The sequence below is a fragment of the Phocoena phocoena genome, chromosome 1 (assembly GCF_963924675.1).
Source record: "Phocoena phocoena chromosome 1, mPhoPho1.1, whole genome shotgun sequence".
Classification (NCBI taxonomy): domain Eukaryota; kingdom Metazoa; phylum Chordata; class Mammalia; order Artiodactyla; family Phocoenidae; genus Phocoena; species Phocoena phocoena.
In genome coordinates, this window is record NC_089219.1 from 112,098,642 (window position 1) to 112,232,318 (window position 133,677).

Here is a 133,677-nt window from a genome sequence, read left to right on the forward strand (position 1 = left end):
ATGTCCCAGAATGAAGCTGTGATTAAAATCAGTCGTGTAACCACCACTAAAAATTTACCAGACCACAAAACTTTTCTAGTAGTCTCCCCTTTTAGAAAAATAACCACCAGCGCCAGATAGGTGGGGAAAGGATGGAAATGACCGTGTTTTATTTACCGTTTGCCAGGTTCAAACTGTTAGGATGTTGGACTATGGTAAATTTCAGACCCTGTTGCTGCTTCTGGCAGCTGATCTTAACTTGACAAAAGTGAGGCAGATGGTTTTGTTTTGTTTTGTTTTTCTCTAAATTTTCCTTGACTGAGAACAGCAAAAATGCTGTTAAAGGGAAATATAAAAAATGAGAATCTGCACGAGATAGGGTGATTCTGTGCCCACGGTTCTTTAACTCTTGACAAAGTTTTACCCACGTGTAATATTACCAGAGCCAGGCAGAGCGGTGCTAGTGGAAGATGTGAAATCCAGATAGCTCATGATTGCTGAGAGCTAGGCAGCTTTGATCTCCAAATTGTTATTGCTTTCATTATTATTGGAACGGAACTGCGTTTTTTTTTTAATTGAAGAGGGTTTTTTTCCCTTTTTTTTTTTATAAGCTAGTATAGATGAAGGAAAAATATTTGTCTTCTCTGGGTCGTAGGCCTTGCTCAGTGTACACAGGTATACACCCTAAGCTTTCTCTGTCCTTGAATCTGTGGTCAGTGAATGTGTGTTTCAATCCACAGGTCATCCTTACCTGTGCTTCTGCAGCACACGTGCTGCCTTTTATCCTCAACAGTGATGCTACTCACCGAATATCTGTAGCCATCTGCTGCACAGCCAGATGTGAAATGTTATTAGCACAGTGACAATTTTTGTTAAAGATGGGCAACTTATCCTGCTGGGTGGGAAAAGTTGAAAATATGCTAGATCAAGGTCTCAGTTAAAGTGGTCATTAATTTTTGTAGCATTAATAAAAAAAAAAAGGTCAAGGAGGTATAGCATTGAATGTGTCAACAAAGCCCTTGGTGACTCTGAGAGCTCTTTGCCCTGAGGGAGCCTGGCCCTTGCAGTTTGTTGGCTAGGCTCTTGGCTCACCCCGAGTGTCCGCCATTTCCCAGCTGCCCCCAAGGGAAGGAAACACCGTTACGAGGGGTGGAATCTGATGCTGGAATGGATTGGGAGCCCACCCGGTGGTGGACAGAGCTGAGCAGGGCAGGCTGGGAGTGGTCATGGTTTGTGGGTTTCGTGCAGAATGTTCAGGAATGTCTTGGCTGGCTGCGTTAGTGCTGAGCTGTATCGCTTCATCAAAGGCACTTAAGATTGACCCAGTCGGGGAGGAGTTGGTGAGAAATTTATCTTAATTTGGAGAAGCAGGGGCAACTGGTGGTCCTTGGGAGCAGGAGCCTGGATCCCAGCCTTCCATGCAGCAGTTGGCAGTGAGGCTGTTGCTGAAAGGGAGCCCAGCTGGCTCAGCTTCTGTGCCAGACACTCCTGAGCATCCCCGAAAGGTCCTTCCGGCATCGTGTCCTTGGTGTAGCCTGGCCCCAGCGCCAGTGAGTTTCTATGGCAACCTTAATGATTATTAAGGAACATTGTCAGTTGTATGAACATATGCTCAAATGCAGATCTACTTCAGAAGCAAAGGATTGGAACAGCATGTAGCAAGGCTGTTAATTAATAGAGAAACCATATTTGGATGGAGATCACACATCCGTTAAATAGAATACCTCAACTTTACATTGTTTTTTTCTGGAGAGAAATAATAGTTTTAAGTTTTTGTTTTTATTTTTTTACTTAATTATCTGAAAGCAAATACCAAAGGCTGATGATGTCTGTATATGGGGCAAAGGGTCAGTATGATGTTTTTCGATGTTTTCTCTTTTTACCAGCTACTTTGCTTTTAAAGTGAAAATTGTAAATGTTTGAAATAAATAAGTTCTAAAACTACGCTTGAGAGGTAATTTATGCTTTGGCACCTGGGTCATTTTAAGGAAAGACTTGAATGATTATGGGGGAAAGGGGTAAGGAAAGATGGGTTTAAAATTAAGGAGGACCATTTTGGGGTGAGCTTCTCCTTAATGCAGGATTAAATTACCTCTGGGAAGAAAATCAGGTAAGTTTAAGAAATAAGTAGCAATCTCTCAAAGACTTTAATGATGAAAGTATTTCCCCAAATGAGCCCTGGGGTTTCTGGAAGGGGCGTGGTTGCTTCTGCCATGTTTACATCATTATCAGGTGATGAACCTGTGGGGAAGGAAAAGGAAGGGCCATTATTCATCAGAAGACTGTTTATTGGACAGGGGGGTGTTAACGGAATCACAAAGGCAACCTTGTACTTCTTGATCATCAGATAGGCTGCATCTGTCCCCTATTGAAAAGGGTCCTCAATAGGAAAAACTTGGGACACAGCCATCCCATATCTTCCAAACAGAGGAAAGTCATTGTGTGGATGCTCTGTGGATAAGAGTTGCTGTGTAAACAGTTCAGGGCTGGGGAGGAGGAAACTGCATGGAAACCTGGAAGTTGTGTAACTCAGACCAAAAGCTGAAGTGTGAGGCCCTGCTGTGTGACCCCAGCCCACCCCCGGCCACCTGGGCAATCAGAGGAAAGCCTCACGACCACACCTACAGGGCCCATCGACTCCTTGAGGATGCCACTGTCTCATTTAAGGTTGGTCCCTGTCTTGCAGAAAGTGACACAGGAAACAGATGTCCCTATGGTGGCTTGGCTGCGTGGGCCCCACGGAGGGTGCAGGAGTGGGGGTAAGGGGCAGGAAATGGGAGAGGGTGCCTCCCTCTTCTCCACGGTGTCACTGTTAGGATGACATGCTTACGATGCTCTTTCCAGAAGAATTTGGGGGAGCAGATGGTGAATCTTGTAGAGGATGGCAAGGAACACTCAGTTCCTGGAACAGCCACTAAGGAAAGCGTTTTCCTTATTTATTAATGCATAAGGAGACCAAACCTTTCTCCATGTCTGTGAGAAGCACAGGCCAGCGGCAGGGAACTGTGTGCCTTCCTGCAGTTGAAGGGCCTTAAACTGGTCCATGCAGTGTTCAAGGGCTGGGCTGGGGGCACAGCAGCCCCTCCGGCAGAGTGGTGACCAGGTGGGCTGCCTGAGTGGCCTGTCGCTTTAAACAATCCTGAGCATGAGAGCGAGCCCTGCACTATGCTTCAAATACTGCCAACCCCTCCTTTCTCTGTGAAAGTTCTGTCTTCTTGCTGATGTGTGTTACTTAAAAACAACAGAACAACCTCAGCCACGTCTCATTTCATATCAGCAGTTTTCCGTGACCATCCAAAACATGAATACAATGAAGTTTTTCAGTAAAATCTGGAAACACTCATACTATGGGAATATGCAATATTCAGTTAGGATATTTCTTCTAAGGTAACTTCAAGTTGCTTAGTAAAGCTGCCCAATGTCCACAAAGAAAATAGCCTACTATTTTCTTTTTTTAAAATTTATTTTATTGAAGTATAGTTGATTTACAACGTTGTGTTAATTTCTACTGTAGAGCAAAGTGATTTAGTTATACATATATACATTCTTTCTCATGTTGTTTTCCATTATGGGTTATCACAGGGCATTGAATACAGCTCCCTGTGCTATACAGTAGGACCTTGTTGTTTCCCCATTCTATATAGTTTGCATCTGGGAATTCCCTGGCGGTCCAGCGGTTAGGACTTGGTGCTTTCACTGCTGTGGGCCCAGGTGCGATCCCTGGTTGGGGAACTAAGATCCGACAAGCCATGCTGCACGGCCAAAAAAAAAAAAAAATTTGCATCTTCTTATCCCAAAGTCCCAATCCTTCCCTCCCCCACCCCTACCCCCTTGGCAACCACAAGTCCATTTTAATATTTCATTATGAGGTTTTAAAGAATGAAATTTACTGGGAGGACAGTTGAATTCTATTTTGGTTTTTAAATGCCTGTGCTGCCCAGTGAGGGTTTTGCAATGATGAATGGTGTAAGTGGGACATTCTGGAGTCTGTGCCCAACCACAGACGAAGAGAGGAGGGAAAGGTAGAGGAGGCCGGCGTGGGCACACCCGCTTGTGTGGGCAGCATGTTTGCCCTGCAGAGTGCAGGTATACACGGGTGTACACTGGAGTCACCACAACCGAGCAGGGATTCCAGATCAGTCTGATGTGGACTGAGATGCTTCTGAGGAAGGTGGTGGTAATGGACCCTGAGGGCGACTGTGGACCGTGATTGTTTCTATGATGAGGTGGGTGTTCTGGGGCCTCGGACTTCAGGCCTTGGCGAACTTCAGTGGATCATGTCCATGGATGGGTCCAGGGATTAGAGGCAGCCCAGGCTCCACCCCCAGGCCCTCTGAATCACAAAAGTGGGTGTCTGTTTACATGAGTGTAAGGTCCTTAGTTTCTCCTGCTGTGCAGCCAGCTCTGAGGGTCTCTGCTGGAGACCACAGGGCAGGAGGTGAGATTCTATAGCAACATGTTACTGTGGGTACTAATTGGGTAACAAAATCTGTGGACAGCAAAGAGCTACACCACCGGCCCCACTGGTTACCTAGAAGGCCACCATCCCCTTTTGGTCAAGGTGGTCTATTAAAATTAGCTAATAGGGCTTCCCTGGTGATGCAGTGGTTGAGAATCTGCCTGCTAATGCAGGGGACACGGGTTCGAGCCCTGGTCTGGGAGGATCCCGGTACTAGTTGGGTAACAAAATCTGTGGACAGCAAAGAGCTACTCCACCGGCCCCACTGGTTACCTAGAAGGCCACCATCCCCTTTTGGTCAAGGTGGTCTATTAAAATTAGCTAATAGGGCTTCCCTGGTGGCGCAGTGGTTGAGAATCTGCCTGCTAATGCAGGGGACATGGGTTCGAGCCCTGGTCTGGGAGGATCCCACATGCCGCGGAGCAACTAGCCCGTGAGCCACAACTACTGAGCCTGCGCGTCTGGAGCCTGTGCTCCGCAACAAGAGAGGCTGCGATGAAGAGTGGCCCCCGCTTGCCACAACTAGAGATAGCCCTCGCACAGAAACGAAGACCCAACACAGCAAAAATAAATTAATTAATTAATAAACTCCTACCCCCAACGTCTTAAAAAAAAAAAATTGGCTCATGATAATGACAACCGTTCATGGACCCTCCACCATGTGCTTGACAAACAGGATATTCTTTCTCATAATGGCACTGCAAGGAAAGTGTTTTCACCTGTTTACAAGCGAGGTCACAGAGGCTCATATTGGTGAAGATAGTGACCTAAGACACCTGAGTTAAGAGGCTGAACTAGACCCCAAACCTATGTCTGCCTGACTCCAAGGCCAGTGCTCTTTGTGTGGCCCCTCAGCCCCTGGTGACAATGAAGATGGGCCTATCTTTCCAACCCCTTTTCCAGGCCAGGTGCCCTCACCCTGTGCTGGGTGGGGCCTGGCCCACTCACCCCTGCGGGGAGATGGACCTGGATTCCTCATTTGGTTTATCACACCTGTCAGTGTGGAAGCTGAGACCCTGGGATTCCGAGCCACACGCTGGTGGCCTCAGCGTGTCCCTGAGGCCACCAGGCCCCGGCGCTGCTCACATAATAGGCAACCACAGAGAAGATGGGAGGGGCAGCAAGCAGCTCCTTACACCTAATGGTCCTTGATCAGAAACCAAACCAAACCACTTCCCCTTCTCTGTATCAGCCCTTTATCTATTCCTCTGAACTCTGTTGCTTCCTTGGTGTAAACGTTAATGAACTTCCTTGAAATCCCCTAACTGTGCTCTTTTTTTGGCGTGGGAACCTTTTTCTGTCCACTGCCTCTGAAAGGGTGAATGATCACCACACTAAGGTGGATCTCTCTGGGCCATGAGATCCATTCAACCACCACGCCGGCTGCCGGGATATAAGAGGAATCAATTCCTCCCCCAAGTGTCACTGAGCCACACAATTAAGGTGCAAACACTCTCTCTGGGAGCAAGTGACTAATCTGGTCTAGGGAGTCGGGGAAGGAAGGGATAGGGAGAGTGAAGATGGAGGAGGAGGGCTCTGGGTGGAGGGGGCGGCCCAGGGAGGCTGCTGGTGCAGGGCCTGGGGCTGGGGGGGAGGCCTGCCTTGGACATGCTCTGTGGTGAGCAATCTTTTGATATCCTAAGAGCATTAGGGAGCTGCTTGAAGACCAGATTTGCACCTTCTTTTTTCTTTTATGCATATTAAAAATTTTTTTCATAAGCCTGTATGTTTTTACAACTAGAGTAAGCTTTTCACTAACTAACTATAATCCCTCTGTTTTGGGATAGTTCAGCCAGGCTGTACTGCTTATGAAAAATTATTTATTAAAAAGTGTAAGACGGGACTTCCCTGGCGGCAAAGAATCTGGTTAAGAATTCACCTGCCAGGGCTTCCCTGGTAGCTCAGTGGTTAAGAATCCACCTGCCAATGCAGGGGACACGGGTTTGAGCCCTGATCCGGGAAGATCCCACATGCTGCAGAGCAACTAAGCCCGTGCGCCACAACTACTGAGCCCACATGCCACAACTACTGAGCCTGCGCTCTAGAGCCCACGAGCCGCAACTACTGAGCCCACGTGCCACAACTACTGAGCCTGCGCTCTAGAGCGCGCGAGACGCAACTACTGAGCCCACGTGCCACAACTACTGAGCCTGTGCTCTAGAGCCTGTGAGCCACAACTACTGAGCCCACATGCCACAACTACTGAAGCCTGCGTGCCTAGAGCTCGTGCTCCACAACGAGAGAAGCCACCGCAATGAGAAGGCTGCCCACCGCAGCGAACAGTAGCCCCGGCTCACCGCAACTAGAAAAAACCCGCACGCAGCAACAAAGATGCAATGTAGCCAAAAATAAATAAATAAAATAAATAAAATTTTAAAAAACGCTTAAAAAAGTACTCTATTGCTAAAAAGTGCTAACCAGCGTCTGAGCCTTCAGTGAGTTGTACATAATCTTTGCTGGTGGAGGGTCATGGCTCATTGTTGACGGTGCTGACTGATCAGGGGGTGGCTACTGAAGGTCGGGATGGTGGTGGCAATTTCTCAAAATAAGACAACAATGAAGTTTGCTGCATGCATTGACTCTTCCTATCATGAATGATATCTCTGTAGCCTGCAATGCTGTTTGACAGCATTTTACCCACAGTAGACCTTCTTTCAAAACTGGAGTCAATCCTCTCAAACCCTGCTGTTGGTTTATCAACTAAGTTTATGTAATAGTCCAAATCCTCTGTTGTCATTTCAACAACTGTCACAGTTTCTTCACCAGGAGTAGAAGAAACATCTACCTCTCTGCTCATCCATAAGAAGCATCTCCTCGTCCATTAAAGTTTTTTCATGAGATTATAGCAATTCAGTCATATATTCAGGCTCCACTTCCAATTCTAGTTCTCTTGCTATTTCCACCACACCTGCAGTTACTTCCTCCACTGAAGTCTTGAGCCCTTCCAAGTCATCCGTGAGGGTTCCAATCAACTTCTCCCAAACACCTGTTAATGTTGATATTTTGATCTCTTCCCATGAACCACAAATGTTCTTAATGGCAACCAGAATGGCAAATCCTTGCCAGAAGGTTTTCAATTTCCTTTGCCCAGATCCATCAGAGGAATCACTATCTACAACAGCTAGAGCCTTATGAAATGTATTTCTTAAAGACTAAGACTTGAAAGTGGAAATTACTCCTTGATCCATGGGCTGCAGAGTGGATGTTATGCTAGCAGGCATGAAAACAACATTAATCTCGTTGTACATCTCCATCAGAGCTCTTGGGTGACCAGGTTCATCGTCAATGAGCAGTAATATTTTGAAAGGAATCTTTTCTCCTGAGCAGTAGTTCTCAACAGTGGGCTTTGTCAACAGATGTGCTGTCGTCCAGGCTTTGTTGGGCCATTGATAGAGCACAGGCACAGTTGATTTAGCATAATTCTTAAGGGCCCTAGGGTTTTTGGAATGGTAAATGAGCATCAGCTTCAAGTCACCAGGTGCATTAGCCCCTAACAAGAGTCAGCCTGTCCTTTGAAGCTCTGAAGCCAGGCATTGACTTCTCCTCTCTAGCTCTGCAAGTCCTAGATGGCATCTTCTTCCAATGGAAGGCTGTTTTGTCTACACTGAAAATCTGTTTAGTGTAGCCACCTTCATTAATGATCTTTGCTGGATCTTCTGGATAACTTGCTATAGCTTCTACTTCAGCACTTGCTGCTTCACCTTGTACTTTGATGTTACAGAGATGGCTTCTTTCCTTAAACCTCATGAACCAACCTCTGCTAGCTTCAAACTTTTATTTTGCAGCTTCTTCACATCTCTCAGCCTTCACAGAACTGAAGAGAGTTAGGGCCTTGCTCTGGATTAGACTTTGGCTTATGGGAATGTTGTGGCTGGTTTGACCTTCTATCCAGACCACTCAAACTTTCTCCATGTCAGCAATAAGGCTGTTCTGCTTTCTTATCATTCTTGTGTTCACTGGAGTAGCACTTTTAATTTCCTTCCAGACCTTTTCCTTTTCATTCACAGCTTGGCTAACTGGCGCAAGAGGTCTAGCTTTCGGCCTGTCTCGGCTTAAGGCGTTGCCTTCCTCACTAAGCTTAATCATTTCTAGCTTTTGACTTAAAGTGAGAGACTCTTCCTTTCACTTGAACACTTAGAGGTCATTGTAGGGTTACCAATAGGCCTAATTTCAATATTGCTGTGTCTCAGGGAATTGGGATGCCTGAGCAGGGGATGGGGGAAATGGCTAGTCAGTGGAGCAGTTAGTACACACACAACATTTATTGATTAAGCCCATCATCTAATATGGGCATGGTTCATGGTGCCCCAAAACAATTACAAGAGTAACATCAAACATTACTGATCACAGATCACCATCACAAATATAATAATAAACAAGTTTGAAATACTATGAGAATTACCAAAATGTGACACAGAGACAGGAGACGAGAGGATGTTGTTGGAAAAATGACACCAACAGACTTGCTCGATGCAAGGTTGCCATAAACCTTCAACTTGTAAAAATCGCAGTATCTGTGAAGTGCATTAAAGTGCAATAATACGAGGTATGCCCGTCTAGGTACACCAATTAAGAGCCACTCCAGAATTAGACCTGGGCTGCAATCTGGGCTACTACTTACTATGTGACTGACCCAGTGTCTTTATCTGAAAAATGAGGCTACCTGGTTCACTGAGTTGTGGAGGATTAAAGCAAGATAATGTAGCATTAAAGCATTTGTTTAGGAGCACACCTGGAGTGTAGCCAAGAGTCTATTCTCATTACTTACATCTTGCCCTTTCACAGGGTCAAAATCCAATACTCAGCAAACCCTGGGCTCTTGTAAATGTGTTCAACCTGAATTCTGAAAGTAATTACTCAATTGCTCTGGTGATGTTGGGGAGGTGAATATTTCTCAATGCAAACTTCCTTTTCGGTTAACACAGATGGGAAAAAACAATAAGCACTCGTACCACTGGGTGGCAGTTTATATAAATGTTCAATGGAAATTAAGACTTTGATAGTGAAAGACTCAACACTATAGCCTTCTTCTAGAAACTCAAATGAATCTATCTGTGCGTTTCTAAACAGTTGCTTCCAGTGGTGGTTCTCAGCCCTGGCTGGGTATCAAAATCACCTGGGAGAAGTTTAAAAAACTTAGATTCATCACAGATTGCAGCATCACATCCCATGGATGGGCTGGGGGCATCTGTATAAATAACAAACAAGGGTAAAAACAAAAGCAAAGCCACAACTCTGATGCCTAGTCAGGGACAAGGACAAATGTAACAACCGCCTACTCAGGAAGAAGACGGCCGAGGAAAGGAAGAGGAGAGCTTCAGTGTGGTCCTGTTCTATTTGGGAAGGAAAACATAATAGGAGGGCTCTAAAGGTGAACTCAGGAAAAAAATTAAGGTCACGTCTGCTGGTTATGTTCAATTGTGGTTTGTTTACACATTTCATCAACGGTGATTGCAAATGAAACTTTTGACCCTCTCTGCTATAGCAGAAAAGTGTTTTTTATGAAGGCAGGTGATTCTCAAAACTAATTGACTCAGGCAGAAACACTGGTTTTCCTGGAATAATGTTTATTTAAAATTACATTTCAGAGTAAACCAATCTTCAGGAGGGCATGCAGCTTATATTGGCTACTGCAATACATCCAGAAATTTTTATAAAATCTTTCTGATATAATATAAATTACTAAAGCACTACCGATAGGCACCAGTATTACATACAATCTTCAGATATTTTCAAAAGTTAAAACTATGTATTAGTTGATACTTAAAATGTTAAGGCCCCCTGACAAAATAACTGAATGGGTAAGAACTTGACAAAATGAGATGCCTGTCTCAATGATCTGTTGCCAGCATATTCATTAAAATTTCAGATTCTAAACGACATGATCCAGCCATAGTCCAGAGGCCTCGTGACGATGGTTGTATTAGGTTGCAAATCACCCTTTCCGCAGGAAAGGGCAGATTTCAAGATGGCAACTGCTGTGTCATCATTTTCTTGCTAAGGACTGTATCAAAAATCCTTCAGAAAACCCTGCCCTAAATGCGCTTTGTTTTCCCACTGCAGTTTTCTTTCTCTCCATTAGATGGCAGTAACACACCACCGTTTTCTTTCTATAGGGTCAGAAATTAAGGAGAATAAATTAAGGTTCACCGCAGGCCAAGTTTCTCTAAGTCCAAGTTAATGGGGGTACAAAAATTGGAGACAACAATACAGAAGAGTGATTCTAAAGAGATCATAAGGCCAAAATAGTGCTGGTTACAGAAAATAAGAAAGAGACAACGAATGAATGAGACGTGTGAGAAAGATATCAAATAAATTCTGCTAAATATTAAAAGGATGAGGAGAGAAGGGAAATGAAATATACCCCTAGACTGAAGGAAAAATGAGCCATTAACCTTAGACTAAAAAAGGACATTTTAATAGAATAGAAATGCTACTCTCATTTAAAAAGCAACTTGAAGAATGTCTCAAATGCTCAGTTGTTCTTCTGAATTAAGTATTAAGATTTATTCACTAACAGTGGCCGTTAACAGACTAATGACATAGTCAAATGACCCAATTAATAAATTAGGATTATTTTCCTACCTATCTCAAAATCTTCTGGCTGTCCCTATGGATTATCTGCCCACCTCCCCATCCTCTGGCAGAGGCCAATAAATGAGTAACAATTCCGCCAAGCACGGAGACTTTGAACAGATAAGAATAAAGGCTCTTTTTGTATATGATTCTTAAGAAAATACTTTGGATAACTAAAAAGGACACTTCCATCCTCAGAACAGAATAGGCATATCAACATTTACCTTTCTGTACATATATTACCATTTCTCCATTATTTTATTCCTACTTATTTAAATACACCAACTCCACTGGTTGAAATCCATCCTGATAGAAACAGCTATGGTAGCAAAATAAATAGAAATGTCCCTTTACCCTCTGTTCTTATAGGCCTGAAATGAGCCAATGAAATAAACTCATAACCTGGAACAGAGCATTTTTTTAAAAGGAGGTGTGATAAAGGGGAAGGAACAGTTGTAGGAAGCTCCATGGATGCTAAAATTCAAGGCAAATGAGTACAAATTTGCTAGAAGACATTATTCTCTCCAGAAAGAATCAGAAAATATTCTGGGAGACTGAATGAATTCAAAAGAATTACGACTACAGGAAAATACTTGTATCAAGACAAAATGACAAAAAGCACAAGCATTCAGAGCTCAGAGAGGAGACATGTCAAGAGGGCTTCAGATCAGCTGGCCCTGGAGGCTTAACAAGGAAGCCATTAGGGAAACCCTGCTGGGCCTAATTGTTTTTAGAACATATGGTACTTTGTGCCACCACCCAGCTGTGAATTCCCTGGCTTTTGTCAGCTTGTGTCACAACCTTAAGAAAATAGTAGCTTACCCCCCTTCTACGAATTTACTATATTTCTTCTTCTTATAACCTCCTGTACAATTGTGAAGGAACTGGACCATATATAAACTCCACATCTCCACTTTTAATTATATAAAGAAAACAGCATGACTGTCACAGAAAAACAATATAGAGAAAGCACAATACTGAGCCTATGATAGAAGCTCAATAAATACTTAATGTATCGGGTCTGCTTTCAAAATGTTATTTCATTATTACATTCATCACAGTTGCTGGGTATGGGCCAAAAATCATTTAGTGCACAAAGAAAAAGTTTACAAAGCTTTCAGCATTTATTAAAATTAGGGTGACTGCTGTATTTCCTTTGTAGAATACGTTTAAGTAAAAAATAAGGTTTCATTTCTAGAATGTTGAGCTGAAAATAAGTTTAACAGAATGAATTATTTGTATATGGAAGATAATAAATATTTGTTTAATGGAATTGGAACTACAAATGCTAAAAATTAAAAAAAAAATCTCGTACTAAAGATATAGTACGTAAACCAATACATTAAAAAATTCTATCAGTACTTAAAAAACAGAACATTCTTGATTAATAAAATCTTTGACATCCAGTGAGGAAAAGTTCCTTTCAAAGTTTTAAAAACAAAGATCACACGACTCTTTGGCTACAATCTTAACTGAATAAAGAAGCGAATATTTACTAATCTCTAAATCATAATAGTAAAATGATAACTAATAACTAGAAGGATATGTTTTCCTAAAAATTAACCGAATCAACATTTCTTTTGTGTATTTAACATTAGTTACAAAAGTTAACTTTTCATTGATGACAGTCAGCACATTTGCATCTGGACCAGTTTCAAGAACCAAATTACAAACCCCAGAATACAGAAACATCTGCTCAGTTGTAATTATAGAGCCACTCACTGTAGCCTTCTCACAGTATGCCATTCCCACAGTTTTTTTTTTTTCACAGTAAGTACATTGGCGATACAAGTTCACAATAAATCATAATGGTACTATGAATATTATTTTAATATCTTTAAGCAGTAGTAGATAGAGAAAATGCCAGTCTTTTAAAATATTTTTATACGGTGCCAACCGGTCTGCTTTGTACAGCATGAGAGAAACTTTGCAGGTTTTAGAGACCCAGTTCACACAATCATATCCTAGAGTTTATATATATATATACACACATATATATATATATGCTGCGTGACTTGTGGGATCTTAGTTCCCCAACCAGGGATTGAACCCCGGGCCCTGGGCAGTGAGATGTGGAGTTCTAACCACTGGACCGGCAGGGAACTCCCTATATATATATTTTTTTAAGTTACTCTAAAATACAAAGTGAATCCAATTTTAGGGATAAAAATTAAAAATGGCTCCAATAACTAAAATGAGCAAAGGTGAAACAAAATATATCAGAAGTTCTGTATAATTATTCAATAAGAAAACAGCTGTTGAGCTTTGTAAATTTTCAGATTTGTTAAAAATCAGAAATGAAATCTTCGTTGTGTATTTTATTCTGTAATTCAGAATAATGGTAATGCTGCCAATGCTTAATTATATTGGTGATTCTTAAATCAGAGGCATCTTCCTTCTTATTTATGCTTATATTACTGATTTGCTGAAAAAGTCCACAGAAATTGAGAAAACACAAACTTTCTTAATAATCCTTTTGCCAGACCCTACAGTTGTGAATTTTTATGGACTCCGGAGCTGAACTAGGACCCTCAAGAGAGAAATATAGCTTTCTCCAAAGTGCCCTCTATTTACTTATTTTCCACTGTTCGTGCTTTTCCCCCAAGAAGGGGTCCTGTATTACATGCTCTTTGGGTCCACATGATCATTTTTTGTTGTCTTATGTAAAAGCCAAGTGCATTTTTGTTGGTTTGTTTGGAGACCAGGTATTCCACGGAACAACTAGCACATTTTTGGAGAATCTTAATATTTCTGGACTCCTGACTTACCTTTCCTGAGGGTCACGTCCCAAATAGAGCACCCTACTCCAGGACTGGAGGCAACTGGTAAATTATGGTTTCTCATTGTAGAACTACTTAGCAAGGAGAAAAGGGACAGGTCAGTAACCAAGTGTCATGGAATGGATTCAAGGCCGAAGACTTTTTGACTCCTAAATGAAGCGTCCCGCTTCCTCCAAAATATTATGGTGCAGTCCAGCCTTGTCCCCTGAGATACTGGTTGGGTGCTGATGCCCTCCTAGGTGTGAGAGGCCCCGCTGGGGCTTTTGGTGGCTGAACCTTAGTGCAGCTTGCTGTGCACAGGGTAGAGCAAGGTCATATGTTCTGCCCCCTTGAAAGGCAGCTTCTCATTGGAATAATAGTGTACCACTTCCGGGATGTTGTCAAAGACAGCACTCGTCTGATTCAGGGTATACTTGTTGTCTTTGGTCTGAGCCACTATGATGTGGACACATCCTTGACTAGTCCTGGAACAAAACCAAAATTGAGGAGAAGACATGAATGAGTGAGCAGAGGGATCCCTCCCCACTGAAAACAATCTCAGCCAGATTCACAAGCGAACAGGTTCCCATCCACTACTGGAATTGTGATATTCAAACAGAAATGCATTCAGCACTCCAGTGAAGCTCTCAGAAGCTTCACAGCCCTCTCAGCTAAATGCGTAGCATCCCTTGGGTTGTTTATCCTTAATACACACAAGTCATCAGGCCCTGGACCGAAAAGAAAAAAAATGTCCAGTCCCTCCTGGCCCCCAAATTGCCAAACTAGTGCTTAAACCCAAGTATGAGACCACGAAGGTGAGGTTTAAAATCACCCTCTTTGTCATGGCTAAAAGGACATGTGTAAGGTTTCCTCCCCAAAGAACACATTAAGAATAATAATAATAATAAAACTGTTTCCTTCCTCCCCCCACGGCCAACCCAATCTGGAAAGACTGTTCCTGGTTGTGTATAATGACAGCTGGCACCGAAGGCTCAAAGATCTAATCCACGAGCCCCAGTCTCAGGAACACAGCAAAGCTATTCCTGGTATTGTGTATCTGGTGGCCTATCCCGTTTTCTGAGCCATGCTGCTCCCCCCGACAACCTCTTATCCCCTCCAGTCTGATTGTTTCAGCTGCAGGGGCTCAGCTTCCTCAGGAAGGAAATGCTGTTAGGGCTCTTGACAATGATCCTCCAATATAGCACCACTGAACTCGCAAGAGCAAGGAGAATTTCCATGACACCAGCTCCACCAGGCCTACCAGGCCAAAATGAATGTTCTGTGTACAACTGGGCAGGGGAGTCATTGCAAGGCAGTGTTTCCTTTTTCATCAAAAGAAACTAGTACCAAAATTGCAGCTGGCATTTTGACAATCAAGGGATCGGATTTATTAAAGTCCCAAACACTAGGGAATAAAAGAACCACTGAACTATCCTGTTAGAAATTATTTTTTTTTAATCAAGAATTATTTCTCTGCTGAGAGGACCTACTTTAGATCACGTAATGTAAGGCAGAAAGTGATCAATGTACAACAGTAATAAAATGGGACTCTCTTTATCATAAGAGGTATTGGGACATTTACCCAATACCAATTCGGTATTCTTTTTTCGTTTTTGGCCATGCCATGCGGCTTGCAGGAACTTAGTTCCCCAACCAGGGATTGAACCTGGGGCCACACGTCAGTGAAAGTGCTGAGTCCTAACCACTGGACCGCCAGGGAATTCCCCCAATTTTGCATTCTAATCAGAGCATGTCTTACTCTGTTGTCCAAGCAAATGCATCTTATTTTCTGACAGTACATACCCCTGTGAACCACCTTCAAAGTATAGCTTTTTTGCCTGGTCATCTACCCATGATAGGAAAGTCTCTTCTGCATCCGGACAGGGAGGCTACGATACTCACTTTAGTGCAATGGAGTACCTACTGGTCCCTGACTCGCTGTTTCGAACCAGGTACCCAGCTTCTTTGCAGGGTTGTAGTCGACTCTCAGCCTCAGCACGGGTGATGGCACCATGATACCAACTGAAAAATGGGGCAGGGGGAGAAACCACGAGCATCAAGATACCAGTCCAGACAGGGCATCATTCCATAAAGCATTATTTGAAATGAACTTCTAGTGAAAGCTCAAGAGCTGGACTAGATCCTGCTTCCCATTCAAAATAGACAAAATGAGATGTGGGTAATCCTGGATCACAAAACCTATCAATCACCTAAGAGGGAGTTAACAGGGCTAGTGTCATTTTAAAAGTTTTCACTCTATGCGGAGGAATGGAATTTGAGATCAGGTTCTAGGGATGCAGTGCATTCTCTACTCTGCACAAATGCACTGGGCTTTGAAAATGGGTTTTCACTAATAAGTCCCACCCAGACAAGTATTCAGCACCAAAAAGGATCATGTAAAATGGTCCAGTGTGCCCTGATTAAGTTCCCGGTCATTGTGTGTTACACGTATCTGTGGAGGAGACTCACGGCTGCTTCTCCAGGGGCAGGGCTGGGTCCACTCTTTCCCCCTCACTGTGGTCAGAGAGGGTTGGCTTCAAGATCTTCTGGGTCCAACTCTTCTGTCGGTGGTGTTGCCTCACTGTCTCCTCCTTGACGGAAGGTCGCTCAGAGCCTTCAAACTGAACTGGAAGAAAGGCTCCATTTAACATCAGGGGCCACTGAGGTGACCCATGTAAACTTCAAAGAAAAGACCTTGTCTGCCTCATCTTAGGAAAGAAGCTTTTCCCCCTCTTTAATTTGAGCTAAAATACATTGCAAGGGACTTCCCTGGTGATGCAGTGGTTAAGAATCCGCCTGCCGATGCAGGGGACACAGGTTGCAGCTCTGGTCCGGGAAAATCCCACATGCTGTGGAGCAACTAAGCCCGTGTGCCACAACTACTTAGCCTGCGCTCTAGAGCCCGCAAGCCACAACTACTGAAGCCCATGCGCTTAGAGCTGGTGTTCTGCAATGAGAAGCCACCGCAATGAGAAACCCGCGCACTGCCATGAAGAGTAGCCCCAGCTCACCACAACTAGAGGAAGCCCGCGTGCAGCAACGGAGACCCAACGCAACCAAAAAAAATAAATTAATTAAAAAAAATACTGCAAAAGGCCCTGGGATAGCTGAGCTCCTGCTGTCTTTGATATCTGATCAAACTGTTAGCATCCACGTGCAGCCACTTTTTCTGCAAGATATTTATTAATGTAGAACAGTTTTAGAATATGAGAGGAAACCACTTTAGTATATTTCAGCATGTTCTTTTTGTTTTTAAAGATTTTTTCGATGTGGACCATTTTTAAAGTCTTTATTGAATTTTTTATAATATTGCTTCTGTTTTATGTTTTGTTTCTTCTTGGCCATGAGGCATGTAGGAGCTTAGCTCCCCGACCAGGGATCGAACCCGTACCCCCTGCATTGGAAGGGAAGTCTTAACCTCTGGACCACCAGGGAAGTCCCTTCAGCATGCACTTATAAAAAACTCTTCGTTTTGGTATATTTAGAATAAAAGACTAAACAGAGTTACAGGTAATCACTCCCTGCAAGAGCGCATATCATTCTTCGACACCAAATGAAGTTTTCACTATGAAATAATAAAGAGAAAAATCAACTCAGAAAGAAACTACTAATAGTGAGTGCCTTAAAGATGCTATGACATCTAGGTTGGATAGAAGATAAAGAGATAAAATGAGCAGCCTCTAGCACTGTAGCAGGTGCCCAGCAGAGATTTGTGGAAAACAATTCTAAAATAAGACAAAAACTGATTTGGGGGTGGGGGAGGGAAGGATTGGGAGTTTGGGATTAGCAGATACAAACTATTATATATAGGATAAACAACAAGGTCTTACTGTATAGCACAGGGAACTATATTCAATATCCTGTGATAAACCATAATGGAAAAGAATATGAAAAAGAATATATATATGTATAACTGAATCACTTTGCTGTACAGCAGAAATTAACACAACACTGTAAATCAACTATACTTCAATAAAATTATATAAAAAAATTGAAGCACACAAACAGAAAACCTGACTCAAATGTTTGCTATCAAACAAACTACCTTTTCTATTCACCCTTTACATTGACTATACTTTTTGTTTGTTTGGCCGTGTGGCTTGCGGATCTTACTTAGTTCCCTGACTAGGGATCAAACCCGTGCCCCCTGCAGTGGAAACACAGCATCTTAACCACTGGACGGCCAGGGAATTCCCTACACTGACTATACTTTTAATCAAAGACATAGCTTTACTGTTAGAGGGAAAAGATATCCCTAACTTTTAAAATCAAAGGCAAAAGAAATTCGGTGGCCAGGGAGAAGCAGGAGGGAGAATTACCTTTAATAACTATTGACAATCTACTTATCAACTTCCTCTTAAGTTATTAAAAAAAGTTCATACTTGAAGAATTGATTCCTTTAGGAGGATTTTTGACAGGAAAAAAAAAGCTAGCTTCCTCCAGCTTTCCAACCACCTCTCCTCTAATCCATTTGATCCACTACTGGCATCTTATAAACAGGGATTTTAACAGGTTTGAAGAGTAGCACGAAGTAAGAGTTAGAAAAAGCTGCTCTCAATTTGATAGCTTTGGTGGTGATTAGATAAGGTTTTTCAATAGTGACTTAAGGCATTTCCAAAATAGTCGCATACTGCCAAGATAAAGGAAAATAAAGATACCCAGAAGGATACAGGATACGTGCAACATTAAGGGCTCGTCTTCAGTCCTGATCTTCCAACCACAGCCAAATTCTCGTTTCCCCATATCATCAGATTTCTTGGGAAAAGAGGCTTGCAGTTGAGGAACATAAAGAAAAGAGCCTTGGCTGCAAAGCCCCGGCTGCGGCTGGCGAGGTTTTCCATCAGGGAAGCAGAAAGCAGGAGGGAGCGGGGGGCGCGGACCCAGCCCTCACCCGACAGCGCCCGCACGATCTGCTCCTTCTTCCACTCCCAGGGCTGCTCGTACTCGGCCGCGGGCCTCTCGTCGTCCTGGGGTAGCCGCGCCTTCCGCTCCGGCCCCTCGGCGCGCGGGCCGCCTTCAGCCGCCGGCTCGTAGGGCGTGTCGTACAGCTGCGGCGGCTTTCCCAGCAGCTCCTTGGAGCTCCGTCTCTTGGCCAGCGCCTCGGGCTTCGTGCCGTTCTCCCCTGGCTCACAGGGGCTGTCGAGCAGCTGAAGAGCCTTCACCAGAGGGTCTTTGGAACCTCGTCGTCTGATTTCTGAAAAACACACACCGTTCACAATACTTTTGAAGAAAAGGTGTCATGGAAGCCCGGTGATGAACCCAGTTACCACTGCACCCCCAACCGACAGGTCTGTCTGGTTGAAGGTGGCCTAGAACGCCTGGATTGTTCCTTACTGGGCTGATGGCTGCCCAGCTGGGGGAAGGGCCCTACAACTTCTTCCTGCCAGTTGCCTGAGCCAGATAATGGGATCAAGCCAGATAATAGGATTGAGTCCAACGATTAGGGGATCACAACCGAAGACAGGCCTGCCTCTGGGGCCGTGCACATGCAGTTTGGAGAAGTGGCCTCAAGGCAACCTGCTCCACAACTCCCCGTCCCCCTGTCTCCTCTTGAGTGTGGTTCACCTTCAAAGCGTTTACATCTTGTTAGGAAGCTGTGATCAAAGTTATGTTAATAAAAATTGAGTGTTTACTATATTCAAGCACTGGGCCACCACATACACTGATGTAAGATATTTATGTGCGTCAGACAGCGTTCTTGACCTCTAGGCGGTTTCGACGTAGTGACATGTTCACAAATAATACTTAACAGGCTAACAACGACAGAATAAATAAAAGTAAAAGAGGAGTTGGGGGAAAAACAACAAAAATAATATCTCAAGAGCTAACATTTAGCCATAGTGTACCATGCATTGCATTTTTCTAAGTGCATTGTAATTTTCACAACCGCCCTATGAGATAGGTTCTATTAGTTCCCTATATAACAGAAGAGAAAACTGAAGCACAAAGAGTTTAAGGAAATTGCCCAAACCAGCAAGTGCAAAGCCTGGATTCAAAAGCAGGAAGTTGGGCTCTAGAAGCCATACTCTTAGCCACCACACTTGGACTGACTCCAAGTGGAAGAGAAATGGAAGATGCATTGACTTTGATAGAGAAGGTCATTTCCAGTGGAGGAAGCTGCATGAGTGAAGATATGGAGGTGGGAACTAGAAAGGGCTTGTTCCCATCAGGGGGAATCGAGAGAGAAGTTCAAAGGACAGAGGCCAAGAGAGGAGAGGGGTAGCGGGGAAAAGAAGCTGGAAAAGTAGGCAGGACAGGCACCAAAGTGCAGAAGTTTTAAAAGCCAGAATTAAAAAGTTTATATTGTGGAGAACGATTGCTAGTTTTTAAACAGGTAATAATAATTATATTTGTGATTTGCTGGAAGATAACTCCAACACAGTGTACAGGACAGAATAAAGGTATGGTCTGAACGGAGGCACAGAAATGGATGCAAAAAACCGGATGCAAATCAACCAACCACCAGCTAACCAGCCAGCCAGCCACAGTGGGAAGGAAGCAGCAGCGTCTGGGGACTGACCAGCTTGGGGCCCAGAGGCCTTGGCAGGTAGAGTCAGCGATGACTAGAGTCTCTGACAACCAGAGCTGGTGATATAGGCCAACAGAAGTTATCATGCTGTGGTTCCTCTAAATGCCCACGAGGAAGCCTTCAATCTGTCCACCCGGTCACAGTGAAGGAGGACTTTTCTAACACAAACACCTCACCTCATCACTTAACACCCAATAAGTTCTCAAATGTCCACTTACAAAGTGCAAACTGCTCAGCATGGCATGGGACACCTTCTGTGGTCACATCACTGCCTCCCTCTCCAATTTCTTCTCTCAATACCACCCTATCCCTGAACCCCTTAAAATCCAATTCTTTGTTCCAACCAAACGGAACTTCTGAAGTTCCCTGCACACTGCACTGTCTTATACCCACCAGTGTTCTGGTGATCTGCCAGTCCTTTGGAGTCTAGCCTAGCATCTCCTCCTCTTTCCTGCCTACCTTCTCCTCCAGTGCCCCATGTCCCCCAGGTGCCACCGCTTTGCCAACCCACTCTCACCTTGCATCTCTCTCAGTGTATGGATTTATTTGTTGATGTGTCTGTATTTCCAATTTGGTGGAGACTGCCAGGCCAGGGACCCCCATGTCTTGTTTGACTTTGTAGGAAACAGTTGTGCTAAATAATGGTTGGATGGATGGATGGGAGGAGAGAGGGAGGGGAAGGAGCTCTAGAACTTCTCCAGGCAGGTGACAGTATGGACCTGGAGCTCGGCAGAGAGATGAAGGTCAGAGGTACATGTCAAGGAGTTACTCACAAATGGATCACTGTTGGTATTGTGAGAATGAAAGCCATCACCAGAGAAAAGGAGGCTGATTGAAAAGGAAAGAGGATCAAAGGCAAAATCTGGGACTTCTTCAGTTAAGGGTGGATGGAAGAAGAGGTGCCACCAAAGAAGACTGAGAAGGAATGGTCAGGTAAGGATGAAGAGGATCAGGAGACTTACAGTGCCATAGAAATGAAGGAAAGTGAGACTTTCTACAGGTAACTGAAAATGGGCATGGTGACACTCTATAGAGAAGAATCACTGACTCCTTAAGACTTCTATAACAAGGAAAGGATACATTCTAGGGAAAAGTTATTAAAATCAGGACACTAAATTCAAAGGGGCAGAATTTATTAGTAGGATGAGGTTCTAATTCTGCTGGATAGGGCCCCTTACTGCAGCTGGCTCCAATCCTATAAAAATGCAGTTCTAATGCATTAGAATCACCTGGGAGAGCTTTAACAAATACACATGGCTGGGTCCCATCACCACAGGTCCTGACTGAATTGAGCTGGGGTGGGGCCTGGGAGTCAGAGTTGCAAAAGCTCCCCCAGGTGATTCTAATAAGAAGCTAAGCCTGAGAAGCACTCCCACAACACCTGGGTCCCCACAGTCCCCATCCCAGTTCCTCTTGCCCTCCAGAGCTAATCTTATCATTGCTAGCCCCAGCCCAAGGAAAAGGGTCCTCCTACTATCAAAAACTTCCACATCCGAATGTGAGAGTTAGAAGGACTATTCCCCATCCCCAGGCCAGGAAGGTGCCTGGGGTTATTTGAGGTCTCCTGCATCTCTGGTTCAAGCCTCTTGACTTTCAATCGACAGTCTTTTTTCTTCATGGCTTATTCTAGATGGAGTTATGGAAAACAAGAAACAAAAAACTCACTCTGCTCTTGGTTCAATTAAGATAAGCCTGGAATTTATGAAAAAGAACTTTTCTATAGAACTAGGAAAGAGGAAAGAGAAAACACAAAGGAGTTCAAAGGACTAATTTAGAATTTTAAAGTTTCTGATCAAAACCTAAGTTTACCCTCAGACTGGCACAGGCTGGGGAAACCTTTCCTAAGGTCCCTGCTTCAATTCTGTCCCAGTCGAACAAAACAGAAAAAGGCTTGACTCCAACCTTAAGATAGAAGGAGTCCTGCTCACAGGAAAGTTCAATGAGTTTGTGTTAAAATGATGTACAGTGATTAGAATCTTGAGTTCTTATTACACATGTATTTGGGTTTTTACTTTTGAGATGAGGCAGCACTTGTATTCCTTCTATTTCATTTTATTAATTTTTTTTTTGGCTGCACTGCGTGGCATATGGGATCTTCACTCCCCAACCAGGGATTGAACCCGTGCCCCCTGCAGTGGAAGTGCAGATTCTTAACCACTGGACCACCAGGGAAGTCCCAAATATATGACTGTTTCTTTTCTTTTTTTTTGGCCACACCACGTGTCTTGTGGGATTTTAGGTTCCCGGACCAGGAATCGAACCCAGGCCCTCTGCAGTGAGAGAGTGGAGCCCTAACCACTGGACCGCCAGGGAATTCAGTATTCCTTCTATTTTAGATAGTCACTGCACACTTAGAGCTCTGGGAAAAACACTGGAAAGTATACAGCTGAGAATGTTCCTTCCCAGGATGATCCTGGGATTGGGCAAAATCTGCAGAGTATGATCATCTTTTTCAACAATGTTTAATTACGGGGAAAAATAGGGCTTGAGCGCAGGGCCTATCTGCCCCTTCAAGGGGAGTAACCTTCCAGTCCCTTCCAGCACCTGGCTGCCCCCAACCTGAGGCGCCATAGAAACAGAAACAATTGCGGGGGCTGCAAGCCGACCCTTCCTGCAGGGAGAATAGCCCCTGACGTGCAGAGCTGGCTCCGAGAGGAAACGAGCCTGAGAAGGAGGAAATGGCTAGAGGAAGCTACGCCCTGGCTCTGCCGATAGAGGCCATTTACCACGGCAGACAACAGAATACAGCCAACGGGCTGCAGATAAACACCCATCTCACCAAGGGCTGAACTGAGGCCTGACCTGCACCAGTTCATATCTGCAACTGGTTGCCGTGAAACATAATATTGGCTGAAAATTTTCCCTTCTCAATTCCCAACTCTCACGGTACATAAGTATGCCATCTATATTTAAAAACATCAGCAGAAGACTAAGACTTTCTTTTGCTAAATTAATTCTAGTTAGCAATTAATATCCCCCTATACATGTTCAGAATTCTCTTTGAAAATGGAATTCTCTCTCCAGAGTGTCTAAATAATTGTGATATTTTTCACATATGCATGTACTAGGCGTGTTACACCTGCAGCTCAGTGGAGCCTCATCATAATGCAGCAAGAGATGTGTTAGCCCATTTTCACAGGTGAAAAAACTGAGGCTGTGTAGTAGTCAGCAGGGGAGCCATTCACTACTAGCTCCAGAGCCCATGCCTCCTCTATCATATCTTACTTTATGCCTCAAAGATTTCATGTAGAATGCTAGTTACAATTTCTGTCATGTACATTTTCCCTTAATCCATTCCATGTATTCAAAACATCAAACTTAGAGTCTCATAAGGCTCTATGTTTCTCTTAGAATCAGCAATAGGGATCTTTTACCAATGTTTAAATTTTGATTTAAAATTAATATTTTCCTGTCGAACAAATCTAAATATCTGAACAAAAGCAGATATAATTCAGAAGTCCTGAAACTTAAGTTTAACAAGCAAAATATAGACAAAGTAAATAAATCAAAAAGTCTTCTATTTATATTTTTTCCATAATGGATAATTTTTTAAATGGAGACTGAAAAAACGAGGTTCTCCTTTAGATTTGACTATCTACACCAAACAATAAAACCATTTGGAGGCAACAATAAAAATTTAAAAACAATCTGTGACTGGAGCTCGGTAACTAAAACCAAAGGGTGTTGGATGACCTGGTATCCCCACTCTCCAGCTGCATAACTTGGACAAGTTATTGAATCTTTCTGAACCTTGGTTTCCTCATCTGTAAAACAGAGCCTTCTAACACCCACTACTCAGGGCGGTAGGATTTAGTGGGGTAATCTGGCAACTTGGCACCTAGTAGACGCTCGACTTGTGTGATATCAGCTGCAGAAGGAATTATCATGCTGAATGCAGGCTCATCTTAGGGAACTTCTAAAGATCCTCCCAATGCTAACGTTTTAATCTGGTGGCGAAAACTTATCATGCTAAATTAAGTAGAATGTTTCTGCTAATTATTTAGCTAAAACGTTCCTGCAAATCTAACAGAACAACAACAGGTTTAAACTAATATTGCCTTGTACTGATTGTCATATCTTTATTAACAATCCTTTGGAGAAATCTAAGTGAGCATTTATTCATAAATTTATAAATCCTTAGCTTTTAAAAGTTAAGAGCAAAGTTTTGGGCAGGGGGGAATCCAGGGAGCCTGGGTCCCCTAAGCCTTGGCCATAGGAAAGTAATAAATGCCTCAATTTCTGTTCCTTCCTCTGTTCCCTGAGGCAGATGGTGATTCTTATTCTCCTCTTCATGGCTAAGTGCTAAGTGACATATTTTCCGCTCTGTTAGGTCTGTTTGCCCCTTGGGTTGTGAGGTCCATAAGGACATGGGTCCTGTGCATCTTGTTGCCTGGATGCCCAGAGCCCAGCACAGGGCCGGGTGTATGGTAAAGAAATGCCTAGGAGATATCTGATGGTTGTTACAAAATACCATCATGAACAGTGTTCTATACATCCAAGATATTGTTGAAATCAGGCATGTTACTTCCACTTCACAGGTATTAAAAAGGCAGTACTGGGAATTCCCTGGTGGTCCAGTGGTTAGGATGCCATGCTCTCACTGCCGAGGGCCCGGGTTCAATCCCTGGTCGGGGAACTAAGATCCCACAAGCTGCGTGGCATGGCCAAAAAACAAAACAAAACAAAACAACACACCCAAAAAGGCAGTACAGAAGTTGGGTGCTCCACAGTTAGATCATATTCTTCAGAACCCTCTCTATCTCCTGCTGAAATAAACAAAATCCCTAACATTTCTCAAGAAATGTGAGACATTTCTGAGCTTGGACTTGACAACCAAGCCCACAGGGAGCAAACTGAACAGAAAAAAGTAAAAGGTTTAAAAAAAAAAAAAAACAAAAAAACCCACCCAGCAGCAAATCTTTTATTCCCAGCTTCCGATAAACCCACTTCCTGTTATTCTGTCCAGCTGTGTAACCTATGCATAGAATAAGAGATATATTCTCTTATACCTTTGTGATATATATTTTATATATATACAAAGCACATAAATATATATCACAAAGCACAGAGAAGGTGCTTTGTGATATATATTTTAAATGAAGGGCTTTTTAAATTCACCAATATAATATTTTTTAAAACAGCAAAGGAAAAAAAGCTAGTAATTCTTAAATGTTAGTAATTTAAATTTTTAATAAATTTGAATTTATCCTCCAATTGAATACATTAGTTTTGTATTACTAAGTAAATTTATTCAGATAAACTGTTTAAAACAGAGCCTGGAACTTAATAAATGTTCAAATATTAAATGCTAGCTACTACTATTATTACATTTATTTCGTACTGGACACTTTGACTTTTATTTTTTTAATTTTTAAATTTTATTTATTTATTTTTTGGGGAAAAGCAACAAGTTACATAACAACTTTTGACTGTTAAATACAACTTTCCTTGTGAGTCTGAGTGGAAAGGTGCCTTGCTTATATGTAAAGTTTAAACTTTTTCATACATCATTTCACAGGTCCTGAGGCAGCTTGGTGTAGAAAGCAGACCACCCAGTCTGGAGTGGGAAGATCTGGGTTCCAATTCCTGCTCTGTCTCTTGAAGTGTCTTATGAACATAGGAGAGTCAGAATCTCTTTGATCTTATTTTCTACCCTGTAACAAGGGGGTAGTATAAGGGTCCCCTAGTTTCAGGGTTTTGTGGTGATTATATGGGGAGAGAAAAAGACATTCACTTTAAAAGCAAAGCACTTTCCCTATTATCAGTGTGGCTCCACAAAAACAAAAAACAAAAAACCTGAGATAATATAGATAAACTACTTACTCCAATTAAAGAGAAAGAGAGGAATAAAAACCAAAGGACAAAGAAAGGTGAATCAAAACAAAACATTAATTTTTTGCTTTTTTAGAAAATCTTTTCCCTCAGTTTTATGTAAAAGAAAATCTTTCCTCCTATTCCTTTCAAGCCTCTGATATTTTTTAAAATTCTGACTAAGTTCATTTTCACTTCCTTTCATTCACAGATTTCATTAGAGGTCACAGTCCAGTGACCTTCAGGGTCACAGCCTGGCCAGGGTACACCCTTCCCAAATGTGATGCCTTATCTTTGTAAGCAGAGAGCAGGAAACAGAGCAGTGCTTTCCTGCTGCAGCTCAGTCTCACTCTGAAGCCTGTCTTGACCCTTCCAGGGTGCTGCAGTTACCCTCATGCTCAACTCTTCTGAGACTATGCTTATGGAGCCTGAGCTTACAGCTTTTCTATCTGTTTTTAAACAGAAGAGACAAAGTCTTTAATGTGTGACCAATTATTCCTTTCCCAGGCGTGAAACCCACGATGTTCAAACAAGGCTCCCTTGAGTCAGCACTTAGAAACTGCATTTTTTCATTCCAGATTAAAGCATGTTTTAAGGAAAATTAGGTGAATAGATAACTTACTCTAAAATTGCACAAATAAATCGAAATAATTAGTTTTTAAAGTATTGTTTACACCAACTTAAGAGAATTATGAATAAAAGGGAAAAGTGTGACACAAAAAATGACAGTGATTGCTCAACTCACAAGTTGGAATTATTCCAACTTGAAAAGTTACAAGAGTAGTCAACTTTAGTTTTAGGATGTTTGCCTTGAGTGGTTTGGCTCATGTCCGTGATTAATACTCATTCCTTAGTAATTAAATTTTTTTCCTCCAATATCGTAAAGCTTGTTGAGAAATCAATCTTCTACTATAAAACAGAGGATCACATCATGTCTGCAACTTTTTTTTTTTTGCGGTACGCAGGCCTCTCACTATTCTGGCCTCTCCCGTTGTGGAGCACAGGCTCCGGACGAGCAGGCTCAGCGGCCATGGCTCACGGGCCCAGCCGCTCTGCGGAATGTGGGATCTTCCCGGACCGGGGCACGAACCCGTGTCCTCTACATCAGCAGGCGGACTCTCAACCACTGCGCCACCAGGGAAGCTCTCTGCAACTTTTAACAACTTAAAGTACTTTAAGTATGTGTTAGTCCCTTGGTACAGATTTATGACTCCCATTATGGATGTCAAAGCTTTGAAAGTGGCCAAAGAGTGTATTTAAATAATCTTAAAACTGAAGATCACATTCTGAGCAGATCTGCAAATTCATAAATGTCATTTTGCATAGAATTAGAAAAACTTTAAAGACTCCCACAAATTCTAAAACTGAAGGACAGAAAACCATTAGGGATGTTAACCAGATATTTTGACTTTAGTTTTGAGTATAATTCTGTTTCTTCCACTCAGCAGGATCTGGTATAGTCCCTTCTCCCCTCTTCCCAAAATACACACTGGTGATTATTTTTACTACGTTCTGAGTGAGTGTGAGATTTCAGTCTGTATAAAGCAGCTCCTGGTTACAAACCTGTTATCATTTGCTGTGCATCATAGGGTTCCATGTATCCATCATTCTCCCCTACTCTTTCTGCATCCCTTTGGCCTTTCGTCCGTTTAGCATCATAAGGGTCAGCGTAGTCTTCTAAAATGATGACCTGTAAAAGAACCAGACAGGGGAGTTGCTAAGGACTGTCATATACCAGAGTGACAGTGGTATCAAAAAGACTGCTAAAAAACCTGCAGACCCAAAAAGAGGTCAAAATTTCCAACCAGTTCTGAAGAGCTTTTGCACTTGATTACACTATTATCCACCCAGCTGGACAAACACCTGGTTTATTCTGGTAGTATAATTGATTGGCAACAATCCATCTAAATTCTCCTGCTTATCCCCAAGGCTCTTTTCACCTCCCTCTCTCTCTCCAAGCAATAAGGCATTTGCTGGTTAAAGTGTAGCAGGGGTGGGTGGCAGAAGGTGGAAGATGTCTATGGCTTTAGAGCACAAAAAAATGAACTGGTCTACTACATTTTCCATGATTTTGTTTTTTTTAATGCCAACCAGTTGAGCAATATAGCCATGGTTAAGTCAGCCCATCACCCACTGATACTGAACATCCACCAGCACTGGCTAGGCACTGAGAGGGAATAAAATAAGACCAAGACTTACTTTTTGTCCTCAAGGAATTTGTAACAGCTCTAAAGAGGCAGGCTTCATAATAAGAAGCCTAAGAAATAGGTCACAGCTGAAGAGTATTGTGGGAGTTCTAGGTTCAATAATTTATAGGCAGACTGATTCTCATAGACTACGATCAGATAGAGTTTTGATCCGTATTTGCTACAGAAAGCATCCATCCTTCCAAAAATAGAAAAGTGCCTGGGAAGGTGGTGTGAGTGCAATAGTTCTGTTCTGCAGCAGCTGGGTGACAATGTGGGTGCTTAGGGAGCCTGAGCTTGACAGGTGCTTCTCAGGGAGGAAGAGTTTTATGGGGAAAAAAGATATATTCATTTTTAAAGCACAGCACTTTATCTATTGTCAACGTGGCTCCACAAATAAACAGCTAGGATAGTATAGATAAACTACTTATTCCAGTTAAAGAGACAGAGAGGAATAAAAACCAAAGGTGAATCAAAATTAAGGGAGGAAGCCCCAGACCTTGGTACAATCTCTGATTACATTCTCCAAAGAGTTCACGGAGAAGCACCACTGGAGCTGGCAGAAGAATCCAGCTAAACAGGGAGAAGTGAGGAGGAGGGGACAGCCTGGATGAGAGTCCTCTTCCTGGGAGGAGATGGCCTAAGAAACTTTAGACATCTAGAAGCGACGACCGATAACCGGGCAATCACTGCAGAGGACGGTGATCACCATTCACTCCCTCACTCCATTCTTCTTGCCTGAACATGTGTACTGCATCCCCAAGGTACAGCGAGGAACACGAAGCATGATACTCAGTGCTTGGCTGCAAGGTGCTTATGATCTAGTTAAGCACATGGAGAGACCACTGACTAATGTCTGGACGAGCTGATCATCTCTCCATGGCTCTCCTGGCAGTGTCTGGCAGGGGGGTAGGTACGCTGTAAATACTTGTGGACAGAATAAGTGGAGGAATGAATAGAAGTGCCAATGCAGACACACGTGGTATGTGCTACCACTCCTGACTCCATCCGGGTGGGCCACATGTTTGAAGACTGGGCAAGAGAAAATTAAAGTTCTCATGACAGGGAAGTGATTGCCTGGGCTGGAGTCTGAAAGCTGGGGGTAAGCTCTTCTCTCTCTCCTTCACACGGAACAGCAGATTTAAAAACAAACTAACAGGGACTCCCCTGGTGGTCCAGGGGTAAAGATTCCACCTTACAATGCAGGGGACAGGGTTTCGATCACTGGTCGGGGAACTAAGATCCCACGTGCAGGGTTACTGAGCTCTCGCGCCTCAAACTACAGAGCCCACGTGCTCTAGAGCCTGCACACCACAACTAGAGAAGAGAAAACCTCCTGCACGCCACAACTAGAGAGAAGCCTGAGCACTGCAACTAAGACCCGACGCAGCCAAAAAAAAAAAAAAAAAGAAACAAACAAAACCCCACTCATCTCTGTAAGAATGAGTGGGTCTCTTCACATGTTCACACTCCTTTTCTTAACTGTCTCACATTGGACAGCACCCAGAAAACCTCCGTGTGTAAGAAGCAGGAAACACCTTCTGTCCTGATCTGTAATTTCCCTTCAGGGCATTTCCTTGTCCTATTCTGTAGCCTCTGCAGTCCTTAGAGCCCTGTGCCCCTTATCCTATATGGCTCCTGTACAGTAAATGTTCAAGGGATGAATGAAAGGGCTGTAATCTTGTGGTGCTAGTGAAGGGCTGAGAAACCCTTTACTGGGTTGAAGTGCAAAGAACGATGGCGCTTCCAAAAAGCAGAGAAGGGGGTTAGTTGAAATCAATACTTAAAACAATTTAGAGGTTACCATTCCTTATGCTCAAGAAGGATAAAATTTACACACAAATCTAGCTTTGCAATTCCCCTGGATTTCTAAATTAAAATAAACCACATCTACAAGTGGATCACATTTAACAAAGCACCCAACTGTCTCATTCAATAATTCTTCTGATAACAAAATTAAATGGGAAGTACATTTCTGCCAAGTTCCCCAACGCCAGAATGAGAATTTTTCAAGATTAAAAAAAATATCTATTTTAAAAGGTCACTTAGGAGTCAAATGTTAGAGGGGGTAAATACATCCTCACCTTCTCTGAGGTATAAAGAACCCTAGAGTTTAGCGGGTTCACGATGCTCCCTTCCCACTGTTCCGCTTCAGTAGGGGAGAGGTGGTCCAAGGGAGGTTGTATTCTTACCGTGTCTTGCTGCTTAATAATCTTGCCCTTGTCCAGTTCGGGTCCCAGGGAGGAAGGGGAAGAGGACGCGGAGGAAGAGCTGCTGTTGCTACTGCTGCTGCTACTACTGCTGCTGGGGTAGTTGCTCTTCCCATTCTTCTCCTGAGTGTCCACCTTGATGAGCCTGTTGATGTAGGTGCTGCAGCCTGAGCTCTTGGCCGCGCCCCGGTGGGGCTCCTCCTCGGTGGCCCGGGAGTTCTTGCGGCCCTTGCCCGCGGCGGCCTGAATCAGACCCTGCAGGCTGTCTCGGGATAGCCGGCTATCCTTGGGGGGGCCGACCCCGGCCCGGCTGCTCCCCAGCTCGGCCGCCGAGTTCTTTCGGCCCTTGCCCGGGGCGGGCCCCGCGCCGCCCGCCTCCGAGTTCTTGCGCAATTTGCCGCCTCCCCCGCCGCCGGGCTTGGCCCGCTCCGACACTGTCTTCAGGTTCAGGGGGAACTCCTTGAACCACTTGGCCGCCATGAGGGGGGCCCGGCCGGCGCGGCTCAGGAGCGTCGTGGCCGCGGAGCAGGCGAGCGAGGAGGCCCAGCTTAGACACGGAGAAGCGCCAGGGGCCGGGGGCCACTGCATTCCCCGGGGCTGGGGCGCTAGAGGCCGCAGCGAGGCCCCGCGACGGCTGCTCCGCTCGTCCCGGGCCGGCCGTCGCCTACACCCCGCAGGGTGGGGCCCCTATGGCCCGGGGAGGGGTGTTCGGGGCGCCGAGCGGGCGGGCGCGAGCCGCCGCTCCGGACACGGACGGCGACAGGCACGACGCACTGGGGCCCCGCCCGAGCTCGTCTTCAGCGCCTGCACGGCCAGGGGCTCCGCGGGTCTCCGGGGGCGGCGGGCGCCGGGGGCTTCCCCTGCGTTTTCCTCCCGAAGTGGGAGAGGCCGGGCCCACGGAAGCCCGGGGACAGCCCTGCCCACACTCCCGGGGACCAGGGGAGACGAAGCGGAGGCGGCGGGAGTGTCCCCGGCGCCGCGACGGACGGTGGGCCGCCAGCGGGCAGCCCGCCCTCTCCGCGCGCCCCTCCCCTCCGAGGCTGGCGCCTCCCCGCCCGCCACCTCCCGCCCAGATCCGGGGGCGCCGGGGTCAGTGCCTCTGCAGAGGCGGGTCCGGGGTGCATGTTCGGGGGAAGGTAGCAGCAGCTCTACGTGCTGACCGGTTGCGCCCGCGTGGTTAGGGACCCCCACGTTTTGGGTAAGCAGCTCCCCATCTGCACTGAGCCGGTCTCGGCCAGGCGCTGCCTTCAAACGCAGTCCAAGTGCTCCACGTGCACCTCTCCGACCCAGGATGGGAGCCCCTCCACTCCTAAAAGAGCTAGGCGTGCGCCACTGTCACTCGCTCCACTCTCTCTGCAAGCATATTTTGGGGTTGTGTGTGGGGGGAGGGTGTCTATTAAAAGCGGGAGCAGGGCCCGCGGACGCTTGCTCCCGAGCCGGTGCAGTTACCGTCCTAGCGAGCACTCCCGAGCCGGTGCAGTTACCGTCCTAGCGAGCACTCCTGGCGCTGCGCAGCTAGCACGCAGTTCTTCCCGCCCGGCCGGGCTGCAGCCGCCCGGGGATTGGCTGCGGAGGGGCGGCCCCGCCCCGTACCCCGCGGGCGTCGGAGGAGTAGAAGCGCGCAGGAAGGAGCTAAGGCTCAGCGTCTGGGCTGCAGGCTGGATGTACCTGGCAGGGAGAAGGTACAGCTTTTTGGTTCCCGGCCCCGGGCTGCCGGGCGGACGGTGGCGGGGACCTGGGCGTTGGGAGGCGTTTGTGGAAACTGCACCTCTCATTTCCCCCCCATGGTGGCGGGGCGCGTGTTACCCGTCGGAGCTTGTCGCTTGCTCTCGCCAGGTGCGTCTGCAGAACGAATTTTTAGTGGGGTTGGTGGGTGGGAGTGGATACCAGGCTGAATTTAAAAACTTTAAATTTAACTTTTTAGCTTAAAAAACTAAACGTGCTGTTGAGGCTAACGCAATACGTTCTAAATCCAATACAAGCCAGGGGGACTGAATGATCCTGGCCACTCATTGGCTTCATTTGTGTGGGCGTTGGTTTGTGAGGTGGAGTGGCAAAAGAAATGCTTGCTTATTCCAGCCATTCTTGAAAATGTGCCTTACCTTTAAAAAAAAAAACTTTATTGAGATATAATTTGCACACCATAAAATTCACCTGTTTTAGGTGTACAATTAAAAGGTATTTAGTATATTTACAGTGCAGCCATCACCACAATCTAATTTTAGAACATTTCCCTGTTTAGAGCATTTGGGGTGCCAAAAGGAAACCTTGTTAGCAGACACTCCTCATTCCCCGCCGCCCCCCCCACCCCCAGACCTAGGCGGCCACCAATCTACTTTCTGTCTCTACAGATTTGTCTAGTCTGGACTTTTCATATACGTGGAATCATGCAATATGTGACCCTTTGTGTGTGGTTTCTTACTATAGCATCATGTTTTTGAGGTTCATCCATGTTGTGGCATTTATCAATATTTTAGTCCACTTATATTGCCAGATAATATTCCATTCTTTGGGTATACATTTTATTTATCTGTTCATCTGTCAGTTGATGATCATTTGAGTTGTTTCTTGTTTTTTTAAATTTAATTTGTTTTTGGCAGCGTTGGGTCTTCGTTGCTGCATGTCGGCTTTCTTTAGTTTCTTTCTTTAGTTGTGGCCGGGGCCACTCTTCCTTGCGGTGCGCGGGCTTCTCATTGCGGTGGCTTCTCTTGCTGCGGAGCACGGGCCTTAGGTGTGTGAGCTTCAGTAGTTGCAGCACGCAGGCTCAGTAGTTGTGGCACAAGGACTTAGTTGCTCCGTGGCAGGCATGTGGGATCTTCCCCGACCAGGGATCGAACCCGTGTCCCCTGCATTGGCAGGCAGATTCTTTAACCATTGCGCCACCAGGGAAGTCCCTGAGTTGTTTTCTTTTGGATATTGTGAACAATGCTGCTGTGAATATTTGTGAACAAGTTTTTGGTGGACATCAATTTTAATTTATCTTGAGTAGATACCCAGGAGTGGAATTGCCGGGTCATATGGAATTCTCTTTAACTTTTTGAGAAACTGCCAAACTGTGTCCCAAACGGCACCACTTTACGTTCCCATCAGCAATATGAGGGTTCCCATTTCTCCACATCTCAACACTTATTGTCTGTCTTCTAAATTATAGCCCTCCTAGTGGATGTGATGTATCCTTGTGGCTTTGATTTGCATTTCCTTAATGGCTAAATACGTTGAGAGTCTTTTTCATGTGCTTATTGGACATTTGTTTATCTTTGGAGAAATCTCTATCAGGTGATTTGTCCACTTTTAATTGGTTTATTTGCATTATTATTATTATTATTTTGGCTACGCCAGACTGCATGCAGGATGGTTTCTCTGACCAGGGATCGAACCCAGGCCTCTGCAGTGAAAGCGCCGAATCCTAACTACTAGACCACCAGGGAACTCCTTATTTGCCTTATTATTGAGTTGTAAGAGTTCTTTATATATACTCTTTGTCTTTTTTTTTTAAATAAATGTATTTATTTTTGGCTGCGTTGGGTCTTCATTGCTGCACGGGGGCTTTCTCTAGTTGCAGCAAGCAGGGGCTACTCTTCGTCGTGGTGCAGTCTTCTCATTGCGGTGGCTTCTCTTCTTGTGGAGCATGGGCTCTAGGCGCCAGGGCTTCAGTAGTTGCGGCTCGCAGGCTCTAGAGCGCAGGCTAAGTAGTTGTGGCGCACAGGCTTAGTTGCTCCATGGCATGTGGAATCTTCCCGGACCAGGGCTCGAACCCATGTCCCCCGCGTTGGCAGGCGGATTCTTAACCACTGCGCCACCAGGGAAGTCCTACTCTTTGTCTTTTTAAAAACACAAATAAGACACTTTTCCAGACCAAGCAATAGAGTGGAAGCTCATGACTTTTGAGTCATATGGTTTGAATTAAAAAAACAGACTTCTCTATTTATGAGCATAAATTAAGTGATCTTTGACAGACTACCAGATTATGGTCTCTGAGCCTCCAGGACTTCATCTGTACAGTGGGGTAATAATGGCAAGTTCTGAGAGTTTCCATGAGGATTAAATAAGACAATGTACATTAGCTGTTTAGTTAGCATAGCACCTGGCAGGCCCTTAAAGGCATCTTTGAAAGATTTATGCTGGGCCCTTGCTTGGGAGGTGTTGCTGCCCTCCCTGTTCCAGAAGCCCATAGAGTTTTCCAGGGATTACCAGGAAATTGGGAGTAACAGCCATAGCCTGATTCTGCCCATAAACCTCTCTATTTTTATTCATCAATACTTAAGCCTTTTAATTATCTTAACCACTGTTAGTTCTATTTAAATTTAGTTGCAACTAAAGCGGTTTCCTCCTGCAGCTGGGAACAATTTAGAGGACAGTGTTACTACTTTCTTTTAAAATTTAACGTTTTTGGGGCTTCCCTGGTGGCGCAGTGGTTGAGAGTCCGCCTGCCGATGCAGGGGACACGGGTTCGTGCCCCGGTCTGGGAAGATCCCACATGCCACGAAGCGGCTGGGCCCGTGAGCCATGGCTGCTGAGCCTGCGCGTCTGGAGCCTGTGCTCCGCAACAGGAGAGGCCACAACAGTGAGAGGCCTGTGCACCGCAAAAAAAAAAAAAAAAAAAAAAAATTTAACGTTTTAATTTTTGTTTCTCCCAAAGTAAAGAAAAAAAAATCCCTTTAAAATGACTTTGACAGCCTTCTTACCTGCAGGAAAAGAACCAAGGGCTGATCTGTCATGCCTCTGCAATGAAGCCTCCATGAAAACCCAAAAGTATGGGTTCTGAGAGCTTCCAGGTTGGTGAACACAGTAGAGATTTGGGGACAGTGACACACCTAGAGAGCATGGAAGCTCTGTGCCCTTTCCCTGTACCTTGCCCCATGCATCTCTCCCATCTGGCTGTTCCTGAGTTATATACTTTTTAAATAAATGGCAATCTAGTAAGGAAAACGTTTCTCTGAGACGTGAGCCACTCTAGCAAAGTGATGGGACCCAAGGAGGGGTCGTGCGAACCTCCAGTCTATAGGTGGTCAATCAGAAGCACAGGTGACAACCTGGGCTTGCAGGTGACTGGCGTCTGAAGCGGGGCAGTCCTGTGGGACTGAGCCCTTAACCTGTGGAATCTGATGCTATCTCCTGGGTAGACAGTGTCAGAATTGAGTTGCACTGTAGGACACCCAGCTGGTGTCTGGAGCAGTGCTTGGTGGTGTGGTAAAACTGCTCCCCCCCAAATCGGAATTGGTGACCAGAACCCTTAATAGGTTCTGGAGATTAAGATATGGTCCACTTTGCTGGGGGGCATGATTCTGCGTGCCACAGTACCTATTCAGTAATGTGATGGGGAATGATCCTGGCATTCCTCTAACTGTGGCTGGTTGGCTTTGCAGGAGATCCTGTTGGAAAGAAACTGCAGCATGTAAGTTGTTTCCTTCTGCTGATAAACAAGCCTCCTTCCACCCACACCCTTCTCTTCCTTCTCCTCCTGCCTCCCAATGCCCAGAGCTTAGGAGTCAACCCCAGCATTTCTTGCCTGTTGATTCTGACACTAAATGTGCTTTAACAATTAGCGATTAAAAAGGTCCAGTGGAGGGCTTCGTGCTTGGAACCCGAGTCTGGAAGGAGGAAGGGAAACCCTCTGTCAGGAAGCGGGTATGGAGGCTTCTGCCGGGCCCTGCTTGTTATGCCCAAACTCCTTCTGTTGGAGTTTGCCCTTGGGAGGTGCAATGCTAAGACCTGTGTTTGACAGGTCCTGGAGCAGCAGTGACTTCCGACCCTCTGCTGAAGTATTTGGGAAGAATGGAGTGTTGGAGGAACAGAAATCTCCAAGTGAGTTAGCTTGGGGGTTTGCTTGGTGCTGGGACGCTCAGTCTATAACCTGGATCCTAATTAATCTACTCAGTTTCTCTTCAAGCATGAAACCTGAGATCCTGCCCTTGCTCCAGTCACCACGTTTCCTTTCACACGAGGGATGCATCCCTCTGCCACACACTGTGCAGACCCTCAGGCGCTGTTGCGCTGGCTGCTCCTAACCCCATACTTCTCTTTAATCCTTATCTCCTCCCATTTCACCCTCCACCATCTCCAAAGTGATCTTTCTGCAACCTAGCCGTGTTGATGTCACCTCTCTGATTAAACCCTTCACCTCCTTCTCACAGCCAGTGGACTCTGCTGAGACTGCTGTGGGCAGCAGTCAGCGATTTCAGCAGTTGGCCTGGCCTGCCTTTCTTCCTTCTGCTCTCACCACTCACCCACCTGCAGCGTGCCTCTAGCTATTCCTGACTCCAGGCAGCCTCCCAGAGGCGCCTTTTCGCATCTCCATGCCTTTGCGTGTGCCCTGCCCTCTGCCTGGATTCCCTTCTGCCTCCCTCCTGCATTAACCCCCACTTCCTTCCCTCCTTCAGCTGAATGTTAACTTTGAAATACTACCCCCTTTGGTCCTAAAACTACATAATACCCCATTGGAAGCACTGGATTCCAGGTGTGCTGATGACTCGCTGTCCTCCCAGCCCCCAGAGAGAGAGTACGCTCCTGCCTTGAAGGCAGTGATATCCAAGGCCAACACTTAACACTGGACCACTCCCATAACCCTGATAAGTGTCTGCAGACCGATTGAGTGCTGTATAACCCTTCACTGATCACGGTGTGTGTGGGGGGATGTTTGTAGGGGACTGTGTGTGTATGTTTTAACCTTGAGGAAAATGTGTCACTTATCACATGTTCTAACTCCTCTGAATCCTCTAGCCTTACACCTGCCTTCTTTTTGGCTATTTTTCTTCTTAGGATTCAAGAAGAGAGAGACACAGGTGTATGTTGGCAATCTCCCGCTGGATATCTCTGAGGTATGCTTCACTCTCTGTGAACGGTTGCTTCTTATCTTCTTTGGTCTCCCCCATATGACTTAAACCTGCCAGTAACAGTTTTACCAGTTTTAAAAGGTATTTTAGAGCTACGAATGTGCAAGCAGTCGCTGGTTGGTGACTACGCTGACCAGCTCACAGCCAGTTCACGGTTTGCCTTGGACTGCCCACTTTTAGTGTGGAGCATCCTGCATCCGACCATCCATGTAAACCTGGATGGGTGGTCACCCTCCTTGTCGCTTTGAATGGAGGGGCAGCGGTGAGGCAGCTTCCCTTTAGGAAGGGAGCCTTGTGAGGGTTCAATTACCGATCCTTTGGTCATAGGGAGCAGTGGGGTCTCAGCCAAGAAACTACACTCATTTCACTTTGAAATGAACCAGTTCAGTCAGTTGGCTGTGTACTTAGTAGAATATAAACAACCATATTTGACCCCTGGAATCTTCCTGTCTATTTGGGCAGACCAGACCACCAAACCTGAAATAATTATTGAACAACGTAAGTACTTAAAATTTGTAATAAGTGCATTTGAAGTACAGATGAAGAGAGAACGGAAGTGTAATCTACTGATTTGAAGCATCCCCTGCCTTTTTAATTTTTGGGGAGCATTTAAAAATTTGCGAGTAACGCAAAATAATGTGCCTGAGGAGCACTCAGCACGCTAGAAGATAACCTGGTCCTTGCGCTCGAGCTCAGTCTCAGATGAAGGATGAGAGAAACTAACTTTTGTGGAGCCCCTGCTGCATGTCAGACATTTTTTGAAAATGTGCTGGTCTCGTGCCCCCTTGCCAATTAGCTAAACTCAATCTTCTCTGCCCAAATTGTGCCTTATTCCTTTTACACCAGTTACTATATTTTAATTATCAGAGATGCTCCGGGAAATAGGCTAAATACTTCATTAGTGTGGTTTTATTAAATTCTTATAATAACTCTGGGTGGTGGGTGGTATTTCCATCTTGGAGATGAGGCATCTAAGGCTCTAAGAGGTCCCCCCTACGCAAGTACACAGACCTAGTGAGTGGTCAGCCAAGAGTTGAGTCCATGTCCAGTTGCCCCCAAGTACCAAACCACATAATCCATAAGACGTGTAAATAACTCACCATAAAAAGAGATGAATCTATTATGTTTTTATCTGACAAAGAGAGAAGAACATGGTATTGGAGCCCAGAGAATCAAGTAATTCATTTTGACCCAGTGAATTAAACCAAGAGTCAAAGGGGTGGGTTGGGGGATTCTTGGCATCTGAGAGAAGAGAGTACTGGGGCTGATTCCCCTTCCCCTTGTTGGCAGGCTGCTACAACCCATTATTTGACAGTGAGATGAGGGCAGGAGCCCTGCAGGCAGTTCTGCAGTGGTCTTGGGGAGGCGAGGCACTGAGAGGCTCTGCCACCTCTCTCCAGAAGACCCTGTTTCGCAGCCCAGCACCTGGGGCTTGCTTGGCTATGCTGACCCACACTGTGGTATAGGGGGCCTTTGATCCTTGCCCCCTTCACGGGAAAGCAGCAGCCTTCCCCACGGTGCTTTCTTCCAACTTAACAAATGCAGACCAGTCTCATAGGAGAGGACAGACATGAGCTAAAGAAGTAGGTTTTTAAAAAGAAGTTTCTTATTTTAGCATTAATGCCGGACTTCCCTGGTGGTGCAGTGGTTAAGAATCCGCCTGCCAATGCAGGGGACACGGGTTTGAGCCCTGGTCCGGGAAGATCCCACATGCCGCGGAGCAACTAAGCCCGTGTGCCACAACTACTGAGCCTGCGCTCTAGAGCCTGTGAGCCACAACTACTGAAGGTCGCTCGCCTAGAGCCTGTGCTCCACAAGAGAAGACACCTCAGTGAGAAGCCCCCACTCGCCGCAGCTAGAGAAAGCCCTCCCAGCAACGAAGATCCAATGCAGCCAAAAATAAATCAATTAATTAATTAAAAAAAAAACACCACAGAACATAAAAACATTAATGCCTCATCAAGAACCATGCAGTAAGTGTCTGCGACGTTACGCTGCTTGCAGACCAACAGATTAGCCTGCAGCAGTTTCATGGCTGTTGGTAGAAGATGAAAGTCTTGGATCAGAGATGAAAGATGATTTATTATTCATAGCAATAACAGTAGCCAGGATTTTTTACTTTATTAACCTTTCTCTTTTTATTGAGATATAAATCACATACCATAAAATTCATTATTTTAAAGCATAAAATTCAGTGGTTTTTAGTATATTCACAAGGTTGTGCAGCCATCACCACTAATTCCAGAATATTTGCATCACCCCTGGCAACCACTAATTTACTTTCTGTCTCTATGAATTTGCCTATCCTGGCTATTTCATGTAAGTGAAGTCATACAACGTGTGGCATTTTGTGTGTTCTTTCACTTAGTATAATGTTTTCAGGGTTCACATGTTTTATAGCATGTCTCAGTACTTCATTCCTTTTTATGGCTAAAATATTTATATGGATGTACCACCATTGGTTTATCCATTCATCACTGGACATTTGGGTTGTTGCCACTTTTTGGTTTTTGTGAATAATGCTCTGCACATTGGTGTACACGTTATGTGTAAACGTATGTTCCAGTTGTCTTTGGTATATACCTAGGAGTGAAGTCACTGGGTCACATGATAACTCTGTGCCAAACTGCTTTCCAAAAGAGCTGTAACATTTTCACATTCATACCAGCAATGTATGGGGATTCCAGTTTCTCCACTTCCTTGCCCAAATCTGTTATTGCCTGTCCTTTTTTTAAAATAAATTTATTTTATTTATTTAATTTTGGCTGCATTGGGTCTTCGTTGGCTGCTCATGGGCTTTCTCTAGTTTCGGCGAGTGGGGCTACTCTTTGTTGTGGTGCGTGGGCTTCTCATTGCCGTGGCTTCTCTTGTTGCAGAGCACGGGTTCTAGGTGCACGGGCTTCAGTAGTTGTGGCACGCGGTCTCAGTAGTTGTGGTGCGTGGGCTTAGTTGCTCCACGGCATGTGGGATCTTCCCAGACCAGGGATCGGACCCGTGTCCCCCTGCACTGGCAGGCGGATTCTTAACCACTGCGCCACCAGGGAAGTCCCTGTTTGTTTGTTTGTTTTTTTGCGGTACAGGGGCCTCTCACTGTTGCGGCCTCTCCCGTTGCGGGGCACAGGCTCCGGATGCGCAGGCTCAGCGGCCATGGCTCACGGGCCCAGCCACTCCGCGGCATGTGGGATCTTCCCGGACCGGGGCACGAACCCGTATCCCCTGCATCGGCAGGCGGGCTCTCAACCGCTGCGCCACCAGGGAAGCCCTGTCTTTTTATTATTGAGTTGAAAGAGTTCTTTATACATTCTGGATACAGGTCTCTTATCAGATACATGATTTGGAAATATTTTCTCCTATCAGTTGTATTTTTAGTTTCTCTGTAGTGTCCTTTGAAACACAGAAGTTTAATTTTGATGCATTACAATTTTGTTTTTTTCTTTGGTTGCTTGTGCTTTAGGTGCCATATCTAAGAATCCATTGCCTAATCCAAGATCACAAGGATGTACACTTATGCATTCTTTTAAGAGTTTTATAGTTTTAGCTCTCATATTTAGGTCTATGATCCTTTTTTAAAAATTTTATTTATTTTTGGCTGCATTGGGTCCTCGTTGCTGTGTGCAGGCTTTCTCTAGTTGTGGCGAGCGGGGGCTGCTCTTCATTGCGGAGCACAGGCTCTAGGTGCGCAGGCTTCAGTATTTGTGGCACATGGGCTCAGTAGTTGTGGCTCGTGGGCTCTAGAGCGCAGGCTCAGTAGTTGTAGCGCATGGGCTTAGTTGCTTCATGGCATGTGGGAGCTTCCTGGACCAGGGCTCGAACCCGTGTCCCCTACATTGGCAGGAGGATTCTTAACCACTGTGCCACCGGGGAAGTCCTGTGATCCTTTTTGAATTCATACTTCTGGGTGGTTTGAGGTAGGGGTCAGTTTCATTCTTTTGCATGTAGATGTCCAGTTGTCCTAGCATCATTTGCTAAAAAGATTATTTTTCCCCAATGAATTATTTTGGCATCCTTGTTGAAAATCAGTTGACCATAAATGTAGCAGTTTATTTCTGGAGTCTCATTCTATTCCATTGATCTGTATGTCTTTCCTTATGCCAGTACTGCACTTGCTTACTGTCGCTTTGTAGTAAGTTTTGAAATTGATCACACACTTACTCTTGAACCCACTGGTTTGCTTTCTGCCCTCACCAGTTTTCTCAAACTGGTCTTGCTGAGTATATGAGTAGCCTTCATGATGCCAAATGGATTTAAAATCTTCAAATGCCTCTGTTTCCATAATTATGATAGATTGGATAACCTGAAAACCCTCTCACAAGAAAATACTTGGAAATAGAAGCTAAAATATAGGAAATAACCACTTTTAAATACATACCTGACTCCTAAGAAAGTAAGGAAAATTAATAGGGCCCCAAATAAGCAATAACTGAAAACCAGGAGAGTCTGGCCATTGCCCTAGGATCTGTGCCTACCTCAAAACCCAAAGAGTAGATTGGATTATAACAGCCATGTCAGGACAGGAGATGACACTCTGGGCCTATGTGAGGAGGGGAATGGTAACTGACATCCCCGCAAAAGCAGGATTGTTGAAGGGCTGGACCCTTAGTGAAAGTGTGAACCACAGAAACTTTGCTTATTGGCCCAGGGTGGTGTTGAGGAAGTTAATCTGTCTTGGCCTGGATCTGGGGCTGGTAGGGCGAAGCAGTCTCCCCCAGAACATGTAACAGTAGGCCTGATTTCATGTGACTTGGGGTTTAAATTCATATTACTTACAAGGTCTGGGAACCTTCAAGCTAAAATTCAACCTTTGATAAAGTTAAAAACCCAATTCACAGAAAAACATTTAGACTGAATGGAAGGAAACCTCCAAAATCTGATGAAGAGTATCTACAAAAAATACACAGAAAACATGATCACTTGGAAAACAGAAGTATTTTAAAATCAAGAACAAGACATGAGTGCCTCTATCACTTCTGTTTAACATTTTATGCGTTTTCTTAGCTAGAGCAAGTGAGAAAATAAAAAAAATAAGAGGTGTAAGAATTGGAAAGGAAAAAACAAAGCTGTCATTATTTGCAGATGATTGCCTAAGTTGAAGCTTAAAAGACTCTTGGACATGTTAGAATTATTCAGAGTTAAGTTGGTTGAATATAAGCTAAATATACAAAAGTCAATTGTATTTCTATACAAGAGGAACAAAAAATACAAAGAGCTAGAATATAATAAAAGTTGTGCAAGACATATACACAGAAAATTATGAGACTTAACTGAAGGTCATTAAAGAAGACCTAAATAAAGAGATGGATAAGAAGAATCAGTTTTATGATCCTTAAATTGATATATAGGTTCAATGCCATTGTGATCAAAATACCCAAAGATTTTCCAAAGAACTTGACAAGGTGATTCTAAAATTTACATGGATCAGGACAGTCCCATGAATAACTGCACCCTTCTGAAGAAGAATAAGGGGGACAGAGAGGAGAGCAAATTTCCCACTGTAATAATGATGATCTTGATGTGGGTGCATTGCTAATAGTCAACATATAGAACAGAGTAGAAAGTCCAGAAATAGACCTACACATATATGAGCAGTTGGTGTGTGTAACCAGGTGGTATTGTAGATCAGTTGGGAAAGAAGGGACTATTCAGTAAACTGGTTCTGAGACATTTCATTATCCATACAGGAAAAATGAAATTGGGCCTTAACCTTATAACATACATGGAATGGATTCTAGATGGATTAAGGACTTAACAATGTACGGCAAATATAAAAGTTAGGGACACAACTTTGATAGCTTTCCCTTTGAGATCGGGAAAAAGATATGGACACCAGGTATTGCTATTACTGTCAGCATTGTACAGGTGGTCTTGGTCAGTGCAATAGGCAAGGAAAAAGAATAAGAATTGGAAAGGCAGAAATAAGTGTCATCAGTGCAGGTGATATGATTGTGGTAGTAGAAAATCATGACCAGTTATCTGTATTCCCAGCTTGTACCTTGCCCATGAACTCTGGACCTGTATATTCAATTGCCTAAGTCCTTATCTCTACTTGGGCAACTAATAGGCGTTTCACACTTAATGTGTCCAGCCTGCTTCTCCCACAGTCTGCCCCATCTCAGTACATGGCCCAAAACCTGGGAAATATTCTTGTTTCATACCTCATATGTTTTTCACACTTCACATTCAGTCTGTCAGCAGGTATAAGAATACACCTAGAATCAAACAATCTTTTGCATCAGAAGGGAGGAAGAGAATGGAATATCTCTTTAAGTTTGCCAAAATTAACAATGGAAGGATAAAAAGGGAATAAAGACTGGTGACCTCTGGGGAGGGAAGGAAAAAAGGGTAGAAGGGAGATGGTGGCACAATTTCTAACTTACCTTGTATTTCTTTTTTAATTTTTATTTTTTGCACTCAAGATAGTTTTATTCATTGAATATTAAATCAGTATTAAAATCTCACCTCTTTTTAAAGGCATTAATAAAAATAAGACTTTAAGTTTTCTGCAAATAAAAGGTCAATGCAAAAAAATTCCCAGGGCTGCAAAGCCCTGCTCTGTTCTCTAGTAAAGGGATTTCTAAACTGAGGCTGATTTCAATCTCAGGATTCTCCCTGGGGGCCCCAAAGGGAAACAATCAATCAGGAAGGGCTCAGACTTTTCTCCCCATGCAGACATCTTCTCCTGGGACACCCTCTTCTCTGTCCCTACCCACGACGCAAAACCTTGTATTATTGTTTTGACTTTAAAATATGTAAATGTGCCAGAGAAAAGAATCATTCCACGTGACCTCAGAATATGGTATTTTGACTGTAGATCCTCAGCAGGATATACTACAAGCATAAAAAGAACTGCAAAGAAATCTTAAACTTTACTCAATAATTTTGTTGTCTGTAGTAATCCTGGTATTGTTATTTGAACCTGTTACATATTTAAAATAAGATACAATAAGTATTTAATGTTGTTAGGAATAAAGGTTTTCAGCATAAGAGAAAAGATATAAAAATAAAAGAAATTAAATAAAAACTATCTGTAGCTCTTATATATGAGTTAGAATCCATGGTTACAATGATTATTTTCCCTTTCAAAGATACATATCTTCTAACTCTGTTCATTGAAAGACCTTGGTACTCTAACAACCCAGTGGCATTAAGCTTCTACCTGCTAGATTTCTCACTTTAAATACCATTCCCCACTGAAAGGAACTAGGCCTTCTTAGGGAAATGCCTGATTCCAGGTCTGGAGCTGTTATGCCAGAAAGCTAGAAAGCTCTCAAAGGCTATTAGGGTTTGGTTAAAGGGATGGCAGAGGTTGTGATTAGAGGTGAGATAACTTGTTTCTTGGAGCTATGTGCTGGAATGTTTGCAGATGTAGTGATGAGGTGTTCGAGATTTGTTTCAGAACAGCCTAGTGGTAGGGAGCGGTGTAGATGGAATCCTGTAAATGTCCATGACTTAAGAATTTTTTTTTTTTCAGGCAAGGCTTTATTGGGGGTTCGTGCTGTAACACAAAGGAGTGAAAACAAGGAACAGGTGCCCTTGCTCGCTCCTTTTTTTTTTTTTTTTTGAGTTGAGAATTAGTAAGTCTAAGTGATAGGTATATAGGGATTTGTTATACTATTTTCTATGTGTTTGAAAGTTTCCAAATAAAAATAAAAAAGCATAAGAACAAGGGAAAAGGGGGTCCTACAGGCCAAAGATGGGACAATTTGTGTTTCAAAAATACTAATGACTACCTCTGATTAAAACTACTGTGATAAAAAGCAATAATTTGTAGTAATACCTAAAGAAAGCAAAGCTCGCTGGACACGTTGAAGGTAGCAAGACAATAGTTCATTAATATAAAACTTGATAATTAAAGGGAAAGAATAAGTGTTTATTTTGCTTTTCCAACACCAGTGCCATTTTCTCACGCTAGTGGATGAGAAGAAGTTCTTTACAGAGCAACTTTAGCTCATAAATGCCAAAGAAACGATAGAAAATCATCATTCTGCAAACCATAATAAAATACCTATTTCAGACAGTAGTTATCAGAGCATGGTAAATGCATTAGGTAAAATATTTTTTTAAAATACATTTATTTATTTATTTTTGGCTGTGTTGGGTCTTCGTTGCTGTGCGCGGGCTTTCTCTAGTTGTGGCGAGCGGGGGCCACTCTTCGTTACAGTGAGTGGGCTTCTCATTGCGGTGGCTTCTTCTGTTGCGGAGCAGGGCTCCAGGCGCACGGGCTTCAGTAGTTGTGTCTTGAGGGCTCCAGAGTGCAGCCTCAACAATTGTGGCACATGGGTTTAGCTGCTCCGTGGCATGTGGGATCTTCCCAGACCAGGGATCGAACCCGTGTCCCCTGCATTGGCAAGTGGACTCTCAACCACTGTACCACCAGGGAAGCCCAATTAGGTAAAATATTGATGGGCAGTTTTAATCAGGCTGTTACTATCTGAATTTGTTGATTAATTTAGCATCACTAAAAGTAAGACAACCAGATACAAGCCTCCTAAAGCGATATAATATTATTGAAGAGTATCACACCATCTATAAAGTATTCTAGCCAAAAATGTAAATAATAGCATGAAAGCAGCCATAGACAATAAGTAAATGAATGTGCATGGCTGCATTCCAGTAAAACTTTACTTACAAAAAGGGTGGTAGGTTGGATTTGGCCCAAGGCTGTGGTTTCCTGACATCTGCTATTGAAGGCACAAAAATATGGGAGTTTTCTCCTTTCTTTTATTATTTATATATCTATGTATTTTTGGCTGTGCCCCACGGCTTGTGGGATCTTAGTTTCCCGACCAGGGATTGAACCTGCGCCCCCGGCAGTGAAAGCGCGGAGTCCTAACCACTGGACTGCCAGGGAATTCCCTCTTTCATTTTAATTATGGTAAAATTTGACAAGAAGAAAGGTATGGTTTTGCATGATATCTCGAAATGAATGTAGGATTTAGAGTTAGAAGGCTTGGGTTCAAATCCTGACTCTAAATTGGCTGTGTAATTTTAGGGCAGTCACTTAACCTTTCTGATCCTTATTTTATGCTTCTGAGAATGAGGACAGTAATAATGTACACTTCACAGGGTGGTTTTAAAGATCAAATGGAATAAGGTATGTGAAAGTGCTTTATAAGCTGAAAATGCTAAAGCACATACTGCTTGTTCTCACAAAGTGCTTGTTGCTCAGCATCTTATAGATTCATCTGTAATAAACATTAAATATTTAAAAGTAAAAGCAAACTAGAAAATTTGAATTTAAATGTAATGTAAATACGAAGACTGAGAGAAATGAGCTATACATTATGCATTTCTCTTTTCCGAAGCCAACAAAGTGACTTTAGATTGGTAAAAGCTGCTTTTAACAGAAGATGGTCTAAATATATTTTTCCGAAGTAGAATTTTCTAGGGAAACATTGGTTTTCATCACAGGTGTGGGATTTATAGTGGTAACGTGCTGGTGGGGGAGCTGAGGAAGGAGGAAGTGGAGGAGCGCAGGTAGGTGTTGACAGGGAGGCCCGAGGGGAAGCCTTTGCGGTGGGCAGCAGGAGCGCATCCGTGACCTGCAAGAAAGCATTTTCAGTAGAGCAGGAACATGGCGAAACTGCAGGCAGCCGGGAGGGAGTGGGCGGGGAGGAAACGGAGGCATTAAGCAGACACGGCTCTTTCTACACCTTTGGCAGAAAAGTGAAAAAATAGGGTGTTGCTTAAAAGGGCATCAGGGTTGGGTAGATGCTATCTCAGAAAAGGGAGGGCAGCCCAGGGGAAGGAGTGGGACCAGGGTCCATGGGGAAGGGAGGCAGCCTGAGGGCAGGCATGAGGGAGAGTTGAATGTGGGATGGAGAAATGTCCAGGGACGGGAGGTGGCCATATACCCGGCCAGTGGAGGCCAGGCTGCAGTGAGCAAAGTGGGGAGGGGAGCCTTGCAGAGAAGGGCGTGGTGGATATGAGAGCTCCCTCAGAGGCTGACCAGCGATGGTGTGTCCTCCCTCAGTGCACTGCCCACTCCGGGCTTTACTTTTACCCTCAGACTTCACTCCGCCCCATCTGTTAGAGATCACGCATTTACAAACTATAAGCTCCTTGAGTGCAAGGCTTATGTCAAATTCAAATCAGTATCTCCTGTAACACTCAGCATAACGCTGTGTGTAACCCATGTTTGCTGAATGTCTGTAGGATGTGTGAGGGAAGAAATGAAGGGAAATTGCCACGATTACAGGACTGAGTCAGCAGGGGCAGTTGGCCTTGCATGGTTGGTTTGGTTAAAGCAAGCCTCCCCACCTAGGTACCGATGAAAGGGAGATAGCCAACATTCCTAATAACTTAAAAGTCACTTCCTCCTGGGAGCCCACCGTCTCCAAATTTGGGTTAGATACCCATACTGTGTGCTCCCGGAGGCATGTGTACTTCCTCATTATGGCATTTTTGCACCTCTGGTGAAATGGTCTGCTTACTTGATTGACTCGTCTGTACCCCACACGTCTGTTGAGCTTCAATTGAAGGCAGGGCTCATATCTTTCTTGTCTCTGTATTTGCATCACTGAGCACAAAGCCTGGCACGCTCAGCACATCATAGGTTCTCATCAAGTATGTGTTCAGTTGATTACAGATTAGCTGATTGGGGATCTGAAACATTGAGAACTGATTGTAAGTATTGTCTCTGGGTCTCTTTCTCTTTTAAACCCTGCCATTGTAGGAGGAAATTCGGTGCCTTCTAAAGGACTTCAACCCTCTCCATGTCCACAAAATCCAGAATGGCTGCAAATGGTAATGACTGTTCTTCCTTTGTTTTCTTTGGGAAGCAACTCCTTTCCTCTTTGTCCATTTTGCTGATGCAGTGATGTTACAGACTAGCTCAACAACTCCCAAAGCCACACCCACTGCGACTTGGCAGAGTGACATTTGGGAAACCCCCTTTCCACATCCAACCCTCTGACTTGGCAGCTAATGCTGCCTTATCCATACAACCTTGGTTTGGAAGTCCAGAGACCTGGGTTTGCTTTTGGTCATGTCCTTGCTCTGTTTTCTGACTCGAGGCAAGTTACTGCACCTCCCTCAGCCTTGGTTGCCCCTGAAATCTGGACCTACTCATATTTTCCCTTTCTTATTTTCCAGGCAGTAAAAGGGCTTTGAAATTTTGTGGGGAGCGGTGTGAAGGAAGCCCAGAGCCGTGCCATATGTTATACGGTGATAGGGTCAGCATGTGTCTCCTGATCCCCAGGACACCCAGGACAGGCTGTCCCACTGCCCGTCCCAGCCCAAGTGTGGATGTCATTGTGGCCTCCTGGTGTATTAGGGTCAGCCCAGCTCCTCTCCTGTCCCCACAGAGGGGAGAGGAGACTTTTCCTAGGCTTGGGCTTGGTGCCCTCCTGTGGCTCTGTTCTGAGCCGGGCTCAGAGCTGCCCTCTCCTTCCTTTACAGCTTCGCATTTGTAGATGTGGGCTCCATGCAGAAAGTGGCGCTTGCGATCCAGGAGCTGAATGGGAAGCTCTTCCGCAAACGGAAACTGTACGTGAATTCCAACAGAAGGTCTCCCAAGAGGACCCTTGATGTGACTGAGTGGACCCAGGAACTGCTGGTAGGTGTCTGGCCTCTCTGCGCTCTGGTTTGCTCTGTGCTCACTCTTCAAAGCTTGGCCGACTTTGCTTTCTGTTCTTTCCTCCTCCTTGCATCCCAGTCGTACTGTGGACAGAACAGGGGCTGGGATGAAATTCGGGAACTTTTATGACCTTTAACGGTGGGAAGCAAGGTTAGCATGGAAAACTTGGAATTTTGAAATGAAAGGAAGGCTGTATTCTTAGCAAGGACAAAAAAAGGGTTATTAGGCAATTCAGTCAGGGCCTTTTCAACGTGGGTTATGGAAATTGAGGCTTTTACTTGTTTAACGTAGCAGACATGAATCGAGTATCTGTTGTTTGCACAGCCTTGTTCTGGGTGCTGGTGTGAGGGTAAGTAAGACAAAAGTGAATAAAATCTGGTCCTTCCTGGCAGGAAGACAAATGTGAGGTATTGCAAGGGGAGAGTTAATGGTGGGTTAGCGCCTGGTGGGGGCTGCCTTTGTGGACAGAGACGAGAAGGCCCGTAACTAAGCCCTGGGAGCTTCCCTCCGGTGAGGTGGGCCCGTTCTCGGTAGGTAAAGGTGAACCAGGAGCCAAGCATCCCACTTCAGAGCCTGAATTGTTAGCGACTGAGTTGTTCTGATTTCCTCATATATACAGCCGACAGTGACTTAAACGAGTTAGCTATTTGTTTTTCTTTCCTGTAGAAGAATTCAGGAGGTAAGGAGTCCAAGGTTGGTATGGGCACTCCATGGTGTTACCAGAGTTCCAGGCAGGAAGAAGGGGAGAGGCAGAGGGTGGAGAGGCTGTATCCTCCTAAAAGCCGCGTTCTCAGAAGCCTGACCACAGTTCTGCTGCTGTTGTGTTGGAGAGAGCTACAGCTGGTGGCCTTCAGTGCAAAGGAGGCTGGAAAATATAGCTTATTTTAAAATAGGTACATTGTTGCTAAACTTGGGAATCTGTCAGCAAGGGAAGGGAGAATGCCTGTTGACAGGCAGTTAACAAGGTCAGCCATTGCTACAGAAGTTGGAGATGGGAGCTGAGAGGTGGATAGGAATCACCACAGTAAGATTGTCAGAGGTGGCTCCCCTTGCTAGTCTAAACTATTCTCTTTCCATTCTCCTTAAACTCTAGCTCTTGGAAGGGCAGGCTGTCAGATTATGCTACGTACTGACCTTCTTGGTTGCAGTCATCTGCCATTCTCGCTGTCATGCCCCCCTGATAACTTCAGCTTCTGACTCACTGTCTTTCTCTCTTAACTGACACTCACATTGTGTCCCTGTGAATGATCTAAGAGTCTGGCCCCTTATTTCTAGAGCATTTATCTTTAATGATCTTTTCTTCCACTCAGTCAGTTTCCCATTCCCTGAGTTATATCTCAGACCTTGTCCTTGCTCATAACCGAACATCTCCAAAATATCCGTTTCGAGCATCCCACTCTGCTCCTGTCCCTTTCTTTGCAGCTCTCTTACTTTGGAGGAGCAGTTCTCAAACTTGAACAGCGTCAGAATCACTGCTGAGCTTGGTAAACAGCTTGCTGAGCCTCACCTGCAGAGATACTGATCGAGTGCATCTGGGGCAGGGCCTGAGAATTTTCCCAAGTGCCAGGTGGTGCTGGTGCTACTGGTCCTGGGACCACATTTTGAGTAGCAAGGCTCTAAAGCCCCCAGTCTAATGATTAGACACACTGGGACCCAAAATCCACTGCCTCACCATTTCTTCACTATTCAACACTCTTTGCTCCATCACATCCCTTCTTAGCTTAGATTCCGTAGTTAAAACTACCTTAGTTCAAACGACCTGAATTCCCTTAGCTTACTAGGTCATATCTTGCAAAACCCCTCTCTCAGTTGAACCCAGCCCTCAACCTCTTCTGAAGCTGTCCTGTGAGCCGCTGAAGATATCCACACCACCTTGCCAACTGCTCTCGGTATAGGTATGGCCACAGCTTTCCCACTCTTTCCAACTGACCTGTCTTGGAAATCTCTAATCGTTTCTGCTGTTATGTCCAATCTGCTATTAAGCCCAGCTAATGCATTTTTCATTTTAGATAGTGTAGTTTTCAACTGCCATTTGGTTCTTTTTTCCCCATTTCTCAGCTGAACTCTTCCATCTTTTCATCCATTTTGTTTACCGTTTCTTCCATGGTCTTTAACATACTTACTGTAGTTATAAAATCATTTTCTGCCAATTCCAACAGCTGGTTCATTAGTGGTTCTGCTTCTATTGACATTTACCTCCTTGCTTAAGGGTCAAGACTTCTTACAAATATGGTAATTTTTGATTGTATGTTGGATATTATGGATGTTGTATTGTAGAGACTTTATATTATGTTCTCTAAATAGTGTTGATTATTTTTTCCTAGCAAAAATGGAACACTAGCTGGCCTTCTGGTCTTATTAAAGTTGGTTTTCCTTGTTCGAATTAGTATACTTCAGTTTGAGCCGTAGTTTTTGGGCAAAATCGTTTTCCTAAGGCTTGACCTTCTAGGGTGAGGGTCTCAGGGCGCTTACCAAGGTCTCTGCACTCTGACCGGGTCGGAACTCTGTTGTCTCCCCAGCACTGTGAGATCTTTGATTCCTGTATTCCTCTCTTAGCTCCCTGTCCTCTACCTTCTACAGCAGCTCTTCTCTCGAAGGCCTCCCAGAACTTGCCCTGCACACGGGCAGCCTAGAATTCAGCCAAGGACCTGGGGTCAGCCTCTAGATCTCTGGGGCTTTTCTCTGACTCCTTTCTCACTGGTACCCTGTCTCACAAATTCCTGGCACCAAAACTCTTATCTGGGTTTCTTCTGCCCAGGAAGACTGCCACTGACTGCCCAAGCTCTGCTTGCCTTTGCTGTGGTTTGGGAAAGTGCCCAGAGGAAATGTGGGCTCACCGGCTGTGCTTTCCTTTTCTCAGGCAAACTGCTCTCTGCTACCCACTAGCATTAGCCTGTGCCAGAAACGGTTAATTCATATAGTTCGTCCAGTTTTAGGGTTATTTGGGACGGGCGAGTACTGTCATGCCAGAACCAGGTACTAGAAAAGGGTGTTAAGAGGCTCGCCTTCTTCCTTTTGGGATGGCTATCATTTCTCAGGAACATTCCCAGTGCTTTTGCATTAGAAATAAATAACCAAAAGATGAACACTAATCTCCATACATTTAGAAATCTAAAAACATATTCCTAAGTAAACAACACATGGGTCAAAGAAGAAATCATAAGAGAAATTTAAAAGTACTTAGGAGAGAGACTTCCCTGGCCGTCCAGTGGTTAAGACTCCACACTTGCATTGCAGGGGACATGGGTTCAGTTCCTGGTCGGGGAACTAAGATCCTGCATGCTGCATTGCACAGCCAAAAAGAAAAAAGGTACTTAGAACTGAACGATAAGGAAAATTTTTCTCATCAGAAGTTGTGGGATAGGGCTTCCCTACTTAACTACTGGTGGCACAGTAGTTAAGAATCTGCCTGTCAGTGCAGGGGCACGGGTTCAAGCCCTGGTCCAGGAAGATCCCACATGTCTCGGAGCAACTAAGCCCGTGTACCACAACTACTGAGCCTGTGGTCTAGAGCCCGCGAGCCGCAACTACTGAGCCTACATGCCGCAACTACTGAAGCCTGTGTGCGTAGAGCCCATGCTCTGCAACAGGAGAAGCCCCTGCAATGAGAAGCCCGTGCACCGCAATGAGAAGCCCGTGCACCGCAATGAGGGTAGCCCCCGCTTGCCACAACTAGAGAAAGCCAGCGCTCAGCAACAAAGACCCAACACAGCTAAAAATAAAATAAATAAATTTATATATATAAAAAAAATTGTGGGATACAGCGAAGGCAATACTTATAGGGAATTGTATAATATTGAATGCTTAAATGAGCAAAGAGACAGGATGAAAATAAATGAGCTTAGAGTTGATTGAAGAAGTATATAAAAAGTAAAAATAAACCCAAATAAGGAACAGACAAAATTTTTTTTTTTTTTTTTTTGGCAGTACGCGGGCCTCTCACTGTTGTGGCCTCTCCTGTTGCGGAGCACAGGCTCCGGATGCGCAGGCTCAGTGGCCATAGTTCACGGGCCCAGCCACTCCGTGGCATGTGGGATCTTCCCGGACCGGGGCACGAACCCGTGTCCCCTGCATCGGCAGGTGGACTCTCAACCACTGCACCACCAGGGAAGCCCAGAAAAAAGTTTTAAAACAAAGTTTTTAAAAATTTTGTAAACAAAGCCACAATTATATGTCAGTTACATCTCAGTAAAGCCGGGGGGAAAACAAGAAGCATAAAAAAACAAAGCTACAATAGAAGGGATCAGTAAAGTCAAAATTTCATTCTTTAAAGAGATTAATGAAACAGAAAAACCTTTGGAATGATCAAGAAAAAAGGAGAAAAGGGCATAGGTAAACATTAGTAATAAAAAGATCATAACTATAGATGTAGCAGATAATAAAATATAAGCTAATACGGTAATAAACTTGAAAACTTAGAAGAAATGGACACATTCCTTAAAGTATATCATTTTCAAAACTAATAAAAAAAACTGCTAGCCCTATATCTGTAAAGCAGTTGAATCAAAGTTTAGAATCTTCTTATAAAGAAAACACCAAGCCCAGATGGTTTTATAGGCAAATTTTACTGAATTTTCAAGGAACAGAAAATTCCAATATTGTATAAATTCTTCTAAAGAATAAGTGAGATACTTGCTAGTTCATTCTATGAGGCCAATATAACCCTGATATCAAATCAGACAGGAGAGCATAAGAGAGAAAAATTGCAGGCTGGTTTCACTCACATGAACACACATGCAGTGTTTCTAAACAAAATATTGGCAAAATGAAGTCAATATTGGCTAATGAAGATAGTATTATACATCATGGCAGTTGCATTTTTTTTCTAGAAATGCAGAAGTAGCTTAATATTAGATAAATGATAAATCAGGAGTTCCCTGGTGGCCTAGTGGTTAGGATTCTGGGCTTTCACTGCCAAAGCCTGGGTTTAGTTCCTGGTCAGGGAACAGAGATCCCACAAACCATATGGCGCAGCCAAAAAAAAAAAAAGAAAAAAAGAAAAAAAGAAAGAAAAATGATAAATCTTTCACGACATTAACAGATTAAAGAGTGAACACCATATGATCGTCTTAAATAGGCACAGCAAAAGCATTTGATAAAATTCACTACTAATTTATGATTTAAAAAATAAAGTTTCTTAGCAGCTAGAAATAGAAGGTTATTCTTAACCTGATAAAGGCTATCTCCCAAAACTACAGAAAATAATATTTTAATAGAAAAACATTATAAGCATTCTCTTTAAAAATAACAACAAGGATATACTGGAAGTCTGGTTTTATCTAGTGAGGAAAGGAAAATAAGTTAAAGGCATAAATATTGGAACAGGGTAAATAAAACTCATTATTTACAGATGATGTTTCTTTACATAGAAAAACTTAAATAATATGTAAATTATTAGAAATAACATTTTAACAAGGTAGCTGGATATATATCAGGTATATAAAAATCAATTTTATTTATATTTCCATGAATAAACAACAAAATAACTTTAAAAATATACCATTTGTAAGAGCAGTTTTAGGGCTTCCCTGGTGGCGCAGTGGTTGGGAGTCCGCCTGCCGATGCAGGGGACGCTGGTTCGTGCCCCAGTCCGGGAGGATCCCGCATGCCGCGGAGCGGCTGGGCCCGTGAGCCATGGCCACTGAGCCTGCACGTCCAGAGCCTGTGCTCCGCAACGGGAGAGGCCGCGGCAGTGAGAGGCCCGCGTATGGCAAAAAAACCCCCCCAAAACAAACAAACAAACAAAAAAACCAAAGAGCAGTTTTAAAAATTAAGGTACCTAGGAATAAATCCAGTGAAAGGTGCAAGGTGCTCATGGCCTATCTGGGGGAAATAATTTAGCTTTATTGAAAGTCTTTAAGGAATTCTAAAATAGGAAAAGTTTCATGTTCATGGATAGGAAGATAATAAGAGTTATTTTTTTTTTTTTTTTTTTTTTTTTTATGCGTTACGCGGGCCTCTCACTGTTGTGGCCTCTCCCGTTGCGGAGGACAGGCTCCGGACGCGCAGGCTCAGCGGCCATGGCTCACGGGCCCAGCCGCTCCGCGGCATGTGGGATCCTCCCAGACCGGGGCACGAACCCGTGTCCCCTGCATCGGCAGGCGGACTCCCAACCACTGCGCCACCAGGGAAGCCCAATAAGAGTTATTTAAGAGTCATTCTTCCAAAATTAATCTTTTGATTCTGTATAATTTCAATAAAAATTCCCACAGGCTGATTCTGAAATTTATATGGAAGTCCAAAAGTCTATGAATATTTAAGACATTTCTTCCTGAAAATAAAGATGGGAGACCTTGCTCTACAAGAAGACGTTGTACTATTGGCCTAGGGTTGGACAGTTTGACCAATAAAATACAATAGAGAGCCCCTAAAGGAGGCTTATGCAAATGCAGAAACTACTGACTATTCTGGTAGAGTTGTACATCTCTGGTGAAAGGATGGACACTTTAGTTATTGAATCTGGACAATTGCTTATTCATGTAGAAAAATACGAAATTATATCCCTGCCTTACCTCATGCACAGAAATAAACTCTAGGGCTTCCATGGTGGCGCAGTGGTTAAGAATCTGCCTGCCAATGCAGGGAACACGGGTTCGGGCCCTGGTCCGGGAAGATCCCACGTGCCGCAGAGCAAATAAGCTTGTGTGCCACAACTACTGAGCCTGCTCTGTAGAGCCCGCAAGCCACAACTACTGAAGCCCATGCGCTTAGAGCTGGTGTTCTGCAATAAGAGAAGCCACCGCAATGAGAAACCCGCGCACTGCAACGAAGAGTAGCCCCCGCTCACCGCAACTAGAGAAAAGTCCGTGCGCAGCAACAAAGACCCAACACAGCCAAAAATAAAATAAATAAATAAAATTTTTAAAAAAAATAAAAAAATAAACTCTAGATGGACTAGAGACTTAATGTGAAAGACAAAACTTTAAAACTTTTAGGCAAAAATGTACAAGGATATCTTTAGGACCTCAGAGTAGAATAAGACTTGTTAAGGCATAAAGAGTTAACTGGGAAAAAAAAAAAAAAGGATAGGTGGATGAATTAAAATTATGTGTTTATCTTCTTTGAAAGATAATATAAAGGAAGATAAATTCAAGCCAAAAACTGGGAGAAGATATTTGCCATAATATAACTAACCAGGAAAGGGGTCAGCAAACTTTGGCCAGTGGCCCTCTGCCTGCTTTTATGCTGCTAGCACGATAAGAACTTTTTTTTTCTTTCAATTAAACTTTTCTTTTTGAGATAATTGTAGATTCACATGCAGTTACTTGTAAAAAACAATACAGAGATCCCCTGTACCCTTTGTCCAGTTCCCCCAATGGTAACATCTTACAAAACAATTTCACAACCAGGGTATTAACGTTGATACAGTTACGATACAGAGCGGTTCCATCACCACCACAAGTATCCTTCCTGTTACCTTTTTATAGCCACACCCATTTCCCTCCCATCCCCATCCCCACCTTAGCCCCTGGAGCAATTAATCTGTTCTCTATTTCTTTAATTTCAAGAATGTTATATGAATGAAATAATATAGTATATAACCTTTTGGGATTGGCTTTTTTCAATCAACATAATTTTTGGAGATTCATCCAGGTGTTGTTGCATATACTAATAGTTTATTCCTTTTTTTTTTTTTAAGATGGGGGTAGGAATTTATTAATTTTTATTTTTGCTGTGTTGGGTCTCCGTTTCTGTGCAAGGGCTTTCTCTAGTTGTGGCAAGCGGGGGCCACTCTTCATCACGGTGCGCGGGCCTCTCACTATGGCGGCCTCTCTTGTTGTGGAGCACAGGCTCCAGATGCACAGGCTCAGTAGTTGTGGCTCATGGGCCTAGTTGCTCTGCGGCATGTGGGATCCTCCCAGACCAGGGCTCGAACCCGTGTCCCCTGCATTAGCAGGCAGATTCTCAACCACTGCGCCACCAGGGAAGCCCTAGTTTATTCCTTTTTAATGCTGAGTAGTATTACATGGTATGGATGTACTGCAGTTTGCTTAACCATTTACCCATTGAAAGATATCTACATTATTTCTGGTTTTTGACTGTTACAAATAAAGTTGCTATAAATATTCATGTATGGAGTTTGTGTGTTTCTCTGGGATAAATGCCCAAAATTAAAATTGCTGAGTGGTATGGTCATTGCATGTTTACTTTTTTAAGAAACAGCCAAACTGTTTTCAGAGTGGCTGTACCATTTTACATTCCTGCTAGGAATGTATGAGGGGTTCTCTGCATCCCCTCCAGGATTTGGTGTTGTCACTTTTTTTGGCCACACCCCTCTGCATGTGGGATCTTAGTTCCCTGACCAGAGATTGAACTGTGCCCCCTGCATTGGAGGCGTGGGATCTTAACCACTGGATCACCAGAGAAGTCCCCTGGTATTGTCACTTTTTAATTTTAACCACTCTGATAGGTATATAGTGATATCTTTATTATGGTTTTAATTTGCATTTCCCTAATGGTGAACACCTTTTCATGTACTTATTTACTATTTGTATATCCTCTTTGGTGAAATATCTCTTTCTCTCTTTTGCCCATTTTCTAATTGGATTGTTTTTTTTTGCCATTGAGTTTTGAGAGTTCTTTATGCATTCTAGATACCAGTCCTTTGTTGGATACATGGTTTGTAAATGTTTTCTCCTACTCTGTAGCTTGTTTTTTTTTTCATTTTCTTAACAGGGTTTTTTTCAGAGCAGAAGTTTTAAATTTTAGCGAAATCCAGTTTATCAATTTTTCCTTTTATGAATGATGCTTTTTTTGTCAGGTCTAAGAACTTTTTGGCCAGTCCTAGGTCTCAAAGAATTTATCCCGTTTTTTAAAAAGTTATATAGCGGGCTTCCCTGGTGGCCCAGTGGTTGAGAGTCCGCCTGCTGATGCAGGGGACACAGGTTCGTGCCCTGGTCCGGGAAGATCCCACATGCCGCGGAGCGGCTGGGCCTGTGAGCCATGGCCGCTGAGCCTGTGCGTCCGGAGCCTGTGCTCCGCAACGGGAGAGGCCACAACACTGAGAGGCCCGTGTACCGCAAAAAGAAATAATAAAGAAAGAAAAAAAAAGTTATATAGCTTTACATTTTAAAGCCCATGTTCCATTTTGAGTTAATTTTTATATAAGCTGTGAAACTTAGGTTGAGTTTTATTATTTTCCTATAAATGTTCAGTTTCTCCAGCACCATTTCCTCCATTAAATTGCTTTTGCAGTTTTATCAAAAATCAGTTGGACAGGGCTTCCCTGGTGGTGCAGTGGTTGAGAGTCCGCCTGCTGATGCAGGGGACACAGGTTCGTGCCCCTGTCTGGGAAGATCCCACATGCCGCGGAGCAGCTGGGCCCGTGAGCCATGGCCGCTGAGCCTGTGGGTCCAGAACCTGTGCTCCGCAGCGGGAGAGGCCACAATAGTGAGGCCCGCATACCGCAAAAAAAAAAAAAATCAGTTGGACATATTTGTGTGGATTCATTTCTGGGTCCTCAGTTTTGTTGCACTGATTACATGTCTATGCCTCCTGCTATCTCAGTTACTGTAGCTATAAAAAGTATTGAAATTGGGTAGAGTGATTCCTCCAACTTTTATTGTTTTTCAATATTGTTTTAGCTGTTCTATTTCTTTTGCCTTTGTATATATAGATTTTAGAATAGTTTTATCTATACCTACCAAAATTTTGACTGGAATTTTGCTAGTGATTGCATTAGACCTATATGTCAGTTGAAGGAGAATTGATATCTTTATTATATGTTGGGTCTTCCAGTCCATGAACACAGTATAAATTTCCATTGATTTAGACCTTCTTTGATTTCTTTAATCAACATTGTATAGTTTTCAGCATACATTAGGTCCTAATATATTTTATTACATTTATACTTAAGTATTTCATTTTATTTGAATGATTATAAGTCACACTGTAGTTTTGGTTTCTGTGTCTCCTTGTTCATTGGTAGTATATAGAAATACGATTAATTTTTGTATATTTATCTTGTATTCTGTTACTTTGCTGAACTTACTAGTGATAGGAATTTGGTTTTTTTCTTTTCTTTTTTGTAGATTTCTTAGGATTTTCTGTGTAGACAATAATGTCATTTGTAAATAGGGCCAGTTTTATTTTTTCCTTTCTGATCTATACGTCTTCTGTTTCTTTTTCTTAGTACTGGCTAGGTTTCCAGCACTATGTTGAATTAGAGTAGTGAGTGGACATCCTTGCCTTATCCTTTTAGTGTAGAAAGCATTCAGTCTTTCACAATAAAGTATGATATTATCATAGGTTTTTGCATGGATGTTCTTTATTAAGTTGAGGAAGTTCTCCTCTATTCCTGTTTTTCTGAGAGTTTTTTTTTTTTTTTTTGATCATGAATCATTGTATTAGTTTCTTAGGATTGCTATCACAAAGTACCACAAACTGGGCTGCTTAGAACAACAGAAATTGATCATCTCACAGTTCTGGAGGCTAAAAGTCCAAAATTAAGGCGTCAGCAAGGGAAAGTTCCCTCTGAAACCTGTGGGGGAATTATTCCTTGCCTCTTCCTAGCTTCCAGTGGTTTGCCAACAATCTTTGGTGTTCTTTGGCTTATCGATGTGTCACTCCAATCTTCTGTCTTCACATAACATTCTCCTTGTGTGTCTTCATATTGTCTTCCCTCTGTGTCTGGCTCTGTGTCCAAATTTCCTCTTTTTATAAGGAAACTCATATTGGATTAGGACCCACCCTAGTGACTGTTTTACCTTGCTTACCTCTATAAAGACCCTGTTTCCAAATAAGGTCGCATTCTGAAGTACTGGGGGTTAGGCATTCAACATACATTTTTTGAAGGGGGGAAATAATTCAACTTATAACAGATATTGAATTTTGTCAAATGCTTTTTTCTGTATTGAATGATATGATCATGTGATGTTTTTTCTTTAGCCTGTTAATATGGATTACCTTGACTGAGTTTTCAAATATTGAACCAACCTTGCATTCTTGGAATAAACCCCACTTGGTCATGGTGTATAATTATTTTTATATATTGCTGAATTCTATTTGATAATACTTTGTTAAGGACTTTTGCATCTATTTTCATGAAAGATATCGATCTGTAGGTTTTTTGTTTTTTGTGGTACTATCTTTGGTTTTAGTATCATGGTAATACTATCCCTATAAGATGAATTGGGGAGTGTTCCCTCCTTTTGGAAAAGACTATATAGAACTGTGTTAATTTTTCTTAAATGTTTGGTAGAATTCTCCAGTGAAACCATCTGGGCTTGGAGATTTTCTTTCTTGCTTGCTTGCTTTCTTTCCTTTCTTTTCTTTCTTGCTCTCTTCCTCTCTTGCTCTCTCTCTCTCTCTCTTTCTCTCTCCCTCTCTTTCTCTCTTTCCTTCCTTCCCTTTCCTTTCCTTTCCTTTCCTTCCCTTTCCTTCCCTTCCCTTTCCTTTCCTTTCCTTTCTTTCCTTTCTTTCTTTTCTTTCCTTCCTGTGCTGCATGGCTTGTGGGATCTCAGGTCTCAGGTCCCCAACCAGGGATTGAACCTGGGCCCCCGACCGTGACAGCGCCGAGTCCTAACTACTGACCTGACCACCAAGGAATTCCCGAGATTTTTTTAACTTAAGAGTTCAGTTTCTTTAACAGTAATGGGGCTCTTCAAATCATCTATTTCAGATTGGGTGAGTTTTTGAGGAAGTGGTACATTTTGTCTGAGTTGTCAAACTTCTTGTTTGAAATTTATGTTTGTATTTATGTGTAGAGTTGTTCTTGGTATTCCCTTGCTATCTTTTTGATATCTGCGAGGTCTGTAGTGATAGCCCATTTTGCTCCTGATACTGGCAATTCGTGTCTTCCCATTTTCTTTTCATTCTTGCTGGATGTTTATTAATTTTGTTTATCCTTTCAAAGAACCAGCTCTTTGTTTTATTGATTTTCTCTATTTTTTTTTTTCAGTTTCATTGATTTCTGCTCTTAGTTGCTTTCTTTGTTCTGTTTTCTTTGGCTTTTAGCTTTTCTTCTTTTTATTCCCCCCTTAGGATCAAAGCTGAAATCATTCATTTGTAACTATTTTATTTCCTAATATAGGCTTTTAGTGCTATAAATTTCTCTTTATGTGTACTTGTATTCCACAGATTTTGATATTTTTCAGTTTCATTTTTGTTATGTCTTTATTGAGTTCAAAATATTTTCTAATTTTCCTTTTGATTTCTTCATTGTGTGGAGTTTTCTTGAAGTGTGTTATTTGGTTTCCAAATATTTGGATATTTCCGCATATTTTCAGTTATTGATTTCTAATTTAATTCTTTTGTGGTTAGTGAGCATACTTCATATGATTTGAATCCTTTTACACTTATTGAGACTTATTTCATGGCCCAGGATATAGTCTGTCTTGGTATATGTTGTATGGGCACTTGTAAAGATGTGTATTCTGCTGTTATTGGGTGGGGTGTCCTGTACATGTTGACTGGATCCTGTTGGTCAATGGTATTGTTAAGTTCTATATCCTTGCTGATTTTCTGATTAGTTGTTCTGTCAGTTGTTAAAAGGGGTGTTGAAGTCTCCAATTATAATTGTGGATTTGTGTAGTTCTCCTTTCAATTCTATTAGTTTTTGCATTTTATATTTTGCAGCTCTGTCGTTTGGTGCATATACATTTAGGATTACTATGTATTCTTGGTGGAGTGATGCTTCTATAATTATATAATATCCCTTTCTGTGATTTTTCTCTTAGTGATTTTTCTGTGATGTTTATTTTATCTGATAGTAATATAACCATGTCCTTTGATTATGTTTGCATGCCTCTTATCTTTGTACTTTAAACCCAACTATGTCATTATATTTGAAGCGAGCTTTTTGTGGACAGCATATAGTTGGGTCACATTTTTTTTTTTTTTGCGGGCCTCTCACTGTTGTGGCCTCTCCCATTGAGGAGCACAGGCTCCGGACACGCAGGCTCTGGATGCGCAGGCTTAGCGGCCATGGCTCACGGGCCCAGCCGCTCCACGACATGTGGGATCCTCCCGGACCGCGGCATGAACCCGTGTCCCCTGCATCGGCAGGCGGACTCTCAACCACTGCGCCACCAGGGAAGCCCTTGAGTTTATTTTTGTGTATGGTGTTAGGAAGTGTTCTAATTTCATTCTTTTACATGCAGCTGTCCAGTTTTCCCAGCAGCACTTACAGAAGAGACTGTCTTTTCTCCATTGTGTATCCTTGCCTCCTTTGTCATAGATTAGTTGAACATAGGTGCATGGGTTTATCTCTGGGCTTTCTATCCTGTTCCACTGATCTGTATTTCTGTTTTTGTGCCAGTACCATATTGTCTTGATTACTGTAGCTTTCTAGTATAGTCTGAAGTCAGGGAGCCTGATTCCTCCAGCTCCATTTTTTTCCCTCAAGACTGCTTTGGCTATTTGGGGTCTTTTGTGTCTCCATACAAATTTTAAGATTTTTTGTTCTAGTTCTGTAAAAAAAAAAAAATGCCACTGGTAATTTGATAGGCATTGCATTGAATCTGTAGATTGCTTTGGGTAGTATAGTTATTTTCACAATATTGATTCTTCCCATCCAAGAACACGGTATATCTCTCTATCTGTTTGTGTCATCTTTGATTTCATTCATCAGTGTCTTACACTTTTCCGAGTATAGGTCTTTTACCTCCTTAGGTAGGTTTATTTCTAGGTATTTTATTTTTTTTGTTGCAATGGTGAATGGGATTGTTTCCTTAATTTCTCTTTCTGATCTTTCATCGTTAGTGCATAGGAATGCAAGAGATTTCTGTGCATTAATTTTGTATCCTGCAACTTTACCAAATTCATTTATTAGCTCTAGTTTTCTTTTTTTTTTTTCCCCAAATATTTATTTATTTATTTTTGGCTGCGTCTGGTCTTTGTTGCTGCGCCGGGCTTTCTCTAGTTGTGGCGAGTGGGGGCTACTCTTCGTTGCAGTGCGCAGGCTTCTCATTGCGGTGGCTTCTCTTGTTGCAGAGCACGGGCTCTAGGGCACACAGGCTTCGGTAGTTGTGGCACACGGGCTTAGTTGCTTCTCGGCATGTGGGATCTTCCCAGACCAGGGCTTGAACCCGTGTCTCCTGCATTAGCAGGCAGATTCTTAACCACTGTGCCACCAGGGAAGCCCAGCTCTAGTAGTTTTCTGGTGGCATCTTTAGGATTCTCTATGTACAATATCATGTCATCTGCTAGTTTTATTTCTTTTCCAGTTTGTATTCTTTTATTTCTTTTTCTTCTCTGATTGCCATGGCTAGGACTTGCAAAACTATGTTGAATAATAGTGGTAAGAGTGGCCATCCTTGTCTTTTTCCTGATCTTAGAGGAAATGCTTTCAGTTTTTCACCATTGAGAATGATATTTGCTGTGGATTTGTCTAATATGGCCTTTATTATGTTGAGGTAGTTTCCCTCTATGTCCACTTTCTGGAGGGTTTTTATCATAAGTGGGTGTTGACTTTTGTCAGAAGCTTTTTCTGCATCTATTGAGATGATCATATGGTTTTTATTCTTCAATTTGTTAATATGGTGTATCACATTGATTGAATTGTGTATATTGAAGAATCCTTGCATCCCTGGGATAAATCCCACTTGATCATGGTGTATAATCCTTCTAACGTGTTGTTGGATTCTGTTTGCTAGTATTTTGTTGAAGATTTTTGCATCTATATTCATCAGTGATATTGGTCTGTAATTTTCTTTTTTTGTAGTATATCTGTCTGGTTTTGGTATCAGGGTGATGGTGGCCTCATAGAATGAGTTTGGGAGTGTTCCTTCCTCTGCAATTTTTTGGAAGAGTTTGAGAAGGATGGGTGTTAGCTCTTCTCTAAATGTTTTTTTTTTTTTTTTCCATCGAACCATTTACTTTATTTATTTATTTATTTATTGACATCTTTATTGGGGTATAATTGCTTTACAATGGTGTGTTAGTTTCTGCTTTATAACAAAGTGAATCAGTTATATATATACATATGTTCCCATATCTCTTCCCTCTTGCATCTCCCTCCCTCCCACTCTCCCTATCGACCCCTCTAGGTGGTCACAAAGCACCGAGCTGATCTCCCTGTGCTATGCGGCTGCTTCCCACTAGTTATCTACCTTACGTTTCGTAGTTTATTTATGTCCATGCCTCTCTCTCGCTTTGTCACAGCTCACCCTTCCCCTTCCCCATATCCTCAAGTCCGTTCTCCAGTAGGTCTGTGTCTTTATTCCTGTCTTACCCCTAGGTTCTTCATGACATTTTTTTTTCTTAAATTCCATATATATGTGTTAGCATACGGTATTTGTCTTTCTCTTTCTGACTTACTTCACTCTGTATGACAGACTCTAGGTCTCTCTACCTCATTACAAATAGCTCAATTTCGTTTCTTTTTATGGCTGAGTAATATTCCAGTGTATATATGTGCCACATCTTCTTTATCCATTCATCCGATGATGGGCACTTAGGTTGTTTCCATCTCCAGGCTATTGTAAATAGAGCTGCAACGAACATTTTGGTACATGACTCTTTTTGAATTATGGTTTTCTCAGGGTATATGCCCAGTAGTGGGATTGCTGGGTCATATGGTAGTTCTATTTGTAGTTTTTAAAGGAACCTCCATACTGTTCTCCATAGTGGCTGTACCAGTTCACATTCCTACCAGCAGTGCAGGAGTGTTCCCTTTTCTCCACACCCTCTCCAGCATTTATTGTTTCTAGATTTTTTGTTGATGGCCATTCTGACTGGTGTGAGATGATATCTCATTGTAGTTTTGATTTGCATTTCTCTAATGATTAATGATGTTGAGCATTCTTTCATGTGTTTGTTGGTAGTCTGTATATCTTCTTTGGAGAAATGTCTATTTAGGTCTTCTGCCCATTTTTGGATTGGGTTGTTGTTTTTTTGTTATTGAGCTGCATGAGCTGCTTGTAAATTTTGGAGATTAATCCTTTGTGAGTTGCTTCATTTGCAAATATTTTCTCCCATTCTGAGGGTTGTCTTTTGGTCTTGTTTGTGGTTTCCTTTGCTGTGCAAAAGCTTTGAAGTTTCATTAGGTCCCATTTGTTTATTTTTGTTTTTATTTCCATTTCTCTAGGAGGTGGGTCAAAAAGGATCTTGCTGTGATTTATGTCATAGAGTGTTCTGCCTATGTTTTCCTCTAAGAGTTTGATAGTTTCTGGCCTTACGTTTAGGTCTTTAATCCATTTTGAGCTTATTTTTGTGTATGGTGTTAGGGAGTGATCTAATCTCATACTTTTACATGTACCTGTCCAGTTTTCCCAGCACCACTTATTGAAGAGGCTGTCCTTTCTCCACTGTACATTCCTGCCTCCTTTATCAAAGATAAGGTGACCATATGTGCGTGGGTTTATCTCTGGGCTTTCTATCCTGTTCCATTGATCTATCTTTCTGGTTTTGTGCCAGTACCATACTGTCTTGATTACTGTAGCTTTGTAGTATAGTCTGAAGTCAGGGAGCCTGATTCCTCCAGCTCCGTTTTTCGTTCTCAAGATTGCTTTGGCTATTCGGAGTCTTTTGTGTTTCCATACAAATTGTGAAATTTTGTGTTCTAGTTCTGTGAAAAATGCCAGTGGTAGTTTGATAGGGATTGCATTGAATCTGTAGATTGCTTTGGGTAGTAGAGTCATTTTCACAATGTTGATTCTTCCAATCCAAGAACATGGTATATCTCTCCATCTATTTGTATCATCTTTCATTTCTTTCATCAGTGTCTTATAATTTTCTGCGTACAGGTCTTTTGTCTCCTTAGGTAGGTTTATTCCTAGATATTTTATTCTTTTGGATGCAATGGTAAATGGGAGTGTTTTCTTGATTTCACTTTCAGATTTTTCATCATTAGCATATAGGAATGCCAGAGATTTCTGTGCATTAATTTTGTATCCTGCAACTTTACCAAATTCATTGATTAGCTCTAGTAGTTTTCTGGTAGCATCTTTAGGATTCTTTATGTATAGTATCATGTTATCTGCAAACAGTGACAGTGTTACTTCTTCTTTTCCGAATTGGATTCCTCTTATTTCCTTTTCTTCTCTGATTGCTGTGGCTAAAACTTCCAAAACTATGTTGAATAAGAGCGGTGAGAGTGGCCAACCTTGTCTTGTTCCTGATCTTAGTGGAAATGCTTTTAGTTTTTCACCATTGAGGATGATGTTGGCTGTGGGTTTGTCATATATGGCCTTTATTATGTTGAGGAAAGTTTGCTCTATGCCTACTTTCTGCAGGGTTTTTATCATAAATGGGTGTTGAATTTTGTCAAAAGCTTTCTCTGCATCTACTGAGATGATCATATGGTTTTTCTCCTTCAATTTGTTAATATGGTTTATCACATTGATTGATTTGCGTATATTGAAGAATCCTTGCATTCCTGGAATAAACCCCACTTGATCATGGTGTATGATCCTTTTAATGTGCTGTTGGATTCTGTTTGCTAGTATTTTGTTGAGGATTTTTGCATCTATGTTCATCAGTGATATTGGTCTGTAGTTTTCTTTCTTTGTGATATCCTTGTCTGGTTTTGGTATCAAGGTGATGGTGGCCTCGTAGAATGAATTTGGGAGTGCTATATTATGGAAGAGTTTAAGAAGGATAGGTGATAGCTCTTCTCTAAATATTTGATAGAATTCGCCTGTGAAGCCATCTGGTCCTGGGCGTTTGTTTGTTGGAAGATTTTTAATTACAGTTTCAATTTCAGTGCTTGTGATTGGTCTGTTCATATTTTCTATTTCTTCCTGATTCAGTCTTGGAAGGTTGTGCATTTCTAAGAATTTGTCCATTTCTTCCAGGTTGTCCATTTTATTGGCATAGAGTTGCTTGTAGTAATCCCTCATATATTTTGTATTTCTGCAGTGTCTGTTGTTACTTCTCCTTTTTCATTTCTAATTCTATTGATTTGAGTTTTCTCCCTTTTTTTCTTGATGAGTCTGGGTAGTGGTTTATCTATTTTGCTTGTCTTCTCAAAGAACCAGCTTTTAGTTTTATTGATCTTTGCTGTCGTTTCCTTCATTTCTTTTTCATTTATTTCTGATCTGATTTTTATGATTTCTTTCCTTCTGCTAACTTTGGGGTTTTTTGTTCTTCTTTCTCTAATTGCTTTAGGTGCAAGGTTAGGTTGTTTATTCGAGGTGTTTCCTGTTTCTTAAGGTGGGCTTGTATTGCTATAAACTTCCCTCTTAGCACTGCTTTTGCTGCATCCCATAGGTTTTGGGTCGTCCTGCCTCCATTGTCATTTGTTTCCAGGTATTTTTTTATTTCCTCTTTGATTTCTTCAGTGATCACTTCATTATTAAGTAGTGTATTGTTTAGCCTCCATGTGTTTGTATTTTTTACAGATCTTTTCCTGTAATTGATATCTAGTCTCATAGCGTTGTGGTTGGAAAAGATACCTGATACAATTTCAGTTTTCTTAAATTTACCAACACTTGATTTGTGACCCAAGATATGATATGTCCTGGAGAATGTTCCATAAGCACTTGAGAAAAATGTGTATTCTATTCTTTTTGGATGAAGTGTCCTATAAATATCAATTAAGTCCATCTTGTTTAATGTATCATTTAAAGCTTGTGTTTCCTTATTTATTTTCATTTTGGATGATCTGTCCATGGGTGAAAGTGGGGTGTTAAAGTCCCCTACTATGAATGTGTTACTGTCGATTTCCCCTTTTATGGCTGTTAGTATTTGCCTTATGTATTGAGGTGCTCCTATGTTGGCTGCATAAATATTTACAATTGTTATATCTTCTTCTTGGATCGATCCCTTGATCATTATATAGTGTCCTTCTTTGTCTCCTGTAATAGTCTTTATTTTAAAGTCTATTTTGTCTGATATGAGAATTGCTACTCCAGCTTTCTTTTGGTTTCCATTTGCATGGAATATCTTTTTCCATCCCCTTACTTTCAGTCTGTATGTGTCTCTAGGTCTGAAGTGGGTCTCTTGTAGACAGCATATATATGGGTCTTGTTTTTGTATCCATTCAGCCCAACTGTGTCTTTTGGTGGGAGCATTTAGTCCATTTACATTTAAGGTAATTATTGATATGTATGTTCCTATTCCCATTTTCTTAATTGTTTTGGGTTTGTTATTTTAGGTCTTTTCCTTCTCTTGTGTTTCTTGCCTAGAGAAGTTCCTTTAGCATTTGTTGTAAAGCTGGTTTGGTGGTGCTGAACTTTCTCAACTTTTGCTTGTCTGTAAAGGTTTTAATTTCTCCATCAAATCTGAATGAGATTCTTGCTGGGTAGAGTAGTCTTGGTTGCAGGTTTTTCTCCTTCATCACTTTAAATATGTCCTGCCACTCCCTTCTGGCTTGCAGAGTTTCTGCTGAAAGATCAGCTGTTAACCTTATGGGGATTCCCTTGTGTGTTATTTGTTGTTTTTCCCTTGCTGCTTTTAATATGTTTTCTTTGTATTTAATTTTTGACAATTTGATTAATATGTGTCTTGGCATATTTCTCCTTGGATTTATCCTGTATGGGACTCTGTGTGCTTTCTGAACTTGATTAACTATTTCCTTTCCCATATTAGGGAAGTTTTCAACTATAATCTCTTCAAATATTTTCTCAGTCCCTTTCTTTTTCTCTTCTTCTTCTGGAACCCCTATAATTCGAATGTTGGTGAGTTTAATGTTGTCCCAGAGGTCTCTGAGACTGTCTCCAGTTCTTTTCATTCTTTTTTCTTTATTCTGCTCTGCAGTAGTTATTTCCACTATTTTATCTTCCAGGTCAGTTATCTGTCCTTCTGTCTCAGTTATTCTGCTATTGATCCCATCTAGAGTATTCTTCATTTCATTTATTGTGTTGTTCATCATTGTTTGTTTCATCTTTAGTTCTTCTAGGTCCTTGTTAAATGTTTCTTGCATTTTGTCTATTCTATTTCCAGGATTTTGGATCATCTTTACTATCATTATTCTGAATTCTTTTTCAGGTAGACTGCCTATTTCCTCTTCATTTTTTAGGTCTGGTGGGTTTTTGTCTTGCTCCTTCATCTGCTGTGTGTTTTTCTGTCTTCTCATTTTGCTTATCTTACTGTGTTTGGGGTCTCCTTTTTGCAGGCTGCAGGTTCGTAGTTCCCGTTGTTTTTGGTGTCTGTCCCCAGTGGCTAAAGTTCGTTCAGTGGGTTGTGTAGGCTTTCTGGTGGAGGGGACTAGTGCCTGTGTTCTGGTGGATGAGGCTGCATCTTGTCTCTCTGGTGGGCAGGTCCACGTCTGGTGGTGTGTTTTGGGGTGTCTTTGGACTTATTATGATTTTAGGCAGCCACTCTGCTAATGGGTGGGGTTGTGTTCCTGTTTTGCTAGTTGTTTGGCATAGGGTGTCCGGCACTGTAGCTTTCTGGTCGTTGAGTGAAGTTGGGTGCTGGCACTGAGATGGAGATCTCTGGGAGATTTTCGCCATTTCATATTATGTGGAGCTGGGAGGTGTCTTGTTGACCAGTGTCCTGAAGTTGGCTTTCCCACCTCAGAGGTACAGCACTGACTCCTGGCTGCAGCACCAAGAGCCTTTCATCCACATGGCTCAGAATAAAAGGGAGAAAAAGTAGAGAGAAAGAATTAGTAGAAGTAGGAAGAAAGGAAGGGAGGAAGAAAGACAGAAAGAAAGAAGAAAAGAAGGAAAGAAGGAAAGGAGGAAAGAAAGGAAGGAGGGAGGGTGGGAGGGACAGTGGGAGGAAGGAGGGAAGGAAGGAAAAAAGAGAGAAAGAAGGTAAAGTAAAATAAAATAGAGTAAATTATAGTAAAATTATTAAATTAAAAAATAATTATTAAGAAAAAAAACAGATGGATAGAATCTTAGGACAAATGGTGGAAGCAAAGCTATACAGACAAAATCTCACACAGAAGCATACACATACACACTCACAATAAGAGGAAAAGGGGAAAAAATCATAAATCTTGCTCTCAAAGTCCACCTCCTCAATTTGGGATGATTCGTTGTCTATTCATGTATTCCACAGATGCAGGGTACATCAAGTTGATTGTGGAGCTTTAATCCGCTGCTTCTGAGGCTGCTGGGAGAGATTTCCCTTTCTCTTCTTTGTTCTCACAGCTCCCAGGGGCTCAGCTTTGGATTTGGCCCCGCCTCTGCGTGTAGGTCGCTGGAGGACGTCTGTTTTTCGCTCAGACAGGACGGGGTTAAAGGAGCCGCTGATTCGGGGGCTCTGTCTCACTCAGGCCCGGGGTTGGGGGGGGGAGGGAGAGGCACGGAGTGCGGGGCGGGCCTGCGGCAGCAGAGGCCACCGTGACGTTGCACCAGCCTGAGGCGCGCTGTGCGTTCTCCTGGGGAAGTTGTCCCTGGATCCCGGGAACCCGGCAGTGGCGGGCTGCACAGGCTCCCCGGAAGGGGGTGTGGATAGTGACCTGTGCTCGCACACAGGCTTCTTGGCGGCGGCGGCGGCAGCAGTCTTAGCGTCTCCTGCCCGTCTCTGGGGTCCGCGCTTTTAGCCACGGCTCGCGCCCGTCTCTGGAGCTCCTTTAAGCAGCGCTCTTAATCCCCTCTCCTCGCGCACCAGGAAACAAAGAGGGAAGAAAAAGTCTGTTGCCTCTTCGGCAGCTCCAGACCTTTTCCCCAGACTCCCTCCCGGCCCCCCGTGGTGCACTAACCCCTTAAGGCTGTGTTCACGCCACCAACCCCAGTCCTCTACCTGCGCTCCGAGGAAGCCCAAGCCTCAGCTCCCAGCCCCGTCCGCCCCGGCGGGTGAGCAGACAAGCCTCTCGGGCTGGTGAGTGCCAGTCAGCACCGATCCTCTGTGCGGGGAATTTCCCCGCTTTGCCCTCTGCACCCTTGTTTCTGCGCTCTCCTCCGCGGCCCCGAAGCTCCCCCCTACGCCACCCGCAGTCTCCGCCCGCAAAGGGGCTTCCTAGTGTGTGGAAACTTTTCCTCCTTCACAGCTGCCTCCCACTGATGCAGGTCCCGTCCCTATTCTTTTGTCTCTGTTTTTTCTTTTTTTCTTTTGTCCTGCCCAGGTACGTGGGGGGGTTTCTTGCCTTTTGGGAGGTCTGAGGTCTTCTGCCAGCGTTCAGTAGGTGTTCTGTAGGAGTTGTTCCACGTGTAGATGTATTTCTGGTGTATCTGTGGGGAGGAAGGTGATCTCCGCATCTTACTCTTCCGCCATCTTCCCCTCGTCCCTTCTCTAAATGTTTGATAGAATTCACTTGTGAAGCTATCTGGTCCTGGACTTTTGTTTGTTGGAAGATTTTTAATCACAGTTTCAATTTCATTACTTGTGATTGGTGTGTTCATATTTTCTATTTCTTACTGGTTCGGTCTTGGAAGGTTATACCTTTCTAAGAATTTGTCCATTTCTTCCAGATTGTCCATTTTATTGGCATAGAGTTGCTTGTAGTAGTGTCTTATGATGCTTTGTATTTCTGCAGTGTTCGTTGTAACTTCTCCTTTTTCATTTCTAATTTTAATTGATTTGAATCCTCTCCCTCTTTTTCTTGATGAGTCTGGCTAAAGGTTTATCTATTTTGTTTATCTTCTCAAAGAACCAGCTTTTAGTTTTATTGATCTTTGCTATTGTTTTCTTTGTTTCTATTTCATTTATTTCTGCTCTGATCTTTATGATATCTTTCCTTCTACTAACTTTGGGTTTGTGTTTTTTTGCAATTGAAATTTTTTTTATAATTTATTTTATTGAAGTATAGTTGATTTACAATGTGTTAATTTCTCCTGTGCAGCAGAATGAGTCACTTATACATATATGTACATTCTTTTTCATATTATTTTCCATTATGGTTTATCACAGGATGCTGGATGTAGTTCCCTGTTCTATACAGTAGGACCTCGTTATTTATCCATTGTATATATAAAAGTTTGCATCTGCTAATCCCAAACTCCCAACCAATTAACTTTGAGTTTTGTTTGTTCTTCTTTCTCTAGTTCCTTTAGGTGTCAGTTTACATTGTTTATTTGAGATTTTTCTTGTTTCTTGAAGTAGGCTTGTATTGCTATAAACTTCCCTCTTAGAACTGCTTTTGCTGCATCCCATAGGTTTTGGATCATCGTGTTTTCATTGTCAGTTGTCTCTAGGTATTTTTTGATTTCCTCTTTGATTTCTTCAGTGATCTCTTGGTTATTTAGTAACGTATTGTTTAGCCTCCATGTGTTTGTGTTCTTTACGTTTTTTTCCCTTGTAATTGATTTCTAATCTCTTAGTGTTGTGGTCGGAAAAGATGCTTGATATGATTTCAACTTCCTTAAATTTACTGAGGCTTGATTTGTGACCCGAGTTTTGATCAGTCCTGGAGAATGTTCCTTGTGCACTTGAGAAGAAAGTGTAATCTGCTAATTTTGGATGGAATGTCCTATAAATGTCAGTTAAATCTATCTGGTCTGTTGTGTCATTTAAAGCTTGTGTTTCCTTATTAATTTTCTGTCAGGATGATTTGTCCATTGGTGTAAGTGAGGTGTTAAAGTCCCCCACTATTATTGTGTTACTGTCGATTTCCTCTTTTATAGCTGTTAGTATTTGCCTTATGTATTGAGGTGCTCCTGTGTTGGGTGCATACATATTTATAATTGTTATATCTTCTTCTTGGATTGATCCCTTGATCATTACATAGTGTCCTTCCTTGTCTCTTGTAACATTCTTTATTTTAAAGTCTATTTTATCTGCTATGAGTATTGCTACTCCAGCTTTCTTTTGATTTCCATTTGCATGGAATATCTTTTTCCATCCCCTCACTTTCAGTCTGTATGTGTCCCTAGGACTGAAATGGGTCTCTTGTAGACAGCATATATATGTGTCTTGTCTTTGTATCCATTCAGTGAGCCTGTGTCTTTTGGTTGGAGCATTTAATCCATTCACATTTAAGGTAATTATCGATACATATGTTCCTATTCCCATTTTCTTAATTCTTATGGGTTTGTTTTTGTAGGTCCTTTTCTTCTCTTGTGTTTCTCACTTAGAGAAGTTTCTTTAGCATTTGTTGTAGAGCTGGTTTGGTGGTACTGAATTCTCTTAGCTTTTGCTTGTCTGTAAAGCTTGTGATTTCTCCGTCGAATCTGAATGAGATCCTTGCCAGGTAGAGTAATCTTGGTTGTACGTTCTCCCTTTCATCACTTTAAATATATGGTGCCACTCCCTTCTGGCTTGTAGAGTTTCTTCTGAGCAATCAGCTGTTAACCTTATGGGAGTTCCCCTGTATGTTATTTGTCGTTTTTCCCTTGTTGCTTTCAATAATTTTTCTTTGTTTTTAATTTTTGTCAATTTGATTACTATGTGTCTTGGCATGTTTCTCCTTGGGTTTATCCTGCCTGGGACTCTGTGCGCTTCCTGGACTTGGGTGCCTGTTTCCTTTACCATGTTAGGGAAGTTTTCAACTGTAATCTCTTCAAATATTTTCTCGGGTCCTTTCTCTCTCTCTTCTCCTTCTGGGACCCCTATAATGCGAATGTTGTTGCATTTAATGTTGTCCCAGCGGTCTCTTAGGCTGTCTTCATTTCTTTTCATTCTTTTTTCTTTAGTGTGTTCCATGGCAGTGGATTTCACCATTCTGTCTTCCAGGTCACTTATCCATTCTTCTGCCTCAGTTATTCTGCTATTGATTCCTTCTAGTGTACTTTTCATTTCAGTTATTGTATTATTCATCCCTTTTGTTTGTTCTTTAATTCTTCTAGGTCTTTGTTAAGCATTTCTTGCATCTTCTCGATCTTTGCCTCCATTCTTTTTCCGAGGTTCTGGATCATCTTCACTATCATTATTCTGAATTCTTTTTCTGGAAGGTTGCCTATCTCCACTTCAGTTAGTTGTTTTTCTGGGGTTTTATCTTGTTCCTTCATCTGTACAAAGTCCTCTGCCTTTTCATTTTGTCTGTCTTTTTGTGAAAGTAGTTTTCCTTCCACAGGCTGCAGAATTGTAGTTCTTCTTGCTTCTGCTGTAGTGTTTTTTTTTTTTTTTTTCTTTTTCAGTACATGGGCCTCTCACTGTTGTGGCCTCTGCCGTTGCGGAGCACAGGCTCCGGCCGCGCAGGCTCAGCGGCCATGGCTCACGGGCCCAGCCACTCCGCGGCATGTGGGATCCTCCCGGACCAGGGCACGAACCCACGTCCCCCGCATCGGCAGGCGGGCTCTCAACCACTGCGCCACCAGGGAAGCCCTGCTGTAGTGTTTTTTAAGTGTATCTCTTTGTATACCTTTTTAAGTGGTTGCTCTAGATGTTATATATACATAACATAGTCTATGCCTGTTGACTTTACTGGTTTGAGTTAAGTATAGAAACCCTATTTCTCTCTACGCTCCCCTGTTTATAATGTAATTTTAAAAAATATGTCCTCTGTGTTCATTTAGAACCATATTGGACAGTTACAATTTTTATTTCAACTGTCAAACATAATTTAGAAAACTCATGAGAAGAAAACCTATTGTACGTACCCATATTTTTTCTTACCACGTTCTTTCTTACTTTCTGATGTTTCAAGGTTCCAGTAAAGTCAGCCACCTCTGAAGCTACTGGTTTTCACAGCTTTGCCTACTGTGGTAGAACTATCAGCCAAAGGACCAGAGAGTGGGAGAAGCTCCAGACTGACACACCTTAGTCTCATATTCTTATCCAAGGGCCTGTAGTTTTCGGTTGTTGTTGTTTTTTAACAGATACCCTGTTTTTTGTATGCTTCTGTTCAATTTCCAGAATACTGAAATGGTTGTTTTTGACAATTTTGTCAATTTTTATAATAGCTTTTGGGGGAGAGGATTTATCAATCGAAATATCTTGTAGTAGAATTGTTTTAGAGAAGAGTAAAGGTAAAATGAGGGGATCAGTGGTGCAACAGAAACATGCAGGAAGAGTTCAGGTCAACGTGGGAGAGAAAATATCAAATGATATAACAGAGTCTCCCAGGAGTGAAGGATATGTTTTTAGTTTGAAAGCAACCATTGAGTACCTAGGATAATCACTGGGAAAATAAAAACCTACACCAAGACACATTATAGAAATATTTTAGAGTATTGGATAAAGCTTCAGAAAGAGAATCCACATTGAAGGGTATAGGATTGGAATGTGTCATTAAATTTTGTAGGAAGATAATGTCTAACCCCCAATCTGTTCTTAATTAAATTACTCTAGAATGAAGGTAGAATAAGGACTTGTTCACAAATGTAGGGTCTCAAAAAATGTATGTCCCATGTAGCTGCTCTCAGAAAGCTATGGAGGGATATGCACCAATACAATGAAGCAATAAGGCAAAAAATGAGGGAAGCTGGGAGCAGGAGGTCCAACCCAGGAGGGGGACCTGAGACTTCCCAGATGATGACAAAGGGGTAGAACACTTGTTATTGCAGCACTCAGTCCAGCCAGAGCAGGATGATGTGAGACTCCAGGGTGACATTTGTATGAAGAAAAGTATAAAAGCGACTGGAGAGGTGTTATAAAGAGCCATTGGAGGGTGTGGGAAAACTTAGCCAGAGATTTAAGGAAGTCCAAGTAAATGGAGGGGAAAAAAGGAGCAGTTAATTCCTGGAGAAGGTTGTGTAAGGATAAAAGTAATCATAATACATACTTTTTTTTAATATTAAAATTTTTAAAAATTTATTTATTTATTTTAATTAATTATTTGGGCTGTGCCAGGTCTCAGTTTGTGGCACGTATGATCTTTGTTGCGGCATGCATGTGGGATCTAGTTCCCCGGCCGGGGATTGAATCCAGGCCCCCTGCATTAGGAGCAAAGAGTCCTGCTCACTGGACCACCAGGGAAGTCCCATTAATATTAAAATTAAAAAAAAATTTTCATAGTCTGTAACTTGATTCAGCAGCAATTGGTATTTACATAGTCACATAATAATGAGAACACTGGACAGTTTGAGCAGGGAGCGACATAACCAGATTTCACGAACGTACGCTAAAAAATCAACTATTGAAGTATTACGTAAAATAAACCCCTTTTAGGTGTACAGTTTGATGAATTTTGACAAGTGTATGCAGCCATGTAACCACCATCACAATCAAATATAGACCGTTTCAGTCACCCAAAAGGTTCTCTTGTGCCCTATCCCAGCTTTGTGCCCCGCAGGCAGTGACTGACCTGTTTTCTATCACTTTAAATGAGATTTATCCTTTTTAGAGTTTGGTGTAATGGAATCATGCCATATGTGCTTCTTTGTGTGTCGTTTCTTTCACTCAGCAGAATGTTATTGAGATTCATCCATGCGATGGCACCATCAGCAATTCTTTTTTTAATGCTAAGTGGTGTTCTCTTGTATGGATGTGCCACCATTAGTTCATCTATTCACCGAGATTTAGGTTCTAAAGGGACCCTGTGGAATAGACTCCAGGGGCCAGAGTGGAAGCAGAAGACCTGTCTCAGGTGGTCCAGGTAAGAGATGCAAGTGTCTGTTCCTCCAGCCCCAGTGCCATTCCCCAAACACACCAAGCACATCCCCACCTTAGGGCCTCAGGTGTTCCCAGCTGGAAGGCTCGTCTCCCAGGTGTCTGTGGGTTTGCCTTCTCACTTCATTTAGGCGTCTGTTCAGCCATCACTCCCTCCCCCACCACTGCCCGCTTGTCCCCTCTCCTTGACTTGCGTTTCTTCTTTGCCCTTATGGTCATTGACCTTATACCTCTTTGTATACTTCTTGTCTGCTGCCCCCACCAAGAGTGTGAGCTTCATGGTGGCCATGTCTAGAATGTACACATTTTATAAATATGTGTGGAGTGACTCAGTGTGGCTCCCTGAGAGCAAGGTCTGTGTCTATCACCTGTGAAGTACAAGGTGTGGTACTGGGTGGCAGTCGAGGGTTAAAGCTGTATTAAATTTCCACGTGGATGTGCCCTTCAGGTGACTCCAGGTGCAGTTCCCCGGGTAGAGACAGGGCCTTAAAAGTGATGGCCAGGGTGACCACAGTGGGCCAGGGGTGTGGCAGTGAGCAGTCTCAGGGAGGCCACCACTTTTCTGAGTGTCATTTGAGGCCTGTGACCCCCACCCCCCAGTACTGGTTGGAGAGCTTCTCCCTGGTGTGCAGAGGAACCGGATGGGACCCTCCCCCAACCCCGCCCCCAAACGCCTTCTGGCCACTGACCTTTGTGTACCCTGTGTTTTCTCTCCCACTGCTGGGACTCACCAGCGTGATGCTGGACCAGGCCACCTCTTGGAACGCTTGACCAGCTGGTAGTAATGTCCCAGAACAAAGTAAAGAGCATTAACAGCTGTTGATTGATTGGGTGTAGAGTAACTGCTTATAGCAACAATAGAACTTAATTACAATCTGCTGGTTTGGCAGCTACCGAGGTGCTGCCTTGATCTCTGTAGCTTCCAGGTGGCCACTTCTGTGCTGCAGACATCCTGAAATGTGAGGTTTGTTTTTGGATGATGTGTCTGCTGTGGTGGTTCAATGATAATTGTATAGATTTTCCTCTGAAACTTAATTTCACAAACTGGCAAAACAGGCTTGTTATATTTATCTCTTAAATCATTAGGGAATAATAATTAGACCCCAAATGGTTTTAAATGTTTCTGTATTAATAGTAATTTTGAGCCTGGAACCACCGCTAATAATTGGTTCTTGGGATTGGTATTTGGAACTGTCTTAGGAGATTCTAAATAAAAAGGCACCTTCTGTGCTTGGCTAGAGGACAGTTTTTTTTTTTTTTTTGCAGTACGTGGGCTTCTCACTGTTGTGGCCTCTCCTGTTTTGGAGCACAGGCTCCAGACGTGCAGGCTCAGCGGCCATGGCTCATGGGCCTAGCCGCTACACGGCATGTGGGATCCCCCCGGACCGGGGCACGAGCCCGTGTCCCCTGCATCGGCAGGCGGACTCTCAACTGCTGCGCCACCAGGGAAGCCCTAGAGGACAGTTTTTAACAGTCACTTTGCTTTGTTGTAGGTAAACAGCAGGGGCAGAATGGTTTAGCGTGGAGATTTGATTTGGGCCCCATCGGTGGACAGTGGTAGTTCAGTCACGGAGGGCTCACTCTGCGGGCTGTGTTCTGATCGCTTTGCTGTATGAACCTGTTTAAATACAGCAGTAGGTCCTGCTACTCTCCCATCCTGCAGGTGGGGGCACCAAGTAACCAGGCCAAAGTTAAGGAGCCAGTCAGTTCTGGAACCAGGATTGGCGTCCAGTCTGACTCCAGAACCTGTACTTTTAACCTCTCTTATACTGCTTCCATTTATTGAGCACCTATTTCATGTCAGTGTCCTGAACAGATACTGGTCCAACTAAATCCTCACATCAGGTGTGATTCGTGGTATTGAAGAAGAAGCCAAGGCTTAGATTAAGAATTTGCCCCAGTTCATCTCTCCTCTCTCCCTTCTTCCTTCTCTTTTTCTTCTCTCTGTCACATATATTTACTAAGAGCTTAATATGTATCAGACACTGTTCCGGGCTCCGGGGTTACCTCAGCAATGAAGGTAATTGTCAAAAGACAGATGTGATTCACATTCTCATAATGTTTAAATTCCAGTGGAAAGACACATAATAGTGAACCAATAAATAAGTGAATACATAAGAAAATGCCCCCCCCCCAAAAAAAAGAGAGAGAGAGAAAAAAAGAAAATGTCAGTAGTGTTACCAACCAGGGTTCTTGGCATCCTTAATCAATAGAAATTGATAATGGGCCAGAGAAGAAGTTCACGGCGTTATTGGGGCCCCTCCTGCAGCAGTGGGGGGTAGTGAAAACAAGCAACAGGTTCCCTTGCCGGTTCCCCAAGGCAGGGAGAGCTGGTTCGTATATGGGGTGAGGGGAGGGGTGTGTCCAGCGCTCAGGCCAGAGGGGCGCTTAGGAGGTCTGCCCACCCCTTTGGTGATGGTGTGTGCAGGGGGCTTGCGCAGTACCCTGCTTTTGCTCCCGGCTCTTCAGAAATGGCAGCTGGGTTTTGGGTTTTCCGTCTTTTTTGTATCTTTGCCCCAACTGCACATGCACGCAGGTATTTTTAGTCCCTCATAGTTTCCTTGTATTTCATTGCTTGAGGAGACGTGTGTCCAGGTACAAGCACAGCAGCAAAGGGTCCCAGGGCCCAGCCTGTCTCAACAGTAAGTACCAGACAGAGAACTGAAATAAGGTGATGTGATAGAGAGGAGAGGGGTCACTTAGATGGTTCTTAGGGAGTCCTCTTTGTGAGGAAGTGACCTCTCAGCTGAGCTCTGGATGACAAGTCAGCCTACCCTGGGTAAGACCAGGGAAAGAACATTCCAGACAGAGGGGCCACCTACAAATGCCTACAGAGTGTGACATGGGGGGAAATGGGGTAAGTGGGCAGAGAAGAGGTCAGTGGGAAGGAGGGTAGATCATGGTGGCCTTGGTGAGCCCACCTGGAGACTTGGAGTTTTATTTGTAAGCACAATGGGAAGGTGTTGGAAGGTTTTAATCAGGTGAGTGATGTGATCTGATTTTGGTTTGTAAGAGGTTGTGTTGTCTTCTGGGTGGGGACTGGATTGCAGGAGCCTGGGTGGCAGCGTCTTTGGACATGGTTGTTACGGTCCTGGTAAGAGATGGTGATGGCTAGTATTGGGGTGGTGGAGATGGAGAGAGAGGAGTATGTGGGTTTGGGTGTGTTTTGGAGGAAGAGACGGCTTAACTTGCTGATGAATTTGATGCAGAGCTAGAAAGAGAGACGAGTTTGGCCTGAGCTGCTGGGTAGATAATGATGCAGCTTACTAAAATTGAGAAAGCCGAGGTGAAGCAGCTTGCGGAGGGTCCGTTTTAGACATGCTGAGTTTGTGTACCTCTTGGTTGGCCTGTCAAGGAGGCGTCTCTATGAGGCCTGACTGGAAGGAGACAGGACTCTAGACACCCCTTTCAGTGAAGGGAGCAGAGAAACGTGGTCGCCAGAGGGGCTGGGGGGTGAGGCAGGGTCTTTGCAAACATGGATAATGGAGCATGTTTGTTTCCTGGTGGGAGGTGTCCACCGGGAGAGAGATGGCAGTAGAGGAGAAGGGGCGTGGCTGCAGGGGTGTTGCCCTCCAGAAGGTGAGACAGTGCCAGCCCCAGAGCCAGACCCTTCTGAAAAGGTAACAGAGGGAAAAAAAAAAAAAAAATGGTAACAGAGGGATGGCAGGGAGGGCGGGGCTGGGGGGTGGTGGTTTGGGTGGTGAGAGGATGAGGGGCCTCCCATCCAGTTGCTTCCAGTTTTCTCCTGATGAAGAGGCAGGTTCATAGGGTGGGCGGAGGGTGGGAGTATGGAGGGTTTGAAGAGAGGAGGGGGTGAGGTGTTGTCTCACTAGGGGCTTACCATGGGATTGTGGCATGTCCATTTGAGAACAGTGGCCGCATGTGTTCTCAGGTAGCGGTCAGCGGGGAGTGGGGTAAGCAGTGAAGCGGCAGGCGTGCAGATCCGTGGGCGTAACCAGGGCGGGGGATTTTCCAGGTGTGGACGGTGGAGCGAGGGAAGCCAGCATGGGTTGAGGGCTGCAGGATTGTAGTCTTTCTGTCTCCACCCAGTCCTGCTGCCAGAGTAACCATTTCCACCTCTTTCCCCCCTAAGAAGTGCCCGCAGGGGCCTCCCGGGCTAAGCAGTGCTGGGCTTCTGTGCCTGTAGGTACCGACGAGCACCCCCGGCAGCACCTCCCTCCCTCCTCCCTTCCTGTTCCGTGAACCTCTTGTCTTTGGTTGACTCAGGACCCACCCCCCCGAGAGAAAGGAGAAAGTGGAGCAAGCCCCAAAAGTCAGCTGAAGCCTGTGTCTGCACAGGGGCTGTTGCTGCGCTGTCTCCAGATCTGCTTGGAGAGACGCAACATGTAAACCAGTGAAACGAATACTGCTATGCCTGAGTGGTACCTTTTCTTTTTCTCCCTAAGGGTTTGGAGAAGACCTCTGGTCAAGGATTTGCTAGAACCACTGGTGAGATCCTGAGCTGCCATCTGTTCCCAGGACATGTCTTTCCAGCTCCTGATTCACTTCTCCCAGCCTCCCTTCCAGCTTTGTCCCACGCTGACCGCTCAGTGTAGGAAATATCCCTTTCTATTCCTCTAGGATGCATTCTTTTAATTAATTAACTTATTAATTTTTATTTTTGGGGGGGCTGCATTGGGTCTTCATAGCTGCACGAGGGCTTTCTCTAGTTGCAGTGCACGGGCTTCTCATTGCGGTGGCTTCTCTTGCTGCGGAGCATGGGCTCTAGGCACATGGGCTTCAATAGTTGTGGCTCGCGGGCTCTAGAGCGCAGGCTCGGTAGTTGTGGCGCATGGGCTTAGTTGCTCCGCGGCATGTGGGATCTTCCCGGACCAGGGCTTGAACCCGTGTCCCCTGCATTGGCAGGCGGGTTCTTAACCACTGCGCCACCAGGGAAGCCTCCTTAGGATGCTTTCTTGATTAAAGAATGTCATCCAGCAAACCCTCCCCATCCAGCTGAGGATGTAGAGGCCGAGACCCAGAAGGATGTAGCTTCACTTCCCATCTCATCCTGCCCCTGAGGGTGGGGCCAGGGCCTTCTGGGGGGCAGGTGGGGTACGGTCCTCTGAGACAGCCCTGGTGCCTCCAGAACACAACCTTCTGCTTTCCAGCTTCTACACAGCTCGTTCCTAAAGCTTCTGTTGACCCCTGTAAGACAGAGAAACCGAGGACAAGCATCTTTGCAGTTCCCATGGAAATGAGGTGAGCGGAGGTGTAGAGAGGCCGCTGGCAAAGGACAACTGTAAACGTCTGCTCAGTCCCTAGAGGGTGGCAGCAAGGATGGTACTGGGGAGGGGGATAAAGTTTTCAGGAGCTCCTGCGTCAGACCCAGGCTCTAAGGCTGTGACCCACAGTGACTTACACAGTCTGTCTCCATTTCTGTACAGTGATGGCCTGTGACTCTCCCCTACCCTGGATACCATGAGATCGGCATGTCCACCACATCTTCTGCTTTAACGGCAGACACCATTCTTAGTGTCAGTGATGCCAGACTATTCTGTTTGACTTGAAATGCTATAGGATGTATGTTTTTTGTTTCGTTTTTCTAAATGGCAGGTCTGCCTTTCTAACCATGTGTGACTTAGGCGATAGAGTTAGTGGAGTGGTGGGATGAGGTGCGGCATGTGCTTAAACACAGGGAGGAGTGGTTTGGGCGTTGCAGACGTGTCCTGCATTGTGGACGGTCCAAACTTGCATCACTTGAGGTTCATGAATCACTCAGGCAGGCCCAAGGTCAGCCCAGTGAGGGCTTTTGCCCATCTCTCTCTGTGGAGTTCCCTGGTGTGTTTTTATTTCCCTCTGCCTCTCCCCTTCCCCAGACTCTCCAACATCTGTGTCCCCTGGCGTGGTGCTTCCTTTGCTCTGCGTTATGATTACTTGGGCACTTGTCTTGTTGCCACCCTGGGCGGGGGGTTGCACAGCCCTCTTGTCAGGGTGACTCTCCTGCCCAGCATCCTCCAGGACAGGTGTTGGTTGAATCACTCCTGTGTTCACTCCCTTCCCTTTGTTCCCTGTTCTTCCTGCAGAGGGTCCTTCTTGGCGCTGCTCTTGAGGGAATGCTTCCGAGACCTGGGCTGGCTGGCCACCATCCACAGCGTCCGCGGGGACGTGGGGCTGTTGGTGACCAGTATTGTCCCTCAGACCCCCTTCTTCTGGGCCATGCATGTCACGGAGGTACAGGCCTGTTGGTGGTCCTCTTGGGCTTCGGTGCCACCTCATGGGGCCCTGCTGGGGTCAGCGTGCTGATGGGGGCCCATCAGCGGTGGACATCCAGAGTGGCCGCACTCTGATCCCTGGTCCCACGTCGTACCTTCAGTTCCCTTGGGGTGGATCGGCGGTGCTGATGTAACAGGTGACACCTGCAGAGACAGACGTGCAACGTGGGGCAGGCAGCGAGGCCCATGGCGTTTGTACCGTCCACAGACGCTGCACCAGAACATGCAGGCGCTGTTCAGAGCCCTGGCCGAGGCAGAGGAGCAGCAGCCCTACCTGCACGACTCGGCTGTGCGGCGCGGGACCCGCTGTCTGGCCGAGTACCAGCTGGGTGATTACGGATGGGCCTGGAACAGGTGTGTACCAGGCAGGGCTGGAGGTTTGCTTCTCCATTCTCTGGACTCTTGTTTCTTTGCTGCTGCTTCCTCTCTCAAGATACCTCTCCTCTGATCACCTCTCCATCCAAGGTGGGGAACAGCGTAGGAAACTCCCATCCCTCTTAGCCCAGACCTTCAAGCCCTCTCCGTGAGGACTGCTGTGCGTGCCACCAGGTGAGATGAGCCTCCTCTCCCTCCCTCTGGCCAGGTGCTGGGTGCTGGACCGAGTGGACTCCTGGGCTGTTGTCACGTTCATCGATTTCGGCCAGTCGGCCACCATCCCAGTGCAATCCCTGCGCAGCCTGGATAGTGACGATTTCTGGACCATCCCCCCCCTGGCTCAGCCATTCATGCTGGAGAAAGGTAAGGTGCCCTCCACCCTCCTGAGCACTCGGAGACAGGAGATGCTGTGCGCGCCTCTGGGACCTCGGCGGGAATGGCGTCCGGGGCAGCTGAGGCCCTCAGGATGTCTGCCCTTCAGCCTCTATTCTTTTGATCTCACCCCGGTTTTCAGCATCTGCCCCTTGCAAAGCTGCTTCTTGAGAACTGTTTTTCACACCTGGTCTCTCTGAGCAACGAGATCTGGAAAGGAACCTCAGGTGCTGCCCGAAGGCTGAGTTCTCTGGGTGGAGTGAGGGGAGGGCAAGCCTCCCGGTCTCGCTTCTGCCAGAGTGGCTCAGCTTCCATCTGTTTCACGTACATTGAGTTTTGCTTAAGATTTCTTTAGAGAAGCATTCTGTGTAGAAGAAAACTGGAATTTGGAGACCAACGATAGGGGTTAGAGCATTTGGACTCAGCATCTCCCCCAATGTGCTGTTTGTTACTTTATTTTTTTCTTTTCTTTTTTAAATTGAAGTATAGTTGATTTATAATACTGTGTTAGTTTCAGGTCTACAGCAAAATGATTCAGTTATACATATATATATATATTTCAGATTCTTTTCCATTAGAGGTTATTACAAGATGTTGACTACAGTTCCCTGTGCTATACAGTAAATCTTTATTGTTTATCTATTTTACGTATAATGGTGTGTATCTATTAATCCCATACTCCTAATTTATCCCTCCCCTCCCCACTTCCCCGTTGGTAACCATAAGTTTGTTTTCTATGTCTGTGAGTCTGTTTCTGTTTTGTAAATAAGTTCATTTGTATTATTTTTAAGATTCCACATATAAGTGATATATTTGTCTTTCTCTGTCTGACTTCACTTAGTATGATAATCTCTAGGTCCATCCATGTTGCTGCAAATGGCACTATTTCATTCTTTTTTGTGGCTTCTTTATCCATTCATCTGTTGATGGACATTTAGGTTGCTTCCATGTCTTGGCTTTTGTAAATAGTGGTGCTATGAACATTGGGGTACATGTATCTTTTTGAATCAGAGTTTTTGTCTTTTCCGGATATATGCCCAGGAGTGGGATTGCAGGATCATATGGTAACTCTATTTTTAGTTTTTTAAGGAACCGCCATACTGTTTTCCATAGTGGCTGTACCAATTTACATTCCCACCAACAGTGTAAGAGGGTTTCCTTTTCTCCACACCCTCTCCAGCATTTATTATTTGTAAACTTGGTGAAGATGGCCATTCTGACTGGTGTGAGGTGATAACTCATTGTGGTTTTGATTTGCATTTCTCTAATAATTGTCGATGTTGAGCATCTTTCATGTGCCTGTTGGCCATCTGTATGTCTTTTTTTTTTTAATTTATTATTTTGGCTGCGTTGGGTCTTTGTTGCTGCTCATGGGCTTTGTCTAGTTGTGGCGAGCAGGGGCTACTCTTCGTTGTGGTGTGCGGGCTTCTCATTGCGGTGGCTTCTCTTGTTGCAGAGCACGGGCTCTAGGCACACTGGCTTCAGTAGTTGTGGTGCACCGGCTCAGTAGTTGTGGCTCACGGGTTCTAGTGCACAAGCTCAGTAGTTGTGGCACATGGGCTTAGTTGCTCCGCGGCATGTGGGATCTTCCCAGACCAGGGATTGAACTCGTGTGCCCTGCGCTGGCAGGCAGATTCTTAACCACTGCGCCACCAGGGAAGTCCTGTATGTCTTCTTTGGAGAAATGTCTATTTAGGTCTTCTGCCCATTTTTGATAGGGTTGTTGTTTTTTTGATATTGAGCTGTATGAGCTGTTTGTATATTTTGGAAATTAACCCCTTGTTGGTCGCATCATTTGTAAATATTTTCTGCCAATCCATCGGTTGTCTTTTCGTTTTGTGTATGGTTTCCTTTGCTGTGCAGAAGCTTTTAAAGTTTCATTAGGTTCCATTTGTTTATTTTTGCTTTTATTTTTCTTGCCTTGGGAGACTGATCTAAGAAAATATTGCTACGATTTATGACAGAATGTTTTGCCTGTGTTCTCTTCTAGGAGTTTTATGGTGTCATGCCTTATGTTCAAGTCTTTAAACCATTTTGAGTTTATTTTTGTATATAGTGTGAGGTGTTTGTTACTCTAGATCCAGGCACCTGTGGAGCCTCAGTTTCTACACCCTTGAAACGGAGAGGCCCCTTCTCGAGACTGGGGTTTAGGTGAGATGTGAAAGAGTGAAAGAATGCTTTGGGGGCTGAGGAGGAGAAGTGGATGTGAAGAAATACACATACAACACAAAATAAGATGGAAAAGCACCTCCCCAAAGTGCAGGGCCAAGCCACCCTGCTAGGCTGATGGGCACCACCCAGAGGTCACCTTGGGTCATTGCATGAAGAGGGCCCCTGCCTCTCGGCCTGGGGAGTAATGCCGGCAGACAGGACCTGGGAGCTTCTGGTGGGCTGAACCTGACTGCTTGGCTGTTGGAGGGTGGCTCAGAGTAAGGAGCCCCTGTCCCAAAGAGCAGCTCCCAGCCTGTCAGAGGGGCCAGAGTGTACAGCCCAGATATGTGGGTTCTCAGCTCTTGTGTGGACTTTGAGATGACCCCGAGGCCAGGTGGGCAGGTGTACAATTTTTCTCCCTTTATGCATGAGGAAAGTAAGCCTCAGGAAAATGAAAGGGAGGGACTTCTTCACGTTTCACAGCAAGAAAGTGGCATAGCTGGGGGTGGAACTGAGGTCTGACCCTTGATGTGAGCCAGTTTCATGCATACAAACAGTCCCAGTTTGGCGGGGTGGCGGGAGCTGAGTAAGGGCAGATGTCCTGGAGAAAGGTGAGTGTCTGACCAGCGCCCTGCCCTGCCTTGTCCCAGCAGGTAGGAATGTGCACTCGTCACGGTAAAAAGGCTCTCTGCCTTTTAACCTCCATCTCTCCAGCCAAAACTCTCAGAGCAGAGTTGAATGAACAGTTTTCTGTCTCCAGAATTTCCATTAGGGAATGTGAAATCCCAGATCCCTGTAATTATTTTAACAACAATAATGCCTCCTTTTACTTGCTCTTACTTTGCCCTCCCCTTCTCCTCCCTCTGCAGTGCTTATTATCTCACGATATCCTGGCAGCAGGGAATGAGTACTAACTAGCAGAGACTTGTCTGCAAGACCTGGTCTGCAGCCAGAACACTTCCCTGCAGCCCCGGCTTCTCACCTCCCTCCCTTGCTCCTTCTGCCTGACCAAGTGCCACCAAGGTTTTGTTGTTGTGTTTTGTTTTACAGATATTTGGAGTTCATATCAGGTTATCCATCGCATCCTCAAAGGGAAAATCACTGGTGCTTTGAACTTGGAGGTAACTGCTGGGTAGCTACTGTTCCCCTCCCCTCCCCTCCCCTCCCTCCCAGGGTCTCAGCTGCAGGCCCTGGCCTCGGCCTGGATGCTGCGGGTTTACCTGTCATTCCCTTAGAGGAAACAAACTGAAGTTGTCCAGGGGTTGTTGGGTGGACCACCTGGGGGCAGTCCTGCCTTCCCAATCAGATTTTCTCTTTCTCTTCCAGTTGCACATTCTGAAGTTTGAAGAGTTTAAATAACATGGCTACAATCGGCACGTTTCTTCTCTTGTCTCGATTCAGCCTGCTCTACCCTTTCACTCTTGAGGCCTTGGGGGTGAAAAAGGCCACAGCGGTGCCCAGGATTGATTGGATTCCCCTTTGCCTTTCCCCCAGCTCACTCCTCAATTTGTCATGTGCCTTCCGTCCCCCAGCTCAGTGTGAACATTTGAACCAAACACGGGAAGCTTCCATGAGGTTGAAAGTCTGATGTAGCCATTGTATTCTTTCCTGTGTCTCTTCTTTGTACCTTCAGAGCATGATATAAGTTGCCCTGACAGAGTCTGGAGAATGGAGGGGCCCACTCTTTAATTTTCCTGGCATTCTGTCGTAGAATCAGGTAGGGAGCACTTAAACATTGATGCATCGCCTTGGTGAATAAATGTTGGCATGCTTCACGTTTGGGGTGATTGATTCCTCTGTCTAGCCACCCCTCCCCAGTGCTGCCCTCTAAAACCGAAGCAGCGAGACTGGGAAGCTGTCGTGTGCCGGCCGTGCGGACACTGCCTGGGAAATAGATGCACACTTGCATAGGGTGTAAGTTTTGTGTCCTTTCTCTTTGCCTTCTTAGTGGACAGAACATTGGTTCAGGGTGAGGCGGCCTTGATTTTATTTATTTATTTTCCTAATGCTGTGTAACTTCATTAGCAGCCTAATGTAAGGTTATGAAAGGGACTGTTAGGTTTGACAAGAAAAGTGGAAGACTTTCTTTAGAGCTGGTGTTTATATAGCTATAGCGCACAGGAGCTGGTGCTTCCCTTTACATCAGGTGAATGTGGATCCCATTATTTCCTTAAATAATTTGATTAGAGCCAAGCTATTTAAATAATTTTATTTGTTTCATCCTTTGGTAGATGAGAAAAATACATTACAAAATACATTATACTGAGGACAGATCACAGTACACATTACTAAAAACACAATCTACTTTCCAGCCAGGGCTGGTGATAAGTTCAGAAGAAAGCCTCGGAGGCCTTGAAAACCAGATTTCAGCTTCATGAAATGAGTTTCCCCCTTGGGTCCCCTCTTTATCTCCACCTCAGCATAAATTAGCACCCTGTATCAGGTGGGTGTGGTGGGGTAGGAGCAGCATTGAGTGGGACTGGTGAACTCTCCGTCCACCTGAAGCAGCAAAACATTAAAATCCCTTAAAAGGGGGAGAAACGACCAATGTTAAAATTGCTGTGTCAAACAAAGCATTACAGTACTCTGGCATCTTACAGGTTCCCAGATGGCTGTCCTAAGTCTGGGCTTTCTGAGATGAGTGTCTTCACTTAGCCATCCCTGGCCTCTGGCGTTTGTCACCATCCAGTCTGTAGGCAGAGTAGGTCCAAAGAGGCTGCCTCTGCCTCAAGGCAAGCTCACTGACCAGGAGAGGCAGGCAGCGCATACCACATGCAAACAGTACGCCTGTACTTTTAAAGAGCAGGAACAGACATGGCACCTACGGTTCAGCTCAGCAGACTCCCCTCCCCAGCAGTTCTCAGAGCCTGAGGTAAGGACACAGGTATACAGACCAACCCCCTTAAAGCTAACTCTTTCCAGTAGGACCCACCTTATGAGTGCCTTAAAAGAATCCAGTCTCCAAGCCACATGGCTCCTCTTTGATAAGACCAGATGAAGCAAGAGACCGAAGCGGGGAGCAAGGGAGCTACCGTCACCCTTCAGTGCCACTTGCTGGGAGGGAGGGGAACCAGTGAACACTGGAGTGTTAGCTACATAGCAAGCTGCTGAGACCAGAAAGGTCACATACATGCTTGAGACTCTGCCCCCATCCCTACTCAGTTCATTTTAAAGTAGTTCTGTGAAGCAGCCTCTTAGGCCTCCTTGTTATTTTTTTCTTAGAAACTTGAAAACATCTGTGACTAGAAAATTAGTCCTAAGAATTAAGGTCATCATTTCAGCCTACTACTTTGTGGTTCAGCAGGCCAGGCTCTGCATTCCCAGGGGTACAAGTGCTGGTCACTCCAGAGGCCTTCAGGGGCGAGCCAGGTGCGTGCTTCAGCGCCACCTTTCTCTTGCTTTAGCAGCGAAGCACAGCCCCTCATAGCTACCAAAGCCATGGAGGACTTGGTGCCCCTCCCCCACTGCTCAAGTAGTTCAGGAGTGGGGGTGGGGTGGAACGTGGGGATAAAAATAAAGATGAGTCAAGACCAGCGTCTTCAAATTAACAAACTGTAATTGTTTTCCCAAAGATACATTTTTTTTCATACACATCCATCATACACTGTAACCAAAAAAAGCAGTGTACATGAAATAAGAGAAAATAAATTAAAAATCCATAGCATAGGTAAGGAGGCTCTAGTCTGGAGCACAGCTGAGTTTCCAGCAATATAAGGAGGCTCGAAAGTTTCTTTTATAAGAATGCCTGCTAGCAAGGGTTCCAGCCAGGTGGTTGGTTGGTCTGTAAGTCAGTCTTGAGTACTTGAAACAGTTCTGTGTTTTTTTTTTTTCCTTAGCGTTTAGAATAGCCATCATTGTCCTGCAATAGGCAGAGCTATCACGTCCAGGAAAAATGAGGGGGGGAACCACAGAGGCAGCGTGAGATCCAAATACAGCATTCAAAGGTAATTGGTCCAGTGGTGCCTGGGGAAGGAAGAAGGGGATGGCACTCCCGGGTTAGCCATCTTCCTTCGGGGGTGTGTACCAGCCTGCAAAGAAACCAAAGAAAACAGTGAGGTGGAGGCTGATGTCCACCCTCCCGGCCCCAGTCACTGAAGGCATCTCCAGGGTCAAAGGTGGAAAGAGTCTAGAAAGGGCTCCCCAGTGCAGGGAGAAGGTGTACGGGAAGGTAAGAAACTGCCTACCTGGAGATTATAAGGAAAGGGAGAATGATGCACCCAACCTGAGATGACAGCAGAGTGAGATGAGCTTTCTCACAGGGTGGTGGGGAAGAGGGGCAGCACTGAGTCTACCGGCGCTATGGACCGCTGGTGCTTTACTGGAGAAGAGGTGGCGGACGTTAGCCTCCACCTCACTGACTTCTTTGGAGAACAGGGGCAGGTGCTGTGTTAATGGGTGGTAAACGCTCGGAAACCAAAAGGGGTTCTTGCTGTTTGGCTGGAAGTGGAAACCTCAGGCTTGGCAAAAGTCCGAATCTCGAGTTGTGGCGCCAGCCTCACCGTTTTTTTCGTGGATCTGCACCAAGGACTTGTAGGACTGCTGTGCTCTTGTCAGGCTGTATTGAGACTGGGGAGAGGAAGCCACTAAATCAGGCCACCAAGCAAGGCCAGCTGTGGCCCTGTTGCCACCCAGGAGTCCCAGCTCCCAGCGCCATGCTCTGCTGACACACTAAATACCTTCCACCTGGGAGGTCCCCTCAGGGCACAATCCCCTAGCTTTCCCTTTCCAGACCTGCACCCTCCCCAAAGTCCTAGGCTGCCCCTCAGACCAAGGCCCTGCTCCTGTTCCCACTGCGGGCATCCTAGGACCACTCATCCGATGCTGCCAGCCCACAGACTTTATCCTCTCAGTCCCTAAAAGAAGCCCGCCTTGGCCTCCTAGTGGCCTAAAGCGTGTATGTCTCCAGCCAGTCCCACCAGGCCCAGGTCCAGGCTCCTTACTTTGTTGGCTCCAAACTGCACTCGTGCTTTCCCCTTCACCAGTGTGGCACTGATCTGCATGATCACTGACTCTATTGAGTAGGCACTGCTCCAGCCCTAAGTAACAACAGGGACAAAGCAGACAAGTCAGGAGGGTTTCCAGAGAAACCTTATGCTTGTCCTCCAGAGAGTAGCTGCACCTACAGAAGGGCCCCTGCCCTTCACTCCCAGAATGGCCATCACCTGTTTGCCCAGGTCAGTGGGTACAGGCCCTGCGAGGCAGAATGAAAGGGCCACGTTGTGCCCATCGCCCAACCCGGGGGTGGGGGTGGGGGGGGAGGGTGGTTAAAGCTCAGCCTAGCCTTGCCCAGGCCAGCCAGGCCAAGAATGAGAGACAGGCTCACCTGCTTGGTGAGAAGTTCCATGCAGATGGCACCTCCGCCCAGAACATACCTGTAGAAGAAAGGTTAGTCAGCTGTGACTGGCAAAAGCTCCCTACCCTTCCTCACCCTCTGCCCTTACTGAGCTACTCACCCTCCGGACAGGACTGGAGACACAACCCTGACAAACGGCGGGTCAAAGGGAAAGTTATCCTAAGAGAGACAGAGGCAACGATCAGGGAGGGGAGGCCAGTGCCCTCTGCAACACTGTTAGATGGAGAAGGAAGCCTAGGCCAGGGACGGACTTGAAAGGAAGACCTTACTTTAAAAGAAAAGTTTAGTAGGATGAAGTCAGCCCCTTCTTTCTCTTTGAGGATCTGGAGATCGTTGTGCAAAGCGCTGTCCTGGTCAACTCTAGGAAGCAACGAGTTCAGGCTCAGCTCCAGGTCCAGCTCAGGAGCCTCGAGGCTCCCACCAACCCTGGGCGAGCAGCAGAGGGCCAAGCCACTGCCCACACCCGCTCCCTGGGACGGCCCCGGAGACTCCCACCACAGTGGCTCCACACTCACTACTCAACTTCTTTTCTAATCCCACAGTGCCCACTCACTTGAGGAGTTTGACATTCCAATCATACAGACTGTCATTCACGAGTTCGACTGCATAGTTTCCTGGAAGGAGGGAAGAAGATGGGTGTCATTAGATGATGGTCCAAGTGGCAAGTGGTCCCTGATGCAGATCCCTCTCCCATGCTGAGAGAAAAAAAGGTCAAAGCCTCCAGGTTCACCCCAGACAGACATGCATCCAATCTAAGCCACTGGAGTGGGGGTGTTCCGTCCTTGGCCTGAAAACTTCATAAGCATCCGTGCATCTGCTGCCACCATCATGTCCTTTATGAGCTCATGTTCAGACCCCTCTCTGAGGCAAACTCACCGCCTTTGAAACTCTGTGATCGGTATATATCCCTGAGCTCCTTCATCAGCCGGTCAGTAGCCTGCACCGAGCCAGACACCGCACCCTACAAGGGAGGGATGGAGGACAGAACATCTCACGGCCATGTGCTTAGAAACACCGTACTAGACCTCAGGAGCAGTCTGGCAGCCAGGATTTAGGCAAGGATGAGGCACACCCATAACCCACCCAAAAGTGGATTCTGTTCCCCAGATTGATACTCAATGCCTACCACCTCCCAGCCAGCACCAGCCGACCCCTTGGCCCAGCTTCTCCCTAGAGGGCACGTACATTTAAGTAATCTTGCCTCTGGTTCTTTTTAATTTTCTCTAGTATGGCCAAGTTTTCTTTTCCGATGCCGTCATCTTCAGATTTCTTACCCTCAGCTGGCTCTTCTTCTTTCATTTCATAGTGATCTAGGTCTTCTGTGTCCTGGGGGAGGTGTGGGGTGGGAGTGGGATAGAGGAGGAAAGAAACCAACACACGTTGTGGAGAGGGGCCATCGCCTTCCCAGTCCCACTTGACCTAGAGCTGCAGGTCAAGGAACAGTAGTCTATCTGGCAGGCTAATGAGTAAAATACCCTTTCCACTGCTGGAAGACTCCCAGTCCCATTCCCTCCACAATCTAAAGGCTGTGGCAAATCTCTTCTCCTATTCAATTCTCAAGCTGCAGAGCTGCGGAAGGGCCTAGGGAAAGCGAGCAGGCTCAGCTCTCTTGTTCCCCAGACCTACCCTGCTCCAACCATCCCTAAAGCTCTCCCTTGGCAGCAGAAACTCTTCCTTAATTCCTAGAATGACTTTGGCCTGACGCTGTGACTCAAAGCTCATGTTTCATCAGGTGACTTTTGTACCCAGGAGTTCCCAGGACTCCAGGTCTAAAGGAGAAAGCTGGATCAGAAATCTCCTGCCTTCCCAAGTGCTGGGCCTGATGAGGTATGCAGAGGTACCCAGTGCCAAGATGGAAATAAGGAAGGAGGTCCAGAAAGGCAGATGGTAGAGGTCAAGAACAGAATTAGTCCCTATTTGCCCTGCTCTAAGTGAGGAAGTAGTTCACTGTACATGGGGGAGGAGCCTATAGCCAGGATTCAGCCCCTCTCAGTCAGACTTGGGAGGGTTTTCTGCTGTCTGAGAGGAGAATGTTTCAGGTATCCCCAGCCCTTTGTGAGGCTTAAGACCCTGACAGAGTTACAGAAGTTGCAGAACCTGGGATGTTAATTCAGTGCAGAGAAACAAAGTGATCAGTGACCTCACTCTAGCAAGATATGTTAATACTAACCTCCTAATTACTACATTAATTGTTGATATCTACTGAATGTTTAATTATATGTCAGGTACCATAGTAGATGCTATACACACTAGCTCATTTAATTCTTATAACCACCATGCCATTATTCTATCATTACCCCGATTTTACAGATGAGGAAGCTGAGATCTAGGTGAGGTTGTTATTATGCCCAAAGTCATACACCTCTTAATAGAGCTAAGATGTGAATCAAATTCTGTCTGACTCTGAAGTTCAAGTTCTTAACCATTATGTTATATTCTGCAAAATTATGTTTTTAGAAAATATATCAGATAAATTATTTAGCATTTATCATGTACTGAATGGAGCATTTTACATGCAATCCCTTATTTAATCTTAAAGACAACCCTATGTAGTAGCTATTATAATCACATTTTATAAATAAGGAAAACTGCAGCTTAGTGAGAGTAGGTACAATTCCCCAATTAAGAGAGTTAGGAGATACAGGATGCCAGCTCAGGTCTGACTACAAAGCCATCTGCGATTAACTTCTTGACTATTCAGTGTAAACAGATTTTGCACTTAACTGTCTTCAGTGGTTGGATATGGGTGCCCTGTCTCTTCCTCTACTATACTGCTGTTCCTCCAGGTCAGTAAATCTGTCTTTATTTCCTTTGGTATTTTTCTCTCCCCAGGCCTAGACTGGAGCTCTGTACACAGCGGGGACTCAATGCTGCTGACAGAAAGAGCTTCCTACCAGTGCCGCCTTGGGTGGAAGCCTACCTCAGGCATCTCTTCATCTTCATCTTCCGAAGATACATCTTCCTGTGTACACTGCAGTGGGGAGGGAAGAGAGGGAGATCAGAGCCCGGTGGTTTCCTAGAATGCAGCCTCTGACCTACTCCCCTGAGCCTCTGGGTCTGGAAGCTGTGCACCTGGCCATAATGCTACCAGCCTCTCCATCAGCCAGAACTGAGTGGAAGCAACAGCCTAGGGAATGACTTCACTACCGGCCCATTATTCCTCTACCACCATATGCCAAAGAATAAAAGAGAAGCACAATAGCTGTTTCTGTCACCTAACTCACAAATCCCAGTTTTACCTCAAGAACCCCTCCTTTACTAAATCATCTCTAGACTGATACTGCATTCTTGGATCTTAACAAGGGACCTTGGTCCCCAATGGCTACCTACTGCTAATGATAAAAATCCCCCCCATCCCCCCATGAGGGATGATCCTACCCAGAAGAGTGAGTTTTGATCAGAGAGGTGAAGCTACTAGTGCCCCATTTAGCTAGATTCCCATCTGGAGAAGAGGCCAAGAGTCACGATATGTGTACATGTTTGGAGTAGGGCTGGAGAGAAACTACTGCAGGTTCATCTGAAGTAACATGCATTTTTTGAGTGCTATCTGTGGGGCAACTCTGCATAACAGGGTTCAAAGCCCCTCCGTTGCTCACCTGCTCTGCTGGCAAGGGCTGATCCAGCATCTCCACATCTGGATGCTGAGGGAGGTTATAGAGTTTACACAGGTCGGAGATGATCCTCTTCAGATGCTGCAATAGCTGGGGGTAGGGGACCACAGTGACATCAAACACTCCTTCCCCACCCCAATCTGGACAGGTACATGGGTGAGCTCTTGTCTCAGCCCCCAAACTGGTACCTAGTCCTCTAAAACTGAGACCATACGGCCAGGGGGAGGAGCTTAAGGGACGAACCCTGGGACTGGTGCAAGGCTCTCCCTCTGGCTTTAGGAAGCAACTCCCCTAAGACGTCTGCCTCAAATGTACAGGCTACTGCACCACCCACTTTCCAGAGACATCTTTCACAGGATGTTTTCATGGCATGGGTGTCACAGGAGGAAAATGCACTCCCACCTCAACACCCTGGCCCCCTCACCAAAGTATTCCCTTTCTTTATGTCCACCAGCCTCTCCAAGACAGCAGCCAAGTTAGGGTCATCGGACTCCACTGACCAGATGGGGGGCACAGCAGGGTATGACTCCTAAGGGGAAAAGAGCAGGGAGAGCAGTCAAGATGGGAGACTGGGGAAAGCTAGATTTTGCCTGCTTTCCACGCACCAAGACTTCTAGTCCCTTTGCTCTCCACCGTCCCCCCCGCCCGCCCGTCTCCCCCCAAACACACACAAACAAGCCCAGTGCAGCAGGTCATTATCTAACCAAGCAGCTTCCCAACAAATCCCAGACCAGGAGAAAAAGTCCCTAGGAGGACCCTTTCCAAGAAGCCGGGTCCCTTTCTTTATTTTCTCAAGAGTAAACATCAGAGAAAGCAGCAGAGCCAAACCCTGCTAACAGTGAGGGAGACTTCCTATCTCCTGTGCTGTCTCTACAAGTTCCAGACCTGAAGTTCTCCCACACCCAACAGAGGCCCCTGACCCTCCTCAACCAGTTGAGGAAGGGATCACCTCATCACAATCACACTGACAGAAAAAAAGCAAAGACCACGGATTACTTTCATTTTAGCTGGGGAAGGAGGAATTAGAAACTAGATGTCTCCAGAACCTAAACGTAAAAGGGTAGCAGGAAGCATCTTCCCACCTCACTCCCAACAGAATCCCTCAAAGGCCACTTCTCCCCACCTCTCCCTTGGGAAACTGCCACCCTCTCAGTCCAGACGTAGGCTGTAGGGCTCCACATGGCAGGCTGGGAGAAAGAAACCTACGCTACTAACATTCCCAGCATTCCTGAGCCACCGGTGCCAAATGCAGCCTGACCAGACTCCCCCTCTGCCCAAACCAAGGGGGCTAGTTCAGGCCAAGTCTTCTTCATAGGGGCCACAGACAGTCTGACTGAAAATCTTCTAACTAACCTCCTTCCAGGGACAAAGACAGTAGATGGCCTCTGGCAACTGGGAAGGCAGCTAGAAGGGGGGCAAACCTACCCTTAAGGAATTGGAAGCATAATTCAGGTACCAAATCGACCCCTGAAGTTTCCACATATGCTGAGGAAACCTTATCCTCTTCTACCAGGGGTCTTAACTCTGCCATGGCTCTAATCCTCAATGCTGGAGGAAAACAAATTATCAAAGATGCTCAAGTCTTCAGCTCACGGAACCACACCGAGTCCTTCAATCTCAACTTTTTAGTACGAAAAAAGATGGGAGAGGAAAATGGAACACACGAGTTTTGGGGGCAGGGGGGACCATCCAACCCAAGCTGAGGCCTGCCTCATCAAACCTTGACCTGGTTTGATGGAACAAAGGGATAGAAAACAAGAACAATGTAAATTGAATTCAGGCCCCAAAGTGCCACACAATTCACAAGTCTGTCTTTCCCCAGAATACTCCCATTTGCAGTGTGCCTGCCTGGATTAAGTACCGTCTCCTGGCTTGCTATCCAGTGCTCCCAGCAGGGCGAGAACACTATCACACCAGGTGGTATCAATCACTGTAAGTGCTATACCATGCGGTATCAGGCATTCCCAGATTATCAGAGGCCAACCCTCTTCACAGGATGTTTGAGGGCAGCCTAGGCAGGAGAGGTAAGGTGTCTCCTAGTCCTGCATGCCTAGGATGGAATGATGTTCACTGAGAGAAAAGGAACTGTTACCCCCCAGAATAAATGGGATAGCCCTTGCACATCACCATCATTAGCAGGAAAGGCAACAACCCAGGGCAACTGGAGATATCCATAGAGAACAGGAGGAGAGTGGCAGCTACCAGCTGGGGCAAAAGGAGGAGAGTTAGAGGTTACACCAGAATAAAAGGGAATCCAAAGGAGAGGAAGAAGAGGAGTCACTGCACTGCACACCATCACTTGGTAAAATTCAGAGAGCAAAGAGGAGTGGAATGAGAGATGCCTGGGCAGGGATCTCACAGGTGGCAACGTCCTAAATCAAAGGTACTACTGAGAAAGGGGCATCACTGAAACCTGCAGAGTTCCAAGCCAGGTCCTTCCAGCTAAGGTCAATGCAGAGACCTGGGATCTGAAGATGATAGTGGTGGGGAGAGGAGCATTCCCAGGGATCAAGGTTAAGTCGTGAAGTAGCCAAAATGAGCCGAAATCATGAACCTTGGGTTGTGGGTGGGTTAGTGAAAAGGGGTAGTCGAGGCGCCATATGTCGGGGTGTCCCTGACCATGAAGAGTAGAGATTCTGGGTGCACAGCAGAAACAAATGTAACCTGGAGAAAAGGAGCCGAGCCCCGAGAGGGGATTCGACCTCCCAGGTCTTTCGAGAGCAAAAAGCTGTGTGGGGTGATCCTGAGTCCCAGACAAGAGCCCCCCTGAGACGCGCACGCGAGGGTATCCTCACCGTGATGTTGCAGTGGATGCGGACGGGATCCCCAGGCACCGACCCCCGTGGGGGGAGATGCGGTCCGGGCGCGGCCCCCGCCCCGGCCCCTCCGGCCCCAGCCAGCAGGAACTCGCAGCTCAGCTCGTCCAGGCAGGCGCTGGCAATGCGGAAGCGCTCGTGGCCGCGGTGGAAGATGGACTCGAGCAGCTTCAGCTCCCGCCTCAGGCAGGGCCCCGGCCCCGGACCCCCTCCCGGGCCGCCCCCGGCCCCCGGCGCCGCCCCCTGGCCCCCCAGCTGCTGCCCCGGCCCCGGCTGCTGCTGCCCCTGCGGCTGCGGCTGCTGCATCCTCCGCTCCGCTCCGCTCCGGGGCCGGCGGGCCGGGAGCCTCCGGCCTCCGCTCCGGGCTCCGCCGCCGCCGCCGCCGCCGCCGCCGCGGTCCGCACTTCCTGATCCCCCCTTCGCCAAGATGGCGCCGCCGCCACCTCCGGGACAGGGCCCCCCCCCTCCGCTCTCCGGCCCCCCCAGCCGCCGGAAGCCGCGCGCCCCTCCTCCTCCTCGGCGGCCCCGCCTCCGTCCCCTCTCACGTGACCTCGCTGCTCTGACCTGCCTCACGTGACACCTCTCTCCTTCCCGCCCCCTTGTTCTCCCCTGCCACCCTCCACATGTGACCGGGGGCTTCGGGCTCGCAGCTTTCAGCGCCTCAGTGCGTGTTTACGTACGGCGTACGTGCGTGCGAGCCACGGCTCTCGCCTCCTCTCCCCTCTCACGTGACCCGGCGCCGCGTGCTCCCAGGGGCTACCCGCGCGGGACCCTGTTTCCTGCTTTGGGCCCCTCTTCCCTCGCCCTGAGCCGCTGTGAAGGTGCCGGGCGCTAGGTGGGCAGAAAAGAAAGTGGGAGAGCTGCGGACGACGCTGTACCGTATTTATCCTGCGCTCACACGCCTGTCTTAGGCGCAGGGTCCCTGATGCTTTGCCCCCTTGGGGACACACTGAAATGAGGGGCGTGTGATTGGGGAAGGAACCAGGGACCCAGTTACAGGAGGCTTGGGTTATCGGACGTTCCGTGACCGTGGATTAACCACCTTCCCTCAGTTTCCTTATCTGTACGATGACTTTGATGAGGATAATAATGCTTGCCTTGCCTGCTCCCAAGGATTGGATGCGAGGAGATCACGAAGGGATCGGTGGTCAATTAATGTACGACGGGTAGACGATAGCTCACTCTTCGCGCTTATCAGATTCCTTGGGTCTGGACGAGGGGGTTGGGGAGGGACGACGCGGGCTTCCTCTGCCGGGTCGTGAAAGGAGAGCAGCACTAGTCTAAACCATTAACCAGGCAATAAGATGAAAGGAGACCACAATCCCAGTCCCAAGTCTCACCGGCTAACACCTTGTCGCAGTGGTCCTGGCATTGCGGGGAGTGGGCGGCAGTGCCTCCGGGGCCTCGCTAGGTGGCACTATCACAAAGGACAAAGCTGGCTGAGGTTCCTCTGCCAAGGGCTGGTGTTAGCCTATGGTAGGGCCTGATGGATTCTACCGAGCCAACTCGGCGCTTGAGAAGCTGGCCGGATTGCCACCTTCTCCTTTCACTTGGACTGAAATGAGTTAGCCTTTGTCGGAAGCTGACTGTGCACCTCGGTTCTTTGTGCTGGGCTATTCATTTATATTGTCAGTGGCGGTTGATAAAGGCCTTTGACTAAGCTGGGCTCTGGGTATTCAAAGATGATTGAGATGTGTTCCTGGTCCTCCTGGGGCTATTTATCTCCTTTGGGGAGGCTGAACAATTAGCTACATGTCACCTCTGTGTCTCAATGTGCAAGTTGGGGGCATAAAAGGCTGTGGTAAGAATTCCCGTTAATTGAACTATATTCAGTATCTTGTAATAACCTATAACAGAAAATAATCTGAAAAAGATATATATATTGATATATATCTGAATCACTTTGCTGTATACCCAAAACTAACACAGTATTGTAAATCAATTAACATCAATTTAAAAAGAATTCCCGTTTACTGAGCACTTCCTGAGTCAGGGTATCCTGCAAATATTTCTAACCCCCCACCCCCACCCCACCCCCCAGCCAGCAACATTGCAAGGGAAGCATTTTTATCCCTGTTTTACAAGAGGGGAAAAGGAGTGACTGCCCAAGGATTTACAGCTAGTAAGGAGAGTTCCTGGGCCTGTCTCCAAAGTCCATGCCTTACCCATCTCTGCCTTCCTCTGATGCTTTCTCAAGAAGTTTTCACATGTCCACTGACTCTAGCCCTTACCCAAGAAAACCACATATGCAGCCATTTGGAAGATCCTGAATTCCATATTTTATAAAGAGTTTTAATTACAAGAAAACAACATGATGAGACAGTCTCACAATGTTGCACAGACTCTAAGGCCCCCAGGGAGGAAACTCAAGTCGTGGTCACTAGGATGAGCTCAGTCGCTTCCTCTGCTGGTGTGTTCAGCATTTCAACTCTGGCGGGGAGAGTCCTCTGGCATCTAGAAGCCTAGTGGGGAGTCTGCTGAGATGTGTAGGGCAGGGGCATTAGAAATGGAAATGAAGTTATGGATATATTAATTTAATGAACACTTGTGTGCTAGGGGAACAGGAGTGAATAAAACAAAAAAAATTCCTGCCTTCGAAGCTTACATTCTATTGGGGGAAACAGACATGATAACGGTGGAGTTGACAAAGCAAACTCATTAAAGAAGAACAAATAATGTACTGAGCACCTGTGACACGTGACACACTGGGAATGCAGCACTGAGCGAGACAGACCCAGTCTTCACCTTTTCCATGTATTCAGGTTGGGAGAAAGTCAGATACTTCATGAGTTGTTTGTTACACACCCATCCACTTAATTGCAGTTATGGTAAGTGCCTCAAAGAACAAGACTAGAGATCTGGGAAGGCCTCCCTGAACAAGTGATATGCTAAATTCTGAAGGGTAAGTAGAATTACCTAGGGGAGGAGAGGCTGGACACTGTCTGAGGCAGAAGGGGTGGCATGTGCAAAGTACTGAGGTAGGACTGGAGCAAGATGGAGGAACGGAAAGTAGGTCTGTGTCTAGGGTGAGGAAGAGAGTGATGCAGGTAAGCTAGGCAGGGGTTAAGTCTTGGCAGATATTCAAACCCATGTTTAGGAACTTGGGCTTTATTTTAAGATGCAGGAAGATCAAAAAGTCACTAGAATTTTGAGAGGCTCTGGATGCCTGGGTAACTAATGGTAGTAGTGCTAACAGAGGGTAAGACTTCTCAAAGGAGAGCTAAACTTTGTGGGAAAGGTGGAGAGTTATAAGCACATTGAGTGTGTGGAGGGAGGGCGACGTGGACAATCTCCTGGACATGCAGTGGGGTGTGGGTTCTGAGTTTGGGAGAGAGGCAGAGCCATAGGTGTTAACGAGAGAGTCAGCTACAGCTCTCCTTTGAATTAGACCATAAAGCGGGCAGCACAGCTGAGTGGAAAGAGCATAGACTGGGGAGTCAGACAGAACTGGGTTTAGATTTGAGCTTCTCTGCTTTGGTAGCTCTGTGACCCTGGGCAAGTTATTTAATTTCTGTGAAACGCAGTTTCCTTATCTGTAAAATGGGTATGACACTCTGACTTGCAGCGTGGGTCATTGTGCCAGTGTAGATGAAATGGGATATGTAAGATGATTAACACATCTTACAGTGCTGGGTACATAGTACATTGCTCAGCAAATGCTAAACCCTGCAACTGCTATGATTACTGTTACTACCACAAAGTTAAGAGGTACTCACCATTCAGTAAACACTTATGGAGCTTTGTCATGTGTCAGACACTGGTGGAGGTATGAATATACAGCAGTAGACAAACAGTATCCCAGGTCCCATGGCACTTACATTCTAAGTGCAAGGAGTTATGAATAAAATAACCAGAGGAATATCAGACTGGCACATAGAGGCAAGGAATTAAAGTAGGGTCATGTGGGAGAGAATGACTGGGGGTTACTTTAAGTCCAGCAGTCAGGGGAGTTCTCCCTAGGGAGGTGGGGTTTGAGCTGAGATCTGATGAAGAGAAGGCAGGCCTGGGAGGAACTGGCAAAGAGCATTCCATCAGGGAGAGCCAACCTCCAAGACCCTGAGTGAGAACAAAGGTGGCGTGGTCTAGAAGAAGGAAGCTCATGATATACCAGCTGAGAGCATGGCCTTTGAACCCCAGCTCTGCCAGCTGCTAGTGGTGTGACCCTGGGCGAGTTCCTTAGCCTGTCATGCTTCACTTTCAGCGTCTCTAACATGGAAACCACCCTACCTCATAAGGTTGTTGGGCGGATTACGTGAGATAACACATGAAAAGTGCTCAGTCCAGTGCACACAGTAAGAGCTCATTTTTAAAAAAAATAGAGGATCAGCATAGCTTGAGTCTCATGAAAGAAGAGAAAGAGGGGTAGGAGATGAGGCCAGTGAAGAATAGAGACCACAGTAAGTTGTTGGGTTTTATTCAAAGTACAGCGGGAAACCATTGAAAGATTTTAAGCAGGGAGTGGCATGATCTGATTTAAAATATTAAAAGATCACTCTGGAGAATCCCCTGGTGGCCCAGTGATTGGGACTTGGTGCTTTCACTGACGCGGGCCCAGGTTCGATCCCCGGCGGGGGAACTAAGAGCCCACAAGGCAAACAAAAAAAAAAAAAAAAAAAAATTACTCTGGCTGCTCTATGGAAAATGAATTACAGAGATTTTTTTTTTCTTCTCCAAAAGGTCATGTCTTATCAGAGTGAACAGATGCACTTGTTTTGGGCAGAGTGAGCAGCCTTCTCCTTTGAGTTGCTCCCAGAAGTACAGCATTCTGTCACTGACTCAACAAACGCATCGTGAGCACTTGCTCTTTGCCAGGAACTGTAATAAACACTGGGAGTGCAGAGACAAGTAAGCTCAGTCCCTGTGGGGAGAGCCTGGCTTGATTCCTGGCTCTGCACATGACAGCTGCTACTCATGTTATCATTTTTGTTGTATTTCTTACCCCTGCTCTTAGGAGCAGGTGGCAATGGATGAAGTGGAGCCAGATGTAATCAACTGTAATACAATGTGACAAATGCAATAACAGGGATGAAGGAGGGTGAGGGCCTTGAAGGGTGCTAGTAGTCAGGATTAACTCCCAAGAAAGAATGTGAAAGTAGAAGTTACTTAGATGGAAATGGGGGGATGTTTTTAAAGAACTGGCCCTAAAGTAGAAGGAGGTTGGGCAGAAATGCCTAAGACAAAGGAGGAATGACTTAGGAGAAGAGGGGAAGAGGACAAGGAAGGGGCTCAGCACAGGCAAGATCGTAGAGGTGTTGGTCATGGGTGCTTTACCCTGGGGCCCCAGGGTAACCCTAATAGTATCAATCCTTCTGGAGGTCAATTTAGCAATAAATGATTAAATAATCAAAAAAAATTAAAAAACCGTTGACTCAGCAATTTCACTTGGAAACTATTAAAGGTATGTGCAAACATTTACCTACAATGGAATACTATGCAGCTGTTAAAAATAGTTATCAAAGGGCTTCCCTGGTGGCGCAGTGATTGGGAGTCCGCCTGCCGATGCAGGGGGCGTGGGTTCGTGCCCCGGTCCGGGAGGATCCCACATGCCGCAGAGCGGCTGGGCCCGTGAGCCATGGGCGCTGGGCCTGCGTGTCCAGAGCCTGTGCTCCGCAACGGGAGAGGCCGCAGCAGTGAGAGGCCCGTGTACCGCAAAAAAAAAAAAAAAAAAAAAAAAGTTATCAAAGAATAATTATTGGTATAGAGAGATGTTTCAGAAATAGTAAATGAAAAAGGAAGGTTACAGAGCTATTTTACAGTGTGCTCCTTTTTAAAAAGTAAATGAAAATACATATATTTGTACACCCAAAACATGAACAAGAATGTTCATAGCGGTATTATTTTTAATAGTCCAAAAGAGAAAACAACCCAAATTTCTATCTGGCAGAATGGATAAACAATGGTATATTTATACAGTGGAATAGTCTACAGCAGTGAAGATGAATGAACTACAACTACATTCAACAATGCCCTTGATTCTTACTAACATAATGTTGGGGAAAAAAAAAAAGAAAACCCACAAAAGATTATGATTCCATTTATATAAAATTCATCAGGCAAAGTTGATCTATGCTATTAGAAGTCAGAATAGTGTTTACTTTTTTGGGTTATTTTTTTTTAATTGTGAGAAAATACATAACATAAAATGTATCATTTCAACCATTTTAAAGTGTGCAATTCCGTGGCATGCAATACATTCACAAAGTTGGGTAACCATTACCTCTCTCTAGTTCCAGAACTTCAAGCAGTACCTCTTAGGCAGTCACTCCCCATTCCTCCCTCCCCCCCATGACGTTATTTTCCAAGAGGAGGGAATAATGCCTGGAGGGAACAGAGTGGGGGGCTTCTGGATATTGGCAATGTTCCCTTTTTTAAAAAATCTAGGTGGGAGTTACACAGCTGTGTTCATGTTGTGAAAATTTATCTAGCTGTACACTCATAATTTATATACTTTTTGCATGTATATCTAAGTAGACATAGATAAATGTGGAGATACACTGTATATATATGAAATGTTAACAGCGATTTTTTTGCTAGGAGGTAAGATTATGAATCTAGTTTGTGTTTTGCTAACTTGTGTTTTCCAATTGCTCTTTATGGATATGTATTACTCTGGTAGTAAATTTTTAAATTTAAAATATCTTAAAGGAAAATAACATTGTAATGCCTTTCAAGAGAAAATGTTCCTTACCATCAAAAGCACTGGGATTTTCCCACCAAAACCTTGCCTGGTCACTATTTTGCCTGAGGGCTGATACTCCTTTATGTATCCATCACCCTGCATGGTTCTGGACCTGTCCTATCTCCCTGGTGGATATGGAAGGGGTGTGTGTGAGAGACATGAGGGAGTGAGGAATGGTGTTCCAGTTCTCCTTGGCCACTGAGTGGTTGTGCTCAGAGGACTCACTCCCTGCCAGGCTGGAATTAAACTTGAAATAAAAGCTGGGGAATTTGAAAAGAAAAGGTAGAGGTCAAGGTGAACAGGCTGCCCTGACCTAAGAGGAGCATCAGGGAGTGACCAAGGGCTTCAAGCAAGCACATGACTCTCCAGTCTATCAATACAGAGACAAGCAACCACTCCAGAGAGAGATTTTCATAACAGAAGACTTTCACAGCCTTCTTCAATCACCCAGCTTCCACCAAAAGATGAAAGTACTAAGTACTATCTACATGTAAAGCTCCCTGTCTCTCTCTTTCAGGAGTTTGAATGCCTTTTATCCACCTTTGTCTTACTGGCTTTCTCATCTTTCCAATCTCAATTTTCATCTCCATCCCCTCCAGGCTCTCAGGCACTATGAACCCCTTTCTCCTCTGGGCTTCCAATGCACCTTGTTTATACTCTACTAGAGCAGCCACTGCATGGTGTAACAAGTCTTTGCCACCAAATTGTGATCTCCTTAATAGCTGGGACTAGGTCTTTTTGATCACTGCTTCAATACCCATACAGTAGATACCCAACAAACGTTGATCTGAATTACTGAAGGGGGTGTCTTCTTCCCATCTTTGACCCTTTTCCAAAGTGGAGTGACTATACACATTCCTTCCCTTTTCCTTAAGGCTTTTATTCTCTACATCTTTTGTTGGTTCCAAGATTTCTTGAATTCTTAAGAGATGATTACATGTTTACACATGCACATGCCCTGGAGCTTGTGGTGCAGCTTTATGGCCACTTCCATGTGCATTATGGGGCCTGTAGTCATCCCACACCCTCTCCAGCCCTTTGCTGATACTTGTCTTGCTTTTCTTCCTCAATTCCAGGAACTAAGTACATGTAAATAAATTGCTTTTGGCTGAGCTTTTAGAGAGGAATTTTCCTCTACGTGTTAAAAGATTTCAGTCCTATACCAGCCCTTTTCCTTATTTGTTGAGCCCTCACAATACAGCAGACACTGTGCTGGTTCATGATCTAGCAGGATAGCCACCACCTTAGACTGATTTATTTACTCATTGACCAACCTCTGGAAACGTGTAGCAGGGCACCTGACCTAATCTTTGGTCAGGCATAGCTTCCTTGAGGAACTGACGTTTCTGCCACGTGTACAAAGTAAAGTAGAAAGTGGTTGAGGGGAAATGGGTGATCAAAGAATCAAGGAAACTACATGTTTAAAAGGCCCTGAAGTGTGGAGGTTGGGAGAATCTTAAAGACATTGCCAAGAGGAGTGTGGGGCTGGGGGTAGTGGCCCAGAGGAGGTTGAAGAAGTGGGCAGAGATGGAATAAGACAGTGCCTTGATGTATGATAAGGCTGCTTTAGTCAGGAATCTTTTGGTTGAAAATGACAAAAATCCCCCTAAGAAGTTCAGGGCTTTCAAGATCAAAGATGTCATTGAGTTTTGACATCTCTCTCTGTCTCTGTCTCATCTTTGCTTTCCTTTGTGCTAGCTTCATTCTTGGGCTGGCCTCTGTGAAATCATCCTCTGATCCTCCCTTGTCTCACAGAAGCCAAAGACTGGAGAGGAAGGGAATGTGGGTGAGAAAGACTAATTGATAAGGGCCATTTACCCTTCCACTCTTGAAGGTCACCTTCTTTCAGGAGATGTCCACATGTCCCCACCTTAGATTCCCAGGGGGAGGGCAGGAAGCTTGGCCTTCTACGATGGTAGAGAAGGAAACAGATGAGGGGATCCTGTTTCCAGACTCCAAAACGGTTTGCTTTCTTAAAATAGCAAACCTACAGCCCCCTGTCTCTTTCTCTAAGGGCCTAAAATGCACTTTTTTGGCCGCATCCTCAGCCTTCCCTGGAAGCAGGATCATTTGGGCTTGGTAAGAGAAAAGAAAGAAGGTGGGAACTCCAGAAACTCCCACCCCCTCATTCTGGCCCTCGTAGCGGGTCCTGACCTATTTGTCTTACTCGCGCTTTCTTCCGGAGCCTTTTCAGACCCCTCCAGGGTCCTGTTCCAACTCAGGGGCTTCAGAACTCCTCCACTGTCCGGTGAGCCGCCCTTCTTCCGTCTCACGCACACCCTAACTAAGCAGAACCAGCAGAAGAATACCCAACCCAGGGACCCCTTTTATACTGAGCTCTGGCGCTTCCGCCTCCGGGGCGGAGACTCCTCCCCCTCACCGTCCCAATTGTATTCCCTGGAAGAGCAGCCGGAAAAGCCTCCTCCTGCTCAGACCGGGATAAACGAGACGCTGGTTCCTTCTCGCAACCAGCTCTCTGAGCCCTGGGAACCGCCGTGGCGGTCGGCACTGCAGCACCAAAGGCTGCGAGCACAACCTGGGCTCAGCTCCAGCTGGGCGCGGGCGGTGCGGGAGCGGCTTCAGCACCACGGACAGCACCCTGCCCGCGGCCCTCCGGCCTGCGGCGCGCTTCGGCAGCTTTAGGCGAGCCGGCGAGCTATGCCAGAGGCATGGCCTGGCGCTCGGGCCCCATGGCGCTGCTCCTCAGCTTTGGCCTCCTCGGGCTGTGCTCAGGTAAGGACAAGTCGCCGCGCTCTGTCTCACTCAGTCTCGAAGGTGTACGGGAGGGATCCCTAAGGCGGGGAGTCTGTTAGGGGTTAGGGAAGAGACCCCTGGATGGCAGGGAGTACCTGGGAGACTGAACTGGGAGGAGGACATACCCGAAGTGATGCTGGGAAGAGAGGGCAACCTGGGCAGGGGTGGTGGAGAGGGTGTGGGCACAGAGAGGAAGGAGGGAGGGGATCTCCCCAGACTATCTGGGGTGGAAGGAAGGGGAGAGTCTGATTGCAGCTGAGATGCCATTTGACTTCTTGTGAAACATTATCTCAAGAAATCTACCTGGTTCCGCACCCTCCCTTGGCTCTCCATCATTTTCTGTCCCTCATATTGGACTCCAAAAGGGGCAAGGCAGGAGGGGGAAAGAAGCAACTTCTCAACTCTCTTGTAGGGTGGGCAGGAGACTCGGAAGGGAAGAAGCTCTGCCAGGCGGAGGGCCAGGGAGGAATCTCTGAGGGGGTGGGGTGCATTCATGCAGGGTTGCAGAAGGAGATAGAGTGTGTGGTGGGGCAGGTACAAAGGGAATATACAACTAAATGAGCTTTCCATACCTGCCTGCAATCTCATGAGAGGTGGGCTCCCGTAGGTGCGCAACTTGGGACTAAATATATGCCCTGACCCAGAGCTCAGGCAGCCCAACTATTCTACTCCAACCCAGTACCTATGGGGGGAGGGGGTCACAGCCAGTCACATGTAGAGGCACATAGTGTTACTTGCACACATAGATGATGGGCACGGACTGAGGAGAAAGGCTGAGTGGTGGGACATGAATAATGGTTCCCCTTTCACCCCCCTCCAGAACCTTCCTTGAATTGTAGGTATCTTCTAGGGGAAGCCATGGAGACAGAAATGTCAATTCTTTTGAAACCACCCTCTGAGACCTTGCAGGAAGAGCAGGGTCTCCACTAATCCTTGCAGAATGGGTTCTTAGTGGGGGACTGTGGGGAGCTGTCTGGGCTCCTTGGTCAGTGATCTCAGAGAGGGACTTCTCTATGAGGGGCCTCCATGGGCTAACCTAAGCATTTCGCTATATCCTTAAGGATGGGGCTGTGGGAAGCTACAGCCTCCTGTTTGGGCCTACGTTGTACCACTTGCCTAGGGAGAGTGGGATCCTGGGTGGGACCTCCTTGCCTATGTACTTACCTCTTGCCCTCCACCCACACTACCCAGGAGTCTGTGGTACAGACACAGAGGAGCGGCTGGTGGAGCATCTCCTGGATCCTTCCCGCTACAATAAGCTTATCCGCCCAGCCACCAATGGCTCTGAGCTGGTGACGGTACAGCTCATGGTATCCCTGGCCCAGCTCATCAGTGTGGTGAGTGAAGGTCCCAAACTCTCTGCCCAGCTACTGAAGTCAGTGTTTGTGCTTATTCTTCTGGAGTTCCCAAGGCTTGGGGAGGTGGGGGAAGGAGCCTGGGTGGTGTAGTGGGACCACAGGCTTGAGGGGTGGGGGTGGGGCACTTCTCAGCAGCTTCTCTTCTTCCCTGCAGCATGAGCGGGAGCAGATCATGACCACCAATGTCTGGCTGACCCAGGTTAGCACTCTTCCTGTCCACACCCCTGGGCTTCTCTTTCCTCCTTTTTTTTGTGTGGGGGAGGGGCATGTGCTTTTTCCCTCTTTTCATGTCCTCAAGAGAGGCAGAAATTTAGACTTTGGAGCCCTAAATAACTGGATTTGAATTTTGGTTCTTCTACTCACAGCTCTGTAACTTTGAATATGTTAAACTCGGCAAGATCCATTTTCTCATTTGTAAAATGTAAATTCTAATATCTTGGCTTGGCTATGCAAATTAAATGAGAAGTCACTGTGGGGATGCAATGACTTTTCAAAACTTCCTCAAGCCAGATAGGCCTCCTCTTGTCCCTGTCGTTGACCTTGAGCCCCTCCCAGGGCGGAGGTTGGTGCTGCCTCCCTCTCTCCCTTTCCCAGGAGTGGGAGGATTATCGCCTCACCTGGAAGCCTGAGGAATTTGACAACATGAAGAAAGTTCGGCTCCCTTCCAAACACATCTGGCTCCCAGATGTGGTCCTATACAACAAGTAGGTGACCCTGGAGGGATGGGAAGGCTGGAGGAGACCATGGGAGTACTCAGGTCTTGGGGAAAGAAAGTTAGCTCATGCTGGGGGACAGAGGGACTTTTCATGGGCAAAGACAAGTCACTACCCAGACAGACAGACCCAAACCAGTGAGGTATAATGTGGACAGCCAAGGTAACTTGGGCCATGGCCAGCTCCCTCTCAGCCAATTAGGACTCCCAGTGTTTGGAGCTGCAGTGGCATAAAAACGAGGATTGACAGACCCCAGTGCCTAAACTGATTCAAGAATAGGCCTTCCAGGAGGATTGGTGAGGGTCAAAGAATTTGGAGATCCCAGTTTCTCCTCCAGGTTCCAGCCCCTCTCCTGAAATAATCCCTCTTATCTCGAAGACCCAAAGCCACTAGTCCATAGCCACTAGGGACCATCTCCTCCTCCCACCTGCCCCTGTCCCTCTCCATTAGTTGGGGCTCCTCACTCTGGCCTCCCTGGCTCCCCTAACTTCTCCACCTTCATGTGGAGCAACCAGCTTACAGAATGCATGACAAGTAGCAGATGTGCCTCCCCTCTTCTGTCTCTGAGGCCTCTTCTCCTCACCAACCCACCTAGATCCCCTTCCTGCTCAATTCCTGCCCCTCCTCCCTAGACCCCTGGATGGCTACCCTCTTCCCATATATCCCTTCGGCTTTCCTCTCTTCCCACTCAGGGCTCGGTTGATGGGTGGGGTGGAGGAATGCTTAGGCCAGGGCTGACTGTGCTCATCCCTTGGCAGTGCTGATGGCATGTACGAGGTGTCCTTCTATTCCAATGCCGTGGTCTCCTATGATGGCAGCATCTTCTGGCTGCCGCCTGCCATCTACAAGAGCGCATGCAAGATCGAAGTAAAGCACTTCCCGTTTGACCAGCAGAACTGCACCATGAAGTTCCGCTCGTGGACCTACGACCGCACCGAGATCGACCTGGTGCTCAAGAGTGACGTGGCCAGCCTGGACGACTTCACGCCCAGTGGCGAGTGGGACATCGTTGCACTGCCCGGCCGGCGCAACGAGAACCCGGACGACTCCACTTATGTGGACATCACGTACGACTTCATCATCCGCCGCAAGCCACTCTTCTACACCATCAATCTCATCATCCCCTGCGTGCTTATCACCTCACTAGCCATCCTCGTCTTCTACCTACCCTCCGACTGCGGCGAGAAGATGACGCTGTGCATCTCCGTGCTGCTGGCGCTCACCGTCTTCCTGCTGCTCATCTCCAAGATCGTGCCGCCCACCTCCCTCGACGTGCCGCTTGTAGGCAAGTACCTCATGTTCACCATGGTGCTTGTCACCTTCTCCATCGTCACCAGCGTGTGCGTGCTCAACGTGCACCACCGCTCACCCACCACGCACACCATGGCTCCCTGGGTCAAGGTCATCTTCCTGGAGAAGCTGCCCAAGCTGCTCTTCATGCAGCAGCCGCGCCACCGCTGCGCCCGCCAACGCCTGCGCCTGCGGCGGCGCCAGCGCGGGCGCGAGGGAACCGGCGCCGTCTTCTACCGCGAAGCCCTGGGGGCAGACTCCTGCACGTGCTTCGTCAATCGCGCGTCTGTGCAGGGCTTGGCTGGGGCCTTCGGCTCGGAGCCGGCGCCGGCAGCCGGCCCCGGGCGCTCCGGGGGGCCGTGTGGCTGCGGCCTCCGGGAGGCGGTGGACGGCGTGCGCTTCATCGCGGACCACATGCGGAGTGAGGACGACGACCAGAGCGTGAGTGAGGCGCGGGGACTCGGGCGTGGGATGCAGGCTGCAGGGCCCTCGGTGCCTGCGCAGACAGACACCGAGGAGCTAACGGGAGTGCAGGATGTGGGCAGTGAGAGTCCGGCCGGGGCCTGTGGGCCTGGGCGCTGGCGTGACCTCTTCTCTGACTTCCGGGAGGCGGCGCCGCCTAAGTGGCGGTTGGTACAGGATGAACTTGCGGCTTCCTGAGGACTTGTATCCAGGGCGAAATGCCTCAGCTGGGGCATCGTGAGCGTCGTTAGTGTTGGGAGGGTGGCCAGGAAGTGGAGGAGGCCCTTCTGGGTTTGCAGCTGGCCCGTGGCTCTGACCCCAGACACCCTCTCTGCCGCTTGTACTCCCAAGCCCATGTTGTTAACCTGCAGCTCTTAGCACAAATGGAGATGAGTCCTTTGTGTGCCCCGCGTCGGAGGTCAAAATTGAGGGCAGTAGAAAGTGTGTATGGGAGGGGTGGCGGTGGTTAAGAGGTTCCACCAGCTGCTGGGAAGAGCACAGAGTCCCGAATCAATATCCTTTTCTTGCTCTTCTGGGTCCTCAGGGGATGCCCTTGTGAAATATTTACGGAGGTGGGGGCAGGTGGAGGCGAGGGTTTTTAAGACCCACTCTGAGCTTTCTGCACACTGGTATCTTTCTGCAGTGACTCCCAGAAGGGGAGCCCTGAGCCAGGGGATGGGGGGGAAGATGATGGGTTGACTTCCCCCCACTTTGGGCTGTGGCTGGCCCCATCCGGCAATCAGTCTTTGGGTACCTGGCTGGTTCCAGGCTGTGGTAGCTGTTGCTCTGGTGATTGGCCATGTTTCCACTGGATTTCAGTCATTCTGGCTTGGGGGATGAGGAAGGGTGGGCTCCTGCACTACCGGTTTTTGTTTTTGGTGGGGGGGGATGCTTCAGAGCCTGGTGTTTCTATTCCCTGGGAGGGCAGGAGCTGAGGCTTGAGCTAAGGAGCAAGTTATGGTCCTGAAGGAAGAAGAGAGGGACCAAGTCATGAGGAAATGGGGCGGGAGCCTCAGAGGTGGCTGAGGTGGCTGAGGCCAAGTGGGAGATGCCGGTGGTGCAGGGGGTTGACCGGCTGCATCACTGCCTCCGCCTCCCCCACTGCAGTCCACTCATGTAATGTGCATTTACTGAGTTAGGTGATGAGGATGCAATGACCTACCTGGATGCTTCACAGGCATCTCAAACTTAACATGTCCCAAACTGAGTGCTTAATCTACATCCCCACCACCAACTTGCTCCTCCTCCAATCTCCCCATCTTTTAGTAAATGACATCACCATCCACCCGATGGTTTAGACCAAAAACCTGGAGTCATCCTTGACTCCTGTCTTTCTTACATCCCCCACCATCCAAATCATCAGAAGTCCTGTCCTGTGGAACCAACCTCCAAAGAGATTTTCAGCTTCCTTCTTTATTCACCATATCCATGCTGCCTCCCTGGCTGTAGGCCTCCATCAGCTCTTGCCTGGACCAGGGCAGAGACTCCTAATGGTCTCCCTGATTCAGTTCTCGTGCTTCTCCATCCAAACACACAGTGTCTCCTGCGCACTTTGTGCCATCTCTCCCCTGCTCAGGTCACTGGCTTATCTGCTCAACTGTTCTAAGCCAGCTAAGCTCTTTCCTGACTCAGGACCTTTGCACAGATTGGTCCCTCTGTTTGGAATGCCCTTCTTTTCCTCCTTTTAAAAATTATTATTATTAATTTTTGCACTACTGTTTGAGAGTAAGTTGTGGACATAGTGATCCTTTATCCCAAATACCTCAGCTTTTCTCTCCTGAGAACAGAGATATTGTCTTGCATAACCCAGGCTCAGTGATGCAATTCAGGAAATTTAGCAGCAATACAATACCTTTATCTGATATAAAGTCCATACTAACATTTTTTCAGTTGTCTCCGTAATGTCCTTTGTAGCATCTCCCCCACCTCAATCCAGGATCTTGAATTCCACTTAGTTGTTCTGTCTCTTTAGTTTCCTTCAATCTGGAATGGTTCCTCAGCTTTGTCTTTCACGGCATAAACAGTTTTGAAGGGTACAGGCCAATCGAAGGTCCCTCGGTTTGGGTTTGTCTGATTGTTTCTGATTGTCTCAGCTGGCTCCTTCTCACTTATCAGATCTTAAGGTGTCACCTCCTCAAAGAGGCCTCCCCAGATCACACCCTGAATTGTATCTCCCCCTCCATTTCTTCGTCCTTTGTTTCCATATAGGCACCCACCAATGTGTAATTATTTTATTTCTACTAATTTTGTGCCCATCTCCCTCAGGGGACTGTAAACTGCAGGATGTGTTTGTCTTGCTCTCAGTCACATCCCCAGTGCCTAGCATGGTGCCAGGTACCTAGGAGGCACAAGTGTGACATGAATGAGTCATTATTCAGCTGCTGACTAAAGGAAGGTGCACAGTGCCTCATCCCATCCCCCCGGCTGGCTGGGCTACAGATGAACACGTGTAAAAGGTCCAGACTCAGGCCGGAGTGGAGCAGCTCTGAGTGGCGGCCAGGCCTCCTGCGGACCCTGTGACTGGCTCCCAAACCCACAGAGGTTATTTTCTTCTGGACGGGTTTGTTTACACCTGAGATCTAGTCCTCACCCTCTGGGGCTGTTGGATGGGGCTCCCCAGGCAGTCATATAAGGAGTGAGGGCTGCAGAGGCAGCCATTCATTCACTAATTCAACACCCGTTTACCGGAACCCTGTGTTTGAGATGCTGGGATTACAAAGATGAATCAGATCGGGTCCCTGTAGTTTAGGAGCTCATAGCTTAAGTGGCGGGAGGTGGGCGGAGAGGAAGGAGGGGCCAGGCGTACAAATTGAAATGACAATACAGTGCAGTAAAAATACCGTGATAGAGACGTGTACGTAGTGCTGAGGGAACCCAGAGGAAACAGTGGTTCATTCGCATTAGGGGGGGATCAGGGAAGCCTTCATAGAAGAGGTGACATTTGATTTAGGCTTTGAAGGATGTGTAGGAGTTCACAGGTAGAGATAGGGAGGACTGGAGTTCTAGACCAGAAGGAAACCCAAAGGCACAGAGACCTGAGAAGACAGACTGGAGTTTGGTCAGGCTGGGCCAGAGGGTGGAAGATAGGTGGTTGCCTCGTATTTGTCCTGGGTGGGCCTTGATTTTAGACTTGGGAGTTTGGGTGGCTGCTAAAGGCAGTGGGGCCACTGGAGGCTTTTAAGCAGGCAAGACTGGGGCCATGCTTTGGAAAGGTCACTCTGGGGTCGTAGAGTGAGAGGAGTGATGTGTGGTGGAAGCTGCTTCTACCTGCTCCACTCCCCTCCTGGATCATGTGATTGATACCTGGGTCTCCTTCCTCTCCTCTGTCCAGGTGAGTGAGGACTGGAAGTATGTCGCCATGGTGATCGACCGTCTGTTCCTTTGGATCTTTGTCTTCGTCTGTGTCTTTGGCACCATTGGCATGTTCCTGCAGCCTCTCTTCCAGAACTACACCACTGCCACCTTCCTCCATGCAGACCACTCGGCTCCCAGCTCCAAGTGAGGCCCTCCCCAGCTCCATGCTCCTTCACCCCTCTGTTGAACAGTAGTTTTGGGTCGAGGAGGGATGAGTGAGCTACCAGAAAGAGGGGCGCTGCCCCCACAGACCCATCTTTTCACTTCACCTGGAGCCCGCCCCCCCGCCAGCGCCAACCTGGAGGCTGGACCAGCTGCGTCGTGTTCTGGCTGCTCTCCTCCTCTTGTACCAACCCAGGCAACAGTGCTGCTGGTTGAGCATGAAGGCTGAGAAGTGGAGGATGGAGTGGTTGGAGCCTTCCACCCTGAGGAAAGTGTGATGGGGAAAGGGCCAAGAAGGGGACAGAATCAACAGCTGCCTCCAAGTCATGGGAAAAGGGAGGAGCATGGGGGCGAGACAGGGGCTCCGACTCTGTGCTGGGCTGGCCTGACACAATGGCAGATCAGAAGGGAGGCGCAAGGGGAGAGAGGCCTGGGTGTGACCCGATGTCTGTCCCTGCTTAACTGTACAGCAGCCAGGGGTTCCTGCCCAGAGGTTAGCCTGGAGCTGAGGTCGGAGTCCTGAGCGAGGCTTCCAGCCCAGTCCCACAGCCCCTTGCTGCTAAGGGCCCCAGAGTTCAGCCCCAGGTCCCCTTCTCCCAGTGAAGATTCTCCCTAGACTTACTTTCTTGTTCAGGCCAGGGTGTGGGGGGGCAAGGCTGGGTGTTAGGGGAGCCCCGGAGTTCTGAATCTTTGGGTGACCTGCTTGGAGCTTAAGGGCCAAATTCTTGAACTGTGCGAGTTCAAGTTCACAGGCTGTTCCTCGGCCGCAATTTGAACCGACTGGTCATTGGAACGAGTAAACTAAGGACATTAGCTGTAAGCAGACCCAGCCCTCTCGCCTGCAGCAGAGCAGGCCGGGCAGGAGAGGGCTGCCTGTGGAGGCCAGCCCAGCAGGGTGTGAGTGCCCAGAACTCTGCCACGTCAGCATGGCTCCTGCCCCCCTACTTCTGTTCCTGGCTCCATCCTTCCATGCTATGGCTCCTCCTCTTGCCCCGCCCAAGCAAACCTGAGCAGGGTTGAAGCAGAGCTTCGGACGGACAGGTCTGCTACTGCCGGTCTGCACAGCGGACTGTACACAGAGCCCAGCTTTCGGCTTCCTGTCCTGTGGGTCCCTGGAGGGTGTATCCCGACGCTGCTCCCAGGGGCCAGCTGGAGGCCACCTTGCCTGTTAGCCCAGGAAACAGACCTCTTCAGGGATCACCTGACTTGGCCCCCGCCACGTGACTGGCTCTGATCTGTGGTCCCAGCCTGGGCTCAGTGCTGGGCCAGTGGGGTCACAGAGGGGTCCGTTTGCCAAGCGCACCTGAGGGGCCTGCCCGACACACCGTGCTATTCTCTGGAGCCTGGCTGGACGCCTGCTTCTGCAGGCACCTTGGAGGTGGGGAGACAGCACAGGCACAGAGCGCTGGACAGGGAGCAGAGTCTGAATTCCAGTCCCCGCTCTGCCACTTACTCTCAGCCATCCTGAGCAATTCTGGCCAGGCCTCAGCTTCCCCATCTGTAAATCGGGGATAGTAAGGCCCTCTTCGTGGGGTTGTTGTGAGGTAGGAGTGATGTTTGTGAAAAAGCCCAGGGCTGTACCTGGCGTAGAGTAGATGCTTCGTGAATGTCAAGTCTGAGAGGTGGTCAGAGTCGACGGGTATGGGCTTACCTGCCTTGTCATGTCACTCTTCCTTCCAGACCCACCCACACCCTGGAGCAGATAGCCCCCGGAAACAGGGATGGGGTCTGGGGGAGCTGGAGCCGGAGAAGAGCAACACAGGGAATGCTGGGGTGAGCCTAACAGGTGGGCTGCCCTCTGGAGCCTCTTCAGCAAAGGTTCGTTCCATTCCCGGGCTAAGCTCAGGCTCCGGCCTCCCTTCTGGATCGGCTCCTCCTGACACAGGTGTGTGCCCAGGCCCCCAGGTGATCTAGTCCCGTACTGGCTGTGGAGGAACACCACTGGGACATGAAGCCAGCAGCTGTGAGAGATGTACCTCAGCGCATTTCCCCACCTGCCGGAATGGGCTGGCAGACATCTCTTCTGGGGGGTGAGTGTCTCGGCACCATGGAGACTCCCTTCTTCTAGAACAGCAAATGGAGAGTTGCCTCTATCATGGCTGGACCCACCTCGGACTCACAGCCCTGAGGAAACATCCCGGAACCTGAAACAGCTCATGAAAAGGAACCCTTCCTCTGAAGGGTAGGTGCTGGCCTGAGGCCCTCCTGCCCAGCTCTCCCAGGTTCCTTGCCAGGGTCTAGGCTGCTAGGGAGGCCCCATCAGCTGTTGCTGTGGCTGGACTTGCTTTCAGTCCTTCCTGCAATTGGCTGTCATCCGAGTAAGTCACCAGACAGTGCCAGAGGGGCTGCTGGAGAGCAGCTTGTCCAACTCCTCGCCATGGCCCCCCCGACACACAGGGAGTGGAGGCCCAGAGGTTGTTTGCTGGCTGACCTTGTACAAGTACTTAACTCTGAACTTGCTTGTCCTCATCAGTGACATGGGGATGACAGCTGGCTGAGGGCTACAGCAAGGATGGGAGGGACTGATGGAAGGGGTTAACCGGGCAGGGTCCCTGGGGCAGTACCATTCCCTCCATCTCTGGGTGCAGCCCCTAGGGGACCACGCCAGTGGGGAGGAGGGGAGGACGGGTGGAGGAAAGAGGGCTCAGGCAAGGTGTTACCACGTGTCAGTACAGACTTGGAACCCTCAAGGGCGTTGGGAAGCTTTGGAGAACCAGTCTCTTCTACTCTTGGGTCCTCCATCCTCTTCTCTTGGTGTTGTCAGGGAAGCCTCTTGGCCCCTTCCATGGGGTGGGGCAGGGCATCTCTGGAGAGAATGGGGTACCCAGCTGAGCTCCAGGCCAGGACTGAAGGCCCCAGATCTGAAGAGGGAGGGAGAGATACTGGATTGGCACCCAAGCAAGGTGGGCTTGGGAGAGGGCAGTGAGGAAACAATTGGGATCATCTCCATCAGAGATGAGAAGGCCACAGGCCATCTGAGAACCACTTCTTGCTTGAAAAAGAGGGTATGAGAGACTGCTTTTGACGGCTGGAACTGCAGCAGGAGGAAGGCAGTCTCCTGGCAGCGAGGTGTCTAATACTGGAACAGCTGGTACCAAGTTATTGCAGATTTAAAAGCAAATAAGACACAGGCAGCCCCCAGCTGGCATTTCTGTGGAGGAAGGCTATCTGTGCAGAAAGGGCAAGGCCATTTCCCTCTAAGGAAACAGGGAGGATGTGGGGCTTTGACTCCTGTTCTGCTTCTCCCAATCCCAGTATTAGCTGCTGTGCACAGTGGCCTGCTCTGGGCCAGTTGCTTCGGATACACTGTCTTTACCCCTCACTGTCCTGCAGGGAAGGGGCCCCTGTTGACAGAAGAAAAGTGAGGCAGAGAGACCAAGAGATAGCTGGTGAGTAGTGCTGGACCTGAAACCCAACACTGATCCCAGAGTCCACGCTCTCTGTGGCCTTTGAGGCAGGGAGGAGGAGAGCTCCTTGGGAGGGAAGTGAGGGGTATTCAGCGTCTTCTCTGAATTCTCTCCCCACTCAGTTCCAGCCGTCACCCTCTGCTTGTAGGCAGAGTTGGGCTGGCGTCACAGCATCCCTCACAAGCCAACTGGTGCTGGCCAGTCGCCCACCCAGACTAGACAGAGGATAAGCAGCCACCCTTCAGTATTCATCCCAACAGGTCTCAAAGGTCAGTGTGACAGTCACATGGTTCCTAAGGGACTGTCGGTCTAGGAATCATTAGAACACCTCACTCACCCACCCGCAGTGCCCCCATCTCTCCCACACTGGCCTCGGCTGCCCCCGTCTGTGCTCCTAGAATATTTGCACTGACCTAGCCCACTCCAGGCCAGACTCATTGGGAACTCAAGATTCTCATAAAGAAAGTTGTTTCCAAAGGTGTCTTATCTCTCTGTTACATCTGGGGGGCAGAGGTGGGGACGGGGGCTGGGGGGTGGGGACGTCCTCTCGGGCCAGGGTTGAATAAGGGAAGGGAGAATATTGGGGAAACTGGACTCATGAGAGGTTAAACACATCGCACGAATCTAAAGAAAAGATCAGTGGTAACATCAATGATTGTGATATGTAGCCTGACAAGTCCATTCATCAGATGGAAAAGACAGGGCCAAATGGCTGCGCCTAGAGTGGACAGAGCCCAGAAATAGCTCCTGGGGAGGCCCTTTGTAAAGAAGGGGCCCTGGAGGACAGGGCAGACGTGAGGCCCGGTCTCCTGGAGGGACGGCTGGGGACTCCTCGCACAGCCCCTGCACTCTGCGGAGTCAGGGCTGTCTGTGTGGAAGGCACTCCTGCTCCTGGCACATGGGTTTGACCCGGGCCCACATCCTGGAAACAATATTAAATGGTAGGCCCCCGAGAGGAAATGTAGGGTGAACAGCAACTGAAGTGCTGAGCTGAAGAAAACCCCTCTTGTGCTCCCGTGGGGTAGCCTTGCTTCCCAGCCCACCCAGAGCTGGGTGACGAGGGGACAGTCTTACATCATACACTCACTGTAGGTAGTATGGAAGAAACGGTCCATTTTCTTTCTACAAAGCCTGGATACCACATTTCCCTCCAGGTGGGACCAGATGCCTGGGAACAGAGAGGAGAGAGATGCTCGAGGCTCCAGGTACCTCACAGTAGGCAGAGACACTGTCCTTCACTGTCAAAACTGTCCAGCTCACCAGGTACTGTAGTTCAACAGACTGTGACCGACACCCATGCAGAGTTCTGGTCCTTATTTAATGTGCCCCCTAAACATGTCACTGGCCCTCCTGGCCTCAGTTGTTCCATCTGTATTGTGGATGAAGAGGGAGGTTTCACTGCGACTTAGGAAGCCTGTCAAATATTTCGTGTCCTCTGGTATGGTATTTTTACAAGGTCAAGGAAGAGTCTTGTAGAAATCCTGGACTAAATCGCAATCTGGAAAGTGGTGCATATTCTCTTTGAAATCAAGACGGAGAAATATTCTGGATGCCATCTATGAAGTAAAAAGCAAATGGCCTGTCTCCTAAGACTGCAGCCAAGCCAGTTCTGGTCCAGGCTGCAACTTGCACCTCCCCGCAGGCAAAACAGCTGGGAGTGGAAGGCTGTAGAAAGCCCTCGAGGAGAGCCGGAGTTGCGTACGTGATTTGTGGTGTGGTCTCAAGGGACGCTTTCCTACTCTGGGCCTTGAAATCTTGCACAGCAAGTCTCTGGGGACAAGATATTTGATGGTGGGATCTGATGGGGAAGGGGGGCTGTGGACCTGGGGAAGTAATTAAAGGTTGTCTGATATACTCCAACACACCAGACACAAGCTCACCTCCTAGGCAGCGCCTTTGAAATGGCTCCTCTCTGTTGGCTGGGGGAGACCCTCTCCTCAGGTTCTGTGTCAGATGCAGCTGGTGCTGTTGCCAGAAATCGCAGGACCACGGCTCCCTCTGTCCCCACTTTCTCACCCCCCAAGAAACCAAGACTTGAGGTTTTCTAACAATTCAGATTCTTCTTTTTTTTTTATTTACGAGGAATGTATATTGTTAGTCACTTTTACCAAGGGACACATAAAAGTGGAATCATAAAACTGACTGCACCCATCGTGGCACCCAAGTCTACGCTTGGGCTCTTCCCCACTCTGCTCTTGGAGTTACTACCAAGACCCCCAAAACCAGCAAAATCCCTTCAACGTGAGTAAAGGAAATAGCTTGAAGCAGTGACAGTTTTTACAAGTGATTATTCAAAAAATGCACAATAGCCACAGTTCAGACAAATCAACTACAAAGATCATTAAAAAAAAGAGAAAAAGGTCTTGCTTACTAAAAACAAAGACTGGACGAAAAAGTGAAGAGAACACTCGAGGTGGGAGTTCTGCCTCTGTCCCACGTGACTCAGAGGGGCAGGGGTGGGCACGGCCGCGCAGGGCCTGACACAGGCTTGTTTCCAGCAGATGCATGGGTACAGGGAAGCCTTGCTCTCTCCCTACAACAGAAGCTGAATACTGTAAGTTCGCTAGACACGATCTTGGGGCAAGCAGGGGCTCTGACCTTTTGAGAGTGCCCGTGCTCCCGGTTAAGGAAGAGGCGGCCGAGTCTGAGCTCTGCAGGAGATTCCAATGCCCACGACAGTCCACAGGGGCCGAACATGCCGAGGAATCAGTAGGTGATACCCTCTGGCCTGAAGAACTAGGGAGATGAGCTGCCTCCTGGGGCAGGACTGATTTTGTGTGCCATCAGGAGATTCACAGGACTGCGGGGCAGGCCCCTTCCACCCGAGAAGACAGGCACGGTTTCCCTCCTAGTTCCTTGGGACCCTTTGGTGTTCCGCAAAGATATCCTTAGTGTATTTAAAGACTTACGTTTTCTCACTTTGGTCAAAAGTACAGAGAGAACGGTAGCCACAAGAACAAATGTGTGGATGCGGATGTATCCACCGCTGAAGAGGTGGGACACACAGGAGGGTAACTAGTCAGTAGCTTGCAGGGTGTGGGGGAGGATGGAAAATCATCTGAGGGCACTGGCTCGGCATGTTCACAGATACAATAGAGGAATCATCCCGAGGAAAGAGGCAGGCTCAGGCCTGGAGGGGGCAGGGCCTCTGTACTTTTCTTGAGCATGTCTGGCTGGCTTAGGCCCAGAGCCAGACCCCACAGAGAGTCGAAGGCTCTGACAAGAGTCCATGGTACCTTGAGATGTAACCAAGGGTCCCATCTCACAGAGTTTTAGGACAACCTGCCCTTTCACCTAGAACTACTGTTGAGTGTCAACCCTATAAAGACTCCCTAGCAGGCAGGGAGACCTCAGGTCTGTGACCCGCCCACAACCAACCTTCTGAAGCTATCAGGCGAAACAAAAGCACTTGGTTAATCAATGGAAAATGACATCTGACTTTTAAATCTGTGCAATTACAGGTTATCTGTAGCTGTTAGGAATCAACATTTACAGCATTCTTTTTAAAACTCCCAATTTACCCATGACTTAATCACCTTCCCTTGGTGTCACTGTCATAAGAAACATGCCGGGTGGAACAGTGATCTGACCCAACATGACTTTTTGCCCTTATTCCTGCTAGGTCCTGATTATCTGAGCAGAGATGATTTACCCTCTAGGATTTATCCTGGGTTTTTTCCTACCAGTTGGTTGGGGTCTGTGGCGCTACTTCCCCCATTGGTAGGACAAATTCCTAGCAATGCTTTGGGAGGGACAGCTGGGAGCTTGGCAACATTCCAAGATATGTCTGCTTCCCCAGGAAGTGGTCTGTGTCACCCCTGCAGGGCAGACGTCCCCTATTGCTCGGGCAATTCCTTTAGCCCCGTCTGGCTGGTCCCAGCCTTCCCTGCCACCTGCGGAAGGGATGCGCTTCCCAAGCAGCAGCCTTCCCTGCCTCTTGGCCCCTCCCGAGCCGGCTGAAGTGCACAGTCGGAAGATCACTGAGCATTAGCTGCAGACTCTGGTCACGCTCGGCACTGGTAACAAGCCGGCTGCCGTTTTAAACTCCTGCCCTTGTCAACGTTTCACCAAATCCTTTAAGTTCACCTCTCTACCCTCTTGGAGGAAAAGGTAAAACTTAATGATCATGAAGAAGGAATCTCAGAAGGGGAGGAGGGGAAGCAGAGGAGCCTCAGAATCCACAAATGAGAAATCATCAGTCCCTGGCATGATTCACACTGCTGACTGGAACCTAACCGAGACCACAAGAGGTCAGTGTAGCAAACACAAAGGGGACGGAAACAGGAAAAAAACGAAGAAGGAAGAGCAAGTGGGCGCAAAGAAGGAACAACCCCTTCTCTCTGCCCTTAGGTTTCTACCCCTCTGCTTGGGAAAAGATAAGGGGGACGGCTAGACCTGGCCTAGTAATCCCAAAGAAAGCAGGAAAAACAGGAACCCAAAGTTCTCAGTGTTACCAATTGTGGTACCATTTAAAAACAAAAAACAAAAAAAAAGGAAACCAAAAACCAAAAACCCTTGACCAATGTGATGAGGAATGCTACGACCTCTCTCTCTCACCCCAGTGTGAAACACCCTGACCCATCAGTCACCGGATCACACTACACTGGGCAGAGGTAAAAATTCTTTTCCTCCTGGGGTTTGCTTATCCAGTTCCCGTAGCCCATGTCCTTCAGACTTTTTTTGAAGTAGTTCTTGGCTATCTCGTAGTCACGGGCAGCTTTCTTGGCTTCACCATAGGAGAGTCTAAGTAGATCCCTGCGGTACCGGAAGGAGCAGAGCTTCTTGAATAGAAGGAAAATGTTCTTTTTGGAGACCCGGGATAATTCATTCCGTGGCCTGGAGAAACGAAAGCACTCACTGTTCACCTGGGATGGAATAGGTGGAGACACTGATGGGGAGGGGGGGCATGGGTGCGTGTGGCAGCTTTTAAGCTCCGGTGTTTGGCAACATGACACCCCCTTGGGGCTCAGGCCAGGACGCCTGGCTCTGCTTTTGCTGTGCTCTCCCAGCTCCTTACCCATCCACGGTGCCTCTGGTCCCATCTAGGATCTCTAGGTCATAGCCGTCAGCCAAACACCAGTTGACGCTTGTCTCCTTGGTCTTCCCGGATTGCCTCTTGGAATCGTATACACTGACTCGGCCAACCTAGAAATTCCAGGAGCAATGGGAGAAAGATGGAAACCTTTCAAGAAAAAGCTTCTGAAGCAGGGACTCAAGACTCACAGGAAAGAGGGAGTTGTGGGGTCATGATCTTTCCCCCTTATCTAGGATTCTGTTTGGCTAAGACTCAGACGTACTAACTCGACCTCAATTCAAATGAATTCCAGACTAAAAGAAGGAAAGCCCTTGGCATTCAAGAGGAGGAAAGGGTAAGTTCTGGGGAAACGGACTAAGGCTCCCCTTGCCCACACTGTACGTTTTTGCTCTGCTGATAGGATTACTTGAAAAGGAGAAAACGTCAAGGGAAAAATGGATGGGGTTATAGCACCTTGGGGTGGTTGACAATGAAGGGATGTCGGAGTCCATCCTCAAACGCACTCCCATCTCTTGTCACACGACAGCAAATGGCACGGGTCAGATGCCCTTGGCTGAAAAGGTAACCTGGGTACGAAAAAGAAACGCACACACCTGTGTTTGCACCAAACGCTGTGAAGTGGCAGAGGCATGTGGGGAGTGTGAGGAGGGTACAGACAGAGTTGTCAAGACAGAGAATCAACTCCCTACTTAGGAAGCACCTTCTAACTGTGGCTGCCCAGGATATACAGGGATCATCAAACATTTAAGCACAATACATAAGGTTCCAGGTAAGGCCAAGGGCTGAGGAGAGCAAGGAAACTCAGACACTGCAGTTTTAAGCCGCTGTGTTTAACTCATCTTGAAAAGACTTGGCTGGCATGTCGTTACCTAGGCTCACTGCCTAAACCAATCTTCCCATCACAGCAGACCAGACACTCAGAATCAATCACTAACCACTGCATCGAGCACACTTTGAAAAGGGGAGACATCATGTTAGCACCTGGCAACGAAGCATGCAGTTTGCTGGGATTTGGGCACCAAAATGACAGTCCAGTTTCAGCTCTCAAGACAGGTCCTTACCCAGTGTGACGGATTTGAGATACACAGGCTGCAGGAAGTGGGTCAACAGCGCCCCCTGCAGGCCGAGCACGTTCCAACGCAGGATCTTGTCACTACAGGACATGGTTCGGAGTCTCTCCCCCAGCCGAATGCCGTCCCACGTGGGCACAATGTCACTGGACTCCACTGGGATTGTGCCTTCTCCTGGATGAGAGACTTGGGTCAGACCTGAAGGGGCCCTTGGACCGAGCCCCTCCCTGGCGTGGTGTTTCTGCTTCCTAGACTCGGGCCAGAGGCTACTCACTCATTCGTTCTTCATATTATTTCATAGCACCTACTATGTGCTGGGCACTAGGCTTGGTGCTGGGAAACAATGGTGAGCAAAACCAAGTAAGATCCTTACCTTCCTAGAACGTTTATGGGGGTGAGGGGATAGAAAGGGAACGGAGCAGACACTAAACACGTAAGTCAACACACGTAAGAATTCTAGATGGTTCTGAGGGAGCTATGATGGAGGACAGCCAGGGGAACCTCCTGGGATAGGACTGTCAGGCGGGCTGAGACACGAAGGAGGAGAAGGAACCGCTGAGAAAGAGTGTTTCAGACACAGAGAAGAGCAAGAGCAAAGGCCCTGAGGCAGCAGGCGGTTTAGTTGTTGAGAGAGCTGACAAAGAGCCAATGTGGCTGAAGCACAGGTGAATGGCACGTTTTGCTTTTATGTGAAGTGTGGTGGGAAGCCACTATAGGACGGCGGGCTTTTTGTTTTTAGTGAGCTTCACTGAGATATAATTCACCCATTTAAAGCACATACTTCAATAATTTTTAGTATATTCATGGAGTTGTGCAACCATCACCACAATCAATTTTAGAACATGTCGTCACCCCCAAAAGAAACCTCCTATCCGTTAGAAGTCAGTACTTCATTTCTTCTTATGGACAAATAACATCCCATTGTATGGACAGAACTCATTTTGTTTATCCATTCATCAGCTGATGGACCCTGGGGTTGTCTCCACTTCTGGGCTATTAACAATGTTCCTATGAACGTTCCTGTATTCGTTTTTGTGTGTATATATGTTTTCATTTCTCTTGGGGATGTGCCTAGGAGTGAGTTGATGGGTCATATGGTAGCTCTGTGTTTACACTTTAGGGTTCTGAGCAGGGAAGTGACATGATCTACGTTTGAGGGTCACTCTGATAACTGTAGAAGGATGGCCTGAAGGGAACAGGAGTGGATGTGAGGAGACAGTAGGAGACATCAGAGGACAGTGGAGGAGCGGGAGCTGGCAGACATGGTGGAGAACCAGCAGCCAACTAGTCAGGAGGGGAGCCGGGCACTTGGCGTCCTCCAGTCAACATCTCAGGCTTGGTTCTGCATCATTTTCTCCAAACTTCCCTGCGGTGATCCCATCCATTTCCATGGCTATAAAGATCAACCATAGGAGGATGACTCCCAAACTTTTATTTCCAGCCATTTCTCTCCTCTGAGCTCTAACTGGATACTTCTGCCTCCTATTTGATTTGGAGATCTCCCCAGCTACCTAATTCAAAATGGAATCTTGATCTTCCTACAGATCTTCTCTGACCTACATCTTGCCTCTCCCTGGAAACAAGACCCTGGTATCTCAGCAACTAATGGCAAAAACTTGGCAGCCGTGCCCTGGCTCTGGGACGGGCCTGGGGCTTCGCAGAGCCTTCTGCGGGGAGAGGGAGGACGTGTCACTCACCGTTCTCTACCTTGGTGCGGAGCTTGCCTTGTTTGGGATTCTCAAAAACAGGGTAGTGGCGGGAGTCTGTGCTCTCCACAGCACGGTCGCTGCAGGACTTGTCAAAGAGGGCACCATCGCCACATGGGGCCGTGCTGCAACACAGGGGCATCTGTTAAAACCCACCTGTGCAGATACATCTCTTCAGTCTCCTGGGGCTCAAGAACAGCTCGATGTGGGAGAAAGTAGGCTTCTGAAGCGTACTACGGGCTGCCGGAGTGGCAGCGCGCATGTGAGTCACCCCACACTGAGGTGTGGACCTCAGACACAAAGCCAAGCGTGGCCCATTGAACAAGCTCTGATTTACGGACCAGGAGAGCATTCAGGCACCCAGCTCTGGAAGCCTGGCAGGGCTGGCTCTAGTGGCAACAGAGACTCTACAGACCTGATATAGAGATGGAACGACACGGTCTTTTTTATTTGGAGTTTTTCTCCTCCCTTAGCAGGCTCAAATATACTATCCTTCGCAGTCTGGGGGTTGTACTTCATTAGCTCGCTGTAGAGAAACCTACAAGAAGAAAGTCTGGTTAAGAAGACTGATTCTGGAAACAGCAGTTGCTTCTATAATCTGATCCCAAGCAAGCACAAGGCTTAACAGTGCAGACCTTTCAGGCTTTCTCAGGTTGAAAGAGTTGGTGGGAAATTCTCCATGGGAGACCTCAGCATTTCTTAAAGCTAAGTTAGCCTTTCAGGTCAGTTCCATTTCTGCCAAGAGCTTCTCGCTCTGGCAGCTGCAGGGATTCTAGGGCGGAACAAACTGATTCAAGGACTGTAGGAGGCTGCTGCTTCTCTCCCTTCATAAATTAAAGAAAAAGTGAACTGGAGGGGAAAGCTGGCAAGGCAATGGGTTTGTTTGTAGGTCCTCAAATGGAGATGGAAGGCTTCCTCATCCCTACAGCACTGAAGATCAAGAAGTCATTATGTGCTTTTAAAAAAGGGCTTGAAGCAGAGTTGGCAGAAAAAGAGCTCTTCAACAGCAGGCTGAGTAGGGGCACGCAGCTGGGTCACAGAAGGGACTGATCCCGTAAGACAGGTTCAAATGGACAGGTGAGGCAAAGGCTGACACTGCAGGGTCGAGGACCTGCCCGTCAGGGGGGTGTCAGAGCCGCCACGCCCTGCGATCTCACTCACCTGATGAAGCCTCTCCGGGAGATGATCTCTGCGTGGCAGTCATTGACGGTTTCTCCCTTTAGGCTTAGAGAATCTCCTTTCACACAGCGATTCCCTGGGAAGGCAGTTAAAGCAAATGTGAAATTTCCAAAGGAAAACGATGATGGATAGGGTAGAGGCTGTTTGTTCTTAAAGCATGAAGGCAGAAACAGCCTCAATTGATCAGATCCTGACTCCTGTATTCTTTTCACTAGGAAATGAGAATTCATTCCCTGCTCTGAATTAACTGTAGCTAAAAAGAAATACAAGGAGAGTCTTCTCTCTGCCTTAAATTCACCCATACAGGACCCCAGGAGAGAATGAGGAGGTGCTTCCAGTCACTGCGGGGGATAGAGAGCTGGGACACATTTCAGAGCCCACTTACCTGTCCCCAAGCTGACCACGACACCCAGGTCTTCAGAGTCTTTCTTCATGATGATGGCAGCCAGGATCTTGCGGCCAAGCAAGGAGGGCTGGAAACTGTTGGTGAGAGCATTGAAGCACCGGTGGCTCAGCATGGCTATCTGGTCATGGAAGGTGCTGCCTGTGAGAGGAAGCTGTGGGGACAGGAGGCCATGTCAGGGCCACCGAGCCTCGTCTATGTCCACCGTGTTTCAGAGTGGGCAGGGAGGTCGAGTTCTACTGGACTGGTGGGTCATCTTTCCCCCTCTCACGTCTAGTGTCCCAGTTCTAGGTTCTACTGAAGCTAATATTAAAGCCAAGGAATAGTTCACATGATAGCAAGTTAAGAGCTGACTCCACCCAGACAGGAGTTAGCAGGACCCCCAAAAAAGATAGCACCAAAAGTAGACGTCTTAACTGTCTTTGGCTGTGCTTCTGGGGACCTTGAGAGGAGGAGCATAGTTCTTCTGAGACTGGCCCCTGTCACTGGGGTTACCTCTGTGAAACCCATGCGCTCTGCCTTCTCGTCCTCCCCAATCAAGACGCGGAGGGCCGCATCTGCTGCTTCCTGCTTGCCTTGCTTCTTGCTGTGTGCGCAGACGGCTGGGAACCAACGACCCCCAACTTTTGCTTGGTAAACGAACCTTGGGGATGAGAAGCAGGGAATAAAGACAAGCACCTTACCCCGACAGCTGCTCCAGAAAAGGGCTGGTTTCGCTCAAGATGCGGCCAGTCTTGCCAACATGTGGCCCCATCACTCTTGACAGCTCTGTTCCTAAGGCAGCATTTCCCAGACTTCGGATATTCATGAATCACAGTGTGATTTCCGCTAGATCCAGATATCACCTGGAGTATTACTTACTTAATATTTTTCTCTAAGTTGACTCTTTTAAAATGTAAACACGTTTTAAAAGGACACTTCATATCACTACTGTAAATGGAAAATGAGTATCACTTGCCATGAACTGAAGGTGGCTGTAAAACCGACTATGATAAAAATCATGTTTTAAATTCTGACAAGACTCTATTGCTTGTAAAGGCTCTAGGCCTGTCTTTTATCATAGTTTAGCAAGTATTAGGGAGGGTTTAAAGAAATACTAACACCACGTGTGGACTTTCTTCTTAACTAAAGCAAAAATGAGAAGGGAGTAACTTTCTCCCTGCTTGCATCACTTTTTAAATGCTCTGTCTGATTTTTTAAGTACCTGACTCCATTTCTTCATTCATTTCCTGATTAGCTCAAGAGGACTTAACCTGGAGAAGTCAGAGTCAAGGTCAGCCTTAGCTCAGGGAACCACACCTTTATGCGGAGTTACTTTTCGATTCCTGGAGGCCTTGTGATGGCTAAGGGGAGTGGAGTGTACCCTGGGCACTGGTGAAGCAGGGAGGCAGGCAGTGCTGCTGAGGGGCCCTGCAGTTCCCCTCCCTTCCTGGCTGGGGATCTCCACAAACACATCAGAACATGATGGAGCAAAACAGCCTGGGCAGCTACCAGACAAGGTTTCAAGAATACTAGCTTTTAACCAGATCCTAATCTGCTTTGGGGAACCCAGCTTTGGATAATCCAACTGCATACAACAAAGGTTTCAGTATCAAGATTTATCCATCAGCTCAGGCAGTGAAAGGAATCAATCTTTATGTTCAGCCATACTGAGCTTCTCACTATCCCTTGCTTATCCTAAGTAGCTGAATGCCTTTGCCTCTTTCTTTGATGGTGCTGACTGGCTTGTGCAGGCCAGTGGGTTAACGGTTCAGCGAAGCAAAAGGACAGCGACATGAATAGATGTTGAAGAGAGGGGATGGGGGCCAAACCACGTAGGATCTTGACCTGAGGGATCCAGGAGAATTTCATGAGTGTTCTATGTGTTTGAAAAGAGTATGAACTCTTATGCACAAAGATATACACATATATCCATATATCCATACACATACATACAAATATATATACATATGTATATATACATAAAATAAAGTTTGTTAATTGTGCAACTAGAATCCATTAGAGCTGCACGGTCCAATGTGATACCCACTGGCCACACGAGGCTATTAACTTTAATTAAAATTCAATACAACTAATAATTCAGTTCCTCAGTCACACAGCCGCATTTCAAGTGCTCAGTAACCACATATGGCAAGTGGTTAGCCTTTTTAGTGGAATGCTGGAGACAAGAGCCCAATTGGAATGAATTAAGGAAGTGAAGACAATGAAGACATTGACTACAAACAATTCTTTTGAGAGGTTTGGCTGTGAGGGGAACAGAGAGATGAGGTGGTACCTGGAGGGAGATGTGGGGTCAATGGAAGGCTTTTAGAAGATGGGCACGGGCATGTTTGTAGGCTGATGGGAATGATCCAACAGAGGGAGCAACTGATGATGAGAGAGGGAGATAACTGAAGGAGAGCACGGGAGGGAAGGGATCCGGGGCACAGGAATGCGAGGAAGGATGCTTCCTGCATACTGGTACAGATGTAATGTACAGATGAAGTAGGAAGGTGGATTTGGTGATGGCAAGGTAAGGTGTTTGTCATTTGGTTATTGCTAATTTCTCAATTAAGTGTGAAGTAAAGTCATCAGAGTGAGAAAGAGGGGTTTTGTGGAAATTTGAAGAAAGAGGCAAAGGTCTGAAATGATTTTCTTAGAGTAGAAGAGAAAATGTAGTACAAAAAAATAGTAGGAAAAATGCCAGGGGCTTCCCTGGGGCTCCAGTGGTTAAGACTCTGAGCTCCCAATGCAGGGGCCACAGGTTTGATCCCTGGTTGGGGAACTAAGATCCCACATGCCGCATGGCACGGCCAAAAAAAAAAAAAAAAAAAAAAAAAATGCCAGGAAGAGGACAAAAGTGGGGGTGGGGGGCAAGTGACACTCCCTTACTTAAAACCCTTCAATGGCTCTCCAGTGCTTGTGTGGCTGGAGCATAACATGGCCCACCCACAAGGTCGACCCTCCAGTCTCATCTAGCATCAGGCCTCCACTGTGCTCTCTGCTCCACCCATACTGGCCTTCCTGCAGCTCTTTACCAGCTCTGTGGACTTGGGGGTACTATCTCCTTTGCCTAGAACCCTCCCTGTCTCTTGATCATCCCTAAGATCTCAGCTTAGGCTCCACTTCTCAGGGAAGCCCTCTCCCCTCTTCTTACTGAGTCAAGTCATGCTATGTAGATTCTCACCGCATCACGCAGCTCAAGCTCCTTATAATACATATCAAGTATGAGATCTTACATTTCTTACATGATTACTGATTGATGTCTGACTCCTGTTCTAACAAATACAATGTCCTCTATAAATATCTGTTGAATGAATAAAGTAGGGAGACCAGGAGACCAGGAGACCAGTAGCCTGGTTTAGGTGAGAGAAGACAGTGCTGACACTGGAGGCGGAAAGAGGAGGAAGGGATCTGGGACAGAAATTGTAGGTTCAATAAGCAGAACTTAAGGATGGTTTGGCTGAAGGGGGTGAAGGGGATAGGGGAGATGGTCCCCAGGTTTCTGGCATTTTACTTAATGTGGAGCCTACATATTCCCTATTAGGAATGTGCCTGGGTCACTTATCTTTTTAGTTGATGTTGCAAATAGGGTATTCTCTACTACAATTTCTAACTGCTTATTACTGTATACAGACAAGTTCTTGACTCTTATACATCACTTTGTAGTCCCCCGCTCTCCTAAATTCTCCTTTGTCTCTAACATTTCTTCAGTTTCCTCATGAATATTCCAGGTATACTATCATATCATCTGCAAATAATGATAACTTTACCTCCCCTTTCCTCTCTTTACACTTACTTCTTTCTCTAAACTGACTGCATTAGCTGGTAATTCCAGAATGATATTAAATGACGATGACAGTGGCATCCACATCTTCCTCCTGACTTGAATGGGAACAGTAATAAGTAAGCTGCTGACTTTGGACTTCAGACTTGTATTTTTATCATGTGAAGGATGTATTCAATAATTTCTATTTTCTTAACAGCTTGGTTTCTTAATCTGAATGGATGCTGAATTTTACTACACACCTTTTTGGAATCTCTGGAGATGATCATGTGGTGTTTCTCCTTTGACCTATTAATATGGTAAATAATAATAATAATAAATATCTTAATGTAGACTAGTCTTTGCACTACATTGAGATACTACTTTTCGCATTTTAGAATGCTCATGGTGTAGAGGAAGAGATTCTTTATACATCGTTGGTGGAAGCAGAAACTGGTAAAATTTCACTGGAAGAAAGTTTGGCAAAATTTACCAAAATTTTAAATGCACATATACATGTTATTCATTGAAGCCTTATTTATAATACCAAAAGTTTGGAAACAATTCAAGTATTCATCAGTAGGGACTGGTTAAATAAATCATGATAAACGCCGTACACTGGAACCCTATACTTTGTACTTATATAGAAAGAATATAAAGTTACATGAAAAATTTTCTAAGATAATACTTTTACGTGTAAAAAGCAAGCTAGAAATCAATGCATATATGTATTTCTGTGTAACAAAAGGGGGGAATATAATTGCTTGTATTTATATAAAGATACTCTGGAAGGATGTATAATAATGTAAAGTTACTACATGGTGTATGTGTGTGTGTGTGTGTGTGTGTGTGTGTGTGTAAGAGCTGGGTCAAAGTGAGAATGAGCTTTTTATATTTTTATATAATATTTTTTATTTTGCATAATCTATTACCTATTAAAAAAAACCCTTAAAAACCAATGTACACAACTCATGGCCCAGAAATTCCACTCCTGAAAATTTATACTATAGACAAGTTCGTACATGTAAGCAAAGACATACAGTACAAGGATATTCACTGCAGGAGTGATTCTAAGAGTAAGACCAAAACCAACCTGAATGTCACCGGAAGTTAGTTAAATAATTACACATGGTGGGGCTTCAAACAGAAATAACAACATTTTCCTTCTTAAACTAGGTGGTAAGTAGCTGGGTGTCCATTTTTTTTTTTTTTTTTTTTTGCGGTACGCGGGCCTCTCACCGTTGTGGCCTCTCCCGTTGCAGAGCACAGGCTCCAGACGCGCAGGCTCAGCGGCCATGGCTCACGGCCCAGCCGCTCCGCGGCATGTGGGATCTTCCCGGACCGGGACACGAACCCGTGTCCCCTGCATCGGCAGGCAAACTCTCAACCACTGCGCCACCAGGGAAGCCCTGGGTGTCCATTTTAAGAAGACCTTTTACATCTCTTGTTTGATAAAGCAATTTAAAAATTATAAGTATCTATTCAATGAAGCATTATGTGGTAGATATATACATGCTTATTTGTAATGACCTCTAAGACACACTGGTAAGTAAAGGAGTCAAGGGGTAGAACAGAAGATTATGATATATACTTACTTTAAAAAACAAAGAGAGGGCCTCCCTGGTGGTGCAGTGGTTAAGAATCCGCCTGCCAATGCAGGGGACATGGGTTCAAGTCCTGGCCCAGGAAGATCCCACATGCCGTGGAGCAACTAAGCCCATGAGCCACAACTACAGAGCCTGTGCTCTAGAGCCTACGAGCCACAACTACTGAGCCCATGTGCCACAACTACTGAAACCTGTGGGCCTAGAGCCTGTGCTCCGCAACAAGAGAAGCCACAACAATGAGAAGCCCACGCACCACAATGAAGAGTAGCCCCCGCTCACCACAACTAGAGAAAGCCCATGCACAGCAATGAAGACCCAACACAGCCAAAAATAAATAAATAAATTTATAAAATAAATAAATAAATAAAATATAAATAAAAAAGAGAAAGGAAAACGTGCTAATATGTACATGGCAATTTCTAGAAGGACTCAAGAGACTGGTAATAGTGTATGAATCTGGTGAGGGAAAATAGAAGTCTGAGATAGAAATGAGACTTTTTGTTGCACGTTTTTTCAATCAGCTTGAATGATTTCCTATGTACATATAAAAATTAAAATTAGTTTAAAAAAATTTAGAAGGCTCATGCTCACTGGAAGAGTGGCTGTCTTCTCAAGATGGCTGATCTAGTGTCTTCTCGGAGGCCCTGGGGACAGGGCTCCCTGAACATGCCCCTCCTGTCATTCACAGCTAATGCACATCCTTTCTTTCCCTGGGTTATAAGCTGTCCCCACCCTGTGACACACGGCTGTAGCCAGGACAGGAACACTCACTTGGGCTCATGAGGAGGTCCGGACTGGTCGACCAACTTGAACTCAGCAGCAAAGCCATGGGAGCGGGCGTACTCCAACAGGCCGCCCACGGGGTTGGTGTTCAGGTATCTGACGAGCTCGCTAATCCTCCTGACCTTGCTGGGCATCACCGATTCCAAGTTATCAAATGATTCCGTGTTCATACTTCCGGGCTGAAGGAGAATCAGCCAGACAAGGAGGAATCATAAACACTTAACGGAAACTCTGAGGGACTCACGGGCAATCCTAAGCCGCTCAGTTGCTAAAAATGACCTGTATCTTTTGAGTGGAAAATGGCCCCACCTGGTCATCAGAAGATGTTGAACCTGTTGCCTCTCCTTGCAGGGCCTTCATGGCTTCCTCTGCAGCCATCTGCTTTGCCGCCTTCTTGCTGGGGGCACTGGCAGTGGGGAAAGTATGGGTTCCCATTGCAACGCAGTACTGGAACCTGACAGGAGATGAAAGGAGAGGATTTAACTGGTTTTGATGGAAGAGCTTTACCTAGCCTTTGTCAGGTTGTCATCCTTCACGACTTGTAATTGCCTTGCACACATCGCCTCTGTGCCTTGGCTCACGCAGTCACTTCTGCCTTGAAGAGCCGGTGCCTTTCACCCTCCTCCTGCCCCCAGTCTCTCTTAGCCTGGCTCACCCCTATTCAACATTTTTAAGCATCAACCTAATTTCACCTCCTCCAGGAACCCTTCTCTTGAACATGTAAGTCTGCAGAGCCTCAGAGCAGAGAGCTTCTCAGGTACGCCCAGGTCTTGCACCTTTTAGTCCCACCACCAGTAACCTCCAAGCCGTGTATCTCCCTTGTGCTTGGTCCCTGCTTTGCCCTTTGAACACCTAATCCCAGATTCTCTGCTCCACAAGCAGCAACCATGCTCTCA

General features: G+C 46.1%; 5 protein-coding genes across 5 annotated transcripts in view; 2 read left to right on the top strand and 3 right to left on the bottom strand.

Annotated features, from left to right (window-relative positions):
• Positions 1 to 14,071: 14,071 nt before the first annotated feature.
• Positions 14,072 to 31,097, bottom strand: SHE (Src homology 2 domain containing E). Its single transcript, XM_065890772.1, has 6 exons — positions 30,492 to 31,097; positions 27,677 to 27,803; positions 18,665 to 18,967; positions 16,243 to 16,399; positions 15,676 to 15,795; positions 14,072 to 14,258 (listed from the first exon to the last, which is right to left on the bottom strand). Exons 1-6 carry the CDS (start codon positions 31,095 to 31,097, stop codon positions 14,072 to 14,074), a joined length of 1,500 nt encoding a protein of 499 aa, XP_065746844.1.
• A 537-nt stretch (positions 31,098 to 31,634) lies between these two features.
• TDRD10 (tudor domain containing 10) lies at positions 31,635 to 86,653 on the top strand. The gene is made up of 13 exons (XM_065888414.1): positions 31,635 to 31,843; positions 35,876 to 35,904; positions 36,235 to 36,314; positions 37,269 to 37,327; positions 48,015 to 48,085; positions 48,740 to 48,896; positions 80,588 to 80,630; positions 81,293 to 81,383; positions 82,208 to 82,355; positions 82,605 to 82,750; positions 82,980 to 83,134; positions 86,345 to 86,415; positions 86,621 to 86,653. Coding segments are annotated over exons 2-13 (1,056 nt in total). The 5' UTR covers positions 31,635 to 31,843; positions 35,876 to 35,902.
• Positions 86,654 to 88,832: 2,179 nt separating this feature from the next.
• UBE2Q1 (ubiquitin conjugating enzyme E2 Q1) lies at positions 88,833 to 97,380 on the bottom strand. Its single transcript, XM_065877212.1, has 13 exons — positions 97,054 to 97,380; positions 94,683 to 94,787; positions 94,244 to 94,348; positions 93,568 to 93,618; positions 91,833 to 91,973; positions 91,524 to 91,608; positions 91,201 to 91,261; positions 90,917 to 91,007; positions 90,748 to 90,806; positions 90,618 to 90,666; positions 90,235 to 90,330; positions 89,794 to 89,860; positions 88,833 to 89,322 (listed from the first exon to the last, which is right to left on the bottom strand). The coding sequence occupies exons 1-13, from the start codon at positions 97,378 to 97,380 to the stop codon at positions 89,291 to 89,293; spliced, it is 1,269 nt and encodes a 422-aa protein (XP_065733284.1). The 3' UTR covers positions 88,833 to 89,290.
• An 8,801-nt stretch (positions 97,381 to 106,181) lies between these two features.
• On the top strand, positions 106,182 to 113,832 carry CHRNB2 (cholinergic receptor nicotinic beta 2 subunit). Its single transcript, XM_065879390.1, has 6 exons — positions 106,182 to 106,486; positions 107,699 to 107,844; positions 108,020 to 108,064; positions 108,460 to 108,569; positions 109,337 to 110,309; positions 113,662 to 113,832. Exons 1-6 carry the CDS (start codon positions 106,423 to 106,425, stop codon positions 113,830 to 113,832), a joined length of 1,509 nt encoding a protein of 502 aa, XP_065735462.1. The 5' UTR covers positions 106,182 to 106,422.
• An 8,019-nt stretch (positions 113,833 to 121,851) lies between these two features.
• ADAR (adenosine deaminase RNA specific) overlaps positions 121,852 to 133,677 on the bottom strand; it is a 19,154-nt gene continuing 7,328 nt past the window's right edge. The window contains exons 4-14 of the mRNA XM_065895928.1: positions 133,091 to 133,264; positions 132,770 to 132,960; positions 127,064 to 127,289; positions 126,629 to 126,800; positions 126,226 to 126,319; positions 125,480 to 125,602; positions 125,056 to 125,189; positions 123,350 to 123,532; positions 122,742 to 122,854; positions 122,271 to 122,398; positions 121,852 to 122,089 (exon numbers count right to left, since the gene is read on the bottom strand). Coding sequence (XP_065752000.1) covers positions 121,852 to 122,089; positions 122,271 to 122,398; positions 122,742 to 122,854; positions 123,350 to 123,532; positions 125,056 to 125,189; positions 125,480 to 125,602; positions 126,226 to 126,319; positions 126,629 to 126,800; positions 127,064 to 127,289; positions 132,770 to 132,960; positions 133,091 to 133,264 — 1,776 coding nt within the window. The remainder of the gene's footprint in view (positions 122,090 to 122,270; positions 122,399 to 122,741; positions 122,855 to 123,349; positions 123,533 to 125,055; positions 125,190 to 125,479; positions 125,603 to 126,225; positions 126,320 to 126,628; positions 126,801 to 127,063; positions 127,290 to 132,769; positions 132,961 to 133,090; positions 133,265 to 133,677) is intronic.

Bases quoted from the DNA above. Each gene is read 5' to 3' on its own strand.
- UBE2Q1 (XM_065877212.1), bottom strand. From the start codon at position 97,380: ATGCAGCAGCCGCAGCCGCAGGGGCAGCAGCAGCCGGGGCCGGGGCAG. The intron at 93,619-94,243 runs GTGAGCAACGGA...TCCCCACTGCAG, and splicing joins AGCCCTTGCCAGCAGAGCAG to TGTACACAGGAAGATGTATC. The intron at 91,262-91,523 runs GTGAGTTTGCCT...CCCTCCTTCCAG, and splicing joins ATCACAGAGTTTCAAAGGCG to GAAACTATGCAGTCGAACTC.
- TDRD10 (XM_065888414.1), top strand. The intron at 83,135-86,344 runs GTAAGGTGCCCT...TTTGTTTTACAG, and splicing joins GCCATTCATGCTGGAGAAAG to ATATTTGGAGTTCATATCAG. The intron at 86,416-86,620 runs GTAACTGCTGGG...TTTCTCTTCCAG, and splicing joins CTGGTGCTTTGAACTTGGAG to TTGCACATTCTGAAGTTTGA.
- CHRNB2 (XM_065879390.1), top strand. From the start codon at position 106,423: ATGGCCTGGCGCTCGGGCCCCATGGCGCTGCTCCTCAGCTTTGGCCTC. The intron at 108,570-109,336 runs GTAGGTGACCCT...ATCCCTTGGCAG, and splicing joins GATGTGGTCCTATACAACAA to TGCTGATGGCATGTACGAGG. The intron at 110,310-113,661 runs GTGAGTGAGGCG...TCCTCTGTCCAG, and splicing joins GTGAGGACGACGACCAGAGC to GTGAGTGAGGACTGGAAGTA.
- SHE (XM_065890772.1), bottom strand. From the start codon at position 31,097: ATGCAGTGGCCCCCGGCCCCTGGCGCTTCTCCGTGTCTAAGCTGGGCC. The intron at 18,968-27,676 runs GTTTGTAACCAG...TGTGTTTTTCAG, and splicing joins TGCACAGCAAATGATAACAG to AAATCAGACGACGAGGTTCC. The intron at 16,400-18,664 runs GTGAGGGCTGGG...CCTTTCTTCCAG, and splicing joins GATCGTGCGGGCGCTGTCGG to TTCAGTTTGAAGGCTCTGAG.